Here is a 144,179-nt window from a genome sequence, read left to right on the forward strand (position 1 = left end):
ACAGGTTATGGGGTCGTTTATAGTCTCGAATGAATCTTTCTAATGATAACCTACAGTCTTATAACTTAAAGTATAAGCTTCTTTTGAACTAACTATGATGATGGTCACTTTTTGATCTGAGTTGACAAAACTCTTTAGGCAGTACAAAAATTAAATAATTTGACATCATTAATTTTTTATATCCTGTTTTATAACAATAAGATCCCTTATATATTTATTTAAAATCATTCATAAAAATCTTCATATATACAGGTCATCAACAAACAATCATGAATTGTGACAGTAAGTTTAAGTAAGTTAATTATAAATGTATTCAATTAGTAGTTTCGATGCCTCGTGCAAAAAAAACTAATTCTATTCCGATATTATTCAAATACATACAAGAAATCAACCGTAGTTTTGATGATAATCTGTTTCAAGTTTAAATGTAATAAGTGCAAATAGTATCAATGATACCTTTATAAGTATTTTGATTAACATATCATGATTGGTTAAAATTAATCGATTTTAAGTTAGTCTATACTATAAACAGTTGTCAGGGTCGCAAATTTTTAAAAACCACTGAACAATTAATACTATTTTGATTACGGATCAATATAATCTGTTTTATCCTTGTATGGGACCCATCAGAAGTACTCACATACGGTATCACAATAAATTACTGTATTTTTATAGTATGGAATTCCTGTTTTACATTGCAGACACACAACATTACATTGATGAGGTCCAACTCAAAAACTGTGTTAAAACACAATGATCCCTAATTCAACTATTGATATAGTCAAGCTCCAACTGTTTTCATTTATTTGAAGTAGCATAACTTGATGACTATATCTGTAATACATCTGTAGTCAAATCGTTCACAGTATGTGGCCATTTATTCTAACTTTCAGAACTATATAAATTTATTTATAAACGAGAGATATATGGAAAAGCTGTCAAAATAGTACTCTGTAATCCATCGCATGATCGTGAACTGGAAAAAATCATTATGATTGTGTAAATTTGATCCTAGGTATAAATGTTAAAATACACAGACAAATTTTGCGACGTTCAACGGTTTTTCACTCAGCTCAAGTATTCGTGAATCATTCATTCTAACTATGTTGTACAAACAATAAAGCTGATTTCATGGAAATATTTCATATATATTAGCACATTATATCAATCGTAGCACACTTATCGACAAAAAATGTTAAAAAGTATCAGCATTCCTAGGTACACTATGAAATTTTCGACGGGCTTAGCTTAATGCGACATTACAGTTGATGTTACGCAGGACACTAAATGGTGAATCGCTAAATAGTGAGATTAACTACTATAGTCATAAAAATGGTGGAATATTTAAAAGCAAAAGTAATGAGTACTTTAATTCTGTAGCTTATGATGGAATTTCTATGATCTCAATGTAATTTCGTGTCGTTGACTTATTTAAGCTAGACTTGTACATCATTAGATACTGCTGAAATGGTCTATAGGTTAGGGGCTCGCATGCAAGGCCGAAAGTCCCGCGTTTGATTCCCGCTTGCGAGGTCATGGGTGAACACTGTTGTGGAGACACATGCTAGGACGAAACGGCCATTCAATATCTCTAAGTTTTCAACTAACTTTGGTCGGTTCATGATTTCAGTGTAATCTATACATTTTTAACTTATAAATCAGTCATATTTCGTCATGTTTTTCGTCTTGTTTTCAATATCCTTTAGCGATTCGTTTTGGTCAGAAGTTTTTAAAACAGTCGATAAAAATCATGATGGACGAATAAATAAAAAAGAATTTAAAAAATTCATGTTAACTAATGGCGGTAAATTTACTTCAAGTGATATACAAAAAATATTTGCCTACTGTGATACAGACAAAAGCGGTTATATCGATTTTCAGGAATTCAAAAACTTCATGGAAGGACATTGATAAACGTATTTAAGTCCAATTTGTACATCATAAATATATATATCCGTTTATTTATTTAAACAAAACACTTGATTACTTTTAATGTTCTCCTATTCTTTCCATGTGTATACTATTGTTTATCTTCTGATTTGTTTGTTTTCCTGGTTTTCGAGCTGTTAAAATGACAATTACAACAGCTTCACACATTCAATTTGTGACGTTTAAGTTAAAAAGAAAAGTACCTCCAAGTATCCCATTTTCTGCTTAACATTAATTTAATTACTCTATCTACTGATGAATATATAGAGAATCAGTTATCATATTTCTTGTATTCATTAAGCATAATAAGAAAGATATTATTATTAACTTATTGATAGAAGAGAATAGTTGTTGGTTATTTTGAGAACTACATTTCCATCTTTGAGTATTTACTTAATGATTGAAAAGTCATAAGTTACGTATCAAAAAATACAGTGAATTTTTGTTCTAATGATTCTGTCTTTTAAAATTTGTTCGACCGGTTAATGGGTTGAATGATCACATCTGTTCCATTTTTTCGCTTGTAAGAATTTATGTCCTAATTTTATAGCTTTCCTGATATCATTGTCAATCACTCCCGATAAATAAAAACGTTGTGTTGGTGACAAACAATGTAGTAGATCAACGAAAACTGAAGACAGTAATTGGTCCTTTGTAAAATGTTTACTTTTTTAATTCTGTTTGGTGGTATATGTAAATGGCTACTGATACCCATATATAGGAGAGCAACCAGTGAGGGGATTTAATCAATCAGGTCTACAATGTACTTGTTAGCATCAATGTGTAGAGATAAATGTTGATATTATTTAGTATACTATAGCCTAGAATTTTCTACTTATTTCTTATTAATAATAATCAGTAATATATATACTAAACCTCAAGGGTACCAATGCTTTCTAGAAGCTTGGATACACCTCAAGATTAACCACTTATAATAAATCATTGAATAACATGGACTTGACTTAATTGACGATTAAAAGAGTGGGTTTTTTTTGTGGAGATTTAGTACTTTCATAGTTGAAAGCATGAGTCTATTGAAGCTAGACCACCATGGAAAACCTGGACTCCTCAGCAGTGAACATCCATGACCTCGCCTCGCGAGATTCAAACCCAGAACCTACCAGTCTCACCCATTCTGATAATAATAATAATCATATGCTCACTAGTGACTGACTTTGAGAGGTAAATCCAGGAGTTCTAGTGAGAAGCAGTAACCAGTGGAGTTCAACCACGTCTGTTGTGAGATATCAACTCACTGAAGACAATTGGTGAATGGTTGCTCAATTTCGTGGATTGGTTGAAGTTAGACATTAACACTATCGGATGTCGGCTCAGTGGTCTATCGGTTAAGTGTTCTGACGCGAGACTGGTTGGTCCTGGGTTCGAATCTCGCGAGGTGGGATCGTGGATGCGCACTGCTGAGAAGCTGTGCAATAGGATGAAACGGCCGTCAAGCAGTGTTTGCAGGTTTTCCCTGGTGGTCTAGCTTCAGTTGACTCACGCTTTCAACTATGATTAAAAGAGTTCTTGGAATTGTAATCACACCAAACATCATGCTTATTTGAAAAAATATAGATTCCAGAAAGGTTATTTTCATAAAAGTTTTCATGCTTTACAATCCGAAATCATCTGTAAGTCATTAAATTGACTCTTTAAAATGTTTTATTCTTAGTTATACACCATAAAAATGAAATTTATATTATTAAGCATACCTACCTTATTATAATATTAACAGTAGCAAGAAAGCCCTTTCTTATCTGAATGGAAAAGGTTATTCTATAGGCAATTATTTGAGCTGATCAATTTTGTAGTTGATATTATAATAATCCAGAAAATGAATAAAATAATGATACATTTATGACATTCAGATAAGTAGGAATTCGAATCTCTGATGTTTTATATAATTTAGTTTTAAGTTGTTGCTTTAGAAAGTAAGTAAATAAATAAGTAGTTAATCCATTCAAAATTAAAATATGTGTCTGATTATATTAGTGTCATGTAATTTTGGTCAAGGTGATGTTGTGTAAGACATCGCTGTATGTTGTTTTTGTGTGTATATGGTATATATGAAAAATATGAAATTTATAATATGAAGGAGTTGAAATGTTAGTTTATAGGTTAGTTGAATGAGAAATAAGCAGAATTAAGTGTGTCTATAGAAGAATAGAATATGATTATATCATGAAGTGATTCAAGATTTTAAATATTGATGCAAGGTTGTGTAATAACTAAGAGATTGAGAAGAGTAAGAGAACGGAAATCATTTAAGGGTTAGATACATGAAAGATAATTTTCCATTAAACAGATATTAAGAAGAAATGATCAGAGTAAAGTTTAGTAATCATCATGAAAAATTACTAAAATCTAATAATAAATGAGTAAGGTTTAAAACGTATGAAATATTAAACAAATTTAAGTATTTCTTGACACGAGTCAAAATTATACAAAAAGACTGTACAAACATAGAACCTATCAAGATCGACACCAACTAATCTGTAGATGCGATTCTATGTAGATGTAAAATTCAGACTAATGTATTTCCCGTTATTTAGTCTTATGTACACATTTATGATGAATACTGAACAAGAATAAACTGATTCATTTGTATTGATTATTTGAATCTTTCGACTGATGTTTAGGACTCTAATTGATCAGTCTCTTTTTGTTATATGTGCGTCCTATGAGTATTACCTCTACATAGCCATTAAGTCACAAGTATTACGACATTTGAAGCAAACGGTACGTTGTCCGAGTCCCGGGGTGAATATCAACTCACATCCAGGTACATGCATGTGATGAGTCTTAAATAGGACGAAATCCACATCCTAGATCTCATTGCTAGCCCCTATCCATCTCTGCTTATCTGAATAAACTAAAGTTTCCGAACATTATTTCCAAGAAGTTATTAAGAAACATAGATATTTGATATCGATTTTTACGGCGAAATATCCGTAGACATGTTTATAAAAAAATTATGTGCTTAAAGTAATCTTAATTACTTTGTCCATATACTTTTCTCTAGTCTACTAAAGCTTAGTATTCCCTAAATCCTAATAATTATTTTGGTTCTACGGTGCTTTATCAGAGAGAGATACATGGCAACTCAAACACAAGATAAATGACCCCAAATGGATTTATTTAACTACAGGAATGTATCAAAGAATTTATGAACACACTACACTTTATACGATTTGTGTAAAATGAACTAATCTTTATTTAGCCATAATAATTCAATAATTTACTTTGTGAACAAATATTTACTATATTATACAGTTAGGCATCAATAATCCTTCTTAAGATGTGAATACATATCAAACACAATTGGAGAAAATCATTTCCATACATCATACACACTCCATCAATTAAGTCATTGCTCGATAAATGAGGATACTGAAAAATAAATTGCGGATATCCTTGATAAATATATAAGTAAAGAAATATAATTTTAACACAATGCAATGGTACTGAGGGTTCTATGAGACTATCGAATTTTGTAGTTTACATAAATGACTGGCCTTAGTTACACGACTTTTAATAAGAAGTAAGCACTGGAGAGCTATTTTGTTCCAGTACAGGACTCCTCAACATACCATACGCACGACCTGAACGGGGTTCAAACCAAAGACCTTCTGACCTCATAGGCAGTCTTTAACCTTTAGACCACACTGAGACGTAATAGCTTTCCAGTGCTTCCTGGTTTTCAATGATTGTCAAATCAATGTCAATCCTCAACATAAACTATAAAAAACAAAAAACAACATTGTAGTCTTCAAGTTTTCAGGTCATAGGTAACAATGAACCTTAAATGAACTGATCAACATACACTAAATTTAACTCCTACTCTCAACATTCTTAATAAACTGTCCAATAACGTTCAAATTTACATCAAAACATCTTTACTTTCAAGTCATCACATTGAATACAATCGTAATTTTAAAATGTTAGAAATTAGTGTAAATTAAAACAAATTTGAGAAAACAGTATTGTTTTCAATTAGATCTTTTTATCAGTCATTAATATATAGTAATAATTCTATTCAACTCCTCCTGTAGCCGCTCCCAGGGCTAACTCGCTAAAAAAACGCTAACCAGAAATAATTCTATTCATTTAATATAATTGATTTAGACTTCGCAGATGATCTGACTCTTCTATCACACACGCAACAACAAATGCACGAGAAGACAACCAATGTAGCAGCGGCCTCAGCAGCAGTAGGTCTCAATATAAACAAAGGGAAGAGCGAGACTCTCCGATACAATACAGCATGCACCAATCGATATACACTTGACGGAGAAGCTTTGGAGGATGTGTAAACCTTTACATATCTGGGCAGCATCATTGATGAACACGGTGGATCTGATGCACATGTGAAGGCGCGGGTCAGCAAAGCGAGATCAGCATATTTACAACTGAAGAACATCTGGAACTCAAAACGATTGTCAAACAACACCAAGATCAGAATTTTCAATACAAAAGTCAAGCCACTTCTACTGTATGTGGTGGAAACTTGGAGAACTACGAAAGCCATCATCCAGAAGATACAGGTATTTATCAACAGTTGTCTACGCAAGATAGTTCGGATCCGTTGGACAGACACTATCAGCAACATTCTACTGTGGGAGAAAACAAACCAGATTTCAACGGAGGAAGAAATCAGGAAGAAGCGCTGGAAGTGGATTGGGCACACTTTGAGAAAATCACCCAATCGCGTCACAAGACAAGCCCTCACATGGAATCCTGAAGGTCAAAGGAGAAGAGGAAGACCAAAGAACACATTACGCCGAGAAATAGAGATAGACATGAGAAAAATGAACAAGAGTTGGATAGAACTAGAAAACAAGGCTCAGTACAGAGTGTGTTGGAGAATGCCGGTCGGCAGCCTATGCTCCATTGAGGGTAACAGGTGTAAGTAAGTAAGTAAGTAAGTAATTTAATATAATTTATTTCATATATTAAAAAAATAACTTAACTTTTTGTCAAATGATTTAAGTAATCATAATTTAAGAAAATTGATTTTAACAATATAATATAATGAAATTTTAAAGTTAATCAATAATTAAAAGTTTTACCAATTACTATGGAATTTTGAATGTGGAATTAAAAAAGAAAAAAAGAAGAAAAAAACTGATTTTTTTTATTTTTCTAATCGTTAACTAAAATGACTTTGGTTAAATCATAACAACCTATTAGATTGATCAATAATCTCAGATTTCATTGTTTTGTTTTTTTTGTATAAAGTGTACAGTTGAAATAGACGTTAAAATATCGACAAATAATAGACATTAAAACAAAATTTGTTTTAATGCATAAATTTTTGGTTCAAAATAATAATATACAGTAAAAACCTTCTTGTAAACATGGTAAAAATAGGGAGATACTAGAATAACGTTAAACTATATTTGAAGTAACTCTAAAAGAGACAAAGGCGCCGGGAAATAGAAGCATATATGAAAAGAATGAATAGCAACTGAAAAAAACTGGAAAGGATTTCCCAGGACAGAGTTGGATGGAGAATGCTGGTAGGCGGCCTATGCTCCTCCACGAGGGGTAACGGGCGTAAATAAGTAAATAAGTATATTTGAAGTTAATCTGATTAAATAGGTTTAAAAAATTACTTGCCCAAGGATAACTTAGGTTTAATATGATAGGAGACAAAAACATCTGCAAAAAGATAAATTACGTTTCGGTAAAAATAATCAAGAAGATGTGAATAGATTTTGTAGAGAGTATGAAATGACTAGTAAGAAGTTGGATTTATCCAGTTTGGTACATATTCGAGATCAGATGTAACTGTTCTATTCTGTTATTTGGTAGATTTAGTTAATGTAGAGTAGATCTTTATGTACTACCAACCTTCACAGAGTCAACGTATTCTTTATTCAATTACTAATCATCTATCAACTATTGGAGGTTACAGGGAGTTTTCATTTACGTGACGGGTTTCAAGTTGATCTCTTTATGTTCGACAAAAAGTTATTGACGGTATTTTATCTGAGTTCTAGATTCATAGCTAATAATTTATTTTTGTTCAATGTATTTGGTGTTTAAAGTGTTTATTTTGTAATCTTTTTCAATCAGACACAAACGATATCCTTTCGTTAAAAAGACTGATTTCTAAAGCTTACTCGTTATCATCATCCAAGTAGCTTGATGAATACAATTTATAATAATGTTAATAGTAGGGATTGATAAGTTTCCATCTCTCCCCTTTTGATACTCAACATTTGAAACTTAAGTTTTTTCCCGATTTGTCAATTTCTCAAGTATTTCATCGTTGATTTCTGGTGATGATCATTATCGAAGTTGTACATTATAGTTTGTAAAGTATGATTATTATCGCTTTCCTTAAACTGAACCTCTTCAACCAGTTTCTCAGCTAAGTTCCGAATATGTGACACAGATGTGCTGAGTATAGGGTTCAAGCTAGTTACTAAAACACCATCGATATAAAAGATATACAAACTTTAGGGACGAATTTGATCTACTTGTTAGTAGTATAATTGTTCTGACGAAATTTCGTTACATGCGAAGTGGCCTTAACAATCTTTAACGTTAATGTTAGTCGTATCATAAAACAGCTTATTTGAATGTGTGAGTACTAGCTCACCGAATTTGTACTTCAACGAAAAATTTAGATCTTCGTTTTCATACTACATGGAACAGAAAGTAATTTTAAGAGTGAAAATGAGTAACTGATCAGCGTCTCTTGGTTTTTGCCGATTCCCCGGTAAACTTCAAATCACTGTAGAACTTGTTTCTAAATTATTAAAATGAATATGATTATAAAAAAGGAGGCTAACTTTAACCACGACGATCGCGTTACGCATTTTGTCAGACATATACAATTATTGGATAGTCACTTACTATAGAAGTATAATGTTATCCTTTTTTTAATATTTGTTGTTACTTCTTTTTCTTCGTCTTCAAATATCACATTTAAATACGTTTCGTGCACATGTAGAAGTGATAATCACTATTACAAGTACAGTAAACAAGACTCAAGTCTTGACTAATTACTTAGATTCTAATTGGATCGTAAGTACATTGTCAATATTAAAGAATCAATTTACCAATATGATGGGTTAATTGAAAAACATTTAGTAATGTAAGATTCTCATCTTGAGTTTCGCATTGAACTAAAGCATGTGGGCGAACATAAGCTTCATTGCTATGAGCTAAAAAAGAGAACGAATCTAAATATCATATTACATTGTCAGTAATAATGTAAGATTTCTCAGCATAGCCAGCCATCATAACTGAAATGTTATGCTTGAAAAAATGATCCTTTGTCTTCTTAATCGAATTTGCACCAGAAGAACTCAATTTTGAATCGTTTGAGCTTATAGTACGGATAAATGCGTGCAAAACGTATTACATATGTGAAGACAATAATGGATTTTAATCTTTGAAAGATCAAGGAGAATAACTATTCCCAGTTATCTATTTAAAGATGTTCACTGAAACCTAGCATCTTGTTGAAACTCATTACAGACAAAGCTACTCCTTATAAACAAATTATCACAGCCATATTTTACAATAGTTCAGGATTCTATTTAACAATCTTGAATATCAACACAAAATATGTTATAAAAAAGTGAACTGAAATGCTATAGCTTTTTTTAGCTTTTCCATTCAGTAACGAACGATAAACTTACATCTTAAAACTTTATATTCCTGAAGAGTTATGTTTGCTCAATTCCAGAATGACTTCTAATGAAGTATAACGTTGTTTTTTTTTGAGAATAACTACCTATTGATACATAGTCGCTTGGAGAATGACATTTTGATTAACAGTCAAATATTGCATTGCACAGAGAATAACCTCTTCTTATATCGAAATTTCAATTCATTCTATAATATTTGATAAAGGAATTTTTAGGATTAAAGAATCATAAAACGGTGAACGAACGATTAATTACGACGTGATTTCTTTATTTTTTCTTTACCCGTAGAGTATGAACACACTGTTTTAACCAATTATCCAATGGTAAAAAGAGTATTTTGTATTCATTTTTTAAACAATTGACCGTGTGCAATCTAATATATGTCATTGAGATTCAACCTATTTTATACAATGGCGAAATGCGTTAATTAGTTATACACAAAATGACACATATGCTTTAATATTCATAGGTACCGATCCAAATAAATTCTACCACAATCTTCACTTGTCACAGAAAGTAAGTATTACAATTTGCTTACCATTATTTAACGTTTATGATTTCAACAGAAACTCTAAACTGGTTCTATATACTATCAATTGATTTGTTACAAAAGTAATACAAATTAGTATCCAATACTAGTCCATCAACTAACAAGAACAGGTTACTAGTTTACTGTACTCGAAACTAAAGTAGTTGAATAGCAAGTTCCTACTTTTGTATGTATATTAGTAATACTTACAAAGATTAGTATGAGTTGATAAAACAAACGTTTGTGGTAAATAAAAATTTGATCTATTTACAAAATCTTGTACAAAAATGAAGTTTCATACATATATACAGAGCATACTACTATTAAGTAGTAAATATTTACTTACGTAAATAAATGAATTAACAGCACAAATATCACAGGAACTATTCTTTTTACAAGAGAAGTAAAAACAAAACAAAAAATGAATTAACCAATAAAATTTCGTTTGCATGAATTAATATTGAAAAGTTTTTGTTTACATAAAATCACAAATTCATTATAACCTTCATGAATTAATTGTTTAAATAAATTCATATAAGTTGGTTTAATGTTTGTTTCAGGATTCGAATTAATCTCTATCCAGTTTAATAAAATAAGATAAGATGTATAACGTTGATCAATTTTATTAAAATTCAAAACTTTCGACCAGTTTTGATCGGAGTGATTTAGTTCATTATAAGTAGGATGACATATTTTAAGCCAACTTTTCCAATTCGGTGCATTAGTATTATTATTACATAAATGAATAATATCCCATATATCATTATCTTGAATAGATCTATCTGAAAAAAGAAATAATGAATTGGTTTCTTTGGCTTTCTGATTATATTCAGTGAAATTTGGCAGATTTTTAACAGGTGATTGTATTTTTTCCAAAAATGATATCATATTCTTATGAATTGCTTCAGTTTCTCGTTTAGTTTCTTCAATTTTTGCATTTACAACATTTAATATATGTTTAGTTGTATTGTCCGTTGTTGAAGATATCGAAGGATGCCATAGATTAGGTAATAAAGCTTGATTTGACCTACGCTGTTGATGCAAATTTTTATCTGCTCGACGTTTTGTTATAATTTTAGGCTTACGAATAGATTCATATTTTTGTTGCCGGATTTCAATATTATTATTATTATTATTTGTACATTGTTTTTTATGTGGTGTGATTTGAGATATTTCTTCATCTGAATTAAGATAAGAGGAGGCACGTTTAATAGGTGTACCGAATTCTATAAAATTATCAAATTCGTTTGCCAGTTTAAAGGTGGGTAGTGTAATAATGTGATTAGGATCATTTAATTGATCAGTCGTGGGCAAGCTATTTCTTCGTCTAACATGTCTTGACCATGGTTTTTTCAAATTCATCATTCTATCTAGACTACCGTTTCTAAATATCTTTCTTCTTGATTCATTTATAATTTGTTTAGGCTGATAATGATCATCTCCACTTCCATAATGTGTTTCAACATGATTATACTGTTCAGTAATAGGAAAATTTATATTCTGATTCAGTTGGTTCGGATGACAGATATCATGAGTTATTTCTGTGATAATAGAACAGAATTAAAGCGGGGAAAACAGTTGGAATTAAAACAGTATGATATTTTTAAAAAGAGAATTGAAACTACATATATGGCTAAATAACAATTAGAAGCTACCTAAATTAACACAGTTAGTTATCGTAATATTATGTCGCACTAGTCTAAGCACATTTCTTACAGATTTAGGAACCCTAACTGAACTCTGTTTTCTTTTCTTCACAAGAATCACACCATGCAGCATTATTGAATTAAACATCATTTATTATCGGTCAGACGTGAGTCAAAAATGCTTCTGCTCTTTCATATAGAAACATGATTCTACAGGTTAAATGAAACTAAACACATACACAACAATCAGTATGAATTATCAAACTCTGTAGGCCAGATATTCGCATCATCAGGTTGGTTTTCTCCAAAATCAAGACTCAACGCTTGAAGATATTTTTATCCCAAATTTTCATAAATTAGAAACCAACTGAAAGCTCTAACTATTGAATAAAGAGCTAACTCGGTGCTCTTATGTAAGATAGTAGGATGTTGTTTGTAGGAAACTTTTGATTTAGGCTTCGTATTAGCTAACACTCGTCGGGAAAGCGTATGTACGGTGATGAGGAAGCTGATTCTCTCCGAGTCTACTGATTTCAGACGTTTAAGGAGCTAAAGTATCTACAATTCCATTTACACTTTAACAGTACCTTCATATCTCCTATTAAAATCCTAATTTTTGACACCATTCTTAAATTCTCTTCAAAGTCTTTTTTTCTAGATTCAGGCTACTGAGTGGAAAGAGAAGTACAACAACTGCAGAATAAAGATCATTATGAAGTGAATATCATATAAAACTATAATTCGTCATTCCAACTATGTTCCCTACGACATCGAGTTCACACTTTAACTTATAACAACACTGAAACTTGATTCATAGAATTTGACCATAATTTTAGCTAGTACCCAATGATTTCCATTGGCTTTAATAATGACTGATTGAACGATTAACTGACCTAGACATCGTATGGTTGGGTTTAAAAGGATACCTTTCCATAATAGGTATTTTATAAAATTAATTATTTACCAACTTCAAATAATAAATATTAATGTCAAGAAGAAGCTAGAATACATATTGTCACATAGCTGCTTTGATATCAAAAATTTCAGTGTAATTAAACTAGAACTCAATAGAAGGTCACTATAGATTTTTTTCAGGGTAAAACTAATATTTGTGAATATTGAATGTGAATAATAACTTTGAAGTTAACCTGCAGGTTTACTCAATTACATAGATACTAAATCAATTCATCAGGATTGATTAGAATATAAAGATTAATAGCATTGGGTTAAATTAAACGTTAAAATTCTGTTTATAGTCGAATACAAATTAAATGAGCAACTAAAAATTTAATGAAATGGAATAAAAAAAATCAGGTCAGTTTTAGTAAATAAATTGAGTTGTCAACACAACTAAAAGACATTTATGTTATGTTATGTTTGTATGTGTATATATGTTATGTGTATGTATGTCTGAACGTTTAGCATATAAGATGAGAATGAAAAACATTTAAAAATTAGACAGATGTTAACTGATTACGTAATCTAAGCACTAGTAATTGATATTATTACCAAAATAATAAATTCTACGTGACAAGAACAGCAATTATACTTGTTTAACATGAAATAAAAACTTATTTTGATACATGTACGAAAAACATGAAAATTTATGACATAAATTATTTCATACTGATTATCACTAAAAAAACCTCTATTAATCAATTTACCACATTGGAGCAGAAGAGTTGTGTTTGTATACTGTTTGACAAACTCTATTAGTACTCCACGATGAATATAGTAATCTCACTAATTCAATCAATCAGTTATCCTTAAGATAAATGAGAGGAAATTATATCAAATACAATTTAAACAGAACGAATGAGATCGAAGGATCAGAAGTTAGGATTAACACACAGTTAAAATATAGATATAAAACCGTATTTTAGTTCAAAAGTTAACAATTCCAGCTGATTAGATAAGTCTCCTCTGTATTTAAAATGATTGGATCTTAGTGGCTTAAACAACAGATTTATAACCAGTACGTACTAATGTCGAAAACACATTCATATATACCCTATGAAGGCAAAAATGTGTATGATTTATAGTCTGGTACACGTTATTGGAGGTGTTGCCAAATCGCATCGCCTTTAAACTGTTAAGTTCAAAGTAGTTGTAGTATTCTTTTATTGGTGATTACTTCGTACATATTTTTCCAAATTAAATTAAATTATGCTAGGGATCTAGAAAAATACAGAGCTTTATAATTTAGTAAAAAAAAGGAAATATGAAAACGGCACTTAGCATTTATCACTTAAGTAACTTATATTCTGGTAATGGATAGATAGATTTCATCACTGACTGACGTCAAACTGAAGGAACATTGAAATTCAGGAAGTGTCAGTGAGGGGTTGTGGAGATTTTCATTGTAATCATGCACCGATATAAGTTAGACTATCATCAGAAACCTGGAAGCACTGGGCGGCCGTTTCGTCCTAGTGTGGAACTCCTCAGCAGTACATACCCACGGTCCTGAACGTGAGACTAGAACCCTAGACCTTCGGTCTCGTGAGCGAATGCTTAACCTTTAGACGACTGAGTCAACATCCAACTGTATAGGACAGATATTGTGTCTTTGTTTTGAACTCTTTGGTAACAAACATCCAGGAATTTATAAGAAATCTAAACCAGAAAATCTATGCCTCATGACAAGAATGGTACAGTTGTTCGATGTTAACTTGTTTCCCCACTGTAAAATTATCTTGAATTAGATACCGTAAAATCAAAACTTGTGTGGAAGGTTATTCTTGATACTTCATTCACGTAAAAGTGACCACCACTGACTGAATCAAGTAAAATAAACACTGAGCTCCTGTTTTATGGTAATTTTGAATAGTCCATCAATACTGGAACCCAGATTCACTTAATATCTTATATTCCCCAAGTCTCCTAGAAAACAGTTCACCGCTAAACAATAGATTTAACAGAAATCATTACTTCTGAATTTTAGTTTGTCTTATTCATACTTAATTCATACACTATCTCCCTACAGATCTGAACCATTTTTTATCTACAATCTAAAGATATAAAGATGATGTGACGCATTACTTGATTAAAAAACTAATTATTCTGTTTTAATTGCTATTTTTCATATGAAGACTGGTGGAAAAACTTGATCGAACGGAAACTTCAAACTTACATCTCAGTAATTAGAGAATAGGATGAGTGTCCGTGAACTTGTAGCGAATCTGCTTCTTATGGTTCTATATTTTTAGAATATCTGGCATTTTCCAGCTTATTTAGTAAATAAATGTTGCATATACAAACATAATTTTCACTGGGGATTTCATTTCAAGCTCTAACTTTTACTTCGTTTACTTTTTTACATCCAACAAGTTGGAATGAACTACGGTGTCTTGTTCATAGACGACATATATAGATAGCTTTACATAACTTAAATGAAATCTCCAGTGAGAACTACACACTTATACACAAAAATGGCACACAAAATGAATGGAAAAATGCTCGGAAATACTAGATATCTTACTTCTAATAAGCACTAAAAAAAGTAAATACTTTTCCAAAAAGTATAGTAGAAACGTAATCTATAAGTTGAACGCTTTTATTATAAGAATTTGTGACCTATAGTGTTGACCAAGTTCATAGTGAGGTAAGTACTCACCATTGACATCTGTTGATGGTTATTCAGTACTGAACTATCAATCCTTTCCAGTTTTCATTCGTCATGCAATTAATATTAGTCAATGTTAATGACTATCGTCACAGAGACTATTTAGTTTATTATTATCAAAAAATTTTCTACCAAAAGTCATACAATATGACACACAGTATGATTACAATCTTTGATTAGTTGATGAGTTGGATTTTATTCTTCTATATTACTTTATAAACTTTTACATCTATTTTCAGTAATATCATATTTATAATAAGCGATCATTATTTAAATGAAATCCCTTTCATACAAACATAATGAGTCATTTATGGTTAACAACATGAAATTTTTTACCAGTCATATTTCGTTTCCATAAAGTATCTTTCATTAATTGTAAAATGAACATATGTTTACATTATCATTATTTAAATATATAAAGTTTATAGATAAAATTGTTTACATATACAACATATTGTATAAATTATGTGAATAGTTTTGTTATATAGTTGGGATCATGAGTCAATTGAAGCTAGACCACCATGGAAAATCTGGAAGCACTGGATGGCCGTTTCGTCCTAAAATCTCTACAAAACCCCGTTCTGATAATGATCATATGCTCACTAGTGACTGACTTCGAGAGGTATTTCCTGGAGTTCTAGTGAGAAGCAGTAACCAGTAGATATCAACTCGCTGAAGACAATGGTGAATGGTTGCTCAACTTTGTGGATTGGTTGAAGTTAGATATTAACGCCATTGGATGCCGGCTCAGTGGTCTATCGTTTAAGTGCTCTGGTGCGAGACTGGTAGGTCCTGGGCTCGAATCTCGCGAGGCGGGATCGTGGATGCGCCCTGCTGAGGAGTCCCACAATAGGACGAAACGGCCGTCCAATGCTTCCAGGTTTTCCATGGTGGTCTAGCTTCAATTGACTCATGATTTCAACTATATAAAATGACTAAAATCTCCACAAAACCCCCTTCTGAGAATAGTTATGTGTTTAATGTGAGTAAACAAGCACAAATTTAACTGCTTTTGTTTTTGTTTTTTTTAACTAATAAAAAAACAACATAAACTAATTCATAACCTATTAATTAGTTTTAAAGTAAACGAATTTAATTAATATGACAATCACTGACATGGATACAACATGTTCATATTTTTTTTTAAAACCTGTTTTAAAAAAATTAATCCCGGATTACTTATATTGTGTCAAAATAACAACAATACTTATACACATTTCTATGATGAGTTAGTGCATAAAATTAGAATTGTTTAAATTACTATTATCAAGTGAAATATTACACTAACGATGATAATAATAATAATGAATGCTTTAAAGAGAAAGATGATAAAAGTATGTAGCTATTCAACACGTGATAGAAAAAAAATAACAGGATCTATCATTGCTATAAATGACCTTTCAACAAGTGGAAACTTGTTTAACAATAATGACAACAATAAAGTTTAATAATGATGATAATATAAACAATTCTTGTAAATCATAGTTCTCTATGATCACGTGGTTCAATCAAATGAACAGAATCATATATAGATATATTCTATTGCGTTATACATTAACTTATATTTCTTCTCATGAATCTTGTATCTACATATGAAACATTAACATGTTAAAACTTGATGATTACTTATTAAGTATCATTTAATTTACTTTGAATTTGCATCACTTGTAAGATTAATGTGAACAGAAAAAAGGACATAGAAAAACAGGCCGTCGGTAGTTAATCAAATAGTCGATAAGGAGCGAATGCTTTGATTTATATATGTATCAGACCGAGTTTCTACATTTATTAATATGCATAGTAAGTGGGAAAATTACTGAACCAAAAGGCAAAACGAAACCAAGACAATACCGACAGCAATAGAAAGTCATATATATATACTCCATCGAATAGTAGTTCCGTGTTGATGAGCAATACCTAGATAACACTTAGCCCAAAATAGGCAAGCTGACATGTACGCATATAGTTATGTATCCCTGTCGACACGAAAAATACAAAATACCCGTGAATGCTATAATTACAGTATATACTTTTATTCAACCACTAATACGGAAAACAGTCGACTCACTTTGAGGTTGACAAATCCGCTCTGAAACAGAAGACTCATTATCATTAAAGTATGTGTCAGATTTCGGATGATTATGGTGATAACAATCTGAAAACATTTTAAAATCGTTTAAGTATTTATTTGGTTGTGATAGGTTATCAGGAATCTTATTTTTATTTCGTGAGGCTGTATAGAGGATACTTGCAACTTGAGATAAGCATCCACCAAACTTTTGAAACTTAGATAGTAATAAGCAAAATATTCTTCTTGGTGTCATTAAGTTTGGTTCTGATATAGTTGAGTCATTAACGTAGTATTCAGTTTGTGAGAGTGTTTCATTTATTTCATGGATTTCCTTTGAAGTAAAACCAAGTAACTCTGCGAAACGATGCCATCTGAATGGTGAATGAAGGTACCCGTACAGTGCTATGTAACATTCAAAGAGAAATTAAAGAATAGCTTTAATCTCAAAACTTATGATAGTAAGCTTTACGTATAATTTAAGGCTGATTTATAATAATTGGTTATATCAACTAAGGAACTACTAAGAGCCTAAGAGCAATTGATATATATATATATATATGTATATATATATATATATATATATATATATATATATATATATATATATGAGATTCTAGGAGTGGTCTTAAATAAGCTAGTATAAATATGTTATCGTAAGCGTAAATTTCAGCTGTAAGTCATTTAAAAGTAAATTCTAGAACCTCTATTAACTAAAAGCAGATGACAAATACATAAAGCATGGTCTGACTGTATTGTAAATCTATTGAAATCATGAATCAATAATCCCAAAATTGTACTGGAAGGTTCACTGTTTGATGTTCACCAGATAAAAATGATGGATTTTTATTATTAACACATATTTAAAAAAATATTTAAACACGTCTAAAGAATCTAGCAGTGTATAAAGTATGGGTAAAACTGTGATTAGAAAATAATGATACTGTGCTGTATGTTGTTTGCTCGTAATTATGTATTGTTTCTAATTTTGTTTGAATAATCACCAACATTTTCTGACACCACTTATTACTTTTCATGAAAAAACGAACGATTAAATGAAATGGGATTGTTTTGTAGCATACACTCAATTCAGTTTGAACAAATGTGCTTGCAGATATTTTTAAAATGCTAACATTAGGTGAAGAATAGTTGAAAATGGTGGAGCAACAAACAGCTGTTCCCTTAATTTTTTTCAATATTTATGACAAAAACCTGAGAGATCTGCAAACTGTTGTAAAGCTTTTACTGTTATCCTTAAACATGACAAAATTATTATCGAATAAAGTATCCTAATTTTTAATTTGCGAATAATAACTTACATGCTAGGTCATAGAGGCTTTCTACAGTCCACGAACTTCCTCTTTTCAAAAACGAGCTTTCAAAATTCTGTTTTGAAGATAAATAAAAGTGAAAAAGTGGAAAAATGGTATGTATATCAGTAAGCAACTGTTCTGAAATGTACATTCTTATTAAGTATTAAGTATAAAACCAGTGAACATTTGCAAATTACTAAATACTGGCTATCAAACAGGTTATTTCGTCTTAAAAATTTGTGTAGATGAGATGAATTCGTTTAAACATATGGGTATTTTAGCTCCTTCCTATAGACTAAAAACGACTTAGAAGCATAGTCAGCTTAAAGGCACGTATGTGTAAGCGTATAATTCACAATACAGTACTACAGGTAATGTCAGTCAGTCACTTGACCATCACTAATGTAAAGTATGGCACAGATACGTTTTGGCTCAAGCTGCCATATCAAGCTATTACGACAAGATAAAATAACCAAATTTAGTGGTGAAAGTGATCAAAATAAGGTGACAAAAATGAAAAATAGTGGACATTAAAAACGAGGTTCAAAAAGATAGAGTTGAATGATATATATGAAGGAATACAATAATTCAATATCGGGATGGAGATATGGATTGAACGGACTCGGAGCACTATAAATAATTCTGAACCACATTATCCAGTCTTCGGTCACTGTTCGCGGTCACCATGTGGACTTTAACCAGGTAATCCTTATCTGCCAGCATGGTTAAACCAACAGTCATTGACTTCATGGACTAATACCCCATTGCGAATCGCCTCTCCCTGATTTCCTTACAACCCACCTGTATACTTGCCAACATCTCTCGTCTAGGTGGGTGTTGACTGATGACACTTAGTGTGTCTCAACTACCTCATCAATGAATATTCATATTCACGAAATATGCTATGAACACAAGTAACTGAAACAAAAATTAACTGTCCGTATGGAGAATCAAAATTTTGAAATATCCCCGGGTATCGGGGTGAAATGTGTTCAGAGCATAATGTGAACCTATCTAATATACAAAGATTACAACAGTAATAATCTTACCAAATCCAGTTTAACTTCAAAAATTGTTTGGAAGATTGAGTTACTGGAATGTTTTCTGATTATAAGTTTTCCAAAGGGTGATTTGTTTAATTCTGCCATTTGCAGCATTTGGCATTTTATTGTTTTAGCTACTGACTGGTCATCTTCCGGTACCTCAATATGGTGGAATTTCGTCTCTCCTAAATGACTTTCTACACGTAGGTAGTTTGATTCCAGTACCACTGTCATTTTGTCCCCTGGAGTAACTGTACGAATAAACTCAGCTTCTCCAACCTGAAAAGCATTCGTCGACAAAAACAAAATCCTTACAAATAGATAAAGACTTCAAAGTCAGTATATTGTTGGATACTGATTACCTTACTTTCGACCATTAAGGCAAAACAGTTTATATTTGTGAACTTATTATCAGGAAACACCAGATAATTGTGATATGCAGTCACGCTGATGTGCATAGTTTAGCTTATAATAGAAACTCAGTTATTGTTTTTTTTAATATTTTATTGCCACAATGCAGGTTTTTAAAAGATTAAAAAGAACACGGTCAATTAGATAAAATGTCGCTCAAATTAAATTATTCACCTCTTACGTTTATATACAACATGTTATATTAACACATCATTTCACATCACAAATCTCTTACACACTGATACATATACCTTGTTTGGACATTTTTAACGTTGATTGGATGACCTATTCAGCGTACAATGAGACGAAAAACCATGTACCTATTTATATTCGATAATTATGATGTTTGATTGCAATTTTTTGAAAAAGCTTGGACCAGATTGTCGGGCGAAACGTTGGATTTATTTCAAATTCATTCGCTGAAATTTTACAAATATATTCTTCTTATTTAATGTCTTACATCAACTCGGCGCTCAAATACTGTGAAACTATTTGCTCTAATTTAGACGAAAGTTCTTATATATTAAACTAATTTTGTTACGTCGAATAAAATAGCTGAGTGAACAGTGGATATCTAGAGCAAAATGAAGGTGATTTAAGGTCATTCATATGTCTTACAGATTTTAGAAGTCATGGTAAGACAAAACGAAAAAGATATCTACCAGATACTTTTAGGTATTACCGAAGTAAATGGTCTTGATATATTTTATTTCTAGACAAAACGTAAAAAACAACAAGATCCTTAAAATTTGAAGTTAGAGTCAGTGAAAAATGTCCTACAAAACTTGTTTTTTGATAGAATCGAACAAGGAAAAGGCAAAAGCGTTCTACAGGATAAAATAAATTCATTTTGTTTCGACAGCAACCATCAATTAAAAACACTTTAAAATTGCATATTTTAATACAATCACGCGTAAACAATTAACACACTTGAGTTAGCGGAGTTAAATTGGGGATTAATATCACTGAAGTTTTATTACCAGACTCAACAATTTCGTTGGTTTTACCTGATTTTAAAGATAGGTTTATGTTTATTCCTAAAACTACATTATAATGAGAGAAACAATGAATAGTACCAGACATAATTATTACTAATGCATTTTTGTATTGGAAGGATATATCAATACTCATTAAACGTATCGATATTTAACATCGGACTTTGCTCCTTTTTCCTCACTGTATTTTTTGGTTTCGTCTAGAATCTTGTTTTCGATTCTTCTTTCAAGCCAAATTTTATTTAACTTGGTCAGAAACAAAAAGTGGACCGTGTGACATTAGATAACTTTCTGTCTCACGAAATATGCGTATCTCTGTTTAAAAATTTTACTTATGCTGTATAGGCTTTAACTCATAATGAAAAAAACAAGTTGGAATAACAACAATGAATTTGGATGATAATTTCATTCTAAATATAAATTGTTAACAATTACAAATCACATAAAAATACGATCAAAGCTTTTATAGCAGTCTATGCATAATAAAAAACAATGGATGATGTTGTTTGACTAACTGGCCTTCTAAAAACCCTCTTTTATTTTAAAGTAACTAGGAAGGTATAGACACAACAAAACTTAAGGTTTAGTTCATTATTTTTTTGGCTTAATTGCTTTACTTTAAGAACAGCATCGAATATATATTGTGATTGGTTTGGAGTGAAGGAATATGGATAACGTCTGTAACTCTTCATACTATTAGTCATCGCTTATCTGTTTTTATGGGCTGCAAATGAATCATCTCAAAATAACATTTATCTTTTAGCTGTTCGCATAATTATGAGCTTTAGCGACCATAATTTGAGAGCAAAAGCTTGTAACAGTTTGCACAGTGTTATCACATTCTAGCAAAACGTTTACACAGCATGTAAGATTTTTCACCCGCTTTAGATAAAAGTTATCAAAAAAAGTCTTGTAGGTCCAGTGGAACGTCATTGGGGCCTAGCCAAACTATCTGGCAGTCAGGTCACTAAATGCCGAACAATCTACCGACCCTCGTCATGATCAAGGACAAGCATTACTCATAAACCAAGTACACATCACAAGTAGGCGCATGTGAAAATGGTCACATTATAATTCTTGTTTCTATTCCTACCAATACATTACTGAAATACAGTATGTTTGTACTATACAGTCACCAAAGTGGCCACAGTATATGTAGATGACTAAAGGGTAACCCAAGTAAGATAGCAACTGCGGGTTTCGACTTCACAGTAAGTTAGGAGATCACACTGTTTCTGTCTAACCCGAGCAGGCCCAAGATCATACACAAAGATTGCCTAATTCTGTGATCTACTGTCTTCAACATAATCATACCCTGACGCAAAAACAGTAAGTGATATCAATGAGGCCGATTAACTCATTACTAGAGACCTATAAAATAAATGTCAATGATGAGAGTCAAATGATTTTTATCTACACTTTCAGCCAATTTCAGCCTAAACGTTTAATATTCCAGAGTTTTTCCTACAGGTCGATGATGTACTACGACAGAACATTCCAGCTTAGGTTGTTTAGAGATTAACATGAGGAAGCTTCGCGAGGCCTGTGAAAATGTGCATCAAACTTTGCTGTAAATTTTGTCTTGTTTATTCTGATTATTCACTAGACCACCAATACATTGTGCGTCGTACCAAAAAAATATAAAGTAAATACGATGTTTCCAACAAAAAAATTGTCATGAAGTAAGAGATTTTAGGCAAACAAATTTAAAAACATCAGAAATTAAATGCTTTGTAACATTGTTTTTACTTGCCTTTCGCCATATACCGAGTAAGCTTAGTGGAACTGAAGTATTCTGAACACATATACAAAGAAAGCATATGTCATCTTCACTCGGAAGCCTCAAATAGACAGTAAATCTCATATTTCTGCTATTTTTATAGACTGTGTTTATTTTACGTCAATACAACGAATAGCATCACAAAGCTTCATGACATGTTTAATATCCAGTTGAAATAAAGTACTGATGCCGTCCTAAGTTACCAATGAGATGAACAGAACATTCGATGCCAACCGACACTTTCTTGAAAACAGTATCTCGAACGTATATTTGATTGTAAGCTTTGATTTAAATTCAGACAATAACAGGACTATTGTGACGAGCGATACAATGTATACTAATCATATGCGTGCGGTTTTAGAATTTCTTGTATCTGATACGGTTAAACAAAATTATATTGGACATAAAGTTAGGACCATACAACTAATTCTTATACGTCAGCCTGTAAATCAAAATGAGAAGCCTCATTTCTTATTTTTCTCCCGATTTCGACGTCCGCAAACAGTAATGCCGAGACCTACGTAACCACGTATTTCGTCGACGTAGAGAAGAAAATCAGGAGACCTATGATTGTGCCTTGGGGTACGCCACCCTTGATCAGCTCCCATTCCGTAGTGTCCCACTTACTGCCACATTTTGTCTTCGTCCACGGAGGAAGTTTCCTATTCATTCTTGTGCACACCTGTCATTCTAAAACTCAAGAACCCCTTCATAGTCCCTAAGTGAGAAGCCTTGTCGAATGCTTTGCTATGAGCTATGAATATCAGATCAAGAGATAAACCGTTATCTTTTGTAGTTGTCCAATCCTCCCTTGCGTCAGGCAAAAATACTTATTGCAAATCCATGGCTCTCAGGAGCTAAAATATTGTATTGTTTTAATGAACCTTGTGATTTAACTCGGATTATATTTTCAAATAACGTAACTACTATGCTGGTTGGAATGAGAGATCGTTCGTTAGACAAGATCTATCTCTGTCCACATTTTATTAAAGAACTAACGTTGGCAACTTCCCGACTTTTAGGGACAGCATTGTGGATGGTCCTGAAATAATGTCTGCGAGAGGTGATAACTATCGTGGATGTAACCCATCAGAACCCGATGTCTCATCAGGTCTGAAGTTGATCATCAATTGAAGAACAACTTCCTCAGTCATATGATAGTGATAATATATTTCCGACAGAACAGAAACACGCCATTTTTGAAGGTATGGTCAATAATTTTGATCACTGGTTTACAGATGAGGTGGCGAAAACATGGTAGTGGAAAAAAGAGAACCAAATGAGTAGGAGTGTGTTGGGATATAAACATTGAATGGTTTGTAGTGGAACATACAAATGTATGGTAAATCAGTAGATAAAACACATACTAGCTTCGATAACTAGAATGAAATATGGTTGAAGTGTTTTCAAATAAGAGAATATACTGACAAAGAACGATGCTTTGTAACGTGTAACAAGATTGAACGGGATCATTTGAAAAAGGAAATGTAGAAGTTAGGATCGGGAAATTTGTTCATTGAAACCAAAAGTGCATCAGAGGGAATAAAAGTGTTCAGAAGTGTCAACATATCTATCTATTATTATCTTTTATCTTTTTAACTATTCTCGCTTTTCTCATTTAATCCCCATCGATAAGTGATGATATAAATCCTGGGTTAGCATGTTGTAGATTAGCTCAGTCGAATGGCGAATCCAGCATAAAATTAGGAACATGAGGCTGATTAGGGAGAATTGGAGAACAACCTCAGTATCAAGAATTGATTAGCTCTTCGTCAACCATAAAGAGCCTGGAACAACCAACATATTTTGCCCCCTAAACATAGTTGGATTGAAGTCACCACCGCAACCATCATTGTCTTCCGGTCAGTTACTGCACCCTCCCACCTTTCATGATGTTAGGATCATTAAGGGTTATTTTCAGATAAAATATTATATTTCACACGATGCAGTATGTTCCACATCCTGTTAGAAAACTATTTCTGTGAGTGCCGTTTTACACGGTTATAAGGTGGTTACAAATTATACACTGTATGAAAGGCATTGATGCAATGCTTTAGACGACAAAAGTATAAATGATGGGTTTCTCAAAAAAGTATGAGCATTTGGACAGGTTTAATGGTAGACAGAAGTTTACCGACGTAGTCGGACAAGAGTAGTAATGTAACAGTCATAAATAAGGTATTAATTTGATGCTGATGTCATTTTATGTTAGCCTAACTGGTAGATGGTTCACAGGCTTCATAGATACTAGGCCACTGGCAGTAGTCGAAAAACTGTTAAGTTCACTTGACAACGCATCAAGATAGTAGTGAGCGCCCCTTGCGGGTAACTATATTTGAGCAGTTTATATAGGTCCAGTCAGTCATCTGTCCACTCCAAGTGAAAATTAAGAGGGGATATAAAGTTACGGAGACATACCTCATAAAATTTCAAGGAAGAAAAAGGGAAACGAAACTTAGAGTCTGATATGATTTAGAAATGTTTAGATAACAGTATACATCGACGGTTAGCCACCTTATATCGGGACTTAGTTCATCTATCATCGAGCTTAGCTCGAACGTTTTAGTTTTGGAATCAAGAGGGTTTGCATAGCACACAATAATGGTATTTTGAGAATCACTAGTTTTACCCATTTAGATCTCGGAAGCATTGGGTTAAAAGACCTGACTATTTAAAAAACCATGAACCTAAAGATGTCACAGGTATTCGGAGACTGACAACACCTATATAATCAAACGATACCAATCTGTTCAAATCAGAAGTCCGAAATGAAGTGATCCGAGGATATATATGGAAGGCTATCGATATGTCGAGAAGCATTTGGTCTAGGTTGACTAGCAGTTGCAATGGATGTATAGCATGGCGTACGCGCTCGTGATCTGGTGAGAATATTGTAGCTGTAAATAATTCCCCAAAATCAATAGCTCATTAAGTGTTCGATATTGGATGCTGACCACATTTGTTTAAGTGGACGTGTTTAACTGAAGGCTTTCGTTCATGCATCCGTACCAGGTCACGTTACGAACCAGCGTGGGACAGAGCTCCTACGTTCACTAGCCAGATTAGAGCAAACGCTTCTCGATATATTGATAACGCATCAAATATATCTTTCCGATCTCTTCTCATATGACTTCTGATTTTGATTGCTTGAGGAAAGCTTCGAATATAGAAGGTGTTACTGGTTTATATTATATCTAATCGAGCGCCTTCAAATAGGGTGTCCATTAAAGCTAATGAGGTCAGAGTCAATTTTGAAGACAAACAGAATTGTTAATTTTAGGGATTTATTTACCGCTACAAATCTAAATGTTTACTTCGCCATTTCACTCTCCAGCTTTTACCTCAGTGAGAGCATTCTTCCACTAAATTACATCGTCAGTTGACCAACCTTGTGGTAGACGAATGTTCAAATTACAATTTTTGTATGCCTTGTTTAGCATCCGTTTTCATGTAATTTCGGGGTACTGACCTGAAGATTCTTCTTGGTTGGGTCTTGCCTCCAATCCACCTAGCAAATCTCATTACTTTCGTTGTATGTACTCCTCGGCTCTCTTCTCTCAGTACATTTCTGATGGAAGATTCTATCTTAAATCTTGAGAAGCAGCATGGATTTAAAATAGGTTATTCTTGTCTCAATAACTTATCAGTCGCTCGTGGAAGTATATGAGCTCTTAAGGACCAAAAGTTACCTTTAGACGTAGCCTACATCGATTTCAGCAAAGTTTTTGACAAGAAGTCAATCCGTGTTGTGAATACTATTCTGCTGGCATATTTTAAATTATAGTTGCACCTACACTAGTGGACTACCTGAAGAGACGAATAATGTTTCGGAAAAGAGAAAATCTGACTAGTCGAGTTGGTTTGTTAATCCTGATACAGTTCACTTAGTTGTGAGATTCTCTCGATCTCTTTATGAACTAAACGTAGTATAGTTTGTTAATACTGTGGACATATGAACTTTTATTGGGAATAGATTTAATATGCAATGTCATGAATTCTGGCAGTCTAACTTGATAATCACTAGATGATCATGAATAGTTCCAGGAGCGTCAAGCTATAAATTCAGGGTTCCAATATCTAATAAACTAATTACTTATGTCCATAGATATTACTTATATTGGCATAAGTAGTTAGTTTATTAGATATTAGAACACTGAATCTAGAGCTTAACGCTCCTGGAACTATTCATGTTCATCTAGTGATTCTCAAGTGTGACTACCAGAATTCATCGCGTTGCATATTGAAACCATTCCCAATAAAAGTTCATACGTCCGCAGTATTAAGAAACCTTACTACGTTAGCGAGATCAGAATTTAGGGACGAGATCTGTTATACCGATGCCCGGAGCTTACTCAATAAGCTACCGGAACTATGTGTACAGATTGACTCAACTAGGCCAGACATAATCACAGTCACAGAAACATGGCTGGCGCCGTCTATAGATAGTAGGGAGCTTGATTTCGAGGGTTTTACATTAGTAAGGGTCGATAGAATACAAACGCGTAAAGGAGGGGGAGTAGCTCTATTCATTAGGAATGCTATTCCATTCACCATTATCGACAGTGTATCCCATGAGAGTGGGACGTATGAATTAGTTAGCTGCCGCCTGAAATGCAGGGGACAAGAGTTGCTGCTTAGTTTGATCTATCTCAGTCCAAGCTGTGAGGTAAACGAGGTCCTGTTAAGCAGTCTCAACACTTTATCACGAAGTAATCGATGTCTAATCCTAGGGGACTTTAATGCACCCATGGTGGACTGGGGAAATCAACGGACTGAATCGTCAGCAAATTCCTTCGAACAGGAACTAGTTGATGCGGTAATCACATGTGCCCTAGTGCAACACGTGAAGGAAGCAACTAGGTACGACCCGGGTTCTGCATCATCCTTACTAGATCTTATATTGACTCATTATGAGGATGACGTTGCAAACCTGGATTACATGCCACCCCTAGGCAAAAGTGATCATGCAGTTTTAACCTTTGACTTCCATATAACTGTCGATCACGAGCACGCCTCAGCTCAATCCAGACCTAACGTCTGGAAAGCAAACATACCAGAAATCATGCACTCAGCATGGTCAGTAGATTGGAAAATAGACCCAGAGTCATCAATCCAAACGGCTTGGGACGTATTCCGGAATTTATACTTAAAAGTTACCGCCCCCCACATCCCTTGGACTACACCTAGGGGGCCGAGAAACTCCCCACCGTGGTTCAGTAGGGAGGTTCGCATCCTTCACCGTTAAAGAAGAAAAATGTGGGATAGATTTAGGTTACTGGGGACTGACGAGGCAAAATCTCGGTATCAAAAGGCTCGAAATACCTGTGTCTCGACCCTCCGTAAGGCCAGAAAGCTGTACGAAGAGAAAATCGTTAAGGAATCCATAGAATGCCCTAAACGCTTGTATTCGTATATAAACCAAAGGGCAAAAAGAAGAAGAAATGTTCCTTCACTATGGGGAGACAGTACTGCCTCATCACTAGTGGAGGACGACTTTGGCAAAGCTCAAGTATTCTCTAAATACTTTAGCAATGTATACACCATAGAAACACCCTTCTCACCAGTCCATGAAAATCCCCCCACACAAACACTGGACAGCGTGACCATTAAAGAACTCGATGTCTTTGGTCTGCTAGTTAAGCTTGACAAAGGTAAATCCACTGGACCCGATGAACTGCATCCTAGGTTACTGAAGGAATTAGCTAACTTTGTTGCGAACCCTTTAAGTGTATGTTTTAATCTATCCGTAACCCAGGGTCGTCTACCAAAAGACTGGAAGAACGCCATAGTAATTCCTGTCTTCAAAACAGGTACAAAATATAAGCCTGAGAATTACCGACCAATTAGCCTAACTAGTGTGGTTGTTAAAATCTTAGAAAAGATTATTCGGAAGGAGCTGTTAAAGTATCTCGATGAAAACCGGATCCTCTCGGAAAAGCAGCGTGGTTTTAGAACAGGTTACTCTTGTCTCACAAACTTATTAGTCGCTCGTGAAAGCTGGTGCGCTTTTAAGGACCAAAAGTTACCTTTAGACGTAGCTTACATCGATTTCAGCAAAGCTTTCGACAAAGTTCCGCATAACCGGCTGTTATATAAGCTAAATAATGTCGGGATTGGAGGCAATCTATTGATGTGGATAAAAGACTTCCTAGTTGGGCGTCAACAAAGAGTAAGGGTGAACTCCAATTTGTCTAGCTGGGAAACTGTGCTTAGTGGAGTCCCCCAGGGTACAGTTTTGGGGCCAGTGTTATTCCTCCTGTACGTAAATGACCTCCCTCGTCTACTATCATCATCGGTCTTACTCTATGCTGACGATGTCAAGATATGGAGAGCGATACAAAGCAGGGGCGATAGCTTAGAACTTCAAAATGACCTGGAGAGATTATCTGAATGGCCCCAAACCTGGCAATTGCCGATAAATACTTCCAAGTGTATTGTGATGCATATCGGCCACCAGGGTACAGATACATACACGATGAATAACACTGAGCTACCTATTGTCCAGACACACAATGACTTAGGAGTCATCGTTAGTCAAGACCTAAAGACTACTGCACACTGCCGTGCAATAGCCGCCAAAGATTTTAGAACCTTATGGTCCATACGCAGGGCTTTTAGGCATCTCGACGATAAAACGTTTCTGACTTTGTATACAGTGTTCGTACGTCCTAAACTTGAGTACTGCATACAAGCAGCTAGCCCCTGCCCAAAAAAGACTGAACTATTGGAAAGGGTTCAGAGAACAGCAAGTAGGCTGATTCCCGGAATAGCGAAGCTCCTGTATGGTACTAGACTGACCAAGCTAAAACTATTCCCGCTGTCATATAGAAGAATCAGAGACGACTTGATTACAGTTTTCAAATTGCTTAGTGATAAATTTGCAGCTGATATGTCCTCATTTTTCTTGTCTTCCAAAACAGAAAATTTACGAGGACACTCCAAAAAAATTCACAAGCCCAGAACGAATTACTTGTCAGCTGACTACCGACTTTCCCATCGAATCACCAACAAGTGGAATTCATTACCTCAGCACGTGGTTGAGGCTCCATCCGTCGACTTTTTCAAAAGAAAGTTGGATCAGCTGAGAAACCATTGAGGATACCACGGATGTTCTAATTTTGCAACTAGCAACCAGTAGTATCTTCTATAATCGTTCGTTCCCAGTCAAATAGAAACCAGAAGTCAGACGAGGAGAGGTAGGAAAGATATATTTGATACGTTACCAATATATCGAGGAACCTTTACTATAAACTGGCTAATGAACGTAGGAGCAGTGTCCCACGCCGAGTTGAAACGTGATCTGGTGCGGATGCATGACCGAAAGCCTTCAGTTAAACAAGTCCACTTGAACAACGTGGTCAGCATCCAATGTCGAACACTTAATGAGCTATTGATTTTGGGGAATTATTTACAGCTACAGATCACTCCCCCCCTAGTGAGGTAGTGATGCCCCTAAGACGTGACCAGCCAGAAGTTTAAACCCAACGGGTTTGTCGTTGGTAAACACTCTTCTGATAGCTTGCTTCGTTTAGCAGCGTCTGGTCGTCTTTCCTTAAACTATGGGACCAAAATGTACAACATAGCAATAAAGAAATAAAGTACAATAAATATTTCGGTTCCTTGCGAAACTTCGTCGTTCTTTTCCAGCCGTCCTGGAAAAGAGGAAAAATAAAACGTGTGAGTGCATGTCGAAAATACACTCGTACTTGCGTAAGGACACAAGATAAGCGGAAAAAAATAAACTAATACACTTACAAACAGCGTAAAAGCGATCGGAAAAAAAATGTTTTTTTTTGGTTTCTTTTTTATGTGTAAAAAAAAATATATATACGCTCAAAAAAAAATGTTTTTTTTGTTTTGTTTTTTATATAAATAAACAAAATGAGCATATTAAAAAATTTTTTATAATAAACTATGAAAAGGTAATTCAAGATAAAGCTTATGTCCTACGTGCAATATTCGTTAAGATGTTCTGGAAATCTTACTCGTCTTCCAGAACGCGTTGTTTTAGGTTTATCTATCGACGTTGACGAAGTATCAAGTTGTGTGTCGGTTGTCGTGTGGGGTACTACAGGTGTAGTAGCTGTGTCGTTTGCTTGTACCGAAGGAAAATCGACGTAGCTAGGGTTTCCTTCTATGTACGCAGCTTTGAGTCGATCGATACTGATGCTATCGTTCGTACTGTTCTTATCGACTACATAGTACTTAGGTTCGCGTTGAAGAACTTTGAAGGGTCCTTCGTATGCTGATCCGAGGGGTCGTCGGTGTGAGTCTCGACGAACGAAGACGTGTGTACTATGTCGTAATTCGGGTTGAACGAAAACATCAGTTGATTGAGGTCGAGTGTGAGCAGGTTTAACTGAACGCATAGCGTTTGAAAGCCTACTCGTGTAAGAGTTTAGATCCATGTTCAATGAAGAAGCTGAAGGATCCACGAATTCTCCTAGGAGTCGGAGTGTCGTTCCGTAAACGAGTTGAGATGCCGTGTATCCAATGTCAGCTTTCACTGCATTGCGAATACCTAGCAAGACGAGTGCAAGAGCGTCTGTCCACTGTGAAACGTTTGAAGCTGATAATGAAGCTTTAAGTTGTCGATGAAAACGTTCTACCAACCCGTTTGCTTGTGGGTGGTAGGCGGCCGTTCAGAAGCGCGTGATTCCTAATAGTGTGGTCAGACAACAGAAAAGTCCGGATTCGAACTGGCGTCCGCGGTCTGTAGTGATGGTTGAAGGGCAGCCGAAATTTGCTACCCATCGTTCGACGAATGCGCGGGCCACGGTTTCAGAAGTAATGTCCTTAATCGGTACTGCTTCTGGCCATCGAGTAAAACGGTCTACGCATGTCAAGAGATATGAGTATCCGTTTGAGTCGGGTAAGGGTCCTACCAAATCTAGATGGACGTGGTCGAAACGAGCGTCAGGGGTTTTGAAAGAGCCTGAGAGTTGTCGAGGATAACTCATGCTAAAGATCAATGTCTTCTTTTTGAAGCTGAGCGAGTTTAAGAAGGTCGGTTCCTTGGAAACTGTTCAAGGAACTTATTCGAGACAAGGCATCTGCGACTATATTGTTAGCTCCAGAAATGTGTTGTATGTCTGGAGTAAACTGCGAAATGTAGTCGAGTTGTCGAGACTCTCGCGGTGAGTACTTGTCTGAAGATGAACTTAAAGAGAAGGTAAGAGGTTTGTGATCAGTAAAAAGTGTGAATTCTCTTCCTTCGGTGGAATGTTGGAAATGCCGCACAGCACAATACACAGATAGGAGTTCCCTACCGAACGTGCTGTACCTAGATTCCGCGTCTAGCAACCGTCTCGAGAAAAATCCTAAAGGTTGCCAAGAGTTGTTAACCCATTGTTGTAAGACTCCTCCGATTGCTGAATCAGATGCGTCTACGGCGATACTAATGGGCGCTTGAGTGTCCTGACGAGCAAGCAGGGTTGCTTTAGCGATGTGTTCCTTAACTGTGGAGAATGCTTTACGGGCTGTGTCGTCTAAACTAATTGATTTTGCATTTCCACGAAGTTGGTCGGTTAACGGTTTCATAAGGGATGCGCATTTGGGTATGAACCGTCTGTAGAAACTTACAAGTCCGTTAAAAGTTCGTAACTGCCTGATCGTGGTCGGTTCTGGGTAATCCAGAATGGCCGCCACTTTGCTTCTAAGGGGTCGGATGCCTTGAGCATCAATAGTGTGTCCTAAGAAGTCTAAGGAGTTGGTTCCGATTTGGCATTTCTGAATGTTTACAGTAATGCCATGCCTTTGGAGTCGATCAAAAACAATGTCCAGATGCTGAAGATGTGATTCTCTGTCCGGACTTGCTATTAGACAGTCATCAACATACGCATGTACGAAGTTGAGACCTCGGAAGACGTCGTCTATAAATCTTTGGAAGGTTTGAGCCGCGTTTCTTAAACCAAAAGACATTCGCAAGAATTCGTAAAGACTGAAGGGAGTGATGATGGCGGTTTTAGGAATGTCGTCGGTTGCCATCGGTATTTGGTTATAAGCTTTAACCAAGTCGATTTTCGAAAAGACAGTTGTACCTTTCAAGGTAGCTGTGAAATCGTGAATATGAGGCAGTGGGTAACGATCGGGAATGGTTTTAGCATTCAGACGCCGATAATCACCAGTTGGCCGCCAATCGTTGCTGTCCTTTTTAGGGACCATGTGTAATGGGGATGACCATGGACTATTTGATGGTAGAATTATACCTAAGTCTATCATATGCTCGAATTCGTTTTTGGCTAACCTAAGTTTTTCGGGAGCGAGTCGACGGGCTTTTGAGAATACAGGTGGTCCTGTAGTCGAGATGTGATGTGTAACATTGCTGGTTACACAAGGCAATTTCGATTGCGATTGGTATATCCCGGGGTCATTGTCGAGTACTGATTGGTACAAGGGGTCTATGGTGTGCTTAATCGTGACTGGGGATAACCTGCAACCAGAACAAGGAGTTACGCAAACAGATAGCTTAGTGTTTCCGTCTATTAACCTTCGTGAGCGTGTGTCGATGAGTAGATTGTGGTATTGTAACAGATCTATACCAATGATTGGCATAGAGACATCTGCAATAACGAAAATCCAGTGTATGGGTTTGCGTAAACCCACGTTAAGGTAGACGTACCTTTTACCGTATGTAGCGATCGGCTTTCCGTTTGCCGCCTGTAAACTGAAAACAGACTCGCGAAGTCTGTCGTCGGGATTTGCTGGAAGAACGCTAACTTCTGCGCCAGTGTCGACGAGGTAGCGAACTTTCGTAGTCACATCCGTGACGTATAACAGACGGCTGTGTTCGCCGGCTACGGTTGCCGTTAACGCGTGCCGGCTGGGACGTTTCCCGAAATCTTATTCGTGTCAGTCGATTTTGAGGTCGGATAATTGCATGGTTTCCTGCAATTTCTGGAAGACTTACCGTACTGGTTATGATACCAGCACCAGTCGGGATTGTCTGTCTCTCGTGGTCGAGAGCCAAATCGCCTACGTGAAACACTTCTACGCGGGGTTTTTGACCGACTACGGTCATCACGAACTCTAAGATATCGTATAAGCGTGTGACATAGTTCGGCTATGTCAGTCGGGGTCGATTGAGGTTTTTCCTTGACGGAAAAAACCTCGGCCTTAGAAGATTTAGTGATTTCTAAGATTCGGTCGGCAGATGCAGCCAGCTCGTCTATGGCGTTGTTTTGAAATGAAACAAGCACTGCCTGCACCTGATGAGGAAGTTTAGACAAGAAAAGTTGTCTGAGTAGGCCATCATCGAAAGTTCGTTGGCCGATAACCTCTCTCATTCTTAGCAACATGTCTGTCGCAGAACCCTGTTGCAAGTCGATGTTATGGAAGAGTTGGTCTAACCGTTGTCGGTCGGTTAGGTCTCCACGTTTTAGAATCGAACATTTGAGAGTTTCGTAAGGTTCGGGAACATCACTAGTAAACATACTAGGTGTTACGTACCTGTTAAACTCGCGCGGTAACGCCTTAACTACTGCGAGGAAACGTGTGCGCGAGTCCGTGATTCCGTGCATGCGAAAATCAGCTTCTGCGTAGCAGAACCAGGACTCGATATTGTCGGGCCAAAATGGCGTTCACTGAATCGAAACAGGGGGAATAGACTTTAACTTAAAAACCTTGGGTGAGTGTTCCGTCATAGTAATATAGCTAACGAAAATGTCTAATTAAAATATATCCGGGAAAAAAAATTCGCGAAAAAACAGTATATCACAATATATAAAATTCAAATAAACAATAAAAATGAATAATAATATTCCAAAATGGAACAGACTCACAGTATATTGGCTTGGTGTACCAGATCACGTCGGGCTCACCAATGAGGATACCACGGATGTTCTAATTTTGCAACTAGCAACCAGTAGTATCTTCTATAATCGTTCGTTCCCAGTCAAATAGAAACCAGAAGTCAGACGAGGAGAGGTAGGAAAGATATATTTGATACGTTACCAATATATCGAGGAACCTTTACTATAAACTGGCTAATGAACGTAGGAGCAGTGTCCCACGCCGAGTTGAAACGTGATCTGGTGCGGATGCATGACCGAAAGCCTTCAGTTAAACAAGTCCACTTGAACAACGTGGTCAGCATCCAATGTCGAACACTTAATGAGCTATTGATTTTGGGGAATTATTTACAGCTACACCATCATTGCCAGGACTAACACAGGCCATCAAGCCTCCTGTCCTTTCCAAACTGAAACTGAGCCAATCAGAAGCGTTCGAGGGATTCCTAGGTCACAGCGCCAATTTCAGTGCCTGGTGTTGATGTACGGTCAGTTCGCAGAGGATTTTAGAGTAGACTTGACAATTAGGAAGCTACAATAAATGAGACTATTAAGGCGTTCCTTTATTTTCAATTTTGGTTATTAAATGACTTGTAGACCTTGTGCAGACTACCGTGATGTTGTCCTTCGATGTAACATATTTTGAAGGAAGACGTTCGCTAGAATAGGAACTTTTTGTCGCTCGATCCAGATTGAGACTAAGGCATATTATAATAGTTAACACGAACTGCATGACAAAAGCACCAGTAACGTTGGATGCAATAATCGCAGATTTTACTGAAAATTCGGCTATTCAATGGTATGAGTATTGCAGAGACATGCCCATAATAAAAATGATAAAATTACACAGCCGGAGCACACACAAGCAATACTGAAGCTATGTGGTCGATGCTGAGATCGTTTTTGTGACCTTATCATGGCTCCAGAGACCGACTATAATGGAGCCGTATATATGAGTTCCTCTACCTTATGCATTACGATTTGAGAACCTTTGAACCTCTTTCTAACAAGATGTAGGACCATATAAAAGAAGTGTATCCACTTTAATTCTTTGGTTTTGTATAATATATCTCTACATCAGCTGTTTACTGACTGGCTTATATTTCTCAAGGCTAAGATTCGTTCAAAGGTCGTCCATAAATTATAGTCTCGCCGTTGCCATACCCCATTAGCACAGCGAGATGAAATTGTCAGCCCGAGTCCCAAGATAGTAGCGATAGTAACAGTATGCGTGGTAATAGAAAAGGTTAGGCATCGAAGATATGATCCAAGGAAATATAAATTAGTGAAATAAAAGCAAGAAACTTATGAGCAATTCAGAAGCTCAGAATCTGGGGTAAGACAGTATGGATTCATCTGAGCTCTTTTCAAACGGTTTTTAACCATTTCATTCGAGGTTTCTAACCAGTGGTTTGTTTTTATCAAATTTCTGTCCTAAACGATACCTAACACCATCAACTTACTTACTGAACATAAACATTTACAATATGTACACTTTAGTGCGTATTTGGTAGAATATATTGTACCTCAATGTTCACTGCTTGCAAAAAATGCTTAATCTTTTAGCCCGAATACAATGAAATCTAGAGGAGTCGAAAAACTGAGAGCTGATCAAAGGCCATATCCAAGACATTGAGAGCGACGTACTTCGCTCTTTTACACGTTTTTTTTACTTGCCTTGCTCTTTTTTTCATTCATTTCAACGTGGGTTCCCATTTGTCTCATGTAAGGTATCCGAATTACATCTTCCTAATTCATCCTTTCATTCGTTTGTACAACAGACATGTGCTTGCTGAGTGGTATCTACTAGGGATTTTTCTTCAACCTTTTATTTATGTCTAACTTTAGTGAACACGAATATTTTCTCCCCTCCTAATAAAGCATAGCAAGCGTGAATGTTGAGGTTCTAATAGGATTTAGACTCTCAGCATGTGTGGATTTGTGTATAGAAAAAAACTTTAGTAACCACATTTCTCCTGGTTGTTGATATCCTTCGCGCTCTTTATCACAATCCAGTTTTTAGATTGTAGGTCACACTTCAGTACAATAGTATTGGTTTATGCTCGTTATTTGTCATACAACTTGTGCTGAAAATAATCGCTTTTCCATAAATCAGTTCACAGTACTGTCATGTAAATGAAAAATGTAGTTGAATTTTAGTAATTCAGATTGAGTTATCGAGTATAGTCTGATATGTACACTTGACTCTTGACCATGTTAATTCTAGACGGACTATGGTTTATCCGATCATTTATGCGCACAGCCAGTGATAGATCACGTGTTTAAACGGTACTTACGCCTGTTAACCCTTGCGGAGGAGCATAGGCCGCCCACCAGCACTCTCCATCCAACCCTAGACAACTGTTTATAAATACTTGTACTATTTTGATGATGGTTGTAGTAGTTCTCCAATTTTCAGCTTCGCACAGCAAAACTGTCTTGACGTTCGCATTGAAGATTGTGACTTTGATATTGGTTGACAGTTGTTTTGAGTTGCATATGTTCTTCGACTGTAAGAATGACGTTGTTGCTTTGCCAATCCTCACCCCCACATCACTGCATTAGATCCTCCTTGTTCATAAATGATGCCTCCCAGGGACGTGAAAAATTCCATATCTTTCAGGGTTTCGCTATCAAGTGTGATTGGGTTAGTGTTCGCCATGTTGTATTTGAAGTTTTTACTTTTTTCCTTTGTGTATATTGAGGTCTATTGATGCAGAGGCTGCTGTTACACTAGTTGTCTTCATCTGCATTTGTTCGTGTGTATGGAATAGGAAGGCTAGGTCATCTGCGAAGTCCAAATCGTCTGATTTATTCTGAGCTGTCCATTATATTCCGTGCTTCCCCTCAGATGTCGAGGTCTTCATAATCTAGTCAATCACCAGAATAAAGAGGAAGGGGGAGAGTAGACAACCTTGCCTGACTACGGTCCTTACTGGAAATGCATCTGTCAGCTGTCCTCCATGCACCACTTTTCACTGTAGTCCGTCGTATGAGTTCCTGATAACGTTGACAATCTTCTCAGCTACTCACACTATAGTGTTGAAGAAGTTTCCATGATGTTCTCCGGTCTACACTGTGGAACGCCTTCTCATAGTCAATGAAGTTGATGTATAGTGACGAGTTCCACTCAACTGATTGTTCTACGATGATCCGTAGTGTCGCAATTTGGTCTGTGCATGACCGATCCTTGTGGAATCTAGCCTGTTGATCTCGAAGTTGGGCGTCTACTGCTTATTTTATCCGGTTGGGCAACACTCTGTTGAAATTTTTTCCTGGTACTGACAATAATGTGATGCCTCTGTAATTCTCACATTTGCTCAGATCTCCTTTCTTTGGTACGTTGATGAGGTATCCTTCTTTCCGGTCCGTTGGCATTTGTTCCTCCTCCCAAATCTTCTTGAATAGAAGGTGAAGCATGTTTGCTATTACTTCAATGTCTGACTTTAATGCTTCAGCTGGTATATTGTCAGGTCCTGCTGCTCTTGATTCGTCTGATAGCCATCTTGACTCCTTCGATCGTTGGTGTAGTTACGTCTATAAGTAGGTTTGTGTTTACTGCTTCGATGTCCAGTGGATTCAGTGGGGCTGGTTTTTTGAACAGTTGCTCGAACTATTCTACTCGTCTGTTCTTGAATCTTCGTGATAATTTTTTCTTTCTTAGTCCTTGACTGGTCTCTCCGGTATGCTATATCTCCCTGCCAGTTTCTTCGTTGTATCATATAATTGTTTCATCTTTCCTTCTCTCACAGCTTTTTCCGCCGTCGTTGCTAGTTCTCCCATGTATTTCTGCTTTTCGGCTTTAATGCTTTTCTTCACTTATTGGTTTGCTTCTGCGTACTCTGCTTACGCCTTGACTTTCTCTGCGCGTGTTCGACTGTTGTTAATTGCTATTTTCTTGGTCTTCCTTTCATCAATCTTGTCCAGCGTTCCCATAGAGATCTATTCCTTACGATGATGCTTCTTGAGACCCTGAACCTCTTGACACGGTGAAGTTAGTGCTTCTTTGATCCCTTTCCAGTTGTCCTCCATGGTAGTTTCTTGTTCTTTCAGTAGATCATGTAAAGCTTGGAACCTGTTGAGAGTTATCTTGAATTGGTTGGGTTTGTTAGTATCTCGAAGGAAGGCTGTATTGAACCTTTGTAATGCTGTCTCCCCAGTTTTCCAGTATTTCTTTAGCTTCGGTTTCATCTTGGTCATAACCAGGTGGTGATTTGAAACAATGTCAGCTCCTCTCCTGGTTCTCACATCTGGCAGTAACTCTAAAAGAGTTACAGGTGGAGTGTATTCAAATTGTGTTGCCTGTTAAATGGTCAGTTTTCGTCCAGTTGTTTTTGTTGCGACTAAAACATACTAAACTTGGTTAAATTCCCCCTTCTTTTACTGTGGTAAAGTCAACATAATTATTTTTTTTGTATGAAGATTTATTGTCTTTGTTTATCTGCTCTAGTTTGTTGTTTTGCAGGTCAGCTAATCAAATGGATGACCTCAAATCGTTGCTTGATGCAGAGCAGGAGAAAGTGATCAAGTTGAAAGCTCTTGTGGTAAAAGAGAGAAAAGTTAACACAAAAATTAAATCAGAATTGGAATATCTGAAGTCACTCCATAGCAAGACTCATCAAGAAGGTAGTGGAACCGTTGAAAAATTTGATAAGTCATGTTGTACTTCTGAATTTTTAAATGAATCTATTTGTATGAATGAAGCACAAACGTTAAAGCTTGGAAGTACATCATTAGAAAACGCTGCAGATAATGAACATAAAAGAAATTTCCGTGTATCAACTGACAATATTGGTGATAAGACGACTAAAATTCCTGTTTGTACAATTTCAGCCTCTTCTTCTTGTGAAACATTCACTAAGGATTCATTGCAGAATTCTGAAAAACATCTACATGTATCTTGTTTAAATGAAATAACTATAGTTCCTGTTAACTGTCTATGCGCTGAAACACAAGTAGACAACTTAAATAATTTTGATGGAAAGGATTCACCATTGTTACAACAGTTTAACACTGCATTACAGTCATTAAAGCTCAACAATAGAAACAATCTATCAAAAGATGAATTAAAATTAGTATTTTCTGAGTGTAACAGATTATTAGAAGAGATCAATCCCTGTTCAACTGATAATTATCATATACCTTTTAATCATTCTTCATCAAAAAGTGAAATAATAAAGCAAGAAAATTATTGTCAAACTCTATCAACAGATTTAAATCAATATTTTCACACATTAAAAACGTCTTCTACTAAACAAAAAGAAGAACATGATTCTTATCATAATAAATTTTCAAATGAATTCAAACATGTTCATTCAAATGAAGTTTGTAATGAAGAATTACATATTTTAGAAGAAAGAGTAAATGAATTAAAACATAGTGTTGAATATGCTGAATCTTCATTTAATCAATTATCAAATAAACTTACATCAGTTACTCATATAAATGAAGTGTATAATGCTAAATTATTACAATTACAAGCAAAATGTAATGATAATTCATTGGATATGATACATTCATTATCATTTGTTAAGTTGAAAAGTTTATTTTATGATTCTTTTTTATTACCATTAATTCAATACTATGAAGAAGTAAACAATAATAAACAATGTAATTTGTGTATAGATTATTTTACTTGGGATAATTTTCAAGATGATAAAGTTGCGAAGAGTTTAAACGATTTCCTTGATGAATTAAAACAAATGATAAAGTACTATTACACATTCAATAATAAATGTATTACATCTTCTGATGTATGCATTCTAACTGATTATAATGAAATAAATATTGAACAAGAGAAACTGTTGTCAGATAAATTAAAAAATAAAGAATCGGAATTAATTAGTGCAAATGAAAAGATTTTAATCTTTGAGAATTTAATTTCAGATTTAAAAAGTCAATTACAAAATTCTGAAGAAAAACTACATCGTATGAAAAATCTTTTAGTTAAAACTAAATTAGATGCAACTGAACAACAGAAGAAACTTTTAGAATTTCAAAAAAGTCAATCTGTAAATGTTGAAAATAATCAAGAATTGAATCGTCTAACTGAAAAATTATCTAATATTGAAAAGGAGAAAGAAAATTTGATGTGTAACCTGACACATTTGCGTAGTGAATTAACTCAACAACATGTCTTATGTGAAAATCTTCAAAATGATAAATGTTTAGCACTGGATAGACTTCAAAAGTTGCAAAATGAATATAATGCATACAAAGTCAAGGTAAATAATAACCCTAATAATTAAAAAAAATACTTTTTTTTCCTAACTCTAGTATTTGGTATATAAATATGATTCAGCGATTGATAAGTTGAATGTGATAATTTTGTTTAAAAGGGGGAGAAATGTGAATTTTTCGTACATGACTGTATCACAAGTGATTCCTTTCATTTATTTACCACTCTGATACTTTGTTGTTCCAAATGCACTGAATTACAGTTCAATACGTTGGGACTTGCCACTTATCGTACTAGATTGATTAGCTCCTTGATGATGTCCTCACATTTTAAAATTTTTAAATGAATGTACTTGCATCTCATTTCATAATAAAAAAAAACGTTTTAAGTCATATTAACATCATACTAATAACGAGAGAACTAGAACTAATAGTCACACATGTTGATAACATTTACGCTTGTCCAACATGACTGGGACAATGAATTATGATTCACTAGTGGAAAGAAAACAAATGAAGGATTTTCGTATGTTTCAGCTCGGTGATTACTATTGTCTCTGTTTGTTATAAACTGTCTTATCACGACCCCACCACTCTTATCGCTTAATATTCCTCGGACACTTTATTTCGCCCAAAATCAGAATACGGTTGAACAGGAACGTAATTATATTCAAATTAAATTAGGTTGAATGTGAGTAAGAATCACGGTAAGAAAAACGTCAGTATATTTATAATTTTACACGGGAAGATTCTAGAGTCTTCATTTATCCTCTAGCGCTCACTGGCTTATAAATGGCCAATCAGCGTACTCTAATACAATAATGCACGGAACATCCTTGAATCCAATCTACATCCCATTAACACTGTTATACCTACTAAGTGGAGACTCACAAACTTTATATGCTTAACTGAAAATCTACACATGATAGTAAACTGTGAGCGCTTTTTATTTTTCTCTTATGTCCATTAAGTGGGCCAGTAATAAGTGGGTACAAAGAAAGGTGAATGACGTTACTGGACAGCTCTTTTTTATTGGGAAACTACATGGCTGATAGTACGATCTTCTTTATGGTAGAACATCTCTACAAAAGAAGTTGTGTGGTGTGGTCTACTTATATCCATATAAGTAGTATATGGTGTGGGTCAGACATAGAATGTATTTTGGCAGAAGACCGATGAGGAAAGAACTGAAATGAAACGCAAACGTCTGGAAAATGCATGAGCAATGGAATAAGAGAAGAAACAGTGAAGATTGAAACAATTGGTTGTTAATTTGCAAATTGACTGTTCATTGTTTGGTAATCAGAATTTATTGAGATAGTCTGTAATCTTTGCTTAAATACATTCGATTGTCCCCAACTAGTGTTCTGTTCAAAAGAAGTTGGAATGTATTTTCAACTCAATGAAAGTCATTCATTTTTAATTTCCTCACATTAGATTGGGCTAATTTTCATTACCAACTCTTTAAGTATTGGAATACTATTTGTCGATATGTGCCGGAAAATTAAGGTTTTTGTGGATGAGATCATATATATATATATACTCAGATTGTATCAGTTTATTCAATCGATCATTTTATGTGAAAGATTTTTTCATTTCAAACTTTTGTTTCCAATCTAAGGCTCAGCATGCTCTAAGCAACGTACGCACTCTAACCAATGAGGCGAACACAACAAATACTAATAATAGTCCTAATTATGAAGGGGTGAGTACTAACCACCCTGATATTGAAAGCAGATCATTTTACTATTCAAATGAATTAGAATCAATGAAACATAATCTTTTTGACGTACAAAATAGAATGAAAGAAGCTGAATTGCATGCATCCTTAGCACAATCAGAATGTGATTTGTTAAAGAAAGAATTGATCGAAGTTAAAACAAGGTAAGTATATTTTTATTATTTCCAAATACACACTAAACAAATAAACACAAATTAATCGATGGTATTCGATTTGCATTAAGAACTAAGTAAACATCACATTCGTTTGGACTCAGTAATCAGTCAGTGTAAATATCGCCATCCTATATTAGGCCAATTGCGACCCGCATATCTGTCTCACTAGTAACGTCTTTCACAATGAAACTCAGTGATTTGGGTTCAAATCGTGCAATAAGTATCAGCTCACTAAAGTTTGTAGACACATCTCGTTGATGAATGCTAACTAAAACTAAAGTATAGGGCTTCCTGCCGATTACCTCTAACCACGACACCCAGCTATCAGTAGTCAGTCAGTCATCATTAACGTTAAGCCTAATTCACCATGATAAATCCGTCCAACGAGATCAAATTAACAAGATCAATAACAAAGGAGTTGAAACAGTTATATTGTCAAAGATAGTGAGAAGAATTAAATATTGAGAATATGATCGTAAAAGAAGGTATGTATAGAACTCAAAATCTATGGGAAAATGAAAAAGGAATTGATCTGTCTCATATCCGAGGATAGTACTCACGATATCAAGTCAATCAAACCAGTAATCGTATTACAATTGGTTGAGTGAGTTCAGTCAGCACCAAGATTTAAAACACAATGCTGGTCACTAATTAGTGATCGATCAGTCGACATAACTCGATCTCTTGACCTTTTATCGTTTCATTTTCCAACACTGTATTTGCTTTTAGATATTTGTGAATTACTAGGTTTTCTTGTTGATATCAAAAACCAACTTGAGTTAGAAATCCATCGAAAATCAGGAAGCATTGGACAGCTGTTTGTCTATACTTTTATAACATTGATCGACTCATGATCTCAGTCAAAAGTTAACAATCTCCACAACCCTATACTGATAATGATCATGTACTCACTAGTGACTAGCTTCGAGAGGTAATTCTTGGAGTTCTAGTGAGAAGCCGTAACCAGTGGAGTTCAACCGTGTCGGATTTGATGCAGTTACCCACCGAAAACAATGGAAGATGATCGCCCAGTATCGTAGATTGGTTGAAGTTAGATATTAACACCGTTGGATGCCGGCTCAGTGGTTAAGGGGTTAAGCGTTCTCGCACAAGACCGAAGTTGTTGGTTCGAGTCTCACATTCGGGATCGTAGGTGCGCACTGCTGAGGAGTCTCATAGTAGAACGAGATGGCCGTCCAGTGCTTCCAGGTTTTCAATGGTGGTCTAACGTTGATCAATTCATGATCTCAATCAAAATCCAACAATCTCCACAACCTTATACTGATCTTATGGTTTATTTTACACCAAGCAAGATAATCACTCATCTAAAATCAGATATTCCCAGAAGTTCATTGTTGGAATTTCCGGAAGCAAGTACTTCCAAAGAGCTGTAGGTATATATCAGGAATCAAGGTACAGAGGAAATTCAGTGAGGATGGATTGAGAAATGACGAAGTACTAATTAGAAACTGCATAAATAAAATAAAGTGTAGCTATTCATAAATTTATGGCTCAAAACCATACTACAGTCGAGTTACGTAAGAGTTAAAATTTATCAAATTTGTCTCCGCTTCTAAGTTTGTTTTACTGTTAACATTTTTATCAGTGTTTAATCTATTCACTTATTGATTTTTATAGTGAGCCTTTTTCTGTTTTATAGACAAGCTATGTATTTTTTCACAGACACACTGAACTGTTATGCCAATCTCAAAAACAAAAGCAATCCTTAGAGGATCAACTACTGTCGATAACTCAACAATGTGAAAATCGTCTTTCTACTGAACTTAAAGAACTAGAACAAAAGTATACTAGTCAACTACGTCATTATGAAGAGCGACTTATGTTGCAAACTCAAAAATATGAAAGTGAATTACGGTGAGAATTTTTTTTACTATGTTTATCTAATGTAATTTTGTTAAGCTTACTTTCATTTTGTAGATATTACAATATGAATTCTCACTTCAAAACTTTTTGTTCATTTTGACTTTACTCTGTTGTACGTTTAGTTGTTCCCCTTATTCAATATTGAATGTTGAATAATAGGGTACGTGCTATATCCCTAACTTTAGATTGAATAAAAAGATTGTTTCAACTTAGGCAATAAGAAATTAGTTGAAATTATCTCTCTAATTACTGAGCGATTCACAAGTTCTAATATGTAAATAAATGATAAAATAGTTCAAATTACTGTGTGTAGATAGTACAGATTGATAGGGAACATCTGATGCTTCATAATTATCTGACTTGAATAAAATTTCTATTTTCATATTCAATGATTATGTATTATACTGTCTAATGTTATCTAGCATAGATGCATAATATATATAATTGACTTGAAACCAAATATATAAGAAGAGGAAAATCGTCTAGCCGTTCCACCATCAGTTAAACAGCTTCATTATTTTTTTTTGTTTTATTTTAGTCAAGAAAGAGAATTATGGGAAACAAAGTTAGCCCGTATCATTCACGCAAACCATTCGCCCACTCAAAACTCGTACGGATACGAAAAGGCCTTTGGTCATCGACGGAATTTCTCAATACCTGATAATTTGAATCCCTTAAGTGTAAGTGTTCTGGTAACAAACATTCTAAATTGACATTAGATATGCTAAATAGTTTGTCACTAGTAATCTTAGTTCATAGTACACCTCTGTCTAAGAGTATACATAATTGTTGGTGTGTTTTCTGTTTCGACAACTTATAATGTTTCTGTTTGATGTTAATTTCATACATACTACTTTGATCCATCGTTTATTCTTGCTGTTTATATCAGATATTTCTTTCATGTCAGTTCGTTGCAGCTCATCGATATATAGCTTTGTCTGTATTTGTTACTGAGGGTTAAATAGCAGTTTAATGTCATTTTAAGTATTTAGAATTTTTATACTACTTATACTAATGTGATGTGTGCTACTGATATCGACAGATATAAGTAGTGTGTATCATCAATCGAAAGTGAAATGCCTGACAGCATATGTTTAAGAAGATCGAAGAAAAGAGAACGAGGACAGAGAGTAATTGGTAAGGAAACGAAAAAACAATAAAGTCTGAGACGATTGATTGACATTTTGCAAATGAAGTGTTTACTGTATGGTTCTCAGATTTTACTAAGACGTTCTGTAATTTTGTATTCAAATACATTCGATTGTCCCCACTGGTGTTCTCGTTTACTACACTAAGAGAACAGAAATATATCAACACAAGATTCAAAACAGAAGTAAATCAACAGTATATCTTACAATATCCATTTTTCATGAGCTTTGGAATATAGAGAAACGTATTGTTGGGTGGAATACTAATCAGTCTTGTGTCTGTGACTTGATTTCGTCGATAGCCATCTTTAAAAGAAGCAAAGCAGATTCAGAATTAAAATGTTTACATAATGTATTCTACTAGTGCTTCGTCATTTTAAAGCCTCATATCTATAAAAAAGGTAAGATATATTTGGCAACTTCTGTATATATTGACGACATCTTTCTAAATATCTACTCGTTTGATAAATTTTACTCACTCTAATTCCGCTATCGTTGTCAAAACTTGTATGTTCAGCATGTCGAGCTGTTTAAGAAGAGCAGAAAATTGGTCACTTTTGTGGCACTATCGTATCTATTTATTACTGTATTGTTTCGAGGCGATGGTTTTTAATCAGAACACTCGACTTAAAATTGATTACTTGTAAGTTGAAATACCGCTCCATGTACTTCAGTTTAGGGCGGTCAATAATATCACTAAACTAGATTGTTACATCGTGCGCTGCTAGGATCACCCCACTGCCAACACTAGTTGGTCACCATCCACCGTCAACTTTGCCAGTCTAGATTTCTGCAACGCCTCCTAACAGTCCTCTGGGTTGTCAACATCTGTAACCGACCGTTCCGTAACGGCCTCCCACTCTATTTTTCCGTCGGCATCCTCTATGCTTTCATGCGCTGCCTTTACCCTGCATCTCAGCAGCTTCCTCAGAACCTCCGTATTCACCTTGGGCTCCCCAACTCCCACCAGTCCCTCAACATCCGCACACTTCTCCAGGAAAGTCTGTACATCCCCTTCTTTAAACTTTCATGGTCACGGAGTCTTCATGCTATGTAGAAGCAGCGACACCAATCGTAAAAGATGAAGACATAGACAGGCGAAAACTAGTTGTACCATCCAAAATTACACTACAAAATATGAAACCAATACATTAAATACACCGTTTGCTTATCTTCCTTGAGTTGTCCCTTACGAATTCCATCGTTTTTCCATTCATGTTGTTACTCCGATTGCTCTCTGTTTTCCTTTTTTTTCTTATTTCCCTTTTCTCCCAGTAAGAATTCCACTTCCAATCCCTGCTGCATACTACTTATATCTATCCGCATAGGTAGCGCACACCACAGTACTATCAAAAATAGGTTGAGGAAACTAGAGGAATAGTGTAATGACTATGATAACTAACAGCCACAAGTGAAATATTAATCAGATTGTAGGGCACATATACTACTGAGAGTATAGAAGCAACCCATATATTACTATAATTCACAGTAATTAAAGTATTATTGTTCTGCAACAAGTAGAGCTAAATTAAGCAACTGTTGTAGACTTGTCTGATTCAGTGAATAACATTACTTCCTTATTGTTAGATCACTGTTTTAGAAAATTCCATGATAATGCACTGTTCCTGCAATTATGTAAGGTGAGAAACTTAGTTACGTTCATCCCAAACATGCAGCTAATCCATGTCAGGTAGAGACAGGTATCTACCTCAGTACATTGGAAGTTGGTCGCGCAATTTCGTGGATTGGTTGAGGTTAGACATTAACACCGTTGGATGCCAGCTCAGTGGTCTATCGGTTAGGGGCTCTGGCTCGAGACTGGTAGGTCCTGGGTTCGAATCTCGCGAGTGCGGGGTCGTGGATGCGCACTGCTGAGGAGTCCCATGATAGGACGAAACGGCCGTCCAGTGCTTCCAGGTTTTCCATGGTGGTCTAGCTTCAATTGACTCATGATCTTAACTATAATATAAAAGAGTTAGTTTTTCATGAAATGTTTTTTTTTCAGGCAAACTCGCACCGTAAAAGAGTTCAAGGAGATGGAGCCGATAATTCTATGATTTCCTCCACGGAATCTGATACAGAATCAGATCATGCAGTTAGGAATTGCTCTCTAAGTCACAGTGGCAGTGAGCATTATTCATTGGCAGATGAAGAAAACTCTAAGAAGTCTGTACATCAAGTGAGTTATTCGTTGTATTACGTCGTTGCATAACTAAGTATTAGTTACAACTTATAAAAATAGCTTGCTCTACAGCTCACGTTTTTCTGGATTGATAAGCTTCTCTCCAAATCGGACATAACTAATGTAAGATGGCACCAGCTCAAAGGTGTCTAAAAAGAGAAATCGTCTATTATTTTCTTTCTCATCAGTATGTACTATAGCATTGTGTTCGCTATTGAGTCCATCTAGACATACTACATGGCCAAATTGATTGTCATTGGAAAAACAAACCCCGTGATTCCATATAGGCCTGAACATTTCAAAATCGATTACATCACATCCTGCCGCATTTACCAGTTCACATGTTTGTGTGGGTACATGTACATAGGGAGGAGTTATCGAATGATACAAATAAGGGTGCCTGGATGGCTTGCGAATCAGTAAGTCTCAGGTGCTCCGATAAACGTAAGAGTTAAAAAACTATATTCACTTGTATCAAAACATTTAGTTGAAACCTGTCATAGAATTGACATTAACACAGCTTTTTAAGCGTCGCATAAAAATTTCAAAGAACGGATTCTCATGTTTATAGAAGCCTTGGCTATTGGGAAATCCAAACCCCCATTTATGTGTACAAAAACAATCTTTCGTAACGTTGAACCTACTTCCGTAATATTTAAGACATTTTACGGCTTGGGGTCGTGTGACAACCCCCTATTATTTTTATATTATGTTGACTTGTAATAATGGGAGAAGAATACAGGGGATCTCAATGCTACTCCGTATTTTTGTTTATATGAGCTCTTCCTACATGTGGAGAAAAGTTAAGTTTAAACAGTTTTCAGAATTTTATAGTGTTTAATAAACATTTTCCAGTAGACTATTTACGAAGTTTAGACATCCTCAAATATACAACATCATTACTTACCACAGTTTCGTTTTCTAATGTAATTAATCCCAATATTTTTCACTCGAAGTTGTAAGAATCCTAAATCGATGTGTATATTGATTGTTGTCGGGGTTTTAATTTACCATCTAAGTATTTAAATAGGGAATATTTCTCCACTCTTTTGCTTTTTATCTAGTTACATTTCACTCTTACAGTGTTTATCTAAACTATACTTAAACGCTTTTGTGCTTGGTTGTTCTCTTGTCTGTAATGGAGCTGTTATCTAGTAATTACTTTTTATCTTAACGTTTGTTTACTTTTGATTATTTTTCTTAATAACTAGCTACTCTATACCTAATCAGTACACAAGAATTGAATTTAACGTCTTTTTCAAACTTTGTCGCATTTATCTTTTATTGCTTTTGTCTAGGTTTTTGTAAACCAATGGATTTTAAGATCCAGCTTCTACTTTTTAATCAATCTATCTTCTTATAATTGTGCGAGAAATGGTATTATAAATAGTTTAATTGGCTAACGAACAGATCCTGAAAACTATTAGTTACCAAAATCACTATATTTCCTCACATTGCATTCAGTATCATACAAATGTTTAGCTATGAACAATAGCTTAGGTTTTCTAACACCTAAACCTTCAACCACATGTCTGCAAATTCAAATACACCTCCCGCATCTCTTTCCACCTTGGCAATCGTGTAATATCACTTCTTGAAGTTCGACTGAATGAACACAGCGATTCACACTTCACTTGTAATGTACCTAATTATTCTCTACCCTAGTTACCAACAGTTGATATGACGAATAAATGCTCACTTTTGTTGAGTTACTCTATGTAACTTTAGAAATCAGCTTAAATTGACTCACGAATCCAACCATTAAACTACTACAATCTCCACAAACTCCTGTTCTGATAAGAATGCGATTTATTGGGCTAGACTTTAATTTATGCACTTTGTTGAATAATTCAAGGGTAGAGTTAAAAAAAACCCAGTATAATCACTGTACTAGCAACTCTTAACATATCATGTGACTGGCCCTTATCTTTTTGGTATAATTACAGATTGATTGATATTGATGTTTAGACTGTATAGTTTTCAAGATTAATCTGGCCATGGTCATTAAAATATATTGATCTATCTTTGACCAATTATCTTTTTTCAGATCACTATACCTACTTTGGAACAGCTTCTTAATCATCCCAATCAATATTCACCATACGAAAATATGTCATCTCAGCATTCTGTTAAATCATTTCAAGAAGTTCGTAATGTTCAACCTAATCAATTAGCTGGTTTACAGTCTGCTTTAACTAATCAACAACGTCGAGTTGAATATCTTTCTGAATTGTTGAGTGAAAGTGAAACAAATGTAACTCGTTTATTTGAACAAAACAAAGTGAGCTTGATACTTGCATATTGCATGTTATTATTATATTTTAAAGAACTGTTTAATATAACACATTATCATAGGACAATTAGCCGGGAAAGATTTTTGGTATTTGTATGGTTGTTACACATGATTGAACTGTACTATTCATGCTGTAAAAAGCTTGGATGGTTTTTGGTTCCTAAATGTGAAACTGCCCTCTCACGGAGTATATTTCTAGTTGTAAAATTAATATACGCAAATTTTATTTATAATCGATGCACAGAAATATTTTATGTAATAAAAATGATACCCAACAATGTAAGTACTTCCACTTAAAAAAATGCAAATTCAATAATCCCCATAGCAAAATGTAGAACTTGATCAATTTGAAAAACTGATTTTAGGCTTCGAATTTTATCGCTACGTGTGCTCTTCATATGACTCTGACTGACACAAGTGTAGACTAAGTAACTTCACAGTTCTTTTCGTATTGACTCTCTACTTTGGTATTAATTGCAGCCTTCTATTACTGGAATAGTTAACTTTGAGAAATATCAAATTTTGTAATCGACTTGAGATCGTAAGTACAACTGTCCTGTCTATTAGTTAAGATTTAATCTGTTTCAGTATTTCATATTTTGCAACCGTATTCATTCACTTTGTGTATATAATTCAACTAATCTAAATTCCTTACTAACGTCAAGCTTGTATTATAGTCAAAACACTGACAGATGGCTAACCATTTCACACAGTTTTTTACTTAAAAATATTCTCTACATATCATTCAAGATAATATTGTAGTATTGATTTGTAAATGTAAGTTTTAACAATAGATTTTTGTGAAGTAACTTGCAACATCTGTAATAAAAACCACTTTATCTATGGGTCAACTAAAGTCAGTCAGTCAGTCACAACGTAGAACTTCGTACGTACGTACATCAGTTCGAGTTGCCATACCACATTAGCACAGAGATGCAGTTGTCGATTCAAATCCCATAGTGGTAGAAGTAGTAGGAGTATAATCAGAAATCCAAAAGATTAGGGGTTTCAAGAAATTATTGAAGGAGTATAGTACAGTGAAATAAATTTGGAAAGAGAAAAAGATAAAGACATGAGGAATTCAGAAGATTAGAATTTGGTAGAACACAAAGAGTGGATGCATCTTCGCCATTGCAAACGATTTTGAGCCATGTCATTCAAGGTCTCTAACCATCGGTTGCTGTCATCTCGCGAATCCCAACCAGGTAGTCTACACCTACCAACATGGCCCAGTCCACTTGTCAGTGACTTCATTGATTTGTGCCACGTTTTGGTCTGGCCACCCCTAGCTTTCTTCCAACCTACTCCTACACCATGAAACATTGCACGTCGGGGCAGTCGGTGGTCGGGCATACGTAACACATGTCCCAGCCATCTCAACTGATGAAGTTTCACTACTTCATCAATCGATTTGCCATCCCTACCTAGTACTCGTTTCCTAACAACTGCATTACTTACCCGGTGGTCCCAGGATATACGAGCAATGCTTCGAAGACACCTATGATCGAACACTAGTAGCCTACGAATATCCTCTACTCTTATTGGCCATGTTTCACTGCCATAGAGTAGGACGGAGCGAACTGCTGCACAGTAAACCCGTCCTTTGGTTGCTAGACGGATATCTCGCCTACGCCATAAATGACGCAAGTTGGCGAAAGCTAGACGAGCCTTCTGTATCCGTGCTGAGATTTCGTCACATACCAGACCACAAGGGCTGATGAGACTTCCAAGATAAGTGAAGTGGTCTACACGCTCAACTACTTCACTCCCTATCATTAGTTCAGGTGTCGATGCAACCCAATCCTGAAGTAACATTTTGCACTTCGAGGGAGAGAATCGCATTCCGAACATGCCTGCATAGTTGCTTATAGTGGTCAGAAGACTCTGCATGTTGTCAGCGTCTTCACCGAGTAAAACTATGTCGTCGGCGTATTCTAAGTCGACAAGTGAGTCTCCTGGTAAAAGTTCAACTCCTGGAGGTTTAGCTGATGAAAGTGCTATCTCTAAAAGTAAGTCAATGACAAAGTTAAACAAGAATGGGGAGAGTGAACAGCCCTGACGAACGCCACTTGTGGTAATCAGTTCTGATGACAGTTCGCCATAGGCTCTAACTCGACCAGTTGTGCTCGAGTAGAGAGCCTTTATGAGGTTAATGTACTTCTTTGGTACTCCTTTCAGTGACAAACATTGCCATAGAACCTCACGATCAACAGAGTCAAATGCCGCCTTAAGGTCAAGAAATACTACTATTGTGGGACGTCTGAATTTGTGTCTATGTTCTAGGACCTGACGTAGGGTGAATATCTGGTCTATGCAACCACGTCCAGGTCGAAAACCAGCTTGGTTTTCTCTAGTCTGCTCTTCACGAGCTTTGGTTAGGCGACCTAGTATTATTGAAGCTAATATTTTAGACACTATATTAGTCAAACTGATCCCTCTGTGATTGTCACAAGAGGACTTTTGTCCTTTCTTATAAACTGGCACAATCAGTGATTGGGACCAGTCAGATGGAATTACGTCCAGTTCCCAGATTCTACCTAAGACCTCAGTCAATCTCACTGCTAGTACTGGACCACCATCCTTAAAAATCTCAGGGGTCAACCTGTCAGGGCCTGCTGCTCTCCCTCGCTTCAGATTTCCTATAGCTTTTTCAACCTCACAGAGGGTTGGAGGACTTACATCAATTTGCCATTCAGGACGACTGGGGATCGTGGGTAATTGAAGTGTGGCTGAAGGCCAGTTGAACTGATCCCTAAAGTGTTCTGCCCATCGATCCAACCTCCTGGATTGAGAATGAATTATATGCCCATCTTTATCTGAGATGGTTTCACTGATATTCGGGTTCCTAATACCGGTTTCTTTAACGAGTCTGAATAGCTGCCTACTGTTACCTATTGCCGCTGCCTTTTCCATCTCTCTTGCTTTCGCTACCCACCACTGTTCACGATCATTACGTAGACTTCTTATAAGCCTGCGCTTAAGTTGACTCCGCTCTTCGTTATGCTCAGAGCCAGGTGGGATGAGTTTACGAGCATCTATCAGTGCGGTAGATGCTGCCGAGATCCATTGTTTCTCCCTAACGTTATGGTTTACCTTATTAGCGGATATCACTGCTGATTCCACAGCTTTTCGGATGTCATTCCACGCTGCCTCGGGGTGGACACAACTTACATGGCTGCCTAACTGTTTTTCTAGTTGTTCCTGAAATATATTCTTAGCTTGCCTACCATTAAGTAGAACCCTTAGAGGCTTCCCTGCAGTGTCTTTCCTACGTCCAGTAAGACGCAGACAAATACGTGCTCGCACTAGAGCATGATCTGAATCTAAGCATGTGCCCCAGAATGAGCGACAGTCTTCTATCGAGCCCCTCCATCGGTGGCTGATAGCGATGTGATCTAATTGGGTCCAACGTTGGGACGAATTCGGGGGTCGCCAGGTCAAAAGATGTTTTTCCTTATGCTTAAAGTTAGTATTTGCAAGAAATAGGCGGTTATCTGAGCATAGCTGCAACAGACGGTCGCCATTATCTGTTCTTTTCGCCATGACACCATAAGATCCACCCAGGTGTCCTTCCCTTTCACTTAGTTTACCTACTTGAGCATTAAAGTCACCTGCTACTATTACTACATCAGAACGCCTAGCTTCTCGGAGAAGGTCAGAAAGTTTCCTGTAGAACTCATCTTTTATATCGTCTGAGCTGCAGTCAGTGGGAGAGTAGGCAGAGACGACGAAGAGGCAACGACGAATTTCCCTATCTTTCCGAGTCCTTACTGATCCGTTTAGTCGAACAGCGCATAGACGACTGTCTACTGGGATCCAGTCTAAAAGAGCTAGTTCTGCCCTAGGACTTAATGCTATACCTACTCCAGCGAGGCCACGGGAAGCAGCGTCAGGGCTTCCAGATACACGGAGCGTGTATCGAGATGAAACTTTATTTTGATTAGGTGCGGTCAAATGAATGACACTACTCGGATCTTGTATGCGCGTTTCGGAGACGCAGCACACATCGATGGTGTAAGATTCTAGAGTTCTAGCTAAGGAAGCCTGTTGTCCTATTTGGCACAATGTTCGGACATTAAAAGTTCCTATATGTAGTTTAGAGCGTGGTTTCAAGAGACCAGGAATAACGTTCTGTGTACTCGAATCGTTTGCCCTAGCGGTGCGACGCGATAAAAGGACGTGGGAAGGGTTAGTCGAGGAGATAACAGAGTTATTAGGTGTAGGAAGGATTTGAAAGCGACCAACTTGGTCTTGTGTGCAGTTAAGGGTATGAGGGCTAGTATCACTTCCCGGCTGCCCACACCGTGGAAGGGTATTTCTTGAGGGACCTGAAAAAGAAGTTGGATTAGTGTTGGTCTTAACGACCTGGGAGCGTGACCGCAGTGCCCAAGGGACATCTGCTTGAGGCCGGTCACGCACGGCCTTTTTGTGGGGGATTTTTGACGTGTTAGCTCCGTTCTTCAAAAGTCCTTACCGCCGGAGACGGAAATCCGTGGGATAAGGCGAGGTGTGCATTTTTAGGGTCGACCTTTTCTAACCCCACCCCTCCTTGTGGGAAGGCAGCATCGCTGTCATGCTGGTTGTCTGAAGGAAACACCTTACTGCTTTCACACCTCTGTACAGTCAGCAGTACGACTTCGCCTTCGGACCTTGGGATTGCTGCTTTTAGTCTCACCGCTCTTCAACCGACCTGTCTGGCATGGTAGGACCTTGAGGAACGATTGTTCCAGCCAGCATAGCTCGATTGGATCATCACGATAGGCAAGCCCGACCACCACGTCAAGGTAGCAGCAACGGTCGGGAGGGTCAACTAAAAGTAACATATTTCACACACTCGCAACAACTTTGTTGTCCTTCGATAGAACAAGCGTTTTCACTAAAACCTGAGGGATCAGCACTTTCCAGTCTGGATGTTACTATACAACCTTTTATATCAATTCCCGGATATATACGAGGTGTTCTACTGTCTCCTCTATTGTAAATAAAGGCTTTTTCACTCCAAATTGGGTTACTTGACACAAACAGTCCGAACTACACAATCTTTTTCAAAATCCTTGTCACTAGTGGCTATGAGTATCATCACACAAAACAATCTGTTTCTTGTCGAGAATAATTATCAGTTCATCAGTTGTATGAATTATCATATGGTTGGCTAAGATGACAAGACATCTACATGGTACTTTTGTAACACCAACTCAGCAAATAGTTGGTCTTGACAGTTTGCTCCTATCACCTATCCAGCGAATAGTATTTGGGCATAAAAACGGTATTGCATAACATGATAAAGTTTGACACCAACTCACTGATGAGAAAATTAACCATTTTGCCAGCAGTTGCGTTTGAAGAGGAGTGTTGAACGTTAGCTGCTCATGAAGTGAATGTGTATACTCCGACCATGATGATTCCAATATGGCAGTTGTCGCTTAGCAGATGCATCAAAATGGCAACTTAAATATTGTTCCCTTTTTTAGAGGAAAGTGTCAGGATTGTTTTCAAGAACTTAATATATCTAAAATTACCCTGAGTTTAACGTGAGGGCAACGATAATATCAACAGCTTCTCTTTAACTAGCGAATACCTGCTGCAATACTCATCACAGTACCCTCTGAATACAACAGATGGCTGATAAATTTTCGATTGGTGGCGGTAGCAAAAACTATAACGGATAAAAACGTAACATCACAAAGTTGTGACTGTATCAAATTAAATTATTCAGTTAAAGTGAGTTGGCGATTTTGTCCTCTTTAGTATTTAGTACAAGCACATAGCGCTCTTTGTATGCAAAAAATGTAAATTGAGGGTCCAATGAAATAGTTAATCTAGAAACCTCAGCGCATTGCAAACGAGTTTTTTAATAATTAGGTTGCGTATTTGAACGCAAACTTACATTTTGATTGATACTTACTGAAATGTTAGCATTCCTAGCTCCAAAATGCATTAAACATACTAGTAGCTAGCTTAATATACTTAGTACTTTTGTGTTTCTTCTCTAGTAAATTAATTTCTTATGTGCAATTCAATCTGAATTGATCTATAAGAACCAACTTGGTGACTAATATCGTATCAAACTTTCTAGTTTTTACTTAAATTTTATCGACATGCCACCACTTCAATTCTTCCAATTGTATTGTGTTGGGAATTTTAGATCCCCAGAACTCACTTGGTAAATGTCTTATTTTTGTAATTTTATTTCGGAAACTTGGATTTCTTGTTTTCTCGCCAAAGCACCCGTTTTCACCTTCATGTCGTAGTTCCCACTTGGGAGGACCTTAAATGTTATTGGTTTTCTGTCTCTTTTAATATGCTATTTTGTAACGTTCCCCAAGGACATTTTTATGATATATATATATACATATATATATATATATATATATATATATATATATATAAATCTGGATGCCCTGGACGACGCTCAAACTCTAGACTACTAAGCAGGTTTTCAATGATGGTCTAACATTGATTGATTCATGATCTCAATCAAAAGTTAACAATCTCCACAACCCCGTGAATATGAATCCTTTAGTTTTTTTTATGTAACTGCTTAAAACCTGCTTTTCATGTAGCTAGATACTACAGTAACTTCACGATTATATTCTTCTTAATAGTATTAATGTAATTTTTAAATAATCACTTTGTAATAATGACCATAAAAAGATTATCTGTTTCAATTGAAAAACTTGAAAGTATTCAGCAAATACCGGTTCATATTCCGATATGTGTTATTTATCTAATAGATTAACTAGGTGGAGGGAGATATCACAATTGTTCAAATTTAACTGTTATGATAAAACTAAATTGAATTAAAGAATTTCAACTATTCAATGTAGGTCAGTTTGTAGACGAAATCGGCCTTCATAAGTAAATCCATATTATGACCACTAATTTACTCTAGATTACTTTTATTCTCAATATTCTACTAACCAATTATATCGATTATTGTTTCAAACAACTGTCATGTTAACTGGTAATCAACAATCCACTAATCATTATTAACTTCAACTGTATAGCTGATTTTTATTTAATTTAGCTGTTAAAAGAAGAAATTCGACGTCTTGAAAATAACTCCAATCCTATATTAAAAGTGCAATGTACAGAAAATCAAGATATCTTGGAATCGAACAACTCTCATCATAGTAACACTAGTGTACTTGTTGAACATTTGAAAGACCTCTTACTGAAAGTTATAACACTACCCAAACAATCTTCAGAACGTAATCATCTCATGCGTGCGTTGGCTACATTTCTTTCTTTAAAATCAAACGAGTTTAAATTATTAGAAGACGGTTTAAATCACAGTGTTACTTGTTCCATATCTAATCAACAACAAAATCTCTCTTCCGATTGGAGTAGTTATATCTCTGCAGTTTGGCGTCGTCCGTAAAGAACAATATTAAAGAAAGAAAGCGTGCAGTATTTCTTTCAGAACAACTTTCTGTGATAAATATGTATTCCTAGTGGCATATTTTTAATTTATTAGTTGTGTAATGTCCCCCCATTGAAGAAATATTTAAAAGTCAAATTAACTTCTTCCAATTTTTCATCTATTGATTTTGTAATCATGATCATTATAGCGTTCTTGTTGTCCTATCACATCACTTTGAGTAACTCCGTTTGGTTATTTTTTAAAATTAAAAGCAGTTAGTGTGATACATTCTCTATTTATCTAAACTATTTTTCATATGTACGTATTATTATCTCACTGCTTTGAGAGATAAGAAGTTTTTTCTTCACTTTCATTCTTAAAAATGGGTCTTTTCGATGGTTGTGGAGCATAAATTCCTTAACGAAAATATAATTGCAATATGTTACAAGAAATATATCTTACTTCACATTCGGCACTTAATTTCTAGGATGACTGACAAAGTATACTTTCGCAATGTCGCTTCATAACAAAATCTTAAACGTAGCAAGTGTTCCCCCTTACACTCTCCGCTTCTGGTAATTGACTTTTTACTCTTATACAACTGAAGTTAGAGTACGATGTTTTGCGCTAATGAATTGTAGTCCGGATAAGTTCTACTAACAAATAAATGGTCTTCTCAATAAAGTGCTTCCGGTCAATATTTTCGAAGTGCTAAGTGGAGACTTAGATTTGCAGATCGGGCGCCTAACTACGGGAGAGTAGCATGGGCGGTCAACGATTGCGCGATGTTCGCAGGTCAGATAACGGTGACCCTCTCCTGCAACTCTGATCGGACTAGTCTGTTCCCGACCAGGACCATGTCCTAGTGCAGTCACCAAAATTTGTGCTGTCTAGCGTCCTTTCAGCAACTCAAAACGGAATTCAGAACAATCTCACCAGGATCACCTGCCCCTGAGGTGGTTGTGTACGAGACTGCCGATCTTTTTGGAATAACTATCTGGGACCGGATCATGGCCCGGTTTGCACCAAACTTAACCTGGGCTTTAGTGCCCATCAAACGCCTAGTCTTGAACTGACTGATACCAGCAAATTGACTGTAACTTGTGTTACAACCAGATATCAATGTAAGGTTCAAGACTAGCAGTCAGTTCACCGAAAAGTATGTGTGAGCATTGTGCGTCTTCATAACTCCAAGTCGCTTGCGGCTCAGCAAACTCACGCCTATAAGCACTAGGTTTCTGCAAGTTCACCCATCCACTCCGACGATGACACAGATCTTTACTAACTTTATGAAGTTAGCGAAGTGCCGAGAAACGTGGTAGTCTAAGCGTGCAAACGACTTGGAAGCAGTAACTGCATTTGGTTACTGTATGGAGTTGCTTGAGCTCACTCGAACATTCGGTAACAAGATTGACGTGTGAAACAATTTGTGAAGTTTGTGGAACGCCACTTACTAGTATCCAACGTCTTGGGTGACGGGGAGTGTTCTCAAGAAACAGTTCAACTGGTCTGTTGCGCCTACGAGAAACACCGATTAGATTGTCCTTCCTGGTTGATGAATACTGATCCACTTAATAGGTCGAAAATCAGTCAGGAACCTCAACTGCTGAAGCCCCGTGAGTTACCAGGTCCATGCTATCTAATTCCGGCTATTTTTAAGGATAGTAACAAACTTATAATCAGGTAGCTGATTGGATTGTTTGGAAATATTTAGGAATCGGAGTATTCTGATCGCCTTGAGTATAGTAATATAGAACCTGTGAAAGTTAATGGTCCTAATTTGCGTTATCACTGGAAAAACATGCGAATTCGGCGTGGTAAATTTGAAAGTATCATCTCCAGTAATCCAGGGTTATAGGAATAGGTCCCATTGATTCAGCTTGAAAGACGGCACGAAGACTAACATTCTTATTCAGGAAAATACATCAGTCACTTTTACGCATATTAACTGTCAGCTATGTGCCTAATTATGCAGGTAAACTCTGTTCCACTTGTGTGTCGCCTGATTTCGTTTGAGTACTAGGTAAAAATTACTATAATCTCCGCGCGACTGTTACTCATTTGTCGCATTTTTCACTACTGGTCAATGTCTGTTCTGCTTTCTTTTCGAAATGACTATAATAATTTGTTAATCATGTATCATTTTTACTAAAGCTTTACACAGATTAACTCAACGATAATACAAGAAGTGCTCGAATAAACTCTTGTAAGAAAATGAAAATGTTTTCTGTGGACGAAGATGAAATTATTTGTAATTTATCAACTACTTTATATTCTGTGCACAAGATTATTTAAATTTCTATCGATTCCATATCCATTCTTTTCAAACAAATGAATAAACAAAACCTTTATATGATAAAAGAAAATATTTTTAAGAATTTTTTTGAAAACAAAAACTTATTTAAAATAATCCAATTGACAAATAGTAATTAATTAAAACATTGTGTAGGGAAATAAGGAGAATAGATTAAGCTTTACCTATAAAATGGGTCATCACAACAAAACCTATTGTGTAATTAAAGTGAACAGAAAAAGAGTGTGTGTGTAATAAGAACATAAGGTAGATGAAAAAAGTATCTTCCAAATCATCGAGTTGTTTATATTGGTTACGAGGGAATCAAGGTCAAAAGATTGTATATATATATATTTTTTATATATCAATGTAAGTCACTATTTAAGCAAGACAAACAAAAACAATCGATTTGTATTAGTTTACTAGAAGAAACAGTATTTATTGGATTGTAGGTAAGTGGAAAGAAAAGAAGCTACAAATACAAACATTTTTACATACATTTAAAACGGACTACTGGAATTAAAATGCTGTCCCGATAAGACAAAAGATTTAAATTTATATGGTAGAAAATTGAACATGAATTATAATGTCAAATATTTGATTATTCACTTTTAAATATATCACAGTTGATCTATGAGAACAATGAAATGTATGAGGTGACATGATAATTTGTTTGTATTTTCTATAAGATATGCACATTTGACGACAGTTAAATTCTTCCAAACAATCGGACAGTTAGCTGACAATTTTTATGGATTCAGTGGACTTTTGCCAAGATATAATGAAGTTAACTGACTTTTAACCTGAAATTGAAACGAATAAATATATCATGTATTTATAGAGTTGAGATCATGAGTCAATTGAAGCTAGACCACCATGGAAAACCTGGAAGCACTGGACGGCCGTTTCGTCCTATTATGGGACTCCTCAGCAGTGCGCATCCACGAACCCACTCTCGCGGGATTCGAACCCAGGACCTACCAGTTTCGAGCCGAAGCCCTTAACCGATAGACCACTGAGCTGGCATCCAACGGTGTTAATGTCTAACTTCAACTGATTCACGAAATTGAGCAACCATTCACCAATGTCATCAGTGAGTTACTATCTCACAACAGACCTGGTTGAACTCCACCGGTTACTGCTTCGTGGTTCGTGGATGTGCACTGCTGAGGAGTCCCATAATAGGACGAAACGGCCGTCCAGTGCTTCCAGGTTTTCCATGGTGGTCTAGCTTCAATTGACTCATGATCTCAACTCTATAAGTTACTAAAATCTCCACAAAACCCCTTCTGATAATGATCATGTGCTCACTAGTGACTGACTCCTTGAGGTATTTCCTGGAGTTCTAGTGAGAAGCAGTAACCGGTGGAGTTCAACCAGGTCTGTTGTGAGATAGTAACTCACTGATGACATTGGTGAATGGTTGCTCAATTTCGTGAATCAGTTGAAGTTAGACATTAACACCGTTGGATGCCAGCTCAGTGGTCTATCGGTTAAGGGCTTCGGCTCGAAACTGGTAGGTCCTGGGTTCGAATCCCGAGAGAGTGGGTTCGTGGATGCGCACTGCTGAGGAGTCCCATGATAGGACGAAACGGCCGTCCAGTGCTTCCAGGTTTTCCATGGTGGTCTAGCTTCAATTGACTCATGATCTCAACTCTATAAATTACTAAGAAATCTCCACAAAACCCCTTCTGATATCATGTATTGTCAATGAACTTTTAAGATTGGTAGAAATCCAATTTTAGTTAGCAAAGTAAGCGCAGGAACCTAGCGTTAAGAATTTTCGCTAAAAAAACAAAGGTTTCTAACATATGGAGCGAGACAAAGTTAGAGGGGGAATCAGTGACCCTTTGTGATCTTTGTAGTCCGAAAAATGACAAATATTAATAAGTGGAAGGTCGCATATCACGTCACGGATCAAAAGTCAACTACAAACTTTTGAAACTACTAACAATATTGGTAAGCAGAGATGGATAGTGGCTAGCAGTGGAATGAATTTACTAACAATACTGAGAAATTTTATTTGAAGCACATTGAGGTAAAACAAATAGACAATTTAAACTTTGGTGAGAAACATACATATGGCTAAGGAAAATACAAAGCTTTAATAGTATGTATACAACTTAAAAGCCTTTTTTACTACTAACTGAATTTATGTAGTTGACCATTGACGAGGACAGTCAAGCACTACACAGCATTGTCGTTATACTTTGTAATTTGTTGTTGATATACACCAGTGAGGAATAGGAAGAGAGACTTTAAAGATTCACGATAAGAACAATACCTGTATTGTAAAATAAATGAAGTTGGAAATTTGATTACTGGTCTACAGCTATTGTTAAAACCTAAAGGCAATGAGTTCGATCCTTAGTGAACTCACCAGTTTGCGTCGTTGATGAGTTCTGAACAACGACAAAATAGCTTTCTACTGCATTATATTTTTTCATGGCTCTTCAGTTTATGGTGAAAACTATACTGTGTTCAAACATCAAAAAACCATAGACACATTATACGTTACCTGAGATAAATACATTTCTTTATTTGGTGCTATGTTGTTATTTGTTGAGTGAGAAACGAAATTCCCAAACGTTTGATTTGGTAATGTTTGGTTCATATTCATGTTCCATAGCTGAGATAATGTGTTCGTGCATGGATTACTAGGACTGGAGTTTAAGGTATTACTGAAAGCAAACGACTGATTTGGACAAACAACGTTTTGATTCGGTTGTGCTGCAATAGATGAGCATGAGGAGGTATTATTTTCAGGCCAGACAGCGAAATTAGGCGACGGAGGCTTGGAAATTCAAAACGGAAAGAGAAAAACAATTAATCACAATATGAAAAGCCACAAGTCTAATGTGTTACATGGGGAAGTCTCAGGACATGAACAGTATTGTTATAAACGACAGTTGCTTAGTGATTAAAATGGTAGGCATTCAACAATCATCTTGCAAGTTTGAACCATAGATCATCGACCGAGTAGTAGGACACATAATTGGGATTTATTTCTGAATATATGGTTACAAACTTAGTAGCATTATATTAAATTGTTGTTTTTAAAATGAGTTATTATTGTTGTACAAGGCTGAGCGACGTACATAAAATCAATTACGGACATATAGAGTTTAAGGATCAAACGAAGACGTGGCATTAGTTCATGAAGTTACTGACAGAAGATTAGATGTTGGTAGATACAAACTATTCGGTTAGGGTCCTAGAGATTATTATAAGTAATTGTTAGAGATACTGGGTGACAGAGCACAGAATCATTCACAATGATGCAGCTCCATTCACTCTTTATCTCCTTATCAATCTTGGATTTCAGTATTCTTTCACACATACCCTTCCACTCTGTTTTTTCAAGCCATATTCACAAGGTTGAGTTTTCCTTTTATCACTACTACTACCACTAAATTTTTTCAATCTGTTTCGCTATTTTCGTTCGGTCTTGCTAATCTTTCAAGGCAGCTTGAGCCAACGTACATCTGTGCCATGAAATATGCTGATGATACCTATAGGTTTGAAGTTGAACTTTCTCACGAAGTTTACAACAAGCTGATACCGAAAGATAACTTTTACACTTCATTAATTGAAAGTTTGTACAAGATATAAAGCAATTTAAATGAGGAGTTGCCAACTCAATATTTTACAGGTACAGCGCCCTATCAAGAAGAGTATGTCTGTTAAAAATACTGAAGCTCATGAACTTTACTTTTAAATGTCTACTCAATGACTACTCAAAATGTCGAAGGATTAGTGGTAAGTTTGTAGGGCGAACAGTACACTCTACTACACTAGAATACCTAAAACAATATTTGATGTATTTTTCATGTTTGGAGTTTTGAATAAATATAAACTATTTTAAACCTAAGTACCAAGAAAACCAACAACGCAAACAATTATATACGCGGTTACATTTTCAGTTATCCTTAGTATAAAAATATACAAATAGTTCAATTTAAAATTATCAACACTAAACTAAACCATGAATGTACTTGGGAACATAACATAATTACATGAAACGTTAACTGGATCCCTTCAAAAAATTAAAACTATGATGAAAAAGCTTACAATGCATAATTTACTCACAATGAATTGAGATGATCCATTCAAATTATTAGTTCCAGCTGGATTTATGCCCAAACCGTGTGATAAAAACTGGTTGGGAGGAAAATGTGACTCTTTCATTTTTCCATTACCTTAAAAAGACCATAAGAGTTCTCATTTACTCATATTATCATAAGTGGAGAAATCAACAACAAATACATACATGACTTATAGATGCACAAACGAGAAAAAAAGGAGAAATAACCTACCAACCGATTAATTATATTAAGATCAAGAAAATAAGCTAAACATCATAGTCTCCATAGTTACCGAAAATAAACAAAAATGGAATTGGATGCATACTAGTCAACTTTTCATGCTTCGTGAAAAACTTTATTTTTGCATATGATTAAGCCTGTTACATATGAGGAAGAATAGTTTTTTCACCAAAAGTAGCTGAATTACAATTTACGTAGATGCTAGTTTTATTTGGTGAAGACACTGACAAAATGCAGTCTCCTGACCCCTTTGAGCAGTGACCTAAGGATAGTCGGAGTGTTTCTCGCTCTCTAAACTCAAAATGTCACTTTAAGACTGATCTGAGTCAACGCCCGAAGTGACTTTAGGGAGTGAATTAGTTGAATTTATTGACCACTTCACTTATTCTGGGTCTCATCTGCCTTGATGGGTTATGTCTGACGAAATCTCGACATCGATTCAGAAAGCTCGACTAGCGTTTGTTAACTTTCTTCGCTTGTGGGGTGTACGAGATGTCTGTCTGCCAACCAAAAGGAGTGTATACTACACAGTAGTTCACTCTGTTATAATTTATGACTGTGTAACATGGTCCTTGAAAGTAGAACATATACGTATGCTGAAGTCCTTTGGTCACGAGTGTCTTCGAAGTATTGCTCACGTTTCGTGGGACGACTGAGTGAGCCATGTTGCATATGGTACTCGGTTAAGATAGGCAAACTGACCGATAACATCGTAAATCCTCATTAATTGAGGTGGTTAAGACATATGCTGCGTATGCCTAACTACCAACTACGTCGAGATATTTGGTAGTGCAGAACTAGTTTGGAAGAAGACAAGGGGGGACAAAACCAAGACATGGCATTAGTCTACTATAATGTCGTCTTCAAGTCTCATTCGCACATTTCCTTCTATTTACAAATAATAAGTAATACCACTGCCTATAGCAATAATCAATTACTTATAGCTGGGTTTCACATTTGCGTGAGAGTAAATTTTAGAAATTTTCTACTCTGTTACTTCATGTTCGTACAGAAACATATAAATAATTGTTTGTGATTTCTTTACAAGATAAAATAAAAATGTAATAAACAAATTAAGTAATATCATAAGTGGCCACTTTTAATTAAGTAAGAAGCTAGCAATCTTCTACTTATTATAATTGCACCAAGAGTTTTCTTTTACCAGTACAAAGAACTATAAATTTTTGATATTAAACTGTATACCTGATCGCGATTCCTCATACTTTGTACCATGTAGGTCAGTCAGTCATAAGCAACGTAGAAGTTGGAACATATGTGAATTGGTTCAAGTAGTAACACAGCCCATAGAAAGATTCCAGAGTAGCATAAATGGTAACAGCATTACAGGGAATAAGAGGTTGAACATGGAAGATATGATTCCGAAATAAAATATGGAATTGTGGAACAGAAATATATGATCAAGAAACCTAAAATCTAAGGGAAGGCCAAGTGTGAATGATCATATGCTATTACAAATGATTCTAAGCCGCATCACTCAAAGTCTTCAACAATTAGTTAAGACAATCGTGTAGACCTTGACCTGATAGTCTGGATCAATACCACGTAGTAATTTGAAGGAACCACTTGTTTCTTTTTACAAATATTTGCAGGCTTGGGATTAATATTCTCGTAATAAGGAAAAATGAACCACACAACAGTTGTGTTAAAAGTGATTTATAGGATGAACTCTCATTTGAGAAATATAAGTCTTCCAAAATACAATTATTTATGGAGTAGGATAAATTGTGTCTACAATTACGAAAACACAATTTACTTAGTACGTAATAGAGTAAACCATCTATAAAGTAACATATTATTTATCACATAATGAAAAAACTACTAATTTAAAACATTTATAGCTTATAAGCAACCTTTGTAAGAGTAAAACAGTAATATATTAATAGACAAATAGTCAAGAAGGAAAAGCTAAAGTCATTAAGGGAACTAGGATATTCAGTGTATAAAAGTTTAAATGCGAATCGATAAACTGAAAAAGGTGTTTTCTGGGAGAGTGAACACCACCCACATCCTGAGAAGCTTTGTACTATTCAAAATAGTTTAGAATAATGACTAATAACCCTTTGTTTTAGTGTTATATTGTCTTCTAGACACTCTGAGGCCCTTCTAAACCTTCTTTATCTACTACATAACTTCATAGTTGGTGACCCATTATGTACAACCCTGCATAATTAATTACCTTTGTTCATTAAAAGTATAAGCCATATCAACAAAACTATTTTCCCTGCTCAAGACGTCCCAACAAATCTCGTCATCCAATATCTAATTAAAGGAAATAGTTCTCAAACGAACAACATTCATACTTTTCATATAATGACATAATTCCATCTAAAAAATCATGTGAATTTTAAAGTAATAAAACCTGATGTGTCACAAACATTCAGCATCATTAATCAATCAATAATCTCATAACGAACTGAATATCTACCAGAAGATTAATTTAACTCTGAAATTTTTTATCATAATCTCCAAGGTGTTTAGACAAGTGACAATTAGATTTTTGGACTTGAAGTAATAAATTACCAGTAAGCAAAATACATGAATAACTTGGGCCTTATGAATAAAATGAAATAATAGCCGCTTGATCAATCAGATATTTAACCACATGTTTTGACTGTACACTAAACTACTTAATTCCAATGACAAAAGTATGAAAAGAATGGTTTAAACAAATTCATCTTTATTCTACTAAGCCTTTTAAGAGTATACCAAAAACTTTATAACAATGCAAATATATTCTGTCCACAAGTTTCTTAAGAGTAACTATAAGACTGATGCCTAAAATGTTTACAAACTTATCACACCCACTTTTAAATAGATAATTATGAACAGTAATTGATAACTGATCGATTATTAATGAAATGAGACAAACTGAAATTACATGAGCTAGGAGCATATATTCATATAACTTATAAAAAGCGCCTTAAATAACGTAATTATATCTTTTAAGTCAAACAATTATAGAAATATTGGAGGTATACGCACCTAGAAACTTAACATAGTAACAAAATGCAGTAGTGATTAGTGATAACTATTTAAGAGACGGATAAACGATTAACCCTAATTCAAAAGGGAAAATCACTACGACTAAACTACCACAAAAATTTAGAATAAGTGTAACTTAATAACTCATTTGTCATGATACAACACAAGCTTAATCAGATCACACTAAGCTTCACATATAATCTATCTAGAATCGTGCAATCACTTTACTGGATGACACTAAAGACGGAAATTATACCTAGTGAGAATATAGAGATAACATCCATATATTATTGTTTTACCTAACTAAACTAAACAATAATGAAAGGAACTTGGTTAGAAAATGTGATTAAAAGAGTGAAGAATTAATTCCTAAGTAGATATTTTATGAACTAAAAGCACTAAAAATAATGTTAAACAAGGAATATAATAATGAATATGATTGGTAGAAATAGTCCTTATTCAACAGAATCAACTTTTAAATTTGAAAATCGCTTTTGTACATCGATTTGTGCAATAATTAAAACTTACCCGAATTGTTTATATTTTTGTTATGAATAGAGTTATCAAGTGGAGGATTACATACAAAGTATTGATTTCCTGGGAAGTTAGAAGTTGAGAACTGTCCCATAGTTCCGGGATATAATGCGGGACCCAAACTACTTGGCTGTGATGCGCTTTGCTGATACAAAGCCAAGATTGAATCCTTGGTTATCTTTGACGTGGATCCTGAAGATAATTGTCCATCATTAGCTGCATTTGTAGCCCTTTCACCGACCAAGTTAGTGCATCCAAAGTCCAAACCCAGAAGATCAGATGTCAAACTAGATGCAGTATCCTGCATAAAAAATTGTAAACATGCGTAATATGGCGTACAAACAGTGATTATTTATCTAGCTGCATTTTGCTTTTCCTAATAAAACAATGACATTTATACAAAACACTTACTTTAGGTTTTTGTATATGTTTGGTCGTATCTACTAGTGAGCTGACTGGCTGTTGTCCAACAGTTGACTGCTTTTGTTGACTTCCAAAAGTTGCTTGACTAGGACCACCATGATCAAATAGATTATTTTTATTTTCGGGACCAGAAGCATTGTCAAGCCCCAAAAGGTCGAAATCGTTGTTTGTCCTATTAATATTATTTGTTTCAGATGACTTGAAAGGAGAAAAACCATGACAAAAAATAAGGGCAAGTCAGTAAGAATATTAAAGAGACATTTGAACCAATAGGATAAAATAATTAGTATACTCAAGGACTAACACACAGAATAATTATAACAGAGCCAACATTAATGAAAAACAGAATAAGCCTATGAAATGGGTAAAGTTATATTTGCCAGACGCCACGAAAATTAAACAAAACATTTTATCCATAACACAGAACATTTGGTACAACACGAGACCAAAAACATTTACCACACAAAGCAGCTCAGTGAAAGAACTCTTATTTTAGCGGTAGTTCTATAATAAAATAATCAGCTTACTGTTACTGGTAGTTCCTTAGTTGGACGATGCATTATGCCGGTAGAATGTTGTAAATGAGCACCCAAGCTCACAGTAGGCGATTTCTTTTTTTGAGACAATTCAAGACGTTGCAATTCCTAACCGAAAAATCAAAAATGTAACTGATGTAAGCTCACGTTAACAACGGGAAGGAAATTTTATAAGCTCTATATAAAATATATTTATCGACAAAATATCCTGAATACTCCTCTAAATCAGTGAAATTCAAGTAAAGATAAAGGTGTTGTAATGCCCACCCTTTTCATACTAGATATATTCTGAGAATTTTTTATTCTGTCCTCGTAATCGAGATTTTATGGTAATATCTAAAACATCCGTTGAAAAATATATTACATCACCAGACATTCGCTACATAGAATCGTGGAGAGCTTATCCCAATGAGTGTTGATCATGGACGCTATTTCCACTAATCTTAAGTATCTTGATGAGGGTCAATTACATTCCAACAACTCAGTGTGACATCTGAACACTTTAAAAAAAGCATGTTTACACTGCAAGTCTTTTACGATAAAACTACTACACATGGGTATGGACAGTAGTTACTATAAAAACATGAGTATTTGATAAATGTTTTATAAAGGTTGTTCGTAAATAGTGCAGGGGAAAAAAAAGGCAAGTTGGTCTTTTTAGTGGTCCACACAAGAAGGGTAAAAAAATTAGACTAGTGATCTGAGTCCAGTTGGAATCAAGTCTACCTGTTAATATTCAAAAACAATAGGAACTGTTGGCTGATTATGATGTAATTAATATCGTGCAGTACTAGAAAGAACACACATTATGTTTTTATTAACACAGGGTGTAGCTTTTTTAGTCCATTATCCTGATTTCATCTCGTCGTACTAATGTGTTATGACAACTTGGACCAGCCCACATTTGCGCCAACGCTTACGCTAATTATGACTGACTGATAATTTTGGTACAGTACATAAAAACAACAATCAGAACAAAGCAAGATGAGGACACAGGTGTTTTGATCAGGAAAGCTTCGCTGTCGCGTTACTCTCCTACAGAGTATTTACACAGCCACAAATTATTTTGACAAGAGTGGGTTGGTAAGAACATGATACGACAAACTTGGAGAATGTCATTATATTTGTGAATGTGACATCAGCTCAACGAAAAAAGACATTCTGAGACAAAAATATGGTTGTGATGGATCAACACGTACGCTTTTTGGACCAACTTTCGATTGGTGATTGGCATACTAATGCCGACCACAACTGCTCCGACGTGGTGGTTGGGATTATATTTCATGACAACCCCATCGAACCTTATTGGCTGGAACACGTTACTTAAAATCGTACCACGCAGGTTGATTAGAGGGCCCCAAACTTAAGGTCTGAGGATAGATTAGTGTTATCAAATTAACAGTGGGTGAGGAAATAGTTTCCTTCAGATAACTAGAATATGCAGTGGTTGCCATACATTTTCAGTAATCAAAAAGGTTATTATTATTAGAGCTACTTAGGAAACGTCCTTATAGAGCGGCGGCTAAGAAACCGAAAAGTCTTGTTCTCAGACATCTGGTTGTAGTTTGGAACTCCATTTCATCTACCTCAGCTAAGGTACCCCGGTATTACTAGCATTTGTTGACAGATGTCCAAATCCAACCATATGGATTACTTAACGAACCGGACATACAAAAAAATTATGGTCCACACAGGCTTTTATCAGTAAACTAAATGAAAAATCCACTGAACAGTAACTTGCTTTATATTTATTTACGCGAGTAGTGAGTGACATTCTAAACCAAATGGTAAATACAGTAGGATTAAACTATACTGCCGACCTTTGAACGAATCTTAAATGACCTTGAGAAATATTAGCCAATCAGAAGACAGTTAGTATACAGTAAAAATATATTATACAAAACTCAAAAATTAGAGGGGATATTGTTCTTTTACATGACTTAAAAACTTATCAAGGTTAGATATTGGTTCAGAAGTTTTAAAATCATAATGCATCCGATACAGGAACTCATCCATGTGGCTCCATAGTAGTCGACCTCTGGAACCATAATAAGGTCTCAAAAATGCTTTGAGCCTCGACCACATACCTTCAATGTTATTAGTGTGGACCCGAGTTGTAGGGTCTACAAAATGACGCTTGTGTACGACAACCTCATGCGCGTAGCCCAGTCTACTTAGGCACCTGTGGGCTTTTATTATCCAATTGGCAACAAGGATCATAATCTGCCTTAACCTTAATTTCGATCGAGCGAAGAAAGTTCCTGCTCGAGCTGACTTTCTCTTCCAACATGAAGAACATTGAAAGATAACATCATCACGGCAGGTTGCACACTGTACAATGGTCATTTCACTACCACAGTCACAAGTATATGAACTTCTCAATAATTCTTTCTCTTGTAGACGCTCAATTATAACGTCTTCGTTAAAATCCGCTGTAAAACGGTCGTACGTAAGCATTTTGAAACGAAATTAGCGCCGTGACCTTGAAAACCCGCGAAAGCTTCTGATTGGCTCGGCAGTATAGTTTAATCCTACCCTCCTAAGCCTAATCCGAGGCAACCTGTTTAGTAGTTATTGGTAAGGAGTGATATCCTCTAAAAGTGGTAGCAGTGATAGGTGCTTTGATCATTTCGTTTCCTTTCCCACTTCAGTTCATTTGTTTTATATTTTTTTTCTAACTTCATCAGATATACTCTTTTAATTTGGCTTTCATAATTTCTTAAGCTGTTGTAATATGGTGTAATTAATTGGATTGTTACACTTACATCACATCTTATCGAAATTTATATATGCCACTATTTCAAAGTTTTCGTAAAACTAAAAATATTGTGTCGAGCGAACGAACTGCTGAACAATACAAGCTGGGAAACTCTAACAGGTAATCTCTAGCCAATGAGAAAATGCGTTTACAAAAAAATGGGATGAAAAACCAACTAGACATGAACAAGAGTCCCTTAACATCTAAAAGTAAGCAACAGACAATGATACTTTTTTATTGGGGTAGTTTCTGGGACAGAGCAACACTTACAAAAATAGTATGATGATTTGGACCTACTTTCATCAATGATTCTACGTCGGGTTTACTTGGAGTATATTCTTGCGCTATGTACCGTTTCTGTTCGTACTTTGCTCGAATGAACGTCTCTAACGCAGAATCTGTCTGTGGCCTTCTAAAATTATCGGGCAAATTTGCTTCATATACAGCTCGTGCTCTGCTATTACCCATTTCCCTCATAACCTGAAGTGAATGATTACTGTTAAACTTTCCCTTACAGCCAACTGCATAGGAGTCCATGTATCAAGGTTAACTGACTTAACCTTGGATATATGAACACCCAGATTGCGATGTATCCCTGCACATCTTATGCACAGGAAAATGCCAATATTCCAGGAAGCCCAACGTGGCCCTAACTTGTTTAGATATACTATAAGACTAACCTTTTGCGTCACAATCTGCGCAGTACTTATTGTCGTCATCACGAAGTAACTCCTGAATTATGAGCTGGTGTCTTTCATTTTGCAGTTTGGTATTATCCCGTCTATTTGAACTACTTGTCATCACAAGATTGAAAAACCCTCACAATCAATGACCTCGAATTCTCCAACAGTTTTCAATCCTCAAACCTCAAACGTTGATACTAAGCGCTACAGTTTCAGTTTGGTAAGGGCAGGAGACTATATGGCCTGTGTTAGTCCTGGCAATGATCGTCTTTCAGTTGGTCCCATTTTCTTTTGAAAGAGTCAACGGACGGAGTTTCAATCACGTGTTGAGGTAATGATTTCCACTCGTTAATGATTCGATGGGAAAGTCGATAGTCAGCTGAAAAGTAACTTGTCCTTGGCTTGTGAATTTTTTCGGAGTGTCCTCGTAAATCCTCCTTTTTCGAAAACAGAAAGATGAGGGTATTTCAGGTGTAAATTTATCACTAAGTAATTTGATGGCTGTAATCAAGTCACATCCAGTTCTTCGCTATGACAACGGGAATAGGTATAGTTTAGCCAGTTTAGCATCATACTAGAGCTTCGCGATTCCGGTAGTCAGTCTAACTGCTGTTTTCTGAACCTGTTCCAAAAGCTCATAGTCTTTATTTAGGCAGATGCCAGCCGTTTGCATCCAGTATTTAAGTTTACGACGTACGAACACTGTTGATGATGCCACAAGTATTGTAGTTCAACAACACCCTAACGAGCAACACCTATAATTGAATAGTGCCCACAAAGTGAAATCAAATGTCCGAAGCGAGGAGGTTCGAAGATGTATTCGATAGGTTATCAATATATCGAGAGGTGACTGATCTAAACTGGCTAGCGATCTCAGGAGAAGTTGAGCACGGCGTTCCCATTCGTGATCTGGTGCGGATGCATGACCGACCACCTTCAGCTGGGTGAGTCCATTAAAACTAATGTGGTCAGCATCCAACGTAGAACATTTACAAAGCTACCGATTTTGGGGATTTATTTACAGACACACTTTATACAAAGGCGAAAGTGTTTTAGCGTCGCCATTACTAAAGGCCTTACGTATTGACCATAAGTTTCCAGAATCTTCAGTGATTATTACACGGCAGTCTGCAGTAGTTTTTCAGTCATGGCTAACGATGACTCCCAAGTCATTGAATGTCTGGACGACAGGTAGATCAACGTTATTCATCATGTGTGCAACCGTACATTGATGACCAATATGCACCACAATACACTTGGAAGTATTTATCGTCAGCTGCCAGGTTTGAAACCATTCATATAATTTCTTCAGGGCATTTCGAATTTTTAAGCTATCACCCCCACGAAAACTTTCTTGGTTACTTGTAGGTATGATTCTTTTTATTTTCTCTCCAAAATTAAAGGGATAAAACAAACAAGCCAATAACAGTTTGAGTGATCGAAGTGTACATCATCCTCAACTTATGAGCGCATTTCAAAAAAACGACAGTGATGTTTAACTTGTTGTGAAGTAACTTTACTTTTGTGTCATTACATTAAAAACATACTTGGTCTACTTTAACTTGAATCATTTCGGTAAAGGTGAGGAATTTTCTCCAAACTCGTCTTGGTCGCAGTAATGGAGCATGTTTTAGCACAGTGTGTGCCCGAAAGCTTACGCTTTGGTTCAAACCAAAGATATTCTTTGTTGAACTTAAAAATTACCCTTGAGACCGAGGATATTGCCCATCTAATTGTTCTCCCAATGTTAACAGATGGAGATTATGCTGTTTTGTCATTCGTGTTTAGAGCTTACGACATAAAGTACTATCAGGTTAAACCTAGCCCAAATGTACGTGGAGAGATATTATCGACCATCCACGAGTACTCTGCAGTAAATGACTTTTCAGTTAATTCTGGTTCGTCAGTTGAAAAGCATGGTCCTTATTTAAAGGTACGATCAGCTTGGCTACGTCCCCATTTATACCGTGCTTAGTACAACGTAGAAAAAGTAACTGTCCACAATGGATAGCTGAGAAAGTCAACAAACTTATTAGACGTAGGAAAACGTACTGGCATATGCTTATCTCTACAGGCTCTGAACAGCACTCACTGAAGGACTAGAGATGCTTGCGAAGCGCTCATGAGTGAGGCTAGACTAGATTGTGAAAGAAGTCTGTAAAGGTTGTTTTCGTATATAAAGAGGCATATTGATGGGACTCCATAACCTTCAATGCAGGAAAATCTGTCGATATTGGCGAGGAACGAAGTTCAAAAAGCTGAACCTTTATCAGATTATTTGAGTAAAATGTCTTCTACCGATGATGATGAATGATCAACAGTTAATCATGATAATGGTTATGGAGAATGGAACTGGCTTACGAATAATTCAAAATGTCAAACTAGATACATACAGTGATTCCGACGTCATTCATCCTAACATTATGAAAGCTGAGTCCCTTCCTGTCAGTGGGATATAGATTGGATTAAGCATGTTCTATGCATGATGGTGTTGCTGCGCGCTGATTGGTTAATTTTAAACCGATCAGCCCGGGCATATTATTGTAGAAAAATCTATAAGCTTCTTATGCATATATTATAAATATATGAACGATATTTAAACTATTGATTGATTGCTGATTGCTGTTCACATACCATTATTATTTTGAATACAATTTGATTCCTGTTCAACGTGTTCTGATTTGGGGTCTTGTCGAGTGTTCACCGTATAAGAATACTAAGCAATAGGAATAGCTGGGTCGTTTATATAGCCAAAACACAATTATAACAGTGGCGACGAGGAAAAAGGAAAATTCATTCAATATGCCTATATCAGATGACCAGCTCAGCCGAATACTACAGCAACAGCAAGCACAACTTGACGCACAAATGCGCCTGTTAGAAACTTTGACGCAACAGCTTAACATACACTACTCGAGTTCACATGCTACTACAAGTACTTCTTCTTGTGATGCAGTTGCCAGCAGCATCCCAGAATTCTATTATGACCCCGAATGTGGCAATACATTTCTCACGTGGTTCAAGCGTTGGGAAGACACATTTAGAATAGAGTTCTGTAATCAAGACGACGCATGGAAGACTCGACTGTTGATGCGCAAGTTGGGAAGTCATGAACATGCACGCTATGCTGATCATATATTACCAAAGTTACCTCGAGAGCTCAGTTTCGAGGAGACAGTATCTCAGCTGTCAGAAATATTCGGTGAATCTTCCTCATTGTTTAGTATTCGCTACCAGTGTCTTAATTTGGTGAAACGAGAAGCCGATGAATATGGTGTTCTAGCAGACATCGTCAACAGAGAATGTGAAAAGTTCAAGTTACGCTCGTTGACAGAAGATCAGTTTAAATGCCTTATATTCATCAAAGCTCTCCAGTCACCACAAGATGCTGAGATTAGAACCAGACTTCTAACTCGTTTGGATCAAGATCCTAACATCACACTCAGAACGTTAACAGGTGAGTGTAAGCGGCTACAGAACATCAGACACGACAATCAGTTGATTGAACAGGTAAATCCTAATTTAACCTGCAGTAGTGTCAATGCTGTTACGAGGTTAAAAATTCAGAAACCGAAAACAAGTGGTAGCAAACCAACGACTGCATGTTGGTTATGTGGTGATTGGCATTATGTACGATTCTGCCCATTCAAGAAACATAAATGTCAGATGTGTAACAAACGTGAGCATAAAGAAGGTCATTGTCCTCCAAATCGTACGTCCCAGCCTAAGCAGAAGCACAAACGTCCTCGACACATAAAGTCAGCCGAATCTAAATCACTTTCTCTGGTAGCAGCCTTTCAAACAGACTATGACATTCGGAGAAAGTATGTTACGATCCAGATTAATGGTATAGCGGTTCGTCTTCAAATTGACACAGCATCCGATATTACTCTAGTGTATAGAGAGACTTATAACTTGCTGGGAAAACCGCCAATGAAGCCATCCAAGAAAACGGCTAAAAACGTATCTGGAGGTGTACTGAAGCTAGTTAGTGAATTACAATGTGAATTTTCCTTCAATGGAAATAGCTGTAAAGGAGTATGCTTGTAACAGCTCAGGTTGGTTGGTTAAGAGTTGACCCCAGACAACCAAGCATATGCTAAAACAGTATTGTTCAAGTATTCATTCACTTCCTTACCTTTTGTAAGCGTTATATTCCCTACTATCTTATATGGAATGTTGAGAGCCTTTGTTTGTCTGGACAGATAATCCCACGCTCCACTGTGACTGCGCGAAGATCGAAATAAAGGCCTATTCACTACTTCTCTGGTTTCTTCTATCAATAGCACGAGGGTTACCTATAGGCACGAAAGTGGTGAGCCCTTTTTGAACACAATTTAACCTCATTTCTGTTATTAATCTTTTTTTTTTACTTAATCGTAAAAGTAGACCGGATTATCCGTAAACTAAGTTGAGTATATAACTAGTTTATTCCGTATTATCTTAAGTTATTCGTGTTATAGTAACCATTTTTCGTGCTAACTTTATTGCTATATTTGTCACATACCTCATGTCAGACTCAATAGAAACCCATAATCTGGAGGATTTGTCACCAGTGGTGATAGACACTGTTATAACTACGAAATCCCGACTTCCAGAATTTGATCGTAGTGATCCTGAGTTGTGGTTTGCTCAACTAGAGCATTATTTCACAAGACACAATATCAAATCTGAAGGGATTCGCTATAGAGACTTGTGTTCTATCCTTCCTCCTTCAGTTGCCAAAGAAGTCCGTGACTTGATTTTAGATCCACCATTACCACAACCATACACCATCTTAAGACGAGAGATAATAAACCGTTTATCATTATCAGATAGTCAAAGAATCCAAAGACTTTTTCAAGGTGAAACACTAGGTGATCGGTCGCCGTCACAGTTTTTGCGTCACCTCCAAGTGTTAATGGGTGATAACACGGTGGGTGAAGCAGTCCTAAAACAAGGATGGATACAAGCTCTCCCATGCTACGTCCAACACTGTTTGGATGCACAAGATCCTGAAACCTCATTATCTCATTTAGCGCGTATAGCCGATAGAATAATGGAGAGAGGTCCTCCAACTGGACCAGGCACAATAAATCACACACAAAACGTAGAATCAGCAAAAGACCCCGTCATAGAAGGACTCATTGCGAGTGTTAAGAGTCTCACTGAGGCTGTCACCAGAATGCAAATGGGTCATAGAAACAGGAGCAGGTCACCACAACGACCACGATCCAAGTCACAAAACAGGTCACAAATGTCCAAACAACCTGGGCAGTTTTGTTGGTACCACTGGAAGTTTGGTGTCAACTCAACCAAGTGCATGCAACCATGCGCCTGGCCTAAGCATAATTCTAAGACAGCGGGAAACGAGTAACCCCTCCCCAGGTCGCGACGACTGAGGAGGGGCGCCTAAACAGTCGCTTGTTTTATGTTAGAGACAGAAACTCTGGCTTGAATTTCTTGGTGGATACTGGCGCTGCTCTTAGCATCATCCCTCAAAATAAAACTGAGATTAGTCGAGAAACATCATCAATTACACTTCAAGCTGCAAATAAAACTAAAATTGCGACATTTGGGCAGAAAAACTTAACCCTAGATTTGGGGTTCAGGAGGCAATTCCCTTGGGTTTTCACGGTAGCCGACTTAGATCTGGCAATACTGGGGATGGACTTTCTAGAGAGATACGAATTTCTAGTTGACACCAAGAAACGGCGATTAACACTAAAAGAAACTTCGTATTACACAAAAGGCAAAGAAAGTCACATCAGCTCTCTTAACTTGATTCAAACTCCTCCAGTAACAACAGCGAAATTCCAAGATATACTCGCGGAATTTCCAAACTTAACTAAACCAAACCCACAGCCTTCTAAAGACAAACTAAAAGTAAGTCACACTATCAAAACCGAAGGTGCACTGGTTTTTGCAAAACCCAGGAGACTAGCACCAGATAAGCTCAAAATCGCTAGGGCCGAGTTTGATTATATGCTACAACTGGGTATTATCCGTCCCTCTGATAGTCAATGGGCATCCCCTTTGCATATGGTCCCAAAGAAAAATGAAGGTGACTGGCGACCGTGCGGGGATTACAGAGCCCTCAACCGTCAAACCGTACCAGATAGGTACCCAATACCGCATATCCAAGATTTCACAAACGGTTTACAGGGTATGAACATATTCACTAAAATTGACTTAGTCAGGGCATATCACAATATCCCAGTGGCTGATGAAGATATCCCCAAGACAGCTATTACAACACCCTTTTGGGCTTATTCGAGTTTGTACGCATGCCATTCGGCCTGAGAAATGCGGCACAGACATTTCAAAGATTCATAGACAATCTACTTCGAGATATGCCATTTGCGCAGGGGTATATGGACGACTTGTTAATTGCCAGCCCCGATTTGCAATCACACGAACAGCATGTAAAAACAGTGTTAAAAAGACTGGATGAACATGGAATAAACATACATCAAAGTGTGTTTTCGGTGTTCAAACTTTAGAATTTCTCGGTCACACAATAAGCCCAGAAGGGATTAAACCGATCAAAAAAGAAGTAGACACCATTAAACAATACCCCATACCTAGTTCTCTAACACAACTGAGAAGTTTTCTAGGTCTAATTAACTTTTATCGCAGATTCATACCAGGTTGTGTACAATTAATGCAACCTTTGACAGATTCACTAAAAGGAAAACCAAAAGAATTCAAACTGTCTTCTGACGCTGTCGAAGCTATTAAACAGCTTAAAGATAAACTAGCTCAAGCAACTACGTTGATGTATCCGAATTCTCTTTCCCCACTTGCTTTGATGGTGGATGCTTCAGATAAAGCAGTAGGCGGTACCCTTAACCAGCTGGTTAAAAACGCCTGGAAACCAATTGCTTTCTTCTCAAAAAGACTCGCTCCAGCAGAGACAAGGTATTCTACCTTCGGGCGAGAACTTCTTGCAATCTACCTAACCATTAAACACTTCCGACACATGTTAGAAGGCAGGGAATTTATAGTCTTTACGGATCACAAACCACTAACGAATGCACTAAAAGCGAGAGCTGATAAATACTCACCTCGAGAAGTCTGACACCTTGACTATATATCACAGTTCACAAGCGATATCCGACATGTCAAAGGTCAGGACAATCAGGCGGCAGATGCTTTATCTAGGCTAGAAATAAACGTGCTACAGCAGTCTACAGTAAACTTCGAGACGTTGAGAAACGAACAGGAGCAGGATTTAGAATTACAAAACCTGCTTAAAACAAACAATTCAAGTCTTAATTTAAAACAGTTCCCATCACCTGTCGATGGTATTCTAATCTACTGTGACACGACCAAGGCAATGCCGCGACCTTTCGTTCCCAAAAGTATGCGAAAGTTGATATATAATAACTTTCATTCTTTGTCTCATCCTGGCGCAAAAGCTTCAACAAAACTAATCAATGCCAGATATATATGGCCGAATTTACAGAAGAATGTACACAAATGGGTTAGAGAGTGTTCAGCATGTCAACAATCAAAGATAAATCGTCACACAAATTCACCCATAGGTGTTTTCTCGCAACCAGATGCACGTTTTGCCCATGTGCATATCGACTTGGTAGGTCCTTTACCACGTTCAAACGGTTTTAATTATCTTTTTACATGCATAGATCGATTTACCAGATTCCCTATAGCCATCCCGATAGCGGACATCACAGCGGAAACAGTAGCCAAAGTTTTCATGCAGAACTGGGTAACCATTTTTGGTACACCTATAACAATAACGACGGATAGAGGAGCGCAATTCGAATCCGAACTATTTAATAACTTGGCTAAACTTCTAGGCTCCAATAGGATACGCTGCACTGCATATCATCCTCAGGCTAATGGGATGGTAGAACGTTTTCACCGTCAGCTAAAAACCGCTCTTATATCTCACTCAAACCCCAATCAGTGGACAGAATTCCTACCGTTAGTTATGTTGGGAATACGAACATCTGTCAAAACTGACGCACAGTGTTCAGCTGCGGAACTGGTTTTCGGAACAACTCTGAGACTACCAGGTGAATTTATTAACCCTAATACTAACAGTCAAAAACTTAATTTAGAAAATTATGTAGATCAACTACGGGACCACATGTCTAAACTTAAGCCGATTAATACTCGTGAACAATCGCGCGCCGTATATATACCTAAAGACCTAAGCAATTGCACGCACGTCTGGATAAGATGTGACAAAATAAAAGCACCACTCAGTCCTCCATTTGAAGGTCCTTTCAAAGTCATCTCAAGAAAATCTAAATGTTTCGTGATAGAAAAACATGGAAACATCGACACAGTAAGTATTGATAGGCTAAAGCCGGCTTATCTAGATCATGAACCACCATACGTGTTGTTAGATCGTTTAACTGACAAATCCATTACGGAATCAAAATATAAAGATGATAAATCTTTACAAATGACTAAAACGGTTCGCTGGGCACATCCGATTAGTCAGTCAAGGATGTTGACAGTTTCGACTGCAGGATAAATCTAACCACGTAGCTAATCAGACCCTGCATCTACTTAAAAATATTTTGTTTTCTTCATTCCGCCTCACATACAACTCCCCAGAACTTTTACCTTTGATATATAAGTGTTATGTTAAATATTTTTTTTAAATACTGGACACATAAGCTAGGTATTCCGAAACGATGGCTGAGGATTTTATTCAAACTCGTACAACTTACACTGGCAAATACAACGAATTCAAAAAGCAACCCAGGCGAGTTTTATAATTTCTTTTTCTGGTTAATTAACTATACTGGCTATACATATATACCATATGAACTAATTCTAAAAGTTTTCGGTCGAAGATATGTTTAGTAGCTTGATACAATTACTATGGTCAAGTACTTATTAAAGTTCTCATCATTTTTTTTAAATTTCTGACATTTAAGAATCAATAACCGTGAAGATATGGTACAGTACGTTACTGTAAGGTTACTATCTTAGCCGCGTTGATTCCACATACCTAATTTTAAACACAATGTATAAAAGAACTGTTAAGTAATCATAACATTGAACTGACGATATGACTATCGTGGCTATGTTAACGTTAAACCAATTATTATTAGTGGCCCATACAAAACCCTGGAACTTAACACTAGCGTTATAAAAAAGACATGTTATGTCAATAGCTTATATATATACTTTTTTTCTCGGTTTAATAATAACGTAAAAAGAGTATTTGACACAACTGTACTTGATCCGCATACTCAACACAATTTTTTGCTTCTTAACCGTATATTCGTTTCCGTTTTGTGGATTACTCTGATGCACCCTTGGTTACGCACCTAGTTGTAAAAAGCGGTCATCACCGGCTCAAGGTCATGCACTTGATCGATTTTGTTAAAGAGTCCAACTTCTAGCAAGTTCACCCTTTTACGTATACGCATTACAAAAGAGTTTTTTTTTGTTTTGTTGCTGTTTTCATGGTTCTTCGTACACAAGATATCTACACTATGTTTATTTCCTTCCAGAATACCAATCCGTTCTGGAGGCCAAGCACTTACATGAACGGAACAATTATCAATTGCATTTATGTATTTCCATTTTGTATCTTATTATTTTATGCAGGCAGTGGAGCAGTTCTTCAGGTTTGCTTGATTTTCACCATTACCTTTGAAGTAGACTCTTCTTTACTTTTTACTTGAGGGCGACTCAAGAGGCAGGTGAGTAAACACCTGATAGCCGGTCTGAGCATGGAAAAATCGTACCTCACCAACATGGTGTTGGGTAGCCCGCTCGCGGCACTTCCTCAGATATTCTTATTCCACATTCTCACACTTTCTCTTGAAAGCACGCAGCAAACCGTCAGCGATAGTCGTAGAAAAGATCACATGCTACAAAGATGACAAGCTGGTAAATGAAGAGACATCCATGGACTATCATTGAAAGCGTTAGTCGTAACTGATTGTAAGTCAAATAGTGAGCGAGTTGATAATTTCGCCTTGGGATGAGAAATAGAACGAAGGTGTTATCGATAGATAGGTTAATCGAACCGACGTTCCTACGGAAGTCGATTCTAGGGGGAAGCTAATGTAACAGCTCAGGTTGGTTGGTTAAGAGTTGACCCCAAACAACCAAGCATATGCTAAAACAGTATTGTTCAAGTATTCATTCACTTCCTTACCTTTTGTAAGCGTTATATTCCCTACTATCTTATATGGAATGTTGAGAGCCTTTGTTTGTCTGGACAGATAATCCCACGCTCCACTGTGACTGCGCGAAGATCGAAATAAAGGCCTATTCACTACTTCTCTGGTTTCTTCTATCAATAGCACGAGGGTTACCTATAGGCACGAAATGCTATCTAACAGAACGACCAAACCTTGATCTACTTGGTCTAGATATGTTAGAAAAGTTTGGATTAATGGATATACCCATCAACAGCGTGTGTAACGTGTCGTGTCCATCATTAGACACCACTTCATATGCAAAAAAGACAGGTAAAAAGGTTTCAGAAATACGGAGTGTAGCAGCAGCGGCAACTCGAAACACTCCAGTGTCGTCAGGTGAAGTCAGGAAGGACTTTTCAGCATTTTGTCAGCTGAACGGAATCAGGCACATCCGAACACCTCCATTCCATCCGCAATCAAATGGTCAGGTAGAACGTTTTGTTGGTACGTTCAAAAATGCTCTAAAAAAATCAAGAGGGGAGGGGGACACCGAAGAGATCTTAGAGAGGTTCTTGTTTATACAGCGTTCGACACCGAACCCTCAGACAACAAATGGAGTCTCCCCAGCGGAAGCGTTACTTGGCAGGAAAATACGTACACATTTTGACAGCATTCGTCCGACTCCAGCTCTTAAGGCGCAACGAAACGTGATGATGGAGAAACAGTACAATAGTCATCATGGGGCACAAAAACGATTGTTCAGTGTGGGTCAAAAGGTACTTGCTATGGACTATCGAGGAAAACATCCTACATGGATAGCTGGTCGGATCGTGCAAAAGAAAGGAAATGTGGTTTACGAGGTATCCGTTGGTTCAGAAGTTTGCATACGTCATGCTAACCAACTGAAATCAACCTCGATCTCCAACAAGGAAACGCAGCATAGATTACCTCTTGATGTTCTGCTAGACACCTTTGAGATCAGAACATCTGAAACAGACAGGACAGTCAAGGTGCAAACGAAGGATGATACAACGTCCTTATTACCTAGAAGATGGACTAACCGGAAGCGCAAACCAGTAAAGCGGTTGCAGTTAGACCCTAACACCAGATCCTACGAATCTGCTCAAAGGGGAGGTGTTAGTGGGATATAGATTGGATTAAGCATGTTCTATGCATGATGGTGTTGCTGCGCGCTGATTGGTTAATTTTAAACCGATCAGCCCGGGCATATTATTGTAGAAAAATCTATAAGCTTCTTATGCATATATTATAAATATATGAACGATATTTAAACTATTGATTGATTGCTGATTGCTGTTCACATACCATTATTATTTTGAATACAATTTGATTCCTGTTCAACGTGTTCTGATTTGGGGTCTTGTCGAGTGTTCACCGTATAAGAATACTAAGCAATAGGAATAGCTGGGTCGTTTATATAGCAAAAATACAATTATAACACTTCCAATACGGTTTGATATATCTTTGAGACAGTTTAAACTTTCAAGAGACTGTAAAAACCTAATAATCAGCCTAGTGTATAAGGCGGAGAGTAGAAACCTAGTCAGTAACTGTCGAATAGTTGGTTTGATCGGTGCAGTTGCCAGAATAATTTAAAAGATTATTCGTATGGCTACTTTTAACTATATAGAGGGAAATAATCTCTTATTTAGGAGACAAAATAGTATTCGGCAAGGCCTATCATGCTTGATAAACCCGCTCATTGCTAAAGCAGATCTTCAAATAAAATTGGAGATTTGTGGATCCATTATGAAGCGATAAACTGAATAAGTAACTTTCTGAATGATAAGAGACTAGAGATACAGGTACATAGGACTCTATCAGAATGGGAATCTGTAAGGAGTAAGATTCCTTCAGATCCCCTTCCTATCTGTGTTTAAATGAGGTACCAACTGTAGCATAGCCATCCGTTCTACTCGTCACTGATGACATAAAGATTTAGGAACCCACACACAGTTTGTCAGATAAAATAATATCATAGGATGATCTAAATTCACCGGTAGAATGGATGGGCTGATTTTCATTGGGGGATAACTTTAACAAGAGTGTGGTGGTGCAATTAAATAACAGCTACAATTTATATCACTACACAATATGTGGAGTTGTGTTATCTAAAATAACGAACAATAAAGATCTAGGTGTCATAATGAGGTGCGATCTCAAAACTACGAGTAGCTGCAAGGCTGCTGCTGCCAAAGGCTTCAGGATATTATGAGCTATTCATGATTCACTTCACGACTTTGACGAAGAAATTAGATTACCCTTGACTTATGTAATATCTCATTTGGAATATGAGGTTCAAGCAGCGAGGATTTGTTTCAAGTATGAAGCGGGTATACTAGAATGATCCTAACGGCGAGGGACTAAAATGGTAAAATGTCTCTCTGACCTATCCTATAAAAATAGACTGAGATACCTCAGCCTATTTTTGTTATCTTAACGCAGATTACGGGTCGATCTAATATTGGCTTCTCGTATGACCTTGCTATTAATATATCTCGTCTTTCTCATCCATCTAGGATTGATCATCGGAGAGGGCATTCAAACGAAGTTCAAAAACTGAGATCAAATCGTTTACATCTGGAGTTTCGTCTGCAGGGTGGAGTAGTGAATTACTGGAATCCCTTACCGGAAGACAATATCAGCACCTTCTGAAGATACATTCAGAGTGAGATTGGATATCCACAGTACTACAAATCGCAAAGGTCTATATAGGTCGATTGACCTCGTATCCTTACTGCTGAAGGCTGGCTTAAGACTGAACACTTGAAAATCTGAATGTTCATGCAGTCAACTGTTGTATATAAATCCAGGATTAAAAAATCTAACCTTGAGACCTGGAAATGAAGTCGTCCATTTTTTGATTACTTGACACTTTGAGTATTTGTTCAAAAAATTTATGCATATGCACCTACGTTATGATCTAGAGATCTCTGAACACAAAGAAACTGTTAGATCATTTATATGAGTCCACTGATGACATCTTCACGAACGTTTGTGAAATACAAGTCCTGGCGTGCTGTCTTGTTTTATTCATCGACCCTTAATACATACTTTCTCCGAAATAACATTTCATGATAGAACTTAACCTCCGGTATTTATTTATTTATTTAAACACATAAACATTTGTACAAGGGGGCACCAAATACATATGCGCCACACAATAACAATGAGGCCAGGGGCAGTTGCATTGATTCGTGTGAGATCTGGGATACTGATCGGGTTCCCAAACCGAAGCAAATGGTTTTCTTAGGGAGCCACACCTCAAGCCTTTGACCTGAAGGTTTGATCCACAAGGTAGTGAAGCAACATTAGGAGATGCAGTCCCATGGCAGCTGGTGGTCAACAATGTTTCCTCAGGATCCTGGAGTCCACGTGCAGCATTGGTTTGGAATCAGGGTTTTCTAACTCCCATAGGTTGATCCTCCATATTCACCAATCCGGTTAAAGCTCCGGACATTTGCTTTTCGTCCTCTCAATTTCGTAAACAACAATAAAGCCGCGAGAAGACAGTGAGCAGGACTTCCCTGACAGGGGCTGTATACGCATGGCCATGTGAGAGCATTTCGAGAAAGAGAGCAGACTCTTCCGGCCCTCGGCCATGCTAGGGCATTTGGGGGAACACACATTCGTGGTTTCCACTGACTCGAGAATTGATGATATCCTGCGGTAAACGGCCAACTAAGCAAATTAGTGTTATTAGCATCCTGCTATGTGATGAGAATAAATTTCTTAAGACCCCTTTGGTGTATATTTGTACGAATGTGTTCATGTCTGTGGAAATCCTCCTATGTGTATGTTTTGTATGACAATATCATATTATCTCTTAAATCTAACTTCAATTTTTTCGATTATTTTATCTTTATATATTTACCGTAGTCTCTTGTCCACATAAGACTAGTGTCACTCATTTTGTCTGTAATTTTAGTTTGTTGCGGTAAATAAATCCCGAAAATAAATAGTTCTGTAAGTCTTCTGCATTTGATGCTGACCTTATTAGTTTTAAAGGACACATTTTGCTGAAGGAGCTCGGCCACACATTCGCATCAAATTACTAGTGGTTACTTCGTGCTACACATCCTTTCAACTATCAGTCAGCTAAGATCAAGTGTCCCTCGACATGCCCAAAACTTTTCATATATAACTTCGAACCTCTTCATTTCTGATTTGTGATTTGATTGGGTTGGCATATTTCGAGTTCAAAGGTGTTACTGGTAAAATTTTTGTCAAACTCCGAACACCCGTGTTATATTTAGCAGGAATCTACACTACTTCTTAATAGCTTCACTTACGTCACAGCTGAAAGAAACTGTGACAAAAGTAGATGCTCACCAGTCGTGATTGGTTTCGTATAAACTGAACCCTTTTCAATTCCTTTCTCCCTTAGACTCAAAGGTATGTCTAAAAGGGGGTTGGTCAGTACTTTCTCCTTCATAAATAAGTGAGGTATCACCTGGAATGCTGTTGGGTTTAATTCTTAACGGAACGGTAAAAAAGTCCTTATGACACGTGACCAGTAGATTATTCACGTATTTTTTACGCAAAGTTAACGCTCAGACGATGTTATTTGACCATTCGAAAGTTCATGCACACAGAAACAATTTTTCTCAACCCTGGATCAGCAGTAGTAGTATTTAGGTCATTTTATGACATTAGGTAGTGCGACAATTTTGTATTTTTTTCCGTACTATATTAAATTCCTCACTCCTTTAAGTAAAGTTGTCACTTTACGTCTACTTAAACTTCTGTTTAGTCGAACTTTACCACTCTTCATTTAAACTACATTGACAAACATAAGTGTGACCAGGCTGTTTAAAATGTATGGCTCAAATACTTCAGATTCTTCGGACCAATTCCTTCCTGTAATTGTTCTTGTAATATTTTCTGTCTGCTGAACATGCCTTTTGTTGTAGACTATTAGCAAACGCTAGCAAGTTAAAAGGGGCTCACGTTTATCTGAACAGTTTAAGATTAAACCTGCTTTCCTGTTATGACATGAAAATCAGTATCCAAGTGGTTGCTCTTAGAATCTGGAGCGGATTCTGGAACAAGTTTAGGAATATAAAATTTATTATTTATAAGATCCTTTACAATGTGAGGTCTTAATCCATAGATTTCTTGTCCATTTCTCGTGAACTTTTCGAATTCACATTGACGACAACGCAGTTGTTAAAATGGTTTTATGCAAGGGTATTGTGCAACATCCAGTACAACAGATATGCATTACCCAGATACCTCACCTCACTTGGCACTTATTCAGGTCTGAATCACACAACCGCATACTGAATAGTAAGGATTTGAAAGATTAGGTTAAAAAACAGACGTGAGTGGGAATTTCATAGCTGTTGGGTTTCGTACCTAAAAGCTCAATCTGCACCTCCTACAGATTCAAACAAATGTCAAAAGAAATGGGTTTTCTTGAAAACTTTGTGTTCCAGCTTCCAGCATTGTTATTTATCACACATCTTAGTCTTGAAGTCTTCTAGAACAAGACTGTTCGTACAGTAGCGTGGCTGAATTTCACCTAAGGTACTTTATTAGAACAGTACATACCCAGACATGAAGATGAGCTCATTATTCCTAACCAGTCTTATGAACACCAGCATGTACACAGGTCATAACAATCAAAGATTATTTGAAGCCTAATTCAATCATTCAGAATTATTTACGTTTAAGGAAGCTCTAGGATAGTTTAATATAGGGTTTCAGTTCCTGATTCACATGCCAACGCCAAATTGCCTATGAAGGAACAAAGCCTGAGAGATGTAAATTATGTGATCAAGCGACATAATAAGGAAAATGATTGGCTTATAATTACACCCAGAAAAATAAAGGTAAGCAATCAGAGTGGAACCTTCGCGTCCTACGCCGAATCAGACTGCAGGATGGATAAGGTTTCACGAGACGAAACTCCACAGCGTGTTAAGACAGAAATCACGGACAGATCAGTCATTTTTCATAGGTTAAGAGAATCTTCCGAAAGGAAACCAAAGACTAGCTTCGAGCACGATCTCAGTCACATTAAATCCTTAATAATCAAGCAACCCACAGAAACAGTTTCAGGAGTAAGCATCTGTAAGCTTTACAGAGTAGGACAATAGCTGGACTCTGAAAGTACTCAGAAAAGCCACCTCTTAGCAATTACCGTTGCTTCGCTTGAAGAAAGGAGCCTAATACTAGAAAACTTACGCAAACTAGCTGGATCCACAATATGTGTCCATGGGGATCTCAGCCTGGTTAGTTGTATTGAGAGACGATCAAATGGTTTCGAAAAAAAGGGAAACAGCCACTTTATTTTATAATTACACATAATTTCATACGTCTTTCTGAACAACCTTCATTTATACAGTTCCTTATCCAAAAATACCTTGTTCACACTTATTTTTTTAACACATTAGTATGCTATTGCTTAATAAGTACTTCAGTAACAGACAAATAGACTAAATGGTTATACCTTAACTATTTCTCCATGAATATTGTGTGCTCTGCTATTCGTCCTCCCTTTTTCTTACACCTTTTTCAGCCCCCTGGAGATACCTCACCGAAAACACATATGGCCAGGGTGACTTCGTCCCACGCCGTTATTAAAGCCTCAGATATTCCGGAGGGATATAAGGTTGAAGCTTCTAAAAGCCCCCAACTTCGCATGCATCTATTTTCCTCCATCAGCTGTATGTTGCAACGCTACTTCATAAAGTGCGCCAAGAGTGATATTGACATGTTTCTTACGAAATCCATCTACATTCATATCTTATAAAATATCAACCCAGCTGAATAATTTTCTACGGTGAAGATTGTAACTTGTTTAACAATTTGATCTTGCCTGTAAAGCGGAGTGCCTCATATAACAAACTGTTATTTGAGAATAAATTATTATTATTATTAGAAAACGTACGCAAACTAAATGGATCCACAATATGTGTCCATGGGGATCTCAGCTTGGTTAGTTGTATTCAGAGACGATCAACAGAGGTAGAAATAAATGAGCTCTACAGGGACGATGCGAAAAATCTTATACTTAACGGCCTTCACATTGCACAGGTTCAGAGAAAAACGAACCCCAAAGAAACCTGAGTGATAAGAGGAACCCTTCACAGAATTGAAGCTGTGTTATACAAATGTTCGAAGTCTGCAAAATAAAATGGCGGAGCTCGAGACAATGATGGACACAGAAAATCCCGATGTCATTGCCATCTCAGAGACATGACCAACGCCAAACGTGTATGATAGTGAAATTCAGTTGTCTGTTTTCGCCAGTAGGGCTGATAGATGAAACCGTAGGTGAAGTGAGTTCATCCCATACACGAAAACTACCTTGGCCATACGAGCTGTTGATACTGTGGCACATGATTCAGAGACATGTGAACTGGTGCACCGCAGGCTGAAATGTAAACGGCAAGATATTGAATTGGTTGTAGTATACCTCAGTTCAAAATGTGTAGTAGATGAGTTCCTCTAATGCAAACTTGAATCTCCGTGTAACAGGAGTAAAAGCCTTATAGCAGGCGACATAACTGCACCATAAATAAGCTGGGGAAACTTAGAAGTAGGGTCATCAACAACATTATTTGACTACAAATTATTAGAAACCACAATGGCCCTAGATTTATTCCAGCACATTAGAGATCCCATCAGCTATGAACTACAAAACTCCTCATCTCTCTTGGACCTAATCTTCACACAAGGTGATGATTTCAGTCGAACAACTTTCCTCTCATCTCTAGGGAAAAGTAATCATTCTGTCAGACTGCTCGAGTTCATAGCTGAGATGGTCTATCAAATAGTCGCATCGTCCTCTCCTAACATATGGAAGGCAGATATGAAACAGATCAACTCTGCGGCATCGACTGAAAACTGAGCGATCGATTCAGGGGCATCAGCGGAAAAGGCATGGACTTATTTCAAATAGTTATATAATCAAGAAACTCGAACATTTATACCCTAGACAGTCTCAAAGAATAAAAAGCACATCATCCTTGGATCGGCCGTGATATTAGACATTTACTGAGGCGAATGGAGAAATATTGGAACGTTGCCATCAGTCTTGGCACACCAAGTGCGACCCAACGCTACAGGTCGATAAGAAATAAGTGTATAATTGCAATTCGGGAACCTTAGAGAGAATTTGAAATGAGGTTGTCACTATCTGCAATCAAGCAGCCTAAGAGACTAGTCTCGTACACAAATTACAGAACAAAGATGCAGTATTGGATTCTCGATTTTATTATGGGAGGGAGTGGATCTCAAATGATAGAGAATGATCAGAAAAAAGCAGAGGCTATGGCAAACTAATTAGGGACAGTTTTCACTCAGGAGCATCTTATAAACGAAGAACTAGACCCAAATACAGAGCCAATAAACTGTCTGCTCACCGTGGACTTTGACAGAGACGATGTACTTACGGCCCTTAGTAATAATAATATATTTCTGCAATAGCAGGTGCACGCCATTTTTACAGGCATGATCTACAATTTACAACATATACTGAATCACAGTATGCATCCCAAGCAAGGTTATTTAGTAATTATAGTATATAAAATTTGATAGCAGTTCATTAGTTTAGATTTAATGTGTTTTGATAAGAATAGTTTCCAAAGGAGCATGGCGTCCACGTTACATACCAGATCCAATCTCGACAAAAAGTGTATTAGGGTTTCGGTTGTGTTAAGTATTTATGTAATGCATCTTTTTAATTTTGTAGTTGTTATAAAGTAGGCTTGTGGAGCGCCTAGTTTGAACTGTGACCTTGGGAAAGCGCGTTCGTCGAGCTTGTTCCAGATGTCAGAAGTTACATAGCTTCACCCTCAGGGCAAGATTCTGAAGAGGAAAAAAAGAGAAACCGAGGAGCAGCAAGGCATTTGGATATGAACGATAACCAATGCTTAACATTTAGTAGTGGAACAGATGGAGGTATGATAAATTATTAGATCAAATTGATACTAGCTCATGTTGCAAGAGTGAAATGTGATTAGGGGCTCCAGAGGAGAGAATGCAGTATTAAAGAACAATGAGTTGTGATATTTATCAAGGTGGAGTAGGTTCCAATGAAGGAGGGAAGTCAAGATTCGAATGAGGAAGAACAGAGAGTGCATATAGAGAGTAGAGTGTTGAGTAAAATAACAACCACATCCTTTACAGTCTGTTTCTTTCATCACACGATGCCTGTCACACAGTTTTCATGTAAAAGTTCGAGTTAGCATGTTATAGGTTGTCTTAGTAGAATAGTTAATCCAGCACAAAAATTAGAAACATGAGTCTTAATGGTGAGTGTAGGAGAACAACCTCAATATCACAGATTGATTGACTTGTTCTCATCTATAAAGAGCCTGATACAAACAAAATGTTCTGCCCCACAAACACGGGTGGATTGAAATCATCGCCCTCACCATCAGTGCTTGCTGGTCAGTAACTCCACCCTCCCTCCTTTTGTGATGTTAGGCTCATTTACGCTTATTTTTTGGATATATATCATACCTCACACAATGCTCTGTTTCACATCCTGTTGGAAAACACCATTTCTATAAGTACCATTTTACAAGCTTATCAGACAGTTACAAATTATGGACTGTGGGTAAGGCTTCGATACAATGCTTTAATTGACTATAGTGTAAAGTATAGGTTGCAAATCAGATATAGGCATTAGGAAGGGTATAGTGTAGGATAGTTGTTTACCGAAGTAGGCGGAAAAGTGTAGATTTATATTATTTGCAGATAAGGTAAGATAACGAGTGGTGAAATAATATTAATGGCAAGGCAATATAGTGTACAGAAGAGTAAAAAGCTAATAAAGAGTAGGCAAGAAGGAACTCACTCTAAATTCGTACTGATGTTCTTTTGTCCTATCCTAACTGGTTGATGGGTGACAGGTTCTGTGGATGTACGACCACTGGCAGTAGGCAGTCGATTGTGCGTTTCTTCTGACGTTTTAGGGTATTAGTAAGTGTCGTTTAGCGACCGAGTATTGATAGGTCCAGTGAGTTGCCTGTCTACTTCAATTTAAAAGAATTAGGGAGGGGAAAGTATCTAATACAACTACAAGGTAGGGAAATAAGTCAATTCAGTCTATATATGTAGAGAGCCTATGATGTCTGTGTGGGACGTGGATGTGTTCGTTTGCGCCAGATCTGTGCAGGTGAGGGCTTGATCAATGAGTCTTGCAAACGTATGTAATTTGTCTGCCATGCGTATTTCAGAAGGAAGACTGTTCCGTATTAATGAGTACTTGATAAGGAAGAAGTTTTCACGTGTTTTTGATCTGTGTGTTTCAATTTTGACAGTGGATACTTTGTCTCGAAGGTAGTATCCATGTGAGTCTTGGTAGAGAGCTATCTTACATGTGGAATAAGCAAGGTTTTTAAGGAGTTTGAAATAAAGAATTAAGTTAGACTTAAGCCTTCTTTTCCAGAGGGGTTCTAGTCCTAAGATATGGCATCTGGATTTGTAGTCAGTGAGTTGGTCGTTCTTAAGTATTTTGCGAGTGAAGTCTCGCTGTATTCCTTCCACCTTAAGTATATCAGATAGGCGTAGGTTGGAAAATAAGAACGAGCAGTATTCGACGATGGGTCTTGCGCAGGCTTTATACAGGATAATTTTAGTTTCGTTTTGAAAGAAATTACGAAGGATGAAGCCAAGCAATCTCCGCATTTGAGATGCTTTAGTTGAGATATGTTCTGAGAAGTTAAGACTGTCAGAGTAATGTACCCCAAGGTCAGTTACTGATGTCAGTCTGGGCAGTGGGTTTTTGTTAAGTGCTAGTTTTATTTTAAGTGACGTATTTCCAATACATAGCCAACCGCATTTCTCTGTGTAGAAAATTCAACAGGACCGAATGAATCACACTCCAAAATCTTGAGACGAATTGCACAATATATTTCAGCCCCATTAACTGCGATACTCAATATGTCAATTGACCAAGGTGTGTTATCTACGGACTGTAAGGATGTAATGGACACTCCAATACATAAAACAGGACCAAAACAACTTCCGTCAGACTACAGACCTGTCAGCCTCACTAGTATAGTAGTTAAAATACTGGAAAGAATGATCAAAAAGACCATAATGACATTCGTGGAAACTAACAACTTGTTAAACAGCGAGCAACACGGTTTCAGAAAAGGTTTACCTTGCACAACAAATCTCCTAACGGCAAAGGAGCAATAGACAGAGTCCCATAGAATATGGAAGATCAGTGGATGCTGTCTACACAGACTTCGGCAAAGCATTTGACAAGGTGCCAGCAAATAGACTACTACTGGAGCTGGAAAATCTAGGTATTGACAGACTTAACCGAAAATGGCCTGAGGATTACGGGGTGATCTAATACTTGCTTGTCGTATACCAAACTATGACAGTGGTATTATTATGCCTTATCTTTACATGGCATCTAAGACTGATCATTTGAGAGGACCTTCTGGGAAAGTTCTAAATCCGAGATCCTGAACGATGACCTTGGTACTAACATGTCCTCCCGTCTAGGGCTGGTCATTTGAGAGGACATTCAAAGAAAGTCCAAAAACCGAGATCAAATCGTCTACGTCTGGAGTTTCGTTTCTCGCACCGAGTAGTGAATTACTGGAATTCTCTACCAGAACACGTAATATTAGCACCTTCTGTTGATATATTCAAGACGAGATTGAACCTCCACAGTGTAACAAACTGCAAGGATTAAAATAGGTCACTAGACCTCCTATTCTTACTACTGAAGACTGAAGACTGAGTTCCGTTTCTCGCACCAAGTGATGGTCTAATCGAATTCTCCACCGGAAAACGTAATATCAGCACATTCTGTTTGTATACTCCACAGGAGATTGGACCTTTACTGTAATCTAAAACCTCAAGGATTGATATAGGTTGATTGACCTCCTATCTTTATTATTGAGAACTGAAATACGTTGGCTCGAGATTAAAAATCTCAAGGTTGGAGATTCGCCAGTAGTCTGGTAAACATTAGGAGTTAAAATTACCTTATTAGAAACAAGTCTCTACAACGATTTAATGTACATATAGAAAGTGCTTTTAAAATTTAAAATCGTGGATTAGCAATTTTTAGTTTTGATTACGATATAAATATAGTTAAAACAATTTTCCTAGCCTCACGTTTGCGTGATTGGTAATTGTCATCGATTGCCTTCACCATCAAATTTCAGTGCTTCTTGTTTGCCTACTAATTCGTTGGCTCTTGTTCTGTTTGTCTTAGTTCATCACATGTAACGATCTTTACCCAGTGAGGACCGTTATATGCGAGTTTTATTTTGGTGTAGGGCCCTCCAATATAAACCGTACCTTCAAAATAGGTATAAACTTCAGCGTTTTGATTTTTAAACGATAATTAGTTTTTATGATGAATTCACAATTAAGTATTGCAGGGTAGGATTGGGTTCCAAGTTATGATTCAATTCAATGTTTATTTTCAGTCAGCGACAACGTAGGATTAGGCACATATATGCATCGGTCCAAGTTGTCATACCTCGTTAGCACAACAAGATCAACACCGGATTCATAGAAGTAATTAATTTAGTGGTGGTAGTATATAAAGAAAGGTTGTATATAAGGATATAGTATAGGAAGGAAGAAAATTATGAAGCAATTTTAATCTCAAGGTTTAAGAGAAGATAAAGAGTGTATACACCTACGCCATTGTGATCGATTCTGAGCCATGTCACCAAGAGTCTTGAACCATTGGTTACGGTAGTCACGCGGACCCCAACCAAGTAGTCTGCATCTGCCAACATGGCTCAGACTAGAAGTTAGTGACTTCAAGCACTGATGCCATGTTTTGGTTTGGCCGCCCATAACTCTTTTCCAACCATCCCATACACTAGTCAGCATTGCGCGTCGTGGTAATCAGTGTTCAGGCATACGTAACACGTGGCCCAACCATCTCAGTCGATGAAGATTCATCACCTCATCAACTGATTTACCATCATTTCCTAATACCCTGCATCTAACCTCACTATTACTTACCCGGTTTATTTTATATACACCCTAACTGTAGAGTCTATCTTATGTCCTGTGGATTTAAAAAAATCGTTTGGAGATAATTCTGGCCTAGGTGATATAAAAAAATTATGTCTATAAATGTAGTGTAGGCCACTCCCCAGTCATATATGACCTTGGCCATTATATCAGCAAGCTAGGTTCCTAAATCGCCGATCAATATCTCAGCTCTTATATCGATTTGATGTTTAGTGGCTGGACTTAGTAAAACAAGTAAGAGAGATCACTTAGTTGCCATGCTTGACTACAAACATATCGGCCAAGCATTAATATCCTGATAGGTTGTGAAGCTGGTGTATTTGCTGAAATATCTGTATTTCTTGCCGTATTGAGTAAAATGTTTATAACTCATTTGCTAAGCATAATTTTGTGTGCTTAGCCTTGAGCCATACTTTAGGAGACTAGTTATATCAGTCTTCCTCCCAAACTAACCTATGTAGAATGGTGTTCGAACATGTGGCCACTGGGACTTAAAATAACTTTACTGGAGAAGGCAGTAGAATAATCTGAATTTTTACAGACTAGATGAGGCCAAGTCCTAGATAATGACTATATAATGACCCGGTTTCAGTTTAAAATTTAAAAGATAAACTGGAAAGCCTGTGCTCATCTTGGGCATGAGGATCTCTCTTCATCGAACCTACTTTTGAATATGTATACCAGGAGAGTTGTATCCATTTGTGAAGAGGTGATAACTAGCTCATTTTTAATATCTGATTCTTGTGTGGATTTTCATCCGAGTGATTATTAAAATACGTTTTAATTTTTTGCGCTCATTTTTATTGAAATTTTCTATCCTTAATGGCATTATTGAGAATAACTTAGTGCGTTTTTTTCAGCTATGGAGGTAGCATACATAAATTGGATGAAGAGTATCAGTGTTTATGAAAGCCCCTCTCACATCTACCTTGTTGGTTCTAATGTTGGGGAACGCTATTTCCGAATTCTTAAGATCGCTCGTGCTCCTGTTCCCTTGAGGGAAGGTCACTTATGGTTGGATAAAGAGTGTAGTGCTTCTGAAGCAACTGTTGAAGCAGAAAGTTTAGTTGATCGACTATGGCGTTTGAATATAATTGAGGATCCTCATATTTATTCCAAATCAGAATTAGCACGAATACTTCATGCTATCCAGGCAACTAGTCGAGTAAGTTTCATAAGTCTACAATATCGACTTATAATTTTAGTGAATATCGTCCCATTTCACTTACCGCGTATTTACTACTGAATTTATTTATTTATTTATTTATATACATAAATATTGGTACAAGGGGATACCAGATACATATGAGCCGCACAAATCTCTTTCGATTTGTGTGAGGGCTGTGATACTGCTCAGGTGCCCAAACTGAAGCAGGTGATTTTCTTAGGGGCCACACCCAGAGCCTTTGACCTAGAGGTCTGATCCACAAGGCAGTGGAACATCGTGAGGAGATTCAGTCCCATGGTAGCCGGTGACCAACAACTGATTCATATGCCATTTGTTCCCTCAGGATCCTGGAGCCCATGTGCACCATTGGTTTGGAATCAGGGTTTTCCAACTCCCATAGGTGGACTTTCCGTGTCCACCAACCCGGTTAAAGCGCCGGACATTCGCTTTTTGTCCTCTCAATTTCGTAAACAACGGTGATGCCACGAGAAGGCAGTGAGTAGGATTTCCCTGACAGAGGCTATATACACGTGGCCATGTGAAACTATTTGGAGAGGGAGAGCAGACTCTCCCCACTCTTGGCCGTACCAGGGCATTTTGGGGGCTTACTACTGAATACAACAACGTTATGTAAAAGTTTCTCTACTTCCGTTTTTAGTTTTGTGAGGTGATATGTACCGCTTCCAGGACCTAAGTGACACGCTTCGATTTAGATAACCATCTTGTCTTCCTCTTTCTCTTCGTTAATACAATCTTACACAAACACGTATATCAGACTACTTAACTATGTGTGTAGTTAGTCATAATTATTGGTTTCAAACCAAAATAAACTGAACTACTTTTGTATACTAATTTCTAATATGAAGAAACAAAATTATAATTGATGAAGTCAACGACATAGCTATTTGGTTCTATCTTATGTCACAATTTTGTAAGTTCTCGACCTAGTCGCATTTTTAACGGCTGTCTGTCAACTACTAGCTGTCATTTGTGTCCAAACATCGTGTACCGTGGCACCCATTTTTGTCTCTGGGGTAGGCTTAGCATAGATTAAAGTTTGGGAGGGGGCAAAACAAAATGTAGCATCGGTCCATGCACTCAATGACTGTTAGTAGGTGTAAAGTGTGTGGTTAGGATCCGCACAATAATGATAACTAATAATAGTACTTAGTGGTTGGAGAATAGGTGATATGAATTGTGATCAGTCTCAGTAACTTAGGTGCATTTACTCTTCGTCTTTCTGATGCTCTTGAGTTTTGATACTATTTCACAACTTTTACACTCCTCACTTCTTTTTTTGAAATTGTCTAGCCTTTCTCACTACCGTTGATACAATTATTACTTCAACTTTTTTACTGTTCATCTTTTCAATTTATTTCCTCTATGCTGGTGTGGTTATGATTGTCTTAATCATATGACAAGTTTAATATGCATCAGTGTTCTACGACTAAAGCGTACTCTGTCGAAGCCAAAAATATACTTAGGCTGTAGTTATTTTCTCGTACATGTTTTCGAAGTATCGCATGCCTACGACAACTACCGAGTGAGTAATGCTTAGTTTCCAAGTGGGCTACTGAGTGAAAAGGAAAAGTCAGTTGATGAGCTTATGAACCCTTACTAGTTGAAGTGTTCGGGACTTCTGTCATGCTTTTCTAGCTACCGTCTACCCTGATGTCCATTGGGTTGTAAAAAGTTGGGAATGAACTAAACAAGACATGGTGTTGACCGGCGATCCCATGATAGAAGGTACTTTTTTCCTAGTTTGGACCATATGTGATGTCGGTTTTGTAGTCATAAGAATATTAAAACTGTTTTAGTTTGCACTTAAAGTTTCATTTGTGCGTATTAACTTTTAAATCCTACCCATAAATTATGTAATTTTGCAAAATATTCTGATATTCGTAGCATTTCCATCCGCAAACTAGTTCTCATGGTAACGACAAGTTGGAGGCATCAAAATCTCCTAAATGGTCACGTTTTACTTCACTTTTTTCAAAGCGTCGATCTCAGGAACATTTGCCCAAAATCGACGAAACTTCATCTATTTCGAATTCAAATATATCTGACGATATGCCTTCTAATCCAAAGGATTTACAACAAGCTGCAGCTTCTGCTCTGTTCACTGGTAGCAGTAAACGTTCTCTAGTTTTAGTTACAAAATGCTATGGGGTCGTTGGAGTTGTACGATTTCTACGTGGTTATTACCTTATCTTAATTACTAAATACTCAGTGGTTGCACAATTAGGTGAACATCAAATCTGTAAGGTAAGTACACTTTTTGAACTTCTTCCTGTTTCGCTTTTCATTCCAAATGAATCAGCTGGAATAAACGGGGTTTTATCAGTTAGTTAATAAGGCGCTATTAGGACTTAAAAGAACTGAATTAAATGACTCAATTAATATATGACCTCATGCTTGACCTTTCCTAAAAGACACTAAGTTTTAGCTCCATCAGCTGGGAGTTTCCAGATTTTAGCTGACAGCATAGTTCTCGATGGAGTTTACCACTTTATAAACAACCTATATGGTAAACAACCAACAACTTGAATTTCCGTCATTGGTTGTATTTTTACGACGAGTCAAAGTAATTACTTACCGTAGTTGGATAAAAAGACATTTTCACTAATTACTTGTCTCACCATCGGATTAGGCAAAATTTTAAATGTTTAGAAGTTACGCTTTCAAAGGATATGAAATCCACTGAACTCAATCCCATGGTATTTATTAGCATCGATAGGTCTTGACATAGTGCATATAACTGACAGTGCGAAACGATCTTTCATTACTTCCATTGATTTTATGATTGATATTAGTTTCTAGTAGTAACTATATCCAACCGGACTTTTAATCACGTTCAGTAAGAGAATTTTCAATTGTTCAGACTCCAAGTTTTACCTAATTTTTAGTGATTTCATGCACTGCAATGACTGGAGTATATGAAGCGGAAGAATGTCCAATTTATTTTTTGTTTTAAAGTATCATTGTGACTAGTCACTTATTTTGTTAGAAACAATTGATAAAAGGCATCGTAAAGTAATACGTATCCCTACTATTTCCTTTCAGGAAATGGAAATAAACTATGTATTACATTAGTTTCTGCATGACAACTTGTCTCATATGTTAATTTGCTCTGTTCAAGCAAGTAATTAGTATCGGTAACCCTTACACAATAAGTGTTTTGGTTTTGGAACTTAATCTTGTAGATTTTTCCTATCAACCGACACGTTGATTTTCCAAAAAATAAACGGTACGTTTCTTCTCAAACTAGTTGTATTTCTGATTCAATTTAAAATGGTTTGGATTACCGCATTGTTGATATTTTCAATGAAATGCAATCAGTTTTGGTTGGCATATTGAGATCTTGTGCGGATTACCCTGATATGACTATTACGACGATAAGAAAAAACGCTCGTCCTGGATTCCGCTGTTAGCCATATTTTGTCTATTCTATATCTAGTTGTATTTCTGTTATTGGCACACCTAATAAATATGATAAAATTTTCCGCCATGTTAAAAATTCCCATATGATTATACTTTGGTGGTTGTTAAGTGTAAGTTTTATATTATAAATTACTGGCAGAAACAGATACATCCGAAGTCACCAATGTTCATTCCAATAACAGCCCATTCTAAATATTATCATGGTCTAAACTTGTTACACTGACTTTCTGATTTGACGTATAATCACTTTACTATCCATTGTTTGCACATTGGTTTCAACATTTTATATTTTCTTGTATTCAAAGGTTGAAGATACTGCTATACTTTATATTCCTGGCAATCATTGTGTTGATGAAAGCGGACTTGCAAATAATGGTTCCAGAAGTCATTATTCTTCAATATCTTCTTTAAATAGTACAGTTTCACAAGATCTTGATGACGATTCTTGCTCTAATGAAGATGAACAACAAACAGGACTATTTCATTTTATTAAAAGTTCTATAGGACGTAAAAAACTCTCCAGTGATGAAATGCGATATTTAAAACTATTTAGCAGTGTAGATTTAGCTAGCAATTTTTACTTTAGTTACACCTATGATTTATCTCATAGTTTACAATATAACATGGAGCCTGTAAGTTCTATAATTTTATTTATTAATTATTTTCGTTGTCTACTAAATGTACGTTAAATAGCACTTAATGGCTTAATGGTCAAAAAAACCGAGAAAAATTGCAGAAAACAAGCTGATGTGAAATAATTAGATATATAAGATTTCAGGTACAATAAATGCGTGTGTAGAGCGTTTTACGAGACTCATCTCTACAATCTTTTGACCAATTCCTTTCTCATCCTGTTTTTGTCATTTTTCTTGTTGCTAATGAGTGCATACATATTATAACTGGAAGGAAATAAAATCAAAATATACTATTAACCCTACTATTTGGTGATAATGGTACTTCGATCTCCAGAATACGTGATGATTTCGCAGCCTATAAGCTAGACTTTTTTCTTGTTGGTATCGCCCTCTCAAGTTTAGCCGGTGTCCTAGGAGCTATTAGGTATTTAAGTATGTGACAGCAACCTGATTGGACCCCATAAACAATGTTACCGCTTCGTCGTTATACCTGTTTTTCTTCAAGAGACTGAATATACTACAGTACCTCTTAATTCACCTCTATCCCAAACAGCAATAATGGTTCGATGAAATAGTGCAAATAAACAAACTGAAAGTTACAGTGCTCAAACTGTTCCATTTACCGTCTTTAGCGAACGTGTTATATTGTTCATACCAAAACATAACTAACGGTCCCTTCATATCACATACTTAGTATTTCTGTATGTATTCTCAGTTTGTACACTATTGATAAGTTTATCACCACTGAATCTATCTTTTGCTATGAAGTGTAAACAATTACTAAATGTCGTACTATAAAATCATTTCACTCAAACTTTTATGCTATCTATTACGCTCATTGTTTCACATTCGCTTTGTAAAATTTATTCAAAATGCTCATTTTTAAGTTACTTGGAGATCATATCATTCCAGATAAAGTAGACTTGAATTTATTTCTATTATTACCCAAAATTTTGTATAAGCCTGATCAGGCCTGTAAACTGGCACTTATTCTGCACTAATTTCCAAAATATAGATTCTTATTAGAATAAACGAAGTTTCAATGGGTAACACCCATAACATAGACTAAATAATTAAAAGGGCAAATGAATTCTATCACAGGTATGTAAATATTTTTGAAATAGGTAGAATGCAACTGCTTAGTATCAGTGGTATATTACGACAGGTAAAAATCAAATATTACCAGACCCAGGATTCTGATAACATAAACTATCAAATAGTAATGGGTAGTATAGTCTGATACCCAAAAAGAAGCTATCAAGGTGGGGATGAATTTAGATGGAGGAGAAGGGATTAAAGACGGGTTAATCAGTGATATCCGCCGTTACGCAATGTAGTTCTCCAAATATCCTGCTCTTTTTTATATTGTGATAAACACTCAGCTATTAGAAACATCTACACACACTTTTTAAAATTTATATTTTTCCCGTTCGTTCTTTTGAATACTACTTTTTTGCACAGTGAAAAAACAAATCATTCTGTTAATAAATACACGATTTTTTTTCACGTCACTGTCCCAGTGTAACACTAAAAAATATATTTATTGTTCATAAAACATGTTCTACAGAGCATCTCGTTTAAATTTCCTTATTACATTGTAATGTAACGATATATAGTCAGCTTTCAATCATATATACCAGTCGAAGTATGCTCTTAATTTTGCGAATATGCAAGTATCACACTTAATTCTTGTCCCATCTTTGAGTATCTATGCCATAAGCTATACTGCATTGGTGTCATGCTGTTTAGAGCGTATGTAATTATCTGATTTCTTTTTGTTTCCAAGTTGTTTAAGTCTGATCGTCGGGAACATATCCATCTGCTAACATCGAAATATATACCCAATGATAAGTATGTTTGGAATTGGAGATTAATTCCACCGAGATTTCGACCAGGGTGTAACCGTAATGGCCTTCATCCCATTAGTGATCAGCCTGAATGGTTCACTTTGTTATTTCATGGTAGTGTTAGTCAAATAGCCTTATCTGCTTGCCGAATGCCAATGATGATTACTCTTATTGCTCGTAGATCAAGGCATTTCGCTGGTCGGCGATTTTTGAAACGTGGTGTTAATCTAGTTGGCGATGTTGCAAATGAAGTAAGTGTGATTCTATGCCAGTTTTTTTAACTTCATCATACAATTTTGAGGCATATTTCCTGTTATAATGGTAATTCCTTATGAATTGTGATTAGTTTTCAAAATCGATTCTCGTAACTAATTTATATCATTTAAAATCCAGCTAAAGAGCATCAGATATGAAGAATAATTATTTCATTTCAGTTTGAAACTATTTAAATTTACACTTTGATATGCTTGAACTAAATCGAATCCGCGGTAATGAACGAAAGCCAATGACACAATGACACGATAAGCTATTCTAATCTGTTGTCCCAGGCCCCGCTAACTAGATGAAGAAGTCCAAGGCAAGTAGGGGAATATATATGTATTCCGTAAGCAGCCGAGTACAAGCAATCGAATAAGGGAAAAAGTCAAGCGCATTTATACAGCAACAATTTGTCCTTGAGCATCATTAGTAAATAGCACACACAAAGAAACAATGGACCAATAGCGTTTAAGATAGTTTACAAGTGGGAAATATGACGTGAAGGTAAAAAGAGCGCGTTTGGCGCGAAAACAGCTAAATTCAAATTTCCAAAATAAAATTACAAAACTAAGCCACTTATCAAGTAAGTTCTGGGAATTTGACATCCCCAACACACTTTTAACTATAGAGTTCAATTTTGAATAAAGGAAGCGGTTCCAGATATTGTAATACACAGTAACATTAGTATAGAGTGGCTTGTAATAAACACTGAAGTGCTTGTACAATACACATAAAAGTACTATTAAATTCTCATAGCAACAATAGGGATTAAATTGTAATATCCTAATGAGTAGAAAATTGGACTTCTGACATTTCTCGGCTTTGTTTAAGTCGCTTCTTTCACAGAATCAACAAATTTTCAGCATAGGGTTGCAGAAATTGTTAAATTTCATTGAAATCATGAACCTGTCTAAGTTAGACCACTACTGGAAACCTGGAAGCACTGAACGGCCGTCCAGTACTACGAATTTCGTCTCAGCGAATCCCATATTGCACATTGCAAACGCTAAAACCGGTTAGGAAAAGCATAGATGTGCTCATATTGCTTGATGTCGAGGTTTACAAGAAAGCTGTACGAGACTGGCTTCTGTTGGTCCTTCACGACTCCCTGGTTGGGGTCCCAGAGATGGTGCAGCACATCGGCTTGAGACTTTATCAAACATTGCTCAGAAGAGAAGCGAATGATGGACCTGCTGTAATTTTTTTCACTTTCTCCATATAAGTGATAGTAACTTCGTTAACTGAAAGAATTCTTTTTGGTTGCATTTTTCTTGACTGAATTGCTTCTCCAACTATTATTATTATTATTATCATTATTATTCGCTCTCATGCACTAATTTATATTTATTTTTGCTCATTTTTTATTATACGCACCTTCCTTTATCTCTTCACAATCTCGTTTTTTTTGTATGGTGCATATATATTAGGGTCCCTCATGTACCAATGTTTACACGTTTAAGTAATAGTAAATACTAGTAGTAATAACGTTTGATGCTACTCAACTGAGAACCAAACTAGTTGTCATGTAAATAATATTTCTGTCAGTCTGTACTAAGTAATCTATCGTTATTTATCCATCGAATTTACGACAGTCCTACTTGGAAAAGTGATTTGCTGTGACTGGTCTTTACACCGAAATCCAAATTTCCTTTTAGTTTACTTTTTTAGACATACTAGGGATGATCATAAAACATCAATGGTAGATATTATTAGGCAGTACAAACTGTTAAGTTGTTTGTTGGCTTCAGTAAAGCGAGCCAATTATTTAATGATTGTTTGACGCGTCCAAATCATCCGAAAAATTCCAGTTATGATCATTACTAATAATTAATGCTAACGATTTTGAGCTACTTGTGCTTTCCTGTAGTAAATATAATACAACATTCATGCTTACAAAATAGATCGTGTATCTGATAATATACTGACTAGTAATTAAATAAAGCAAAATGTCTGTATGATAAAAAAATTCTCCATTTCGCTGTTGTGAATCAACTCAGTTATATCCATTTATGCCTAGGGAACGTAGTTGTGGCCACCCTATCACCGTGTAATCGTGTAATAGCAATTCGATATTTAATTTGTGTTTTTCCATAGGTTTCAATGTCTAATGTTTTACAGGTGAATTTAAATGGGTTTTTCTTCAGGTGGAAACAGAACAAATAGTACATGATAGCTCATATTCATTTCTTCGTCATGGACGCGTTTCATCTTATGTACAAATGCGTGGTTCTGTACCGTTATTCTGGTCACAAGAGTCTTCTAAAGTTGTTGTTGGCAGACCACCTTTAGAAATTTTAGTAAGTGTATTACATTTACACATATTTATATACATTAACATGTTCTAACGTTATTACTTTTTATTGCTCATTTTGCCATGTTTGTATCCTTAACTTTGGCACTGTGTGACTCCGTTCCCTCAAGAGTGCTGGCATATTTGGCTGACGACTCCCAACTGGAGCAGAACCTAGATTCAGAACTTTCTGATGAATACTTCCAGTTGTCCTCCATGAGGGCGTGCTTATCGTAATGTCGAGTCACCTAAACTACTGACTACTTTGCTTCAATATGAGTTCACGTAGTACATCATTTTTCGATATTTTCCTAGAGATCACTTATAGGTCCCAAGAATATGCTTCTATCACTTCGTTGCAACTTTAGGGCATAGTGACTCTTCAAATCCCCCTTAGAAGTTATGCAATTGCAACCACTGTTGCACGACTGAATCTAAAGATCGATACTATCATGAACATCAACTTTGTACTTCTGGTGCTTGTAGATACAGGCCACCAAAGATGTTTAATAGCAAACCAGTTCTTTAATCAGTCGTCTCCAATTATTGAAACTCCAAGTGAATGAGCTTTTCTTACATTGCCAACCCGTTCAAATTGAACTTCGTAATCGCGCTAATAGATTTATCTAGGATCAAATAATCTGTTTATAAAACTTTTTTAACTATCATCAGTTGATTTCGTGGTTGTCTCTGCAGTGCAAATATAGTACTACAATTTTCGAGCCAATTATAGGTACGTGAAATCATTTCCATAGTGGTTATCATTAGTCCATAAATAAATAATGATACAATATGGTTTTTACTATCTTGAAAATATTTTGTGGATGTATTTTCACTTGAACAATCATGCACTTCGTCTTTTTCCTAAATGTATGCATTGGAATTTTCATTTTGTTGCTTTATTTACTTTCAAGATTTTGTTGGAAATGGAAGAGGATAGATTTCGTATTCATAGATTCTGTCAGTCATTTGCAATATAGAACGTAGTACATTTTTAGTGGTTTTGTTCTATGAGCTGGATGGATTGGTCATGGAGCTTTCATTATTCTTCTGAGTAACGTCATTAGTGCGAAATTCAGGTAGAAGTGAAGTATTCTTGTATCTATGGATGTGGATAATTGTGGACGCATATTCGACTTGAAAAATGTTGAAATCTTGGATAGAGGGAATACTAAGGAAATCAGAGAATTTTTAGAAGCCTGGCACCCAGATCAATCAGCAATCAACAAACACTTTGAAATTGATCCGATTTATAAACCAATCAGGAAAATCACTCAAATATATAGGACCAAGAATCAGATCAAAGGGAGGTACAACAAAAATAGAGCGGTAGTTAGTGACAAGTTAAAAGTCAACAATAACCAATCAAGGTCGAGGTCGATAGGACAAGCTGTTAGTCATATGTGGAAAAATTCGAATACTTCACTTCCACTCGAAGTCTGTGCTGACGATTCTGTATAGAAGAACCATGAAAGCTCCACAAACAAACTACCCAGCTCAGAGGACAAAAATCCATCAAAATTATCCTCCTGAACTGTGAATCTTCCATACGATCTCAACGTGACACATGTCACATGATGCAATTGATTTATTTGTTCCATTAAGTACTGAAATATGTTCTTAGTTGGGGAAAATATACCTACTCATATCATACTTAAAACTCTTGGTATTTACTATCGTGCTTGATGCTTAATGGAAATTGAGAGAAACTCCTGATCGGTTTACTCTTAAATATTACACTAAGGCGTGTTTACTGTAGTATTTTACCACCAATAAATGAGATTTTGTCGTTTAGTACTGCAGTCAGATATGTTGATTTACTGAATAACCTCATAAACATAGTATCAGCTTCTACTCATTACCAGATTCACTTAATTCAATCTTGGATTTATCACCTAAGTTTATGTAACCAAATAATGTACCTAACTATAAAACTGAATATCACTCACTTGGGTATTAAAAATCTTGGGGTTCGCCTACAACTGTGTAAGGTCAATTATAGAGTCCGTTTGAGTTTTCTAAGCTATCAACTGAGTTAGGCCTCGAATTCTGAAATCAAAAGACGAATTTTTCTGGACATCGAACACGTTTATATAGAAGACGACGTAAACAGTTTACAAGCCTCGAATTGCGATATATTGAAGTATCGTCTCAGCCACGGTTAACGAGAAATTATGTTCAGATAGATGAAAAAACATAAAGTCAAAACTCGTACTGTTTGAATATCAACAAATAGCACACTGATGTATTAAAAAGGGTATATTTAGCGATTAACGAAATTAACTTAAACCTTTTTGGGAGTTTCAACAAAACATTCAAAATAAACAAGATTTCAAAGAGTAGTACACAAAAGATATCCTAAATGGTAATAGGAAGAGGAAATATTGCTAAAATTAAAAGGACTAAAAACTCAAATAGGACCAGAAATTGGTCTGATAAATGATGTTAAAACACCAGAATTCGTTACGGCATACAATTAATAGAAATGGTGGAACATTAACTACTGTATATTAGTAAGTAGTATATCGCGGCACACAAAAGGACCTTCAGGTAAATGAAACTGAACGACAAATTTATTAGAGCGTATATTTCAGTTTCATATTCAACGACTTAGAAAAGTAACTGTATATCCTCCAAATCTTTTTATCGAAATTCCATTGTCTTAAAAAACTATGGAGAGTACTGAAGAGCAGAATATCGTTTGTCTTATTTTAAATCACAGAATAGTTAATGATTAATTGTATTTAAGTTAGTTGGTGCATTTTTATTAGGATTTTAATTTGTTAATGACTGTAATTAATTTTCCGTATCTTCAGCGTGATGATCCATTCTATGAATCGATGGGTTTACATTTCGCCAGTTTGCTTAAACGTCATGGATCTCCAGTTATTGTACTTAATTTGATGAAAAAACGAGAGAAAAGACAATTTGAAACAACTTTATCTGATAGATTTGAACGTGGAATTACCTATTTAAGTCAAGTAAGCTAATAATTTTATGTGTTTATTATAATTGAAATAAATTTTAGTAATTAGCTTAGTCAAATTTAGAGAAAGACATCTTAGAATTTTTCATAAATAGGTAAGACCCAATACCGTTTTTTTTGTACGTGTCATCTAGCAATTGTGAATGAAAGTGATTCACAAGGTAAATGTTATTTTTTGTTGGTCATACCGCTATCGAATCATTAAATAGTTAAATGTTCATATAAATTGTTTATGTAACTAGTATTGGCAGAAATAGATGATGAAAGATGACACCAACGGTAAATCAAAGATATCAATATTCTATTTATGTTTACTGTCGAAAATGTAGGACAATTAAAACTGATGTACTAATATTAGTATCAACGTGTCGTTGGCTTATCTCATTATATTTATTATCTGTATCTTTATTAATTGTGATAGCGCGACCGTTGCTGCTACCTTGACGTGGTGGTCGGGCTTGCCTATCGTGATGATTCAATCGAGCTATACTGGCTGGAACAATCGTTCCTCAAGGTCCTACCATGCCAGGCAGGTCGTTTGAAGAGCGGTAAGACTAAAAGCAGCAAACCCAAGGTCCGAAGGCGAAGTCGTACTGCTGACTTTACAGAGGTGTGACAGCAGTAAGGTGTTTCCTTCAGACAACCAGCATAACAGCGATGCTGCCTTCCCACAAGGAGGGGTGGGGTTAGAAAAGGTCGACCCTAAAAATGCACACCTCGCCTTATCCCATGGATATCCGTCTCCGGCGGTAAGGTCCTTTGACGAACGGAGCTAACACAAAAACTACCCACAAAAGGTCGTGTGTGACCGACCTCAAGCAGTTGTCCCTTGGGCACTGTGGTCACGTTCTCAGGTCATTAAGACCACTTCTAACCCAATTTCCTTTTCAGGTACCTCTAGAAGAACCCTAGAAAAAAAAATCCTAGAAAACCTGAATGGAACATTGAGGTAGGCCCCCCGACCCTACTTGAAGTTCAAAAGGCTATAACTAATGTGAAACGAGGAAGAGCAGCTGGTCCTGAGGGATTGGCTCTAGAGGTCTTTAAATATGGTGGTCCAATTTTAGCGATTAGGTTGACTAATATTCTGGCTAAAATCTGGGAGACGGACGTAATCCCATCCGACTGGTCACAATCACTGATTGTCCCAATATATAAAAAGGGGTCAAAATCATCCTGTGATAACCATAGAGGGATTAGTCTGACTAACATAGCATCTAAAATACTAGCCTCAATAATTATCGGACGCCTAACTAAGACTCGTGAACTGCAAACACGAGAAAATCAGGCTGGCTTCAGACCTGGTCGTGACTGTATCGACCACATATTCACCATTCGTCAAGTTTTAGAGCACAGACATGTTTATCGGCGTCCGACAATGATAGTTTTTCTTGACTTAAAAGCAGCATTTGACTCTGTAGACCGAGAGATTCTGTGGCAGTGTCTGTCATTGAAAGGTGTACCTCAGAAGTACATAAACCTTGTGAAGGCTCTTTACTCGAACACTACCAGTCGAGTGAGAGCTTATGGCGAACTGTCATATGATTTTACAACCTCAAGTGGTGTCCGTCAAGGCTGTCCACTATCCCCATTTTTGTTTAACTTCATTATAGACCTGTTGCTGGAAATAACACTCTCGTCGACTGAATTTTCAGGAATTGATCTCCTACCAAGGGGTCCACTAATCGACTTAGAATACGCAGATGACATAGTCCTGTTTGGTGAAGACACTGACAAAATGCAGAGTCTTCTGTTAGAACTGAGTAATAATGCCAGGATGTTTGGGATGCGTTTCTCCCCATCCAAATGTAAATTGTTACTCCAGGACTGGCCTGCGTCAACACCCGAACTAAGGATAGGGAGTGAAGTAGTCGAACGCGTGGACAACTTCACTTATCTTGGAAGTCTGATCAGCCCTAATGGGTTGGTGTCTGACGAGATCTCAGCACGGATTCAAAATGCTCGTTTGGCTTTTGCCAACTTACGTCACCTATGGCGAAGACGAGATATCCGTCTATCAATTAAGGGACGAGTATACTGCGCATCAGTTCGCTCTGTTCTACTTTACAGCTGTGAAACATGGCCATTAAGTGTAGAAGATACTCGTAGGTTACTAGTATTTGACCACAGATGCCTTAGAAATATTGCTCGCATCTGCTGGGATAACCGGGTAAGTAATGGTGAGGTTAGACGCAGGGTATTAGGGAATGATGGTAAATCAGTTGATGAGGTGATGAATCTTCATCAACTGAGATGGTTGGGCCACGTGTTACGTATGCCTGAACACCGATTACCACGACGCTTTATGATGACTAGTATTGGGGACGGTTGGAAGAGAGTTATGGGCGGCCAAACCAAAACATGACATCAGTGCTTGAAGTCACTAACTTGTAGTCTGAGCCATGTTGGCAGATGCAGACTACCTGGTTGGGGTCCGCGTGACTATCGTAACCAATGGTTGGAGACTCTAGGTGACATGGCTCAGAATCGATCACAATGGCGTAGGTGTATACACTCTTTATCTTCCCTTAAACCTTGAGATTAAAATTGCTTCATAATTTTCTTCCTTCCTATACTATATCCTTATATACAACCTTTCTTTATATACTACCACCACTAAATTAATTACTTCTATGAATCCGGTGTTGATCTTGTTGTGCTAACGAGGTATGGCAACTTGGACCGATGCATATATGTGCCTGGTCCTACGTTGTAGCTGACTGACTAATTGTGATAGGTTAAGACTGATTTAGAAATCATCCTTATTGATCAATGAGGTAGGAATATATTCCTACTCTAGATTTTGACTCATACTGTTACGTAATGTGACAGTTATACCGAACAGTCTGTTATATTGTTGAACCAATCAACACATATCATTCAATCAGTTTTTCATTATAGTTTCAAATTGCTTAGAAATGTATATAGCTGGTGTTAGTGTTTCAAAGTCATAGACCAGGGTTTTTATCCTGATATTCTACAGCTCAATGAGATATAAAGTTTCTTTGGGAGTTAAAAATGATACTTATTGCTGATTACAATAGTATTGCATGAGTATTTCTATCTTTTTAGAATACTATCAACGAATTTGTATTTACTTGTATATTACTCAGGTGACCTTTCTTGCACAAAAAATAAAGCATCAGTTGACATCACCCATCAGGCATGGTTATTTGTTGTTTCATTTCTATCAGTGAATAATACAATTAATCTTCTTTTTGGTGAGGGAATTATTTTGACTGCTTACTATGATGGAACGCTACATTGGTCATTAAATATATACGCTATTTGATTACTACACCATTTCTACTTTTACTGTGTCTTGTATTATAATCAAAGAGGGATTGAACAATGTACTTCTTAGTCCACAGTACGAATATTTATTTACTTGAATTTAACGTCTTTCTTTTTTATAAATAAAATCAAACATTCCAGTCTCGGTTATCAGGAACATTGTTTGTTTTAATTTTTGACTCATTATTATTTTCAAAATGTGAACTTATTATTATTATCTTGGATATTTTTTTCTGTTAGTTTTTACCTTCTAGAATTCCTCAACCGTCTGATTCATTAAATACACTTTTTATTGAAACAATTGATAGTAGTCCACCTATAATGTATATTGGATTCGATATTGCTCGTGTGCAAAAAATGAAACGTACTGTTGTTTTAAATAAATTACAGCCTATTATAGACAATTGTGTACGTCGTACTGGAATATATTTCTCATCATCTGCTTCTTTACCAATCTCAGAAATTCAATTTGAAAAACACAGAACAATTGGTTTCAAGTAAATTATTTATTTAAAAAAAAGGATGGATAGAACAAAGAAATATTTCTGTTTAATTAGTTTTTCTTTTTGACTGTACATTGATATGTATAACAGTTTTAGTAAAATCAATGCTAATTAATTAGCGATGTATTAAGTAGTAGTATTGTGGTGTGGTCTACTTATATCCATATAAGTAGTATATGGTGATGGTTGGACATAGAATGTATTTTGGCAGAAGACCGATAAGGAAAGAACTGAAATGAAGCGCGTTTGGTAGGAAAATGCACAAACAATGAAATTAGAGAAGATAGATTAATATTTACAGAAGGAACAGTGAAGATTGAGACAATTGATAGTTATTTTGCAAATTAACTGTTCATTGTATGGTTATCAGAATTTAGTGAGATAGTCTGTAATTTGTGTCTAAATACATTCGACGGTCCCCACCAGTGTTCTCATTCACTACAGTATTACAATAATATTGGTAATACTGTAGTGAACGAGAACACCAGTGGGGACAATCATATGTATTTAAATATAAACTTACAGAATATCTTAGTAAAATCTGAAAACCGTACAGCAATACTTCATTTGCAAAATATCCATCAATTGCATCAGATTTTGTTGTTCCTTCGTTTTCGTAACAATCTTAGATTCTCTCAACCTTCTGCCGCCAGGTATTCCACTTTCGATTGATGATACTACTTATATCTATCAACATCAGTAGCACACACCACCATACTATTATCTAATACAGCAGTATTTCATTGGTCTCGATTTTATTACTATTGTTAAACATATATATATATATATATATATATATATATATATATATATATTAGTGTACGGCGGTGACAGACTTATTTTAACGAAATATTTCCGAGTTCTATTCATTTTTTTGTATGTTGAAATAGAAGTTTTTTTTCTTCAAAATTCTACTTTATCAAAATTTATATGATTTACCGTGCAGCGTATTTTATTTCACACGGAACAATCAGTCTTATCTGCCAAGTTTTCCTGTCTTTCAAAGGGATTATTACAGTCAGCTATAAATGACACAAAAATGTGGTCTGTATACTGGTCTGTTTTGGGACATCTGCCCAAATTCTATTCATAATTTAATATGTGCGTTACTGGTAATATGTTCTATGTTATAACAAACTTATCCCAAACAGTTTGACTTAGGTGAATTGATAGCAGTTCAGTTTGTGAGTCACATGCAAAGTAGAACATGAAACATGTACATCGGTCGAAGTTGACATACGCCATTAGTACAGAGATAAAGTAGTCAGGGAAAATCTCAAGGTGGTAGAAGTAATAACATGATTAGTGATAGTAAAAACGATTACACATAGAGGATACGATTCTAGAAGAAAGTATAACTTACTTATTTATGCCTATTACCCCTCGTGGAGGAGCATAGGCCGCCCATCAACATTCTCCATCCAACCCTGCCCTGAGCAATCCTTTCCAGTTAACATTCATCCTTCCGATGTCTGCTACCGATTCTCGACGTCGTATGTTCTTCGGCCTCCCACTTTTCCGTTTCCCTTCAGGATTCCATGTTAGGGCTTGCCTCATAATGCATTTTGGTGATTTCCTCAGTACATGTCCTATCCATTTCCAACATCTTTTCCTACTTTCCTCCTCAGCTGGATGTTGGTTTGTTTTCTTCCACAGTAGGCTGTTGCTGATGGTATCCGGCCAGTGTGTGATGAGTATTTTGCGTAGACAACTGTTTATAAATACTTGTACCTTCTTCACGATGGTTGTGTTAGTTCTCCACGTTTCAGCCCCGTACAGTATGACTATCTTGATGTTCGTATTGAAGATTCTCACTTTGAAGTTAGTTGACAGTTGTTTTGAGTTCCATATGTTCTTCAATTGTAAAAATGCTGTTCTTGCCTTGCCAATCCTCGCCTTTATATCTTCATTAGATCCTACTTGTTCATCACTGATGCTTCCCAGGTACGTGAATGTTTCCACCTCTTCCAGAGTTTCACCATCGAGTGTGATGTCCTTGTCGTTCTCTGTGTTGTATTTGGGGATTTTACTTTTTTCCTTTGTGTATGTTGAGGCCTATTGATGCAGATACTGCTGCCACATTAGTTGTCTTTATCTTCATCTGTTCGTGTGTATGAGAGAGGAGGTCATCTGTGAAGTCCAAATCATCTAATTGGTTCTGAGATGTGCATTGTATTCCGTGCTTCCCCCAGATGTCGAAGTCTTCATAATCCAGTCAATCACCAGAAGAAAGAGGAAGGGGGAGAGTAGACAGCCTTGTCTGACTCCGGTCGTTACTGAAAATTCAGCTGTCCGCCGTGCACCACTTTGCACTGTAGTCCATCGTATGAGTTCCGGATAATGTTGACAATCTTCTTAGCTACTCACACCATAATGTCGAAGAAGTTCCCATTATGTTTTCCTGTCCACACTGTCAAACGCCTTCTCATAGTCAATGAAGTTGATGTATAGTGACGAGTTCCACTCAATTGATTGTTCCACGATGATCCGTAGTCTCTCAACTTGGTCTGTGCATGACCGATCCTTGTGGAATCCAGCCTATTAATCTCGAAATCGGGCGTATACTAAATCTTTCATCCGGTTGAGCAACACTGTTAAAAATCTTTCCCTGGTACTGACAGCAAACTGATGACTCTGTAGTTCTCATATTTGCTCGTATCTCTTTTCTTTGGTATCTTGATGAGGTATCTTTCTTTCCCGTCTGTCAGTGGCAATTGTCCCTCCTTCCAAATCTTCTTGAATAGAAGGTGAATCATGTTTGCTGTTACTTCAATGTCCGACTTCAGTGCTTTAGCTGGTATACTGTCAGGTCCTGTCGCTCTCCTGCTCTTGATTTTTCTGATGGCCATCTTGACTCCTTCGATCGTTTGCGTAGTGACGTCTATAGGTAGGTTTGTGTGTGTTGGTTCGATGTCCAGTAGATTCAATAGAGCTGGCCTATTCAGGAGTTCCTCAGAGTATTCTACCATCTTTCCCTCTATTCTTGAATCATCGTGATTGTCTTGTCTTATTAGTTCTTGGCTGGTCTCTTCGGTTTGCTATATCTCCCTGCTAGTTTCTTCATCGTATCATATAGTTGTTTCATATTTCCTTCTCTTACAGTTTTTTCGGCCGTCGTAGCTAGTTCTTCCATGTATTTCCGCTTTTCGGCTTTAATGCTCTTCTTCACTTGTCGGTTTGCTTCTGTGTACTCTGCTTATGCCTTGACTTTCCCCGATCGTGTTCGACTGTTGTTAATTGCTATTTTCTTGATCTTCCTTTCTTCAATCTTGTCCAGCGTTCCTATGGAGATCCATTCCTTATGAGGATGCTTCTTGAGACCCAGAACGCGGACTAGGTAGTCAGCACCTAACTACACGACTCTGTTTAATAGGCAGTGTCTTAATAGACTGATGCTTTGGTTTGGCTTCTGATAGCTTTCTTCTGGTGTTCTCCTATACCGGCCATTATTGTACGTCGAAGTAGCTGGTGAATGAGAACACGTAATACATACCATTCCAGTTGGTAACAGTTCACAACCTTGTCAGTTGATTTGCTATCCCTGTACTCTGCGTTTAGCCTCAAAATTGCTAAGTTGATGGTCCCGAAATATGTGAGGAATGGTCCGAGGTCACGTGTGATAAAATACTAGTAACCTGAGAATATCTCTTATTTTTGAACTCTACGTTTCTCAAATATAAAGTGGAACAGAGCGAACTGCTGCTCATTAAACCCATCGTTTAGTCGGTGAACGAATATTGAATGACAAAACTTAGTATTGGAATCAAATACAAAACTATGTAAGGTTTCATGTTAATTGCCACTAACGGAATCATGTAGATACAAATTGGTTACATTTTTAAAAAGGAAATAGAGTTTAAGCTAATTATGTTATTAGCAACAACTCTGTTGTCGAACAGTTTCACTAAGAAATTATCTAATTTATGGACATTCAAATTGATCCGAACAATAAATGAATATTGCCATAGGATCCATTCGTCCATTATTTCATTCTAATGCTTACACTTGTTTTGATCAGCGAAGTAATCCTGATGTGTTTGGGAAATCCGACAAATCTTGTCGTGTGGTCTTAGCATATCACTTCTAAAAATGTTGTATTTTGTCAGTGTTATAAATGCGGGTCTCAAACATGATTTTTCGGGTTGTTTTTAAAACTGAATGCATTAGTTGTGAAGTTATCATCACAATGTTAAACAAGTATGATAATAATTGAACAGTCTTTTGTGATCTTTCGTATGACCTCATTTCGAACTTTGCAGTTACTTATTGTTAATGCCATTTAGCAAGTTAGTCGTCAGTTAACTATTGACTGCCATAACCTGATCCCATTTTAGATTCACTAATATTATTGGCTGAATACTACTACTACTAATGCACTTCATCAGGTTTTATGTTTCTTAACTAATAATTTTATGTTTTGTTATTTTCTTCTAGCTCTAAACAATGTGGGATAATCCGAGTAAACTGTGTAGACTGTTTGGATCGAACTAACACTGCACAGTTTGTTATCGGTCGAGTTGTTTTAGCTTATCAATTGTATGGATTAGGCTTTTTGGCTGAGCCAGATTTTATGGATAACTCACAAATCGATCGATTATTACAGGTGAATTACTATTTATTACTTCTCTTTTGTAAATATTAGTTAGTTTCTGTAAATTCTTTCTATTGGCACCTATGAGATTGCTTATTATCCGTTTTGCTTAACTAAATCCTTCGCTGATAGTGCTGATCATCTTATAAACTTAAGCATTTCAAGATTTGCATTTGTAATTATCACTGACTAGTGGAACTTTATTGGGAAATATATTGACCCTGGTGTATAATAGGTATTTTGTAGACGACAAATACTACAAATTTGTCCCGTCGTTCTCCCACACGTTTACTGGTCAAGATTCAGTGATTTGACATTTTTAAATTATCCATGATGATCATAATACTGTTTCTATAGGAAAAAAGTACTTTCACAATTCCGTTATTACTCTTTTACTCTGATGTATTGTATTGAAAAAGTAACTGAATAAATCCATCACTTTAACTAAGTTCCTAACAGTCTGGTACGTTGAAACTACCACCAGTTCTTGAGTATTGTAGTAAGTAACTCAAATGTTCGGACCATATTGATTATATATATCGTAATACTGGCAATTTCTAGTACCTCAATCTCTTCGTATCACTTCTTCCAAATGACATATTCTGAAATTTGCCCTTGGCGCCGAAGAACGCTAGAGTTTCAAACTAGTACGAAACAGTTGGTCCATTTTCTCGTGGTTTCCCATAGTTCTACAGTCTACCATGAAAACTTTTCAAGGTGAACTTATCTCCATATATCATCCAACTAGATAAAGTAATTCAAACATACCGAAACTTTAGTTCATACTTTTGTTCAGTATTGTATTGCAATAATAAAATAGTAAAAGCCTAACTATCTTCAAACATCAATATAGTTTTCTATAACCATGAAATCTCATGATGTCAAAATAATCATTTATTTTAGTTTTTAATTTATTTAACTAAAAGGTAACATGTTTCCTATTCTTAGATTTTACTTCGGACAATATTAAATGATAGAAATGATGTATAACAAAGATTTCATAACTATCCATTACACTCTGTGATGTTTATGAATTTCTTCTAGAAAATTTATTTAGAACAGTATTCTCTTACTTACTTACTTACTTACGCCTGTTACTCCCAATGGAGCATAGGCCGCCGACCAGCATTCTCCAACCCACGCTGTCCTGGGCCTTCCTTTCTAGTTCTATCCAACTTTTGTTCATTCTTCTCATGTCTGTCTCCATTTCTCGGCGTTATGTGTTCTTTGATCTTCCTCTCCTAATTTGGCCTTCAGGACTCCATGTGTGTGCTTGCATTGTGACGCAGTTGGGTGCTTTTCTCAATGTGTGTCCTATCCACTTCCAGCGCTTCTTCCTGATTTCTTCCTCTGTTGGAATCTGGTTTGTTGTCTCCCACAGTAGGTTGTTGCTGATAGTGTCTGGCCAACGGATCCGAAGTATTTTGCGTAGACAGCTGTTAATAAACACCTGTATCTTCTTGATGATGGCTTTCGTAGTTCTCCAAGTGTCCGCCCCATACAGTAGAACTGTCTTGACATTTGTATTGAAAATTCTGATCTTGGTGTTGTTTGACAATTGTTTTGAGCTCTAGATGTTTTTCAGTTGTAAATATGTTGCTCTTGCTTTGCCGATCCTTGCCCTCACATCTGCATTAGATCCACCGTGTTCACCAATGATGCTGCCCAGATATGTAAAGGTTTCCACATTCTCCTAAGCTTCTCCGTCAATTGTAATTCGATTGGTGCATGTTGTACTGAAAATTATTCAACAGTATTCTCAGTTGAGTATAAAAACAACGGTCAGGTAACACGTTAATAATAAGATCTACTAATCAACTGAATAATCTTGATCTTATTTGTAAACTCAAATGTATGCTGGTGTTTGAGGTTTAACAAATATTCTTAATTATTCGGTCGTGATTTAGTAACACCCGTTAATTTTTGTTTGTTTTGTGGGTAATTGAAAAAAAGGGTCAAATACGTCACAACACCGATGGCCAGATAAATTCATCCTTAAAAGTCGATGTTAGCCATTTAAATACTGTTACGATGAAAAAATAAGCACTTTTATCAATCTTAAATAACTGCAAACTAGTTTCTAGATAGTCAGGTCGTTAGGACTAGAAACTAGAAATGGCCCTTAATTGTGTAATACGCTTTCAAATATTCAACTGGCGATCAAGTACCTGATAAATCCGCAAACAGAGTGTATTATGTCAGACATAAAGGGTTAAAAGGAATATACATCACACCATACATAAATTTCTGTCTGCGTTCATTAACCAATCACGATTTATCTTCAATGGATACGTCAAGTTTATTCACCTTTAATCCTTGTTGGAAATGATGATAAACACTAATTAAGTACTCTAGTTCTGCTCTCCTGATTTGTTTTCAGTGATTGTTTTCTGCTTCTTTTAAACCATTAACTCAAATGATTCGGATTTCGCATTGATTTGATTAATCAGTTCGAGTAAGCAAGACTAAATGATTAATGTTAATCGTGATGATGGATTTCTGTCATTTAATCTAACTTCTTTCAGCACATATATGAGTTGTTATCACTTGCTGGGCCAGAGAGTTTCACTCGTCAAAAACTCAATATGAAAGGCGGATAACAAGTAGTTAGTTATGAGTCAATAGAATTCTTTTGTGTCTATAAATTTACAATTTATAAAAGCTGGAAAAATGAATAATGTCAGATGTAGATTATTATTAAATGATCTGATAACTTTGATCAAATTATCTCAAATTCTTCTGTTTGTTAGAAAGAACAAATCGTATTCAAGTATCGCAGCATCATATAAAAGTTCCAAGATTTCTGGAATTCATTTTTTATGACTCCTTAAGCATTTCCCACTAGCTTACAATCTTTCTCCAAACAAAAGCTAGCTACTTGTATACTTTAGTACAGTTCAAATTTTGTCAAACAGTCATGCTAATCTTTTCTTATCCTATACACACACACATGCTGATCATTAGTACAAATTATGATTTGAATTTTTTTAATGATAATTAATAGGACTTATATGATGAACATGGAGATACACTAGCCTTACAATATGGTGGTAGTCAATTAGTGCATAATATAAATACTTATCGTAAAATAAAAAAGCTCTCGAGTCATTCTCGTGATTTTGTTCAAACATTGTCACGGTAAGTTTATAAATAAATTCTATTTTTTTTATATAACATCATTTGTATATTATTCACTATTATTATATACTCCTGTTGTAATGTAGGTAGTTATTACATTTCTTTGGACAGCTGTTGATTTATGGAAAAAACTGTTTACTATCTTTTGTCGTGCTTGTTTTTTGAAACTTTTTAAAGCTAGAATCGTCTCATTTTTGTCCGTATTAATTAATGAAGTGGAAGTACCAATATTGTTGATTTATATTTACGCTATCTACTTCGATCTATCCATATTTAGGCACTTAATGCGGTCGTAAATAAAATAGCTTCTTGATATAGTGAGGTTTCCAGAGATTGTTTGATTTTATGGTTAACTTTCAAATCAGTGAGTCACCATCCAGTAGTTTATAGTTTTAATTTTAACCAATTAGTGCTCGATGAAACATGTGAAGGTATCGGGTTCAAATCCATCAAATTAACTATTTCTATGAATTCGGCGTTGATCTTGTGCTAATGAGGTTTTGGCAACTTGGATCAATGTATATATGTGCTTGGTCCTACGTTGTAGCTGATTGACTGTTAATCCGAGTCCAGCATGGGATTGAAGTATGTTTTTTACGTAAATTATAACTAAATCATAATAAATTGCTTGTCTTCTTATTCTTGGATAAAATTTGCATCTCAGTAATGACCCCATTTCTGTCAAATACTGACCTCAATATGTTTCTATTGATATCATTTGCTAGTTTTGAAATAATATGTAACTGGATACACTGTGAACTCTCCTTTATGTACCCAGATTTCATATTTGTAAAACTGCAACGTGTTTTGTCTAACATATGCATACTAATAAGTTATTACAAAACCTAGTGATGTGGACAGAGAAACAAAAAAACCTCGACAAACTACGAAAGCTATTTTTGGGGACGTTATTCCGTTTAATTCAAAGCCTGTAAAACAATAACATTTATTTTTGTCTTTAGTTTATTCTACAAGTCACAAGCATTCATCTGATGTATCGATTCACTGCCATACCCTTTTTTGTTCCCAAGTTATTGTAATTTAAACGTAGTCTGATGCTCTATTTTTCTACCTTAATGCCCAGTTTTGGACATAATTGTATTTTCCTAATTGTTTGTGCGTTGTGGTCATGTTAATCGTCTGTTTATTCATGTCCCTTGTTTTCACTGACCTGAATCGGAACCGAACCGGCATGTGAGTCGGAAATGAAAATAAATCGAGTGGTGTTCCGGTTGACTCGTCCTCTCTCTCGCTCGCGCTTGTCAGCCAATTAGGTAATAGAGTAGTTTTCGTCTCTCTACCCAAGGCAGTTAGTCTCACTTCGAACTCAGGCGATTCTAGCCTGAAGGTTAAACCATTAGCCTATCGTGTCAAGTTCTTAATCTAAATTGAGATAGGTTGTCTTCTGTATATTATTGGGTAGATAGATCAAGGACGTAACATCTAGCTAGAAATTCATCCAATAATTGGTTGTTTGTTTAAGTATATATAATAGATTTACCATCAGAGTGGTTCAGGTATTAAATCTTTCAGTCTAACCATACGAATGCATTTCCTTGCAAATCCTATGCATTACAATACCATATCATTTTTTAAATGTGTTTTCTTACATTCTTTTCATGGTCTATTAATTATTTCCTCTTTATTATTTACTATCCCAAACTTTAACAATGTCAACTGGCAAACTTTTGTACAGAATAGTACTACACGATATCTGTTAATCACAATAACAAATAAAATTAATATTTTGTACATAATTTTGATTTCACATTTGTATATTATAAATGACTCAATAAGAGTAGAGTATAAAAATCCATCATCCTCTATTGCCAAACTTATAATCAAAACAGGCCATAAGATTGATCTTAACCCGGCTTTTATGTTGTTGTACAAAAGTGTAAAAGGGTGTATACCAAGGTTTATTGAAGCCTTAGCCATACTAAAATTCAAACCCCCTTTGTGTATTCAAAAACAGTTTGTTCTCACCTTAAACCTACCCTGGTAATATTATCTAGAGTAATTATGTTCCAAATTGTTTCCACGTTGTTAGCTTTATTATCCTTGTCTCCTCGTACTCACCATTTTCAGTCTAGTTGATTTTGTTCTTAACAAGTATATGTGTGATCAGATTGTTCGAAATGTGTTGCACTAATATATCACATAGTTCTGATAATCTTCGTCTTACTATTACACTATCGAAATTTATCAAAGGGACTAATTGCTTTAGATTTGTATATCAGCTTCGCTTGTTCATAATGTATTAATAATACGCTGGGAAAGTTGACAGATAAGTCATATTAGTACTTCCGAGAATAATATATTGAGTGATTAAAATCGTCATATGATTGCCTTAAGGACTACAAGGCAACGATTTCCACTTGACTGATCTAATAGTCAAAAGAATTGTGTATGTATTCAGTAGTTTCTTAATATTCATTAAGATTCCCATAAGCAAATAATACACTTTCTGGACTAAGTGATAATATTAATTGTGGTTCAGTGACGAAGCACACTAGGCTTTAAGCCACACTTTTTCATATGAGTTTTAATGGTACTGCCAAAAGTGTTTTAAACAACCAGGCTGTCGCTTTAAACTTAGCCAATAGAAATCAATATGACTTACTATTATACCACTACTGAGTGTCATTGTCCATTCTAATATCAGTTTAACACCAACTACTCTTCGGTTTTTGTTCACTGACACCATATATATGACTATTCTTATCTGCCTACCAAATATCTATTATAGTTTTTACCTTTTGACTTTTTCAGATATTATTCTAATAAATTTTCTGATTGGGAAAAACAGTGTGCAATAAGTTTATTTTTACGTATTTATCGTCCTAATTTATGGTCTGGTACACTATATGATTTCATAAAAAACCACCTAATTCCAAGGTATTCAATAAATGAGACTGATACAATAAAATCAGACAGTTATCCATCTAACATACTAGCTCTCTTTCATTCAGACACAGATCAAATTCTAGCCAGTGTCGCTGCTTCATTGTCTGGTTGTATATGGGATATGTGCAGTGATGCTTATTTGCATTGGTTGGACGCTTGGGCACGTTTGCCAACAAGTCGCTTTTCACTAACTGATTGGTGCTCTCGTGATCTCTTACAATGTTTACCCAGGGGAATGGATATAACACAAAAGTCAGATCTTTATAGTAATCGATGCCTTGTGTTACCATCAAATGATATCAGGTGAGTGATGTTTGAAGCAGTAAAATTAAATTTATAGTTTAAAATTAGTTTTTCGAAAAATTCCTTAAAGTCATAAGTCGTTGGATGATCAATTCTCCCTAGTTTAGGACGTCTTAAAAGTACTTATTTTTCATTGATCCTTGACCCAATGAATCTTTATAGGATTACTTAATATCGGTTTAGACCGTATAAATAAATTGATCACATTGAGTCATAACCCTTAGAAAGTACAAAGTTTTCTAAACGTCTGGAGAGTTTCGGTTCCTAGTTCTCAACTACTTCTCTAAAACAAATGTTCGCTGACTCATTTATATATAAGAAATGAAGTGGTTGACTGCCCAAACCATTTTATTTATATGTAGTGCTCTCTCCTCTTCGCTAGCAGTCAATGCAACTCGTGTATTCTAACCATGAAATGAATGGGGATAAGGTCGAATATCGGTGGGGTTACGGTCCCAAACTTGCTGAGATGATTAAGACTGATGTAATGCACACTATTCTACCTATCTTGACATCCTATTTCGTTTGCGGTAAGAGTGTGTGAAGTCAGTAACTGAAATATTTGCAAATATTTATCCATCTCAGTAGGGATTATTGATATAAGAAACCATTGACTGGAGACTCTGAATGAATTAGCATGATAGGTGTAATAACAGTGAATATGTATTTTCGTTTTTTATTTCATAATTCTATACACTATTCTTTTTCGACTTGAAACTTTTCATTTATTTGTTTTATTTGGATTATTATGAGTAGTGGTAAGTTGAAGTATTTCAGCGTTGTGCCTGATTTTATTTTGTTTCCATGGTTCCATCTTAAAATTTTGATCATTAAGATCAAATTCGTATGCCCAGTTTGTTTTAATAAGTACTAGTTTATCTAATAGATTTCAAAACTGTACTGTGTTTAATGTGTAAGCTCAATCAAAGCGAAAAGTACTGAAGATTTTGACTAAAACCTGAACAATACAAAAACTTGTATAATTCCCTTTTGTTTGCCAAGTAATAATCTGTAAGTAGGAGTAATGTTTTTTAAAAAATCTACTGTAATTCAAATATCTTTTATTTTTTCATCTCATAGGGTTGATTGGTTCAATGAATTTTATGAATTAACAGCTTATGTTGATTTGGACCGTTTCTCAAACCCCCATATCCAGTCAACTGAACTTGTTGTTGAACATCATTTAGGTGATTATATAATGCTGCAGTCATATCCAAGTAAATACTTTGTCTTTGCTCCCTCTATTTCTCTTACCGTAAATACCATATTAAGTATTTTATACTCTTATTGGTAAGAGTTTGAATTTTCCTGTTGTCCGTTGCTAGACACAGTTCATCCATTCTAGAAAAAAACTTGTGACAAAATCCTCACGTATGTCAACCAAGACTGGTCAAAATTCAGTCCTGAATGTCAACAATGGGATAATTCAGATCCATACTAGTAGTGATCTATTAATCATACACTTTGAACATACTAGTGGATATTTGAACTTATTTATTTATTTTTTATTATCATTATTAATGGCTTTATTCAGTATCATATTTTTGGTACAATATAGAATTCTCAGCACAAAGTATTTCAACAAGTTTCCTTTTCTTATTTCTTGATCGATCCTGGCGATAAATATTAGTAGCTCCGTAGATAACACGTTAGCTTTTGGAGCGAAAAGTACTGGTTTTGAGTCTCGATGTGAACATCAACATTAGAATCCAGGTACATCAGGTTGATTAACCACCAACAGGACTGGATTTCACTGTTAACCACAAACCGTCTATTCTAAAAATGTTTTATAGCTTATAATATGTACATGTTTTAACAGCTTCGTTGATCATTGTTAGATATATTATGCGAAACAAATCCACTTGATTATTAATTTAACAGAGATGACTTTCGTTACAACTCACATTCCAGTTAAAGAACCACTGAAGGTTAGTAAGCATTGGACAATTTAACCAGTTTAGGGAAGCCTATGTGTGTGTCAGTAATTAAGTTACTGTTTACTTTTAATTCACTGTGAAGTAAAGTAACTGGTTTTTGGTTATTCAATTTTGTAAAAACGACTGTTTCCAATAGTTTTTTAGTGAAGTGCTTAGTTTTTATATACGACATATAACGCACACAGAATAGTGCAGTCTCCCATACTATCAAATGTAACTCATTTACCAAGTATGGATTTGTGTGATCCACTTCCTACAATACCGTCTGTGTAAGGGCTGGTACTACTAACCGATTACCCGGCGCTGAAATAGAGAAAATGATTTTTGAACCTGTGACTTGTCTTAATTCACTTGTAAGAGTTTCAAGCGAAGGGCACTGGTTTTTAGTCCTGGAGTGGACGTCAATATTGAGATCCAGTTTACATCCAGCTGACTAGTCCTACGTACGATAAAACGCGCCTCCTGAGTTCCAATACTAGCCACTACCCATCTCTGCCTACAAGTGTCTGCAACCTATCGATTAAAAACCGAATTCTCAACCTACTGCTAGTCCATCACTCTATTATTTATTTTCTTAAAGATACAAAAAGCATGCTATACATATCTAAATCGTGGTTGAATTCTCTTTTGTTTTACTCGTCTTTTTCGTGTGACACCATATTCCTATGAGTTATCATAGTTATTTTCATAACAGTAGATCGATTAGCGTTGTTTTGAACAATTTATGGTCATAAGAGTGTTCATACTACTGTTACGTTTATGGGCTATGCTAAGATTTCACAACTCCGACTTTAACACGACTAACGAGACTACTTTTATCCTCTACTTTCCTGTCCCACTAATTAAAGTAAAAAAAGGATCAGTTTAGTAATTAAGGTATTTTACTGGTGATCCCAGTATATCAGTCATCCCAAATACATTCAAGTTAATCGATTAGATGTCAATTACGAAAGATTAGAATTGTTGAACTGAGTACTTGTCGCTATACAAAAAACATAAAAATATATTAAAAGTTCATTAGTAGAGTCCACATTGAATAATTCAACGTAACAGTAATTCATCTTAATCGATATTGATTTCCTTTCTCATAAGTTGTATTTGGAGATCGCACGTCCCCACCAAGTCCTTAAGGTTATTTTTTTTTCATATTGCATTTTACTAACCAAATCGAGAGTAAAGCAATTACTCCCTGATAATGTTAGATGATGGTCATCCTATGTCACAGTTTAACTGAAGTTGTTCATGTGGACAATCTGATATCGTTTCAGTAGTTCAATGTTATTACTTTATCCCAGAGATCCTCTAGGCTTACTTTCAAGTCAGTATAGGGTTATTACTGCTCCTCGATAAGGGGCTCCAAAAAGAGTGAAATAACTGTCCAATGCTCCCTATTTTCCGCGCTTATTCAGCTAATATCAGCTCCTTTTGAAAAGTACCTTTAAAATATTTGAGTTATGTAATAGAGTCGAGGTAAATAAGACTTTACTCATACTCAGAACGTAATTGGCCGTTGTGATCTTTAAAGGCCCTCGACTCTCTTTCTACCTTTGTGCAGTAATTATGTCAAATGAGTTACACTAAACAGTATTGTGAGATATTTATACCGTTATTTTAATCTATTTCTTTAACACAACACCTATTTTGTCTTTTATTTAAATCAAAAACGAAAATTTACGCACCTTCCTCAACTTTTTTCTTTTATTTCAAGATCCACAGATCAACGACCAAATACATTCGCATCATAGCAACAATAATATTATAAAATACATGTCTGTTCCTGAAAAAGATCAACTTACTAATTTCAGTTATCCTACATTATCAAATATTTACATGGATTTAGGTCGTTCAATATGTGCTGCGCATTCATTTCCTAATTTTACTGATATACCACATTTCGATTGGGCTGCTAAACAAAGTAATCTTTCGTCTAAATATTATAAAGATGGCAACAATTCAAATGAAGCATTGAATCATTCAATTAGTAATGTTGAATTAAACAAAACAAAAAAGTTGAAAAAAGTAAAAGATCAATGTCCAATAAATAATAATTTCGATGATAAAAAAGACAAACGACAACAAGAAAAAGCTGCTGTTGTTGCTGACGATGACGGTGATAATGATGAAGATAAATCTAGTTCAGATAGGTACCGTTAATGCTACTATTTACTTTTATTTGTTGGTATAATTTCCTTACGCTTTTTGATTAATGTTCTGTTGTTGAAATAATCTTATTTAGTTACTTGTAATGTTCGTGACTATGACGTTGTAGTCTGCTACAGGTGAGTTCGGCTATAGCTGATTGAACCTTGAAGGTAAATATGTTTATGACTCAACTAAATGACCTGCTATGAAAACTCTGACTGACTAACTAGAGCTTCGTTTCCCCAAGGCCCAGTGAAAAGATAAGAATAAGAAGATCATACTTACCTCTATATCTGAATCGAAATTCACATGACTAAAATACACGAATGATAAGGAGTACAACACACCATGGATAAGAGATGTGTGTGGCAAAATAGGATAGTTAGGATACAAAACTGGAGTAATAGACTTACAAATAATTTACAATAATTTTGGAACAGAAAAAAGGTACGACAACATTTAGTGAGTCCATTAGAAGCTTGGAATTAGGTGAAAATGAAAATTACATTTATCAAGTGTCAGTTAACATATATTAAGAATTAAGTGGACTGATATCCCAAAACCTAGCTTTAGAAGTCTGTCATTCTTCCTAATGTTCTGGTCACAATAGATACATTTCTCGCAATCATCTGTTAAAGTGCACGATATTTATGCTTATCGTATCTTCTTTACTTTCTAGACACTCAAACTAAGTGTTAGCTTAGTGACTTATGCATTTGACTACACTACTAGATTGCAAGTTCGAATCTTGCCCTTCTTGGTTTGTTTTAGAAAGTCGTGTAGGATCATTATCTATTGTACAGAACGTGTAACTGAAAACTAGGTATACGAAACCTTGCGTAGCTATCGCGTTGTATTTTTTAAAAATCAAATCTTGGGATGTTATGAAATAGGACTTTATAAATGAACTTTTAGCTGTTAAAATGAAAGGCAAGAACGCAGAATTAGATCATATCCAATAAAATGATGTGGCTGAGTGTTGTTTTCTCACATGACCAGATTACTGACCTAAACCCTCCCCGCCCCGTAGCTGATCTGATATCAGAAGACAAAAAAGGTGCCCAGTAGAAAAAGTTTTTTTATGTAATGAAATAACATACGTATATATAACATAATAACAGAACAATGGACGTAATGGAATGTCTTAGGCGATTGAAGGCAATCATTTTTATGCATCATTTTCTTCCTAGTCAATTCAGATGCTGACTATCATATCACAAGACTACTTTTAAATAAAATTTATACGGAACCTCTTAACTGGATTATAATCAGTCCTAAAATACAACAAACCAACGTTTAAAGATGTACAATTATTGTCATTTATTATTAAAATGAAATTTAACCAGGTAGTTTGAAACTTAATTTTTCATTTGGGGTAGATAATTAATTTCTGAGTGTTTTGTCATTTTCCAAGAATATTATGATTACCATCTACTTCAAAGTTAAAATTATCGATACAATTACAGGCCATCTAATTGCTTTCATTACCCGATACCTTTTCCATTTTTAAACAGTTTTAGTATGTAATGTTAATTAAAGAAATTTCTGTTAATGACTGTTTGTAATTTTTAGTAACTGTATGAAATGTGATAAATAACACATTACGATCAAGGTTATCTTGTCTACCCGTATAAACACCAAGATTAAAACAATTACAAAATCAAAATGTTTGTTGACTATTTCCTAAAAGTTTTTATTTGTCTATGTAACAAAATAGATACAAGTCCTAGGCTAAATATTTATGAATAATAACACATGAACACATCAGAATTAGGTGAACAATAAGAGAAATATAGGCCTCAAAAACTAATTGTATCAACAAATATTTATAGGAATAAATGAGAGAAACATACTAGAATAAAAGGTGAATGTGCAATTTCGAGACAGTATGCACATATGCCAACAAGAGACTGATCAATCGCAGTCCTAAACAACAGTGAGAAGATACAAGTAAACAATACCAAATGAATTCAAGCTAATGGTCTATTTAAAAATTGGAAATGTAATAAACAAATACTTTAACTAATGAGCTTCATGAAACCTAAATTTCACATCAGACTGTAAATGAAGAATGTCAAAAAATCTACTTATTTACTTTTCAATCATTTGAGTATACCTGTGTACAGTTTTTCATCTGTTTTCGCCTCTTTTACTTATATGATCTAAGTCCTAGTGAACAAGAATACGAGTGGGAGACAATCGAATGTATTTAGACACAAATTACAGACTATCTCACTAAATTCTGATAACCATACAGCAAGCAGTTAATTTGCGAAATAACAACCAATTGTCTCAATCTTCACTGTTTCTTCTGTAAATATCAGTTCATCTTCTCTAATTCCATTGTTCATGCATTTTCCTACCAATTGCGCTTCGTTTCAGTTCTTTCCTTATCGGTCTTCTGCCAAAATACATTCTATGTCCAACCATCACCATATACTACTTATATGGATATAAGTAGACCACGCTTCACTAGTTTCCCGAACTCTGGATAAAACAGTTTGATGTTAGTCACTATTTACTGATTGATTAATGCAGATAATTAAATAGACAAACAGATATAATATAGGACTCTATGAAAATATCCACTTACCCTTGAAACAACACTTCATATGTCAATATAGCTAGAGGACATTTACATGATGAACAGTAAATGTGTAGAAATAATGGCAATATCATTGATAGCGAAAAACGAAGTATAGTTCTAAAAGGATACAATTTCTTGTTCAACCATAATTAGACCTCAATTTTGGCAATATCTCAGGGAATAGAAATTAAAAGTTGTATTAATACGTCACTAATATTTACGTAATACATTTATTAAGTACACTTCTAAGTATTTGACTTTGGACTACACATTATGTGTAAAGGTAATAGGTAGCGGTTGAATTAGAAATCAACATTTTAAGTGATTGATTATGGATGCAAAAATTCTTTTAATCTATATTTCGATTTTATGCTGCTACGTAGTTGGAATGACTTGATTATGCCAGTAGACACAGATTATCCAATCACTTGTTCATCTTAATTTTAGGTTACTTAAAGTTATATATAAAAAGAGTAATATTTTAGGTGAATGCTAATGCTCGGCAATCAAAAGCTAGCTTTTTCTTCTGATGTTTACAGATCAATAAATATAGAGTTCTTGGAGTAGACATTATATATGTTATCGTTTCGTCTATTTTCCGTATATGTATGTTCCTGTTACCGTATGAATTCCCTTAGTTGTATGAAGAAACAAAAATAACTCCGCACTAATCAAAATAGAATAGGTTAGAAAGAATCCGAACCTTCTATTCAATGGTTAATACTTCAATGTTTCAACTGATCGCGCACCATTTATATTCATAATATGACTAACTAACTGTAAATGACTATTGCATAGCATGAAGTTTTACATTATCATTTTTTCTCTCCTTTTAGTGATTATGAGGAGTCGATAGATAATTGTATCAATTTCTTTCCTCCCGATTTGAATCTGTTTCCATTGCCTCTTGATCCAGACTTATCAGTAATACAACCTAAACGTCTACCTGACAAATATTTTGATAATAAAGGATATTCTGTGAGTTATCCGTATACTTCTAATTCTACAAAACGTCAAAAGCGGAAACAAATAACAGTTGGCCAACTTGTTAAATCCAAAGAAGATCCTGAATCCATCTATTCAAACTGTGTATTGTCATCTGAGATCATGTTAAATTTACCAAATAAGCATGTCTATGAAGGTATATAAATGATAATTATTCTTTTATTAACTCTTAGAAATGAAGTAGTGCAACCTATTCACGAGTTCGTCATTAGTTTCTATTCATAGCATTATTTTGATGTTGGCCGAGTTTGATTTAAAACGAAACTTATTGTGTGAAGTAATTTTATTAAGCGAGACTGTAGCATTTTTATCACAAGATATTAGCTGTCAATCATTATAAAGTTTCGGATGGATACTTTGTTTCCCGGGTAGTTATTCTTCAATAAAACTAATACTTAATCTCATAGAGACCCTTTTCGATTAAGTATTTTAATTTTATATCTACTGGTGCTCTTCGCACTAAATTATTCAACCCAACAATGCATATGTACTAAACAGAGAAACAGAATGAGGAAATATGTCTTCTCAATTACTTTTTTCATTATAGCTCTACCGTGATATATATATATTTCATATACAACGATAGAAATTGTTTAGTCTGGGGATTTCTACAAATGATTACTTTGATTGATTACGGTATCCTATCAATTACCTAATTAATCACTCGATGTTATTTTCGTAATCATTTGTGAAATTATGTAACACTCCAATGAACGAGACTCAGGTGAGGACAACCAACTTATCATTTAGTACAAAATTACAGAATATCTTGGTTAAATATAAGAACCATACACTAAATACTTCATTTTCAAATTTCCCTCATTTGTCTTTCACATTCTGTATGATTCTTCTAATTCACAATTCCTTTCTATTTTCCTTCTATTCTCTTCAACTCGATCTTCTAAGCTTTCTACTGCCCGGTTTTCCAATTCCGATCGACGCTGCATACTACATATGCCAGCCAACATAAGTAGTATGCGCCACAACACTACTACTCTGTTAGTATTGTTTTATTACTGTAAATTAGATTTATACATATAGGTAAGTGTGAATCCATAATGATAAGCTGATTGGAAGGAAATATTTGTTCACTCTATTCGTCTATTGGCTAAATTCACACTTACTATCCAAGAATGTATAACTGAAAGACTAGAAATACCAAACCTTAATAGTATGTTTGTACTTCAATGTATTAATTTAGATCTTATAGTAACTTAGTACACTATTCAAGTATGATTCCTGTTGATATGTATCTATACACTATAATTAAAGTTATTACTTTATTCTTTTAACTAAAAATATCGTAATAATATTCGCTTCAAAAAAAAGCAAACACTGATTACAATCAATCATTTATGGCAAAAAACTTGAAAAGCACAAAAATTTATTTTTGTTATTTATTTAAACACATAAATATTGGTACAAGGGGGCACCACATATATATGCGCCACACAAGACATTTGATTTGTGTGAGGGCTATGATAATGCCCAGGTGCCCAAAGCGAAGCAGGTGGTTTTCTTAGGTAGCCACACCTCGAGCTTTTGACCAAAACATGATAAAGTAAGATATTTTATTTTTAAGATGGTTTATTAATGTGATCTACTATGATATAGATATATGACAGGTAGTTTTGAATGTTTTATGGATTCTTCCATATGAATCTATATATAATTTCATTGTAATTATTATTGTATATATTAATACATGTTTTGAAATTCATATTTAATTAAGATAACTGACATTTTTGCTTAGAAGATTTATATGATATAATTTAATAAGTAACTTATTAAGAAGATTATTTAAATGTTGAATTGTTTACTTTATTGAATTATTTATTTAACTTATCGTTATTAATTTTATATAGTTGAGATCATGAGTCAATTGAAGCTAGACTGCCATGAAAAACCTGGAAGTATTATTGTGGGACTCCTCAACAGTGCGCATCCACGATCCCGCCTCGCGAGATTCGAACTCAGGACCTATCATTCTCGCGCGCAAGAACTTAACCGATAGACCACTGAGCCGGCATGTTTAACTTTAACCTATCCACGAAATTGAGCAATCATTCACCTATCCCTTCAGTGAGTTGATATCTCCCAATTGACTTGGTTGAACTCCACTGGTCGCTGCTTCTCACTAGAACTCCAGGAAGTACCTCTTGAAGCTACTTACTAGTGCTTACTTTACTTACTTACGCCTGTTACTCCCAATGGAGCATAGGCCGCCGACCAGCATTCTCCAACCCACTCTGTCCTGGGCTTTCTTTTCTAGTTCTATCCAGTTCTTGTTCATTCTTTTCATGTCTGTCTCAATTTCTCGGCGTTATGTGTTCTTTGGTCTTCCTCTTCTCCTTTGACCTTCAGGATTCCATGTGAGGGCTTGTCTTGTGACACAATTGGGTGATTTCCTCAAAGTGTGCCCAATCCACTTCCAGCGCTTCTTCCTTATTTCTTCCTCCGCTTGATGGAATCTGGTTTGTTGTCTCTCACAGTAACTTGTTGCTGATAGTGTCTGGCCATCGGATCCGAAGTATCTTGCGTAGACAGCTGTTGATAAACACCTGTATCTTCTTGATGATGGCTTTCGTAGTTCTCCAAGTGTCCGCCCCATACAGTAGAACTGTCTTGACATTTGTATTGAAAATTCTAACCTTGGTGTTGGTTGACAGTTGTTTTGAGTTCCAGATGTTCTTCAGTTGCAGATATACTGCTCCTGCTCTGCCGATCCTCGCCCTCACATCTGCATCTGATCCACCGTGTTCATCAATGATGCTGCCCAGATACGTAAAGGTTTCCACATTCTCCAAAGCTTCTTCGTCAAGTGTAATTTGATTGGTGCATGTTGTATTGTATCGGAGAGTCTTGCTTTTCCCTTTGTTTATATTGAGGCCTACTGCTGCTGAGGCTGCTGCTACACTGGTCGTTTCTCCTGCATTTATTGTTGCGTTTGTGATAGAAGAGCCAGATCATCCGCGAAGTCTAGATCGTCCAGCTGCATCCTGCCTGTCCACTGTATCCCGTGCATTCCTCCAGATGTTGACGTCTTCATGATCCAATCGATCACCAGGAGAAAGAGAAAGGGTAAGAGTAAGCAACCTTGCCTAACACCGGTCTTTACCTCGAATTGTTGCGATTTGGTTTGTACACGATCTATCCTTACGAAATCCAGCTTGTTGATCTCGAAGTTGGGCGTCCACGGAATCCTTCATCCTGTTTAACAATACTCTGTTGAAGACTTTTCCTGGTATTGAGAGGAGAGTGATGCCCCTGTAGTTGTCGCACTTGCTGAGATCGCCTTTCTTTGGTATCTTGATCAGAAGTCCTTCTTTCCAGTCTGTTGGTACTTGTTCTTCGTCCCAAATCTTACTGAAGAGAATGTGGAGTATCTTTGCGGTTGTTGCTACATCTGCTTTCAGTTCCTCTGCCGGGATGTTGTCTGGTCCCGCTGCTTTGCCGCTCTTGACTTGTCTAATGGCCATGCTGATCTCCTCAATTGTTGGTGGGCCAACATCGATTGGGAGGTCTGTGGGTGCTGCTTCGATGTTGGGTGGGTTCAGTGGAGCTGGTCGATTCAAGATTTCTTTGAAGTGTTCTACCCACCTGTTTCGTTGTTCTTCAATGTCGGTGATTACTTTGCCTTCCTTGCTTTTCACTGGTCTTTCTGGCTTACGGTAATTTCCAGCAAGTTTCTTTGTTGTATCATACAGTTGTCTCATGTTTCCCTCTCTTGCAGCCTTTTCCGCTGTCATTGCTAAATCTTCCACATATTTACGTTTGTCGGTTCTGATGCTTCTCTTCACTTGCTTGTTTGCCTCTGTGTATTCGGCTTGTGCCTTGGCTTTTTCTGCTCTTGTTCGGCTGATATTGATTGCTTCCTTCTTGTTCCTCCTTTCTTCAATTTTATCCAGTGTACCAACAGTGATCCATTCCTTGTGATGGTGCTTCTTTTGGCCCAGAACCTCCTAACATGTTGAAACGATTGCCTCTTTGATACCTTTCCAGTTGCTCTCCATGGTAGTTCCCTCTCCATTGAGTAGATCATGAAAGGCCTGGAACCTGTTGCTGAGGGCTATGTTGAATTTGTTGAGTTTGTCAGCATCTCGAAGAAAGGCCGTGTTAAACTTTTATGATGTTGTCCGCGTCGTTGTCCAGTGCTTCTTGAGTTTTAGTTTCATCTTGGCCGCCCCCAAATGCCTTGGTACGGCCGAGAGTGGGGAGAGCCCACTCTCTTTCTCGAAATACTCTCACATGGCCAGCGAATATATAGCCTCTGACAGGGAAGTCCTACTCACTGCCTTCTCGTGGCATTACTGTTGTTTACGAAAGTGAGAGGACGAAAAGCGAATGTCCGGCGCTTTAACCGGGTTGGTGGACACGGAGGGTCCACCTAGGGGAGTTGGAAAACCCTGATTCCAAACCAATGGTGCACATGCACTCCAGTATCCTGATGGAACGAATGGCGAATGAACCTTCTGCTGGTCACCGGCTACCATGGGACTGCATCTCCTTACGATGCTCCACTGCCTTGTGGGTCAGACTTTTAGGTCAAAGGCTCGGGGTGTGGCCCCCTAAGAAAACCACCTGCTTCGGTTTGGGCACCCGGGCAGTATCACAGCCCACACACAAATGAATGAAATGATGAACTCTACTAACGATTCTATTCCTGCTCATATTATAAGCAAGACAATTTACATTATTATTATTATTATTATTATTATTATTATTATTTACCATATCGCTAATTCACCCCCTTTTATCCCCAATTTGTGTAACCTTACTCTTCAACTTATGCAGCAGCTCGCTCTTGGTGGAAAATCTGTCCTATCTAAACGATCTCCAGTCACTGTCTGGTTGAAAGTGAATGCTTCCACCGATAATGAATACTGAGGCAGTCTTTCTGAAACCACGTACGCCGTTCAAGCTGGCTTCCTTCAACGTTCGCACACTAATGCAGATTGGACAACAGATAGGGCTGGCTATGTCTTTGGAAGGTCTTAATGTTGATGTTTGTTGTCTATCCGAGACCCGTATTCAAGACTCTAGTGAAGTACTACAAATCCGTTCTCCATCTGTCGCCTCGAAAAGCTTGTTTCACGTGCGCTTATCCGGGGACTCTGTGGCATCTTCGTCTGGTCTTGCAGGCGTTGGTGTTGCACTAAGCGCTAGGGCTGAGGCAGCACTAATCGATTGGATCCCCATTAACAGTCGGTTATGTGCTGTTAGATTAGAAAGTTCCATCAAAATGAGAAGAAACCGGCGTGAGAAACGGTTTCTTTTCGTCATCTCCGCCTATGCCCCGACAGATTGCAGCCCGGATGCAATCAAGGATGAGTTTTACCACCAGTTAACAGTTCTTCTCCAGAAAGCGCGTTCGACAGATATTGTAGTATTAGCCGGAGACTTGAATGCTCAGGTCGGGCGTCTAGGCACAGAAGAGAGTCGTTTAGGTGGCCGATGGGGACTTGTTGGTCGCAGGACAGATAACGGGGACCGTTTGCTGCAACTGTGCACAGACCACAACCTGTTTCTGGCCAGCACTAACTTCCGGCACAGTCATCGCCGGTGTGCCACCTGGCGTCCTCCCTCTGCATCCCAAGCCTGGACTCAGATTGATCACATCGCGATCAGCTACCGCTGGCGTGGTTGTGTACAAGACTGCCGCTCCTTTTGGAGTACCTATCTGGAGTCTGATCATGCCCTGGTCTGCGCCAATCTCACCTTACTTTTCAGTGGCCGAAGGATTGACCACCACCAACGGATCGATGTTAGTAAACTGGCTGCAACATCTGTTGCAAGTAAGTATCGAGCGGAGCTAGCCTCTAGGCTAGCTACCATCCCACCGAAAAGTATAGATGAGCATTGGTTGCATCTTCACGACGCCATGAAAATGGCGAGTAAGGCCGCTTGCTGCTTCGCGAAACGTCCCGCTTACAAGCACTGGGTTTCTTCTGGCTCCTTACAACTGATGGAAGCCCGTCGGTCTACTCCGGGTGACCGTGAGTTTGACCACAAACGAAGGCTGTTACGTAATGAAATCGGGCAAAGCTTGCGTAAGGACCGGGAAGCCTGGTGGTCGGAGCGTGCTAATGAGATGGAAGCAGCAGCTGCATCTGGTAACTGCCGGAAGCTCTTCCAACTCATCCGAGCCACTGGCAGCAAGAAGTCTGGTGTGAGTGAAACAATCTACGAGGATGATGGGATGCCAATCACTAACATCTCTCGACGTCTTGGACGATGGGCGGAATTTTTCGAAGGGCAGTTCAACTGGCCTGCTGCTCCGGCAGCATCAACCAGTTTGTCCTGCCCCCCATGGCCGGTGACGACTGATCCACCAAACGAGGCGGAAGTCCGCAAGGAACTCCAACTCTTGAAGCGCTACAAATCACCTGGCCCAGATGACTTACCTCCAGCTCTTTTTAAAGATGGTGGTGACTTTCTGGCTAAGGAACTGACTGTGTTGTTTGCAAAGGTTTGGGAGCAAGAAAGTGTTCCAACATCATGGAATGAGTCAATAGTCGTCCCTATCTTTAAAAAGGGTTCACGTTGTTCCTGTAACAACTATCGGGGGATAAGTCTACTTCTGATTGCGTCCAAACTATTGGCTTCTGTCATTCTTCGTAGGTTGTTTAAAACCCGAGAACGATTGACTCGCGAGGAGCAGGCTGGTTTTCGTTCTGGTCGAGGATGCATTGATCACATCTTCACCCTCCGCCAAATGTTAGAACACCGTCATACTTATCGCAGGCCAACAATCGTAGTGTTTCTTGATATCAGGGCTGCCTTCGATTCGTTGGACAGGACTGTTCTCTGGGATTGTCTATTGAAGAAGGGTGTGCCTGAGAAGTTCATTAACATCTTAAAGGCCTTGTATACGAACACCTCAGGCAGAGTGAGGGCATACAACCACCTTTCTCCCTTGTTTCATTCGAGCAGTGGGGTTAGGCAAGGTTGCCCGATCTCACCATTCCTCTTCAACTTTGCCATCGATGACATCCTGGAAACAGCTCTGATGGATGTAAGTAATGGCGGTGTGGATATGTTGCCTGGAGAACGACTTCTCGACCTCGAGTATGCGGATGATATTGTCTTACTGTGCGATAATGCCCAAGGCATACAATCCGCACTTAACCAGTTGGCAATCAGTGTCCGCAGGTACGGCATGTGCTTTGCACCCTCCAAGTGCAAAGTACTCCTACAAGACTGGCAGGATTCTCATCCTGCACTCGCCCTGGATGGTGAGCAGATTGAAGTAGTTGAGAAGTTCGTGAATCTAGGTAGCTATATAAGTGCTGGTGGTGGCGTCAGTGATGAGATTGATGCACGTATAATGAAAGCCAGAGCGGCTTATGCCAATCTGGGTCATCTTTGGCGCCTTCATGATGTTAGTCTGGCTGTAAAAGGTCGGATTTACAAAGCGTCGGTGAGAGCAGTTTTGCTCTATGCTTGTGAAACCTGGCCTCTCCGAGTTGAGGATGTTAGACGTCTTTCTGTGTTCGATCATCGTTGTCTCCGAAGGATTGCTGACATTCAGTGACAACACCATGTTAGTAATGCAGAGGTTCGGCATCGTGTGTTCGGGTGCCGAGACGATAATTCAATTGGTGTCACCATCTTGAAACACCGACTTCGGTGGCTTGGACATGTTTTACGAATGTCGTCCCAGAGACTTCCACGTCGTGCATTATTTGCCGACTCTGGGACTGGTTGGAAAAAGCGGAGAGGAGGTCAGTGTATGACATGGTGTTGTGGCATGAAAGAGAGCTGCAAAGGGCTAGCTTCTGTTGGTCCTTCACGACTCCCTGGCTGGGGTCCGAGAGATGGTGCAACACAGTGGCTAGAGACGTTATCGGATATGGCTCAGAATAGAAGCCAGTGGCGATCCTGCTGCAACCTTCTTTTACTTTCTACATAAAGAGTGGTTCTAACTTTCTTAACTGAAAGAGTCTTCTGGTTGTACATTTTAGTCCGCGTTATCTTTTCATCCTTTCTCTTCCTACTTTCATTATTTTGTGTGGCGCATATGTATCTGGTGCCCTTTTGTACCAATATATATATGTTTAAATAAATAAATAAATAATAAATCATCTTGGCGACCAGCAAATGATGATCGGATGCTATATCAGCTCCTCTCCTAGTTCTCACATCCTCCATCATCCTCCTGAACTTTTTGTTGATGCAGATATGGTCGATTTGATTCTGTGTAGTGTGATCCGGTGAAATCCAAGTGGCTTTGTGTATGTTTTTGTGTGGGAATATGGTGCCACATATGACCAGTTTATTGAAGGCACATAGGTTTGCAAATCTCTCACCATTTTCGTTCCTTTCTCCCAGTCCATGTTGTCCCATGACGTCTTCGTATCCAGTGTTGTCCTTTCCAACCTTGGCATTAAAATCTCACATCAGAATGGTCAGGTCCTTGTTTGGGCACTTCTCGAAGATCGACTGCAGCCTATCGTGGAATTGGTCTTTAGTGTCTTCATCGTAGTCGTTGGTCGGCGCATAGCATTGGATGACGTTCATTGTAATGCCCTCTCTCTTTGTTTTGAAGGAGGCTTTGATGATCCTTGGTCCATGAGATTCCCATCCAATAAGTGCATTTTGTGCTTTTCTGGACAGCATCAATGCAACTCCTTGTGTATGTGGGGCTTTGTCTTCTTCATGACCGGAGTATAACAGACGTTCCCTTGAAGATAGTCGTTGTTGTCCAACCTGTGTCCAATGTGTTTCACTGATTCCAAGCACCTCCAGGTTGTGTTTCCTCATTTCTGCAGCAATTTGGAAGACTCTTCCGGTTTCCCACATTGTCCGGACATTCCATGTACCTATAAAAATTGTCGCTCCGCCTGTAGCTCCTCCGGAGGTTACTGCCGGTCCCAAGCCCCGGGTAAAGGAGGAGGGTTGGGCATGGGGTTAGCGACCCCATCCCGTAGAAAACCAACTCGCTTAAAAAACGCTAACCAGAAAAAAATTACTCACTAGTGAGCATATGATTATTATCAGGAGTTTTTGTGGAGATTTTAGTAATTTTATAGTTGAAATCATAAGTCAATTAAAACCATTAAAAATGAGTAACTAACTATGTGCAATTCATCTCCAGTCTTTTTTTTTCAATTGTATTACATACAGATTATCTTCGTACAGATTTTACTAAACACTCAATGCAAACTGATAATTATTATATAAATAACACTTTATCATCGTCGTCTTTATTGCCCATAGATAAAACTTCACTTGATATTTATAATGTAAGTTGTTGCTGTTCTTTCAGTCATTCACATTTATTCTGTTAAGTTGTAACTTGTTACTTGTTATATTTGGTCTTTGGTTTAGTGTTCTCCACATCCCCTGATTCATATCTTGTTGTATAAGAAAATTACAGTGATTTTGATGTTTTACTCGAGTGATTATCTTTGTTTTATGGTACATTCGTTTTTTGTCAGTTAACAAGACGTAAAGAGAAAAAAATAATAGAAATGGAGCAAACATGTATCATATATAGTGATCAGTACCATATGTATCTTAACACGTTGTTTTTAAGTAGTCGACAAGACGTTAGTTAGTTATACTAGTATGTGATTTTATGTCGATGAATATTATATAACTCACTATTACTGTTATTGCAAACATTTTATTGTGATCTGAAATTATAGTGTTCACTAAGACCAGATCTTACGACTCAATTGGTTGTGTTATTCAACTGTTTTGTTCTTTTCCGAATCATCTGTATCGTTAATAGGTATTAATATAGAGCATTTTCCATAGTCACAACTTCGTATTGGTATAGTGAAAATGTTTGTTAGCTATTTAGTTGACTTTGTTTTAATTTATAGATTTCTTTGAATTTCATTGAAGCCATGAACCGATTCAAGATAGACCACCATTGAGAACCTAGAAGCACTGGGTGGCTGTACCGTCATAGTACGGGAATCCAGATTACTGCTCATCCACGACCCCTCACGCTTAACCTGTAAACCACTGAGGCTCTATTCAACAGTAATAATATTTAACCTCAAGCAATCCATGATATTGCGCAACCATATCACATTGTCTTCGGCGTGTAACTGCCCCATACCCGAAACGGATTATTTCCATGAGTCATGGATTCTCACTAGAACTCCAGTAATTCCCTCTCAAAGTTGATCACTAGTTACCACATGATAATTTTCAGTGTGGGTTTAAAGATTTCTTTTAACCACCAGTGTCAGAGAAAGATATTTAATCATATCAGTTAACAGTTAGTTATCATATCATCCCTTAATTCTTTTTATGTTATTCTCTTTTACTTTTTAGAATTATGTTCAAATGAATAATATTGGCTTGTGTAATATATCCAAAAACAGTATGAATATCTATAAGGCAACAGCGTATTTGACATCACAGTTATTATACTGACACAGAAGTAAAAGGCTGATATTTTTCAATCCAACTTATTTTATTCTCTTACAGTATCAATATTTAGAATGGTCACTACCGGTTCTAATTTTTCCTCCAAATGTATATAATCAAATAGTGTTTTATTTTCATACCTAACTTATTATTCACTTACTCATAACCATACATTACGTGTTGATTTGACTTTGTTTTTTTCTCCTACTCTTACCATCAATACTACTGATAATAAAGCTCACTCAGTGATATGTTATTAATTTCTATTGTGAGATGTAGTCACAATTACTTTAATAAATTACTTGAAGATCTCGAGTTAGACGTCTGAAGACCATCATAATGATGGAAATGTATTCATTCTTAATCTCTCTCTTTTTGAAAATCTTGAGTTTAATGCAATAATGTGCCTTACTTAATATTCATTCCCCTTATTTTGTTTCTTTTTGAGTTGATTTTGTTTTATTTAGTCTTCTAAAATAGTTGTCGTGACAATTATTTCTACTTCTTTCAATTTCCATTTTTGTTAATCGACTTTCAATTGTACCTAACGTGTAGAATGGGACTACTTGAACCAGTAGATATTTGTATCTAATCTTCTATTGTTTATAACTAACTGATTGGTTTTTTTTAAAATGATAATGATTTATTTTAAAGTAAATTAAGAAAATTAAAATGATTTTATGCATAATATAACAATTTGTACTCCTGTACAAATATTTCCATTTACACTTTTTACCATGTTTTCAATGATTTTTCTTTCTGTGAGTTCTAATGATGCTTACAATATCGGTGAAAAAAAATCATCATTTGAGACTAGTAAACAGTTTTTATTTGATAGTAGTTGTAATCAGTAGTGTAAGACCTTCAAAAAGAACTGTAATGATACGATTTTTGTAATTTATTAAATTAGTCTATAGGGATGTATTGACTGAAAATTATTATTGTTTTTAAGTTGTACAGTGAGATCAAATTATGGATTAAATAAATTCCCTTAGTATTGTATTGCCTCGAGGCAATACTTACAGTATGCGCATATGCCAATAAGAGACTGACCAGTTGCAGTCCTAAACATCAATGGGAAGATTCAGACAAACAATGCTAAGCGGATTTAAACTTCACCCCATTGCACAAGCAAGTGGCTATCAGGACTCAGTAGCTGAGTGGATAACGTGATGGCGTTTGAAGCGGAAGGTACTGGGTTCGAGTCACAGAGTGAACATCAACCCTGAGATGCAGGTACATCCAGCTGACGAGTCCCAAATAGGACGAAACGCGCGTCCTGGATTCCACTGCTAGCCACTATCCATCTTTGCTTACAATGCTTGTGAATTAAGGCTATATCGAGGCAATATGCACATATGCCCATTAAAAACTGACCAGTTGCAGTCCTAAACATCAATGGGAAGATTCAAACAAACAATACTAAATGAATTTATGCTATCTTCTTAATTAACATATTTTAACTTTTCATAAAGTCGCATGACTGATAAACATATGATAGTACTTATTATATAGGAAGTATCAGACATCGTTAAAATGTTGAAAAGTGTCTTTCCCTTAATCGATGCAATTGTCATGGTCATCAAGTTATCGCAAAATAAATATCAAGAAACAAGGTATTCACCTTTCACTGGATATGCCAAATTATTTAAAAATTTGATTTACACGCAAAAATGTGCAATATAAATCTTGATAAAATGAAATCTTCGAATTCCTATTTCAAAAGGTCAATTATATATATATATATAATTCTCTTTGATAGATATATAGCTGTAAGTAACAGATGAAAAACCGCAAAATATGGTGATTTCACATCATTCTGCCTTAGTTGTTGTTGTACAGAAGATAGAAGTCCCTGGATTTTCACTATCTTGGAAGTGGAAATAGCACATGGAATCCACAGCCTAATAGTATGTAATTTCATCACTTTTTGATTTAAAACAAATCAATGTAACAATGGAAACCTCAACATCTGGGGTAAAGCACGGAATACAAGGGACAGCTCGGAATCAGTTACAAGATTTGAACTTCACAGATGATCTAAACCTTCTATCCCATACACACCAACAAATGCAGGTCAAGACAACCAGTGTAGTGGCAGCGTCTGTGTCAGTAGGCCTCAACATACACAAGGGAAAAAGCAGCATCCTCATGTACAACACGGACAACACCAACCCATTCACAATTGATGGAGGAACTCTGGAAGAAGTGGAAATTTTCACGCACTTATCTGGGCATTATTATCGATGAACAAGGAGGATCCGATGCTGACATAAAAACAAGAATTGGAAAAGCAACGACAGCGTTCCTACAGTTAGGGACTCAAAACAACTGTCTGTCAACCAATATCAAAGTCACACTCTTCAATACGAACGTCAAGATAGTTCTACTGTACGAAGCTGAAACGTGGAGAACTAACACAACCATCATCAAAAAGATACAAGTATTTATAAACAATTGTCTACGCAAAATACTCATCACTCACTCGCCGGATAATATCAGCAACAGCCTACTGTGGCAGAGAACAAACCAACATCCAGCTGAGGAGGAAAGTAAGAAAAGATGTTAGAAGTGGATAGGACATATATTGAGGAAATCAAACTGCATCACGAGGCAAGCCCTAAAATGGAATCCTGAAGAGAAACGGAAAAGTGGAAGACCGAAGAACATACGACGTCGGAAATCGGAAGCAGACATTAAAAGGATGAATAGCAACTGGAAAGGATTGCCCAGGACAGGGTTGGATGGAGAATGCTGGTGGACGGCCTCCGCTCCTTCATCAGGGGTAAGAGACGTAAGTAAGTAAGTAGTTAGTGTAACAGTGCAGGTATAAGCCCAAAACATATATATCATAGAATGTGTTTAATATGTTAATTATAATTACGGTGTACTTACTAACCATTTATCAACTGCAGAAATGGAGAAAAATATTCTTGAGAAAAAGAATGAACAAAACTCTTTTATGTCCAAATCAGAATCTTTCAAATTCAACAAAGATTATTACGTTGAAATTATAACAAAATTAATCAGTCCAATAAATTGTGTGGTAACTAAAATTTGTAATATACGTAGGTGAACAAATCACAAATAGAAAATGTTATGTCTTGTAGGTTGAACGCTTTATTCGGATCCTAGCTATTCGGATAACCCCAGGCTAGCACTACTCAGCGACTTGAAAGACCAGAGAGAAGACACGAGTATCAGAGAAGCACTTTACTACAAGGTTCAATTATGTACAGAAAAACAGGGGTTTTATAGTAATTAAAAGACCTTGAGATCCCATAGTAACAGTATGTTAACAGCCAATCAGGACCTTGTTATTTTAGTAGCATAGCTTCTAACTAATCGCTGATTGGT

The 144,179-nt window shown here is 36.4% G+C and overlaps 4 protein-coding genes and 3 non-coding genes across 7 annotated transcripts; 4 read left to right on the top strand and 3 right to left on the bottom strand.

Moving 5' to 3' along the window:
* Positions 1-10,548: 10,548 nt before the first annotated feature.
* Positions 10,549-23,087, bottom strand: Smp_142820 (hypothetical protein; the record flags this gene model as incomplete). The annotated part of the gene is made up of 5 exons (XM_018790135.1): positions 10,549-11,663; positions 17,462-17,866; positions 18,781-18,847; positions 19,824-20,096; positions 22,977-23,087. 5 exons carry the CDS (start codon positions 23,085-23,087, stop codon positions 10,549-10,551), a joined length of 1,971 nt encoding a protein of 656 aa, XP_018655508.1.
* A 17,212-nt stretch (positions 23,088-40,299) lies between these two features.
* Positions 40,300-58,207, top strand: Smp_038140 (putative golgin IMH1; the record flags this gene model as incomplete). The annotated part of the gene is made up of 7 exons (XM_018790136.1): positions 40,300-41,016; positions 42,591-42,853; positions 44,549-44,740; positions 45,288-45,429; positions 47,903-48,076; positions 50,127-50,360; positions 57,400-58,207. 7 exons carry the CDS (start codon positions 40,300-40,302, stop codon positions 57,751-57,753), a joined length of 2,076 nt encoding a protein of 691 aa, XP_018655509.1. The 3' UTR covers positions 57,754-58,207.
* Positions 58,208-60,977: 2,770 nt separating this feature from the next.
* Positions 60,978-61,049, bottom strand: Smp_tRNA_01172_Pseudo_CGA.1.1. The gene has a single exon. It is a non-coding gene (tRNA).
* Positions 60,979-61,050, top strand: Smp_tRNA_01931_Pseudo_CGA.1.1. The gene has a single exon. It is a non-coding gene (tRNA).
* Positions 61,051-61,504: 454 nt separating this feature from the next.
* On the top strand, positions 61,505-61,576 carry Smp_tRNA_01125_Pseudo_CGA.1.1. Its single transcript has one exon. It is a non-coding gene (tRNA).
* A 5,061-nt stretch (positions 61,577-66,637) lies between these two features.
* On the bottom strand, positions 66,638-72,434 carry Smp_142850 (putative smap1; the record flags this gene model as incomplete). The annotated part of the gene is made up of 7 exons (XM_018790137.1): positions 72,288-72,434; positions 72,123-72,256; positions 71,905-72,087; positions 68,841-68,957; positions 68,302-68,511; positions 67,885-68,191; positions 66,638-66,699 (listed from the first exon to the last, which is right to left on the bottom strand). The coding sequence occupies exons 1-7, from the start codon at positions 72,406-72,408 to the stop codon at positions 66,638-66,640; spliced, it is 1,134 nt and encodes a 377-aa protein (XP_018655510.1). The 5' UTR covers positions 72,409-72,434.
* A 23,832-nt stretch (positions 72,435-96,266) lies between these two features.
* On the top strand, positions 96,267-140,828 carry Smp_157920 (suppressor of actin (sac)-related; the record flags this gene model as incomplete). Its single annotated transcript, XM_018790138.1, has 15 exons — positions 96,267-96,569; positions 98,478-98,837; positions 100,319-100,645; positions 102,435-102,746; positions 104,898-105,050; positions 107,860-108,024; positions 112,352-112,479; positions 116,261-116,429; positions 119,422-119,555; positions 122,328-122,765; positions 123,846-123,982; positions 126,411-126,846; positions 130,268-130,572; positions 139,563-139,681; positions 140,727-140,828. 15 exons carry the CDS (start codon positions 96,267-96,269, stop codon positions 140,826-140,828), a joined length of 3,588 nt encoding a protein of 1,195 aa, XP_018655511.1.
* Between the last annotated feature and the right edge of the window lie 3,351 nt (positions 140,829-144,179).

Source organism: Schistosoma mansoni, chromosome W (assembly GCF_000237925.1).
Source record: "Schistosoma mansoni strain Puerto Rico chromosome W, complete genome".
Taxonomy (NCBI): Eukaryota; Metazoa; Platyhelminthes; class Trematoda; order Strigeidida; family Schistosomatidae; genus Schistosoma; species Schistosoma mansoni.